General features: G+C 40.8%; 3 protein-coding genes and 1 pseudogene across 15 annotated transcripts; all 4 read right to left on the reverse strand.

Moving 5' to 3' along the window:
* Positions 1-3124: 3124 nt before the first annotated feature.
* On the reverse strand, positions 3125-28104 carry CYP4V2 (cytochrome P450 family 4 subfamily V member 2). The gene is made up of 11 exons (XM_082715649.1): positions 27749-28104; positions 21447-21559; positions 19066-19151; positions 18090-18280; positions 17625-17694; positions 15241-15367; positions 13116-13301; positions 9991-10093; positions 6083-6217; positions 5811-5990; positions 3125-4415 (listed from the first exon to the last, which is right to left on the reverse strand). Exons 1-11 carry the CDS (start codon positions 28020-28022, stop codon positions 4243-4245), a joined length of 1638 nt encoding a protein of 545 aa, XP_082571775.1. The 5' UTR covers positions 28023-28104; the 3' UTR covers positions 3125-4242.
* Positions 25031-26237, reverse strand: LOC309855417 (protein BTG3 pseudogene; annotated as a pseudogene). Its single transcript has one exon. The product of its transcript is annotated as a protein BTG3 pseudogene (transcript).
* A 6666-nt stretch (positions 28105-34770) lies between the features above and the next one.
* Positions 34771-95959, reverse strand: FAM149A (family with sequence similarity 149 member A). The gene is made up of 14 exons (XM_082715713.1): positions 94738-95959; positions 62293-62403; positions 61903-62041; positions 59376-59518; positions 57527-57652; positions 56697-56867; positions 55686-55876; positions 54739-54893; positions 51383-51471; positions 50680-50889; positions 39142-39259; positions 37411-37539; positions 37220-37298; positions 34771-35082 (listed from the first exon to the last, which is right to left on the reverse strand). Exons 1-14 carry the CDS (start codon positions 95394-95396, stop codon positions 35009-35011), a joined length of 2394 nt encoding a protein of 797 aa, XP_082571839.1. The 5' UTR covers positions 95397-95959; the 3' UTR covers positions 34771-35008.
* A 12402-nt stretch (positions 95960-108361) lies between these two features.
* TLR3 (toll like receptor 3) lies at positions 108362-137995 on the reverse strand. 12 transcript variants are annotated; one of them, XM_082715703.1, is made up of 11 exons: positions 137515-137728; positions 137259-137419; positions 132503-132659; positions 128556-128688; positions 122030-122183; positions 121200-121402; positions 117173-117627; positions 116000-116031; positions 115071-115262; positions 110615-112467; positions 108362-110173 (listed from the first exon to the last, which is right to left on the reverse strand). In XM_082715703.1, exons 8-11 carry the CDS (start codon positions 116018-116020, stop codon positions 109945-109947), a joined length of 2295 nt encoding a protein of 764 aa, XP_082571829.1. In that variant the 5' UTR covers positions 116021-116031; positions 117173-117627; positions 121200-121402; positions 122030-122183; positions 128556-128688; positions 132503-132659; positions 137259-137419; positions 137515-137728; the 3' UTR covers positions 108362-109944. The 12 variants fall into 12 exon arrangements, with proteins under 12 accessions (XP_082571829.1, XP_082571836.1, XP_082571838.1 ...); XM_082715710.1 differs by lacking the exon at positions 116000-116031 and having other exon boundaries at positions 132503-132678; positions 137515-137765; XM_082715712.1 differs by lacking the exon at positions 121200-121402.
* Positions 137996-144179: the final 6184 nt, after the last annotated feature.

Raw genomic sequence — 144179 nt, forward strand, 5'->3', positions numbered from 1 at the left:
TATGGCCACTGGAGGCAGTGTTGAGATGCAGTGCAAGAACATGGATGGCGTGGCTGTGCTGCCAGTAGCCATTGGAGGCAGTTCTTAGCTGCCATGTGAGAAGCTGGAAGGAGTGCCAGGGATGTATCCTGCCACTGGAGGCAAGGGAGAGCTGCAATTTGAGATGCTGCAAGAGTGGCAGTCTATTTACCTAGCAATGGAAGCAGGGTGAGCTGCAGACCAAGACGCTGGAAGAAGCTGTGTTGATTTTGCCACTGGAGATAGCTGTCAGCTGTAGTATGAGGGATGCTGGAATGCTTTGCAGTACTGCTTACCGCCACTAGAGGCAGTATTGAACTGCAGAGCAAGACAATGGTTTCCATCACTGTGCAGCTTACCGCCACTGGAGGCAGTGAAGTGCTGCAGTGCGAGATGGTGAAAGAAGTTCAAGTGCTGTTTACTGCCACTGAAGGCAGTGGTGAGCTGTGCTGTAAGTGGTGCTGGAGACAGGACACTGTAGCTTGCCACTACTGGAGGCAGTGGTGAGCTCCAGTGCGAGATACTGGAAGAAGTTGCAATGCACTTTCAAATCACTGGATGCAGTGAAGAGCTACAGTGTAAGACCCTGGGAGAAGAGGCAATGTCGGTTCACGCCACCAGAGGCAAGGGTCAGCTGCAGGGCGGGGGCAGCCAGAAGGTTTTGCAGTGTTCTTTACTGCCACTAGAGGCAGTGTTGAGATGCAGGGCGGGACAAGGGATTGTGTGGCTGGACAGCTTGTCTCCACTGGAGGCAGTGGTGAGTTGCCATGTTAGATGCTGGAAGGAGTGGAAGTGTCAGTTCCCTGGACATATGAGATCTCAGTCCAAATTTCATGAGAACTCAGGCAGTTCTCTGAGATTTTTACCCAAATATCATGAAAACTCATTCCAAATATCGTGAGATGAGAACTTATTCCAAATCTCGAGAGATCTCAGTCCAAATCTCCAGAGAACTTGAGCAATACTCATGGTATTTCTACCCAAATCTCACGGTTCTACCCAGGAGGGTAGAAATCTCATGAGAACTCATTTCAAATATCTTGAGAACTCAGAGAAATCACATGATCTTGGTCCAAATCTCCTGAGATCCCAGTTTAAATCTCATGAGAACTTTTTTCAACTCTAAAGAGATCTCAGTCCAAATCTCCTGTGAGCTCAGGCAATTTTCATGAGATTTCTACCTACCTGGAATGGGTAGCATTGCATGGAATGTGGGATGTGGACCCTCTAGGAGTCTGTCCATTTCTTTCGTCTGCTTCTCCTTTACCTATCACCTTCTTGCTATCTCCTAGCCTCTGCTCCAGTGGCTCAACTGCCAATTGATGCCCAGTCTCACAGCTTGAAACCTCCACCAATTCCCAAGGGGAGAACACTGAATTGGCTCCTGCTTGGATCACTCACTGTAAGTCAAGAGAACAAGATTGCTTAAGAAGAGGGCATCACCAACTAGAACTGTGTATTTACAGTGTGCATATGTTGGGGAAGCAAAAAGGTGAGGAAAAATAAGGAAAAGGGGGGAGGTATTTATCATGGGATAGTTCCAAGGATAAAGAGGGTGCTGTTCCTTAAAAAAGAAAGGGGTGGGTTTCCAGATAGATTAAAAAATTTGTCATGTGCCTACAGCATCTTATTAGATGCTGGAAAGAAAAATATTTTGGTCTTCCAGATACATTCCAGGGTAAAAATTGATTCCTTCCCCCCCACCCCCCTCCACCAAGCAACTCTTTCATTGTGAGATGGGTCACTTGGTTGAGAAACTGATATTCTTTAGTTGTCTGTGACAATGAATAGACCATCACTTGATTTGCTAGTCCATCACCTGGGAAGGTTTCCAGACTATAAATGCCTGAGATCTAATGATGCTGATAGTTTTGCTGATTCCCAGGCCTCTGTGGGAGATTTCACTTTTTGCTATCAGCTGAGGGAAATGTGTTGGTATTTCTACTTCTCCTCTGGTTAATTCTTCAGAGTCAGGAAAACTCAAAATCAGTCTATGACAAGGGCACAAAGAACATTTTGTTAGAAAGTCTGAGTAGCACTGTTGACATCTGCTCAAATGTGCTATTTCTTTTATTACTCATTATGAATTGGTCACCACTAATTTGCCTTTAAACCTATCTATATTTAATTTATTTTTCTTGAGGTACCTCTTTTGAGCAGTAGTAAGACAGGTAGTAGGGTCATAGATATTAGATCCTCTTATTTAAAAAAAAAAAGCCAGCATGTGCATTTTGATATGACAGACTATAACATAACTTCTCAATTCTACCTCTAATGCAGTGAAGAGAATTTCTAATTAAAACACAAATAACAAATTATTCCAGGGCTACTTGAAGATCTTAGGCCAAAAGGTAACATTAAACAGTGTTTGACTTTAAATTTAATTTCACATCCAATGTAGGGTCACTAAAAACAGAAAAAAGGGAAAAGAACAACAACAAAAAAAGCAAGTTTTATATCTAAACACATAAAATTGGGAAGTAATATTAACTTCCAAGAATAAAACTTTGATTATCTATAGTCATCTGGGAAAGATTTTCTGCCTATATCCACTTTCTAGATAGTAAAGTTAAACATATGATGGGAATCTTTTCCAACTGTATCATATGCTTCCTTGACTTTTTCTCAACAATTTAGCAACTGGGTTGTCTGCGCCAGGGTTTCTTGGGATTGCAGCGTGGGTAGAACTTCTGACCCTGCCCTAAATGACTCAGCCTGAAGTGCTTGCAAATGACTTTGGTTTTGTAATCTCTTCCTCTGATATCGATTGAAGAATAGAAATTCCATCTTCTTAATTTGTTGCCTTTATCTGCTATTGCCTTGGGACTACTGAAGAAAAAAATCTTATTAAGTTTATTAAAAGTTGTTTTTTAAAGTCACTGAGTGAGGGAGTAGAGAAACTAACTATGGAATTAAAATTCAGAGAATTTATGTCAGTTATCATCTTGATAGGTATGCTCTGGAGGACTGAATTTACTCAAAGTCTAACCTTAAACTACATGAGATATTATTGTTTACTAAATATAGATGAATGGCTTCTCTTTTCCTTTAGTGATGGAAGACTTCTAGAAGAAGTATTCAAAATCAGAGGCAGAAAACCTGTGTGTTTTTTTTTTTAAGATTTTATTTATTTATTTGACAGAGATCACAAGCAGGTAGAGTGGCAGGCAGAGAGAGAGAGGGGGAAGCAGGCTCCTCGCAGAGCAAAGATCCCAATGCGGGGCTCGATCCCAGGACCCCGGGACCATGACCTGAACCAAAGGCAGAGGCTTTAACCCACTGAGCCCCCTAGGTGCCCCAAAAACCTGTGTTCTAGTGACACACCTAGTTACAGACCTGAGTTCCATAAAGTAAAAGTAGACATAGTGAAGTCTATTGCATTGGGCCTGGTGAGATATAGAATACAGATTTCTGTTTCCGGCCCTATTGCCCGCTAGTGGCATGGCTCTGGGTAGAAACTTGCCTTCTCATTGATCTCATTCCTTTCTTCTAATGAAAGGGAGTGCAAACAAGATAAGCAATAAGGACCTTCCCGCTCCAAAGGCCATAATTTAACCTGGATGCAATGTGTGAGATTGGATATTACCAAGAGGAATCTTTCCCAACTGTATATGATACATAAGGGTAGTTGTGATACTATGAATAATGAAGTCATGGCTACAAGCACATAGTCAAAAGGGAAGTAGGAACAGAATCTATGAGTCAACATAAGAATTATTTACTCTAGGTGATAGAATCCCAAAAGTGCTGTAATAATAATTCTTCTCGTAATTGATGCCACTTATATAATTAAAAAACTTAAGCTTCTTATGCCTAAGTACTTAATTACTCATGCTTTTCAAATTAAATGCATATGTATACAGGCATAGATATGTTCCCTAGTCTATAAGAATACCTTTTAAAAATTCTGGAACTTTAAATTATATCTTTTGGATCTGCCAAGTGAAATTGAGTTAGTCGTGGATCCTTTTGTTGAGAAACTTGTCCTATGTTTATTTGGGTGCCGTCATCAGTTAACCCTACTTTTGGGATCAAAACCAAGGATAAGATCAATGGTGGTGATGAAAATATAAAACTCTTTGGTGGACTTGACCGCAAGGCAAGCAGGACAAGAAAGAAAGAGGTCTAGGGACTAAGAGTATTGATCTCCAACCTAGAAATAGTAAATCCAGTTTCCTTCAAGAAAGACCTTTTACATGCCAAAGGCACAGTCCAGTTACACGGTTAGGATTCATTTGCATTTCTCCTCTTCAGCTTGATCCAGATGCCATTAGTTGGACGAAGAATCAGCTCTCCTGCTAGACCAAGTTCTTCTCTTTTCTGGTTGGATTCTACCCAAAAATGCCTCAGGATGCAGGAAAGAATGCTCTTTTCTTCCATTATGGCAAATTTCTGACCTTCAAATTAATGTAAATAGCATTACTTTAATTACACATATATCTCAAATCTGAGAAATCACAGATCCTATTAGAGAAAGCAAGCAATTTCATATTTTCACAGTAGGGACAATCAGAATCACTGGGGATGTTTGTTAAAAAGGAAGATTCTTCATTTCCCTTCTCTGCTCCTACCCAGTGCATCTGAATAGGTCGGATGAGGTAGGTATCTGTATTTGAGCAATATCCCAGAAAAATTCTGGGGTCACTGAAGCATGAGAATCGCTATTTTAGATGGCTTTCTTATTGGGCCTTTAATTTACTATAGAGTCACCATATGTTTCAGATTCATCATTTAAATCTGACCTCATTTTACTAACACCTGCATTTACATGGATGATAAAATGCTGGAGATCCTAAAGTGAAAGTGTTTATAATACATGGTGATATGCATTCATTTTGGTTAAGTAATTCAGCTGGCCATATGGTGAGCAGTCTTTGTTTTCATTTTGCATGATGCAATTCTTAAAGCAACAAACACAGATATTAGGTTAAATACAGCTAATCATTACAAATAAATTTTCCACCATATAAAATATATTCTTCTTTGGTCTAAAATTGACATTTTAAAACTCTACTATGTAACTGATTGTGTTTATGTTATGGGCTGAACTGTGTCCCTCCCCAAATTCATGTGTTGAAGCCCTAACCCTGTACCTTGGAATGTGGCTGTTTCGCAGATAGGGCTTTTACAGAGGTTAATTAACTTAAAATGAGGTCATATGGATGGACCTTAATCCAATCTGAATGGTGTTTTTTATTAAAAGAAAAAATCAGGGTGCCTGGGTGGCTCAGCTGGTTAAGCATCTGCCTTTAGCTCAGGTCATGATCCCAGGGTCCTGGGATCAGGCTCCCCTCTCACTGGGGAGTCTGCTTCTCCCTCTACCCGTCCCCCCTACTCATGATCTCTCTCTCTCGCTCTATCTCAAATAAATAAAATCTTAAAAATAAAATAAAAATAAAAAGAAGAAATCAGGACACAACACACACAGGAAAGACCCTGGGGAGATACAGGGAGAAGACAACCATCTACAAGCCAAGCTTTAGAAAGTGCCCAGAAAAAAAACACCGTGCTGACACCTCGATTTCAGACTTCCAGCTTCCACAATATGAGAAAATGAAGATCTGTTGTTTAAGCCACCCAGTTGATAATATTTTGTTATAGCAGCCCTAGCAAATTAATCTACTTTATGATAGTCTTTTTTGGAACAATAACATATAGCGAGGGGGAGGAGAAAAGAAACCAGTTTTTTAAAAGACTGTTGCCTATGAGACACTACATCGCAAAGAAATTTCTGTGAGAAATGCACTACCATGTGGGCTGGAAAGGTGAAATCAATTCTGATGGATACAAACCTATACAGTTTCTGGGTCCCGCAGAGAAGGGCACGTATGCGTACGGATGGCGTCCTTGCAAATTCTCAGGAAAGAACCTCTCGGGCTGGAACTCCTCAGGATTTGGGAAGTATCTTGGATCTCTATGCAGTACGTAGGGAATGATGATGACTTGAGAGCCTTTCACAATTTTGTAACCCCCTGTCAAGAGGTAGGCAATATGCCATAAGAATGGAGTAAGATGGACATTAAAAAATCCATTCTACCTACTCTTCCAATTACAGAGTGCTTACCAACTTCACAATCTTCATTAATATTACGAGCAAATAAAGGGACAGAAGGAAAAAGGCGAAGGCTTTCTTTAATGACACATTCCAGGTATTTGAGTTTCTTCAGGTCCTCTAAGGTGGCAGGACGATCAGACTTCCCTGGTTAAAGGAAATACACGAGATGACCATGAGAGAACTCTGTGGGCTTGGGGAATGGGACATCCAAGAGGAATTAATCAAAGCACCAAATGTTAAATACTTACAGCCAAAGTAGGATTTCTATTATACATAATCAAAACAAAATGAGACCTGTTAAGTGAAAGAAAGCAAGACACGAAAGGTCATGTATTGTATGATTCCATTCATAGGAAGGGCTCAGAACAAGTAAATCCGTAGAGACTGAAAGTAAATTGGTGGTTGCCAGTGGCTGGAGGAAGAGGGAAGGGAGTATGGCTGATTAACAGTACAGGGTTACGTTTTGGGGTACTGAAAATGTCCTGGAATTAGATAGAGTAATGGCTGCACAACATTGTGAATACACTAAATCATACACTTTAAAATGGTTAGTTTTGAGTTCTCAGAGAATCCAGATATACATCTCTTGGGTCAGCTTCTTGGACTCTCTCCCCAGCAAGGCCCCTAAAAGCCTTTCGTGCCTGGGTCAAACAAAGACAGGGAGATTGCCTCCTGCCTCCAGGCCAGAGGAGACATCAACCTCTCTGGACTTGCCACAGGAAGAAGAGCAAGGAGCAAATGAACATACTGATGAGGTACAAAATGAAATAGACGGACTTAAGGAAAAAGCCAGTAAAGAATTTTGAAGTGATAACAGAAATATAACAAATGCCTCAATCATGTTTCCAAAGGAGGATGGAATTGATCACCCAAATCCCAAATTCTGGGGTAACAGCATCTGTCAACCACTCACAAATCTGCTATTACTTAGAGAGGAAGACGAAGAGGCATTATCTGACCAGAGTCAAAGTGACCGAATTTGAAGATATTAAATCATTATAGAATAGGTGTTCATTTTGATAAAAACCCTTCCTTAAAGTTCTCTCCAGAGAATTTCATCTGGATGAGAGGGTGATCCATCTTTAAAGCCTACTGAAGTCAAATGGAAATCGGAAAGGATTTGAAGAGATGCTCCAGTCAAATGCAAAATAAAGCCAGTGGGAAGGGGGAGCATGAGAAACCAGAAAGCTTCTTTTTCTGGTTTACTGACCACGCTGATGCAGGCACAGGTGAGTTAGGAGAGGACATCCAAGATGGTTTTTGGCCAAATCCATGACAGTACTTCTTAGTTCCTGACATGGATGATGAAGAAGGGGATGTAGGAGAGGAATCTACTAAGGAAGACGGGAATGGGAATGAAGGAGAAGATGAGGAAAGTGGGGGAGGGAGGAGATGGAGGAAATGAAAAATGGAAGACTGATGGAGTCCAATCTTCTTGTTTTAATTTTCTCCAGCTCCCTTGCGCTCAGTCATGCTATTCTTGAAATCTCTCTTCTCTCCTTTACACCAATGGTCTCAACTTATTTTGGGGGGCAATTTGAGCACAATACACTGGGAAGAGAAACTCTACCCTTTTCTATTCCAAATTTATTCTTAACCCTTTCTGTCTCAACCAAAACTTCGTATAAACAACACTACTGTGCTCTCTGGGGGACAAAAAACCAAACCAAACCAAACCAAAACAAACAAAACACACCATCTGCTCCCTTAGCTCTATTAAAGATGGAGAGTACTTGGTTCCCATGTGTTGGTGCATAGAATTCTAGGTTTTCTCCTTTTCCTCAATATTGGGCTCAGATATTACATGTCTTTATGTGAATATGGACAGTTAGCATTTACCAACATGTATATGTCTACTTTCTTGTATTTTTATTTACTTCTTTTTAAATGGGTTTCTAGAAGATCAGAGAAGGGTGGGTTAGAGATCTCTTGGTTAGAGACGAAGTGGGTATCTTTATAGCATAGTTTCTCCTTTGGCATGTTTAATTGTGATGTTTAATGGGCATCCTTGAAGTTTAGGATGACACTTTAGAAATAAAATCCTCTCCTCATGACTTGAGCCCTACCACTGGATAGGAGACTCAGCAAGCCTATAAGAACTTATCTGGAATTGACATTCTCTAGTGTAATTTTGTTCCTGTTTATTTTTAAATTTTCTTTTTGTTTCACTGGGTGGGGGGGAATGGTCAGGTTTTTAAATTAATTAATTAATTATTATTATTTTTAAAATATTTATTTATTTATTTATTTGACAGACAGACAGAGATCACAAGTAGGCAGAGAGGCCGGCGGGGGGTGGCAGAGAGCCCAATGCGGGGCCTGATCCCAGGCTCTGGGATCATGATCTGAGCCAAAGGCAGAAGCTTTAACCCACTGAGCCACCCAGGTGCCCCGAATGGTCAGTTTTAAACACTAACAGTGTATAAGTTGCTTTGTTGCAAAACAACTAAACAGACACAAATAAATGTTAATTTTATGTGTAACAAGAGGAATTATAACTTGCAACTTAATGCCCAAAGATTAGTTGCTCGTGAAATTTTAGAGCTAATACTGGGGATAGAAGAGAAAGTGAGGCACCATCACAGAAAACAGGAGAAGCACCAGAATAAAGCATCTAGAATAACGGCATTTTAATTATGTGATATCAAAAAGTTTTTGTGGGACCAGCAACAAGTGAGACATTGTAGAGGATACAAAATGTGAACGTATCCACAAATAAGGTGTGAGTTTTTCAAAGACCAGATTAACTCACTGTAAGCAATATGAGAGAAATTAAAATCAATACAGAAAAAAATAAAATGACTACGGAAGCAGAGTGAACAAGTTTAGATTGTCTATGTTCTACAAAATAAAAGTCTTCCCTCTTGGGATGAAATTCCAGTTCTCACATCATATGAACACAAAACAACTTGTCCGAACTCATCTCTCAATATGTCCTACTCTAGGTTCTAAATCCAAGCTGCCCCTCACTATTCACTACTGTCTTCCAGATGTTTCCATTTCCGTGCCATTGTCCATCTGTTCTCCTCATTCTAGAATGCCTGACCTCTCCTCCTCTTACCTTTATTTTCCCCTTCCTACTTCTTGTCTCCATGCAACTGTATCAGATACCACTTTTTTGGTTGGCTGCACCAATCTTTTATTTCCTCCTCCCAGCTTTGGGAGCCATATGATGTGTGATTAAACAAAGGATAAAATTGATGGTACAATGCATGGCCTCTTTGTGGTTGACCAGCACACTTCATTGTCCCTCTTTCCTCTAGTCTTGAAGACAAACATGAGACTTAGAACAACAATCAAGAAGACAAAAGCCATGATGGTGAAGAACAGAGAGCATAAAAGAGCAAGACTGGGCCTCTGACAACATCTCTGTTGGCTTCCGCCTAGGACTCCTTACTTACACTCTTACACCTTGCATACCCAACTACACAAGCAGATTGCTGGTTGTGTAATTGAAATGTATGTCCACCAGCTTAACCCACCTTTCCTCTCATTTGTGGCCAGACGCAATCCAATATGGAACAGCTTTCGTGGACGCCCTCTAATATCACCTGTTCCTTGCTGCTCCCAAAGAGCACCTTCTTCCTATTACTCAAGTGCAAAGCCAGGTTTCCATGCACAACAGCTGGTCCATCTACTAAGCAGTGAGGTCCTCAGAGACAACAGCATTTGTCTGTGCATCCCCAGCACCCAGCTCAAGGCAGTCACGTGCCAGGCAGTTACAAAATGCCTGTAAGTCAGCAGAATAGGCCTTGCAAAGGAGACAGTACTGGAAGGAATCCCACAGGGGAGCTTTCCTGCTTATGATGGTGTCTTTACAACAGGCCCTACTGCACATCCTTGATGAGCGCTTTCAGTGGCATTTGTTTCAGTGGACTTGGGACTCACGGAGCAGCTAACAATGGGGTCAGACATACCAAACACTTCCTCCAGTTCACTGTCCACTTGTTTCTGGACTTCTGGGTAAGAACCCAATAGATACAAGGACCAGTTTATTGCCGCTGCAGTCGTATCATGGCCCTACAAATGTGAGAAGAAACATGGCTTACAAAGCAGAATTATATCAAGAAGATCAGGAATGATGACCCTGTTCTGAATTGTCTCTGGATCTAACAGCTGCAATGTGACTCCAGAACATATAAATTCATTCCACACAGCATCTCACCTTGGTGAGAAGCAAACAGATAAAATAATCCCTTCAAGGTGGAGGTTCGTGCTTAGAGAGACATTTCTTTGCTACATGGAGCTGTCCACCCGGTGAGACAGCTGTGCTGTGCTGTCCACCCGGTGGTTCACTGTGCTGATAAGGGGCATTCCCAGGAATGGGGCACACCAGACAGTTTTGAAGGGGTAAAAGTCCAGGGGTGCCTGGGGGGCTCAGTCAGTTAAGCATCTGCCTTCAGCTCCGGTTCATGATCCTGAGGTCCTGGGATCAAGTCCCACATCAGGCTCCCAGCCCAGTGGGGAGTCAGCTTCTCCCTCTGCCCCCCCCACCCCGACTTGTGCTCTCTTTCTCTCTCTCTGAAATAAATAAATACAATCTTTTTTTTTTTTTTTAAAGATTTTATTTATTTATTTGACAGAGAGAAATTACAAGTACACTGAGAGGCAGGCAGAGAGAGAGAGAGAGAAGGAAGCAGGCTCTCTGCTGAGCAGAGAGCCCGATGCGGGACTCGATCCCAGGACCCTGAGATCATGACCTGAGCCGAAGGCAGCGGCTTAACCCACTGAGCCACCCAGGCGCCCTAAATAAATACAATCTTTAAAAAAAAAATAAAGGTGGGGAAATGTGTGATATTTATGAGCCAGCTTTGCCAGATCTGTACTTCTCTACTTTCCCCCACTTGCAAGGTAGGTTTTACCTGTCCCTTGGACACGAGGCGGTATCTATGCAGTTCTGAATATTCTCATTGCAAGAAATTGATCAATAGCTTCATTTAACATGTGCCGAGTTCCAGACAAAACACTAAGTACTTTGCAGAAACCAACAGAATTGTTCTTCACGAAAACATCATGAAATACTTGATACTGTTATTCACCTTTTCGAGATCAAATACTGGAGGGTGAAAGTCCTATTTCCTTTTGTCTGAGAAACCCAGAGAAAGCAGGATGAAATGAAACAAAGCATGGATTTTACCAGAGCACGCTGCTGGGGTGGGGCAGGGGCAAAAACCTTCCTATCCAGTGCCTGGCAGCCAGGCAATGGAAGGCCGGGCACTGAGAGCCTGCAGCTCCCTTAGGGAGGAGGTCTCACTCCTAGAGTCTGGGGCATGCCTCCTATTCCATGCAAAGAAGAAAAAAACTTAGGATTTCAAAGAATGTTAAAACTGGAAGAAAGAGAGCATTCTTTGGTCTGGTTGTTTTCATGGTGTGCGAGGTCACTGGTGGGAGATGGGTGTGTGTGTGCCATATACAGGTACATATGTGTAGGGATAGGCGCGTGGATGGCAGTGAGTGTGTGTGTGTGTGTGTGTGCACGTATGTGTAAGTGCATGCGTACGCACATATGTGTGCAAATGGGGTGGTGATGGGAGAAGGTCTCTCCCCTTCGACATCAAATAACAGCCAATATCTGCTACATACTTCCCCACATGCCAGGCACAATTCTTGGGACACTTTAAAAAATTACTGGTCTAAACTACAAGCCCCGTGCTCTGACAACGAGGATGCTGACACCCAGAAAGGCTGGATGAGGGGCCCGAGGTCACACCTCTAGGATGTGTTATGGCTGGGACTTGGCCCCAGAGCCCACATGCTGAAACCCTCTCCACTTTTTGGCTAAGTAGATGTCCATTCTCTGCACAACATTTCTTTTCAATAAAGTGCTCTACTTAAAGAAGAACTTTGAAATCACTGCTCTACGCCATCTCTCTATTTTACGCAGGAAAGCTGGGACAGAGATCGGGGATGACTGAAACCATCTCATAGGGCCAGTATGAACCAGAAGGAGAAGCCAAGTTGACAGAAGCTTAATGCCACCTGCTTCCTGCTCCAGGGCGCTGACTGTCCTCCCTTAGGAAAAACAGACAGACTGACAGACAGGTGCTAGCCTCACATCCCGACGGCTGCTGGCAGAGCAGCGAACACACCGCTGAACGTACACTGAGCCATCGAAAACTTCTGATGCTTTCTGCTTTCCTCCACTTCCAAAATATCACCACATGGTGCTTAAAAAACATTTCTTTATTTGGCAAGCCACGTATTGAGACTCACTCCTTGTAATAGTTAATATAGTTAGAATTATCTCTGTAAAAGTGCATCTTTTATTATTACTATTATTTGAAGATCACAAATCTTTTTAGAATCACAAACTGGTTAAATTCTCGGGAGGACTCTTGCTCTCTCCTTCAGCTGGGGCAGCTCACAGCAGTAGCTAAGTACTCATTGGTAGAGGCAGGAAGAAGACAGACTTCTTTAAAAGAAGCTAGTGAAGAAACAGACTCATGGGTTTTAGAGATGAAAAGGAAGTGTGAAGCGATGTAGAGAATGGACAGTAATTTCTGGCTGCTCTTCTGCTTGGGAAAGTCTGATAGACCTTAGATTATTTTGAGAAAAAAAATGTATCTACTCTGTATCTATTCTGTAACCACCATGAATCAAAGATTTTCTGAACAAGGAAGTTGATCTGATACTTAATTATAAAATTAATTATACTGATACTTAAATATAAAATTAAATTTTATAATCTTTAATGCTAATCTAATGATTTTTCCTTAATTATATGAAGCTACTTTAAAATTTCATTAGGGGCGCCTGAGTGGCATAGTCCATTAAGCATCTGACTCTTGGCTTGGGCTCGGGTCATGATCTCACGGTCGTGGGATCGAGACCCACAGGAAGTTCCATGCTCAGTGTGGAGTCTACTAGGATTCTCTCTCTCCCCCAGCCCATCCACCCTCTCTAAAATAAATCTAAAAAAAAAAAATCTTTAAAATAAATACATAAAATTTCATTAAACTTCTAAAAATAATGTTAAAGATTCTCCAAAAAAACCTGAAATTTATTTAAAGGTATCGGAAAATAGCATGATGATATAAAATACCTCAAACATGAAAGTGTCAACTTCTTCTCGAACTTCTTCATGACTTAGCTCATTCCCTTCATCATCAGTCGCATTTAAAAGCAAGTCAAGGAAAGCCCTGCGTTTATTTTTGGAAGATGAAGAGTCCTTGTCAGCACTTCTGTGTCCTTTGTCTCTCTTCATTTCACTGGTCCGTTTAGCGATGACCTACGATTTAAGCAATCACATGCTTTTGTTTGGAATTTATTAGAGCCTAACCATACGCCTTCCTATGGAAATATACTAGCTTCTTTAACTTATTTTTTTCTAAACCTTTCCTATCCCTGCTATCACAGTAATAACTTAGGCTCTTATAAAAATACAGCCAAGCTTCCTGATCAATTTTAGGGCATTATTTGATAAGACTTCGAAAGATGAATTTAATGTCAGGTAACTTCGGAATTTTCGAGGGCTCTTTTTATAGTCTTTCCAATGGGGTACAGCCTAATCGTCTCTAGAGGTCTGAATGAGCCAAGGAGATAAAAGTATAGGTGTGGAGAGAACGCAGTCCTTGTATGGTAGATTCAGGACCCATCACTGTAATTACATGTTGTACTGGAAAAAAGAAATAGCAAGTTGATGATCAGTTCACCTGTTTGCTTGCTGTTCCTTCTGGTGAGACTACTTCCTCCGCATGGCTGGCTCCCTCCTTTCTTTCAAGTCTCTGCACATCATCACACTGTCAGAAAGACCTTTCCTGATCCCTGCGACACTAGTCCCTAGCACTATCTTCCCAAGCCTGCTTTATTTTTTCCCATTTCCCTGTCCATCTGGCATGATGTTACACTTTGTATTTGGTGTCTTTCTTTTCTAATTCAAATGTATGACCCATATGAAAGCAAATTTGTCTTTGTTTACAGATCTATTTCCAAACTCTAGAACATGGCCTGGCATTTTGAGAACGTTCGTTATTTGCTGAATGAATGGAAGCGTGAAAGCCACCAACTCAACGTTTTTTTCTCCTGTCAGGCAATTGACTCAACCAAGTGGTTTGAATGAATAGACCCCAAGTTCTTTGAGGGCAAGATGTCCTGAAGGAACCCTTGGTGCTTCAGATTCAGTATGCAATTTTCAATATTTATTAACCGAATAATAACTGTTCATCTGGTTTGGAATTCATTAATTATTGATACTGATATTCATGCATGAAATTTGAGGAAAAACTCAATTGTATCCATGAAAGACAGATTGTTGTCCAGTCTCCTAAGCCAGGTGGTTGTTCTAGATTCGTCTTTAATGCAGACTGATATCCTATATCGGAAAACAACATCACTATCTCTTTGTTAGCTTTGAATTGGAAATAAAATAGTAATATCCAGTTAATTTTTATCTTTTCTGAGTTGAAATACTACCAAAAAGGCCCTTTGCCTTTGAAAACTGTCTATTCCAGACATTTTCCCAGAAGACCCTTATAATCCTCATCTCTTTATTCTCTTAATACAGCACCCTATTAAAAACTATTCACAGTTCATACTGCATTTTGTCATTTTTTTAAAAAAGATTTTATTTAGCTATTTGACAGAGAGAGAGAGAGAGATAACAAGTAGGGAGAGAGGCAGGCAGAGAGAGAAGGGGAAGCAGGCTCCCCGTGAAGCAGAGAGCCCAATGTGGGGCTCAGTCCCAGGACCCTGGGATCGTGACCTGAGCTGAAGGCAGAGGCTTTAACCCACTGAGCCACCAAGGCGCCCTCATTTTGTCATTTTTAATAGATAACCTCTGTTACTAAATGGAACTTTTTAGGGTAGGGAACATACAGGTCCTACTCAATACTCTATTTCTAACACTAGGTAAAGCATTTGACACTTAGCAAGTGTTTAATTAATATTTACTAAATACAGAATTGAAATATAATCATGTTGCCTATTTTTGTCTATTATTCCATTCAAGTTTTATAAGGCACAGGCTCCATGGTCCTGCACTGGTTATATTCACAAAACACAAAAATCATGGATTTTTTAAAGAAGTTCTAGAAATGGACGGTGGTGATGGCTGCACAGCATTGTGAATGTATTTACTGCCACCAAAGGGGACCTTTCAGCTGGCTTCAATAGCAAATTTTTATATTATATATCTTTTACCACGACAAAAAAATGAATGGCGGACTTACATTATTGGTAAAGTTATGGAGGACCTCTAGGCTTCTTTTGTGTTCCCGCCCTTCTTTGCATGTGAGAAACAGAAAGTCAAGCCAGAGCCAGGGCGCCTTCATTCTTCGATGTATGGAATCACTCATTCTATAAACAGGATGAAAAGACATCAGCTGATGCATGAGAAACGTGTATTTCTTTAGCACCTCTTTGGTGCCTGCTCTCAACAAGAGTAGTATATGGAAATGAAGATGATCTGTCTTAGAGGCTACTGAGAGCTCCGTGCTCTACACTCAACATGAATGCATGGGCTTTTACATGTCCAGGGAAGCTTAACATTTTAATGGTTTCATTAGTGGAAGGAGGAATTCCTTACAGAACAGCCTTACTAGGTGGCCATCTGATGTCTGCTTTTGTTTCTTCAGAAACAGCTCTGGACCTCCCAAGGCTGCTGTGGCTCTTGGATCGCACACTGGGATGCAATCTGCCTCTTTTTAATATCCTCTCATTTGCTTGATCATTCCTCTCGAGTGAGAGGACACGGGTGGTTGCCCTCTTCCAGAGAGAAGTGCTCACCAAGCACCCAGCTCACACAGCTGTCCCAAGGACCTGCCTCGTCTTTTCCAGTGATAAAGAAGCAAGACCTCAACAGGTTCCCCTCCTTTGGGATGGACTTAGACATCTGTTCTTCAGAGAGGTGTTTCTTGAGAGTCATCCATTGGACATATCCCTGTTTTCCTTTTCCTTTCCTTTCCTTTTTTCTTTTCTTTCCTTTTCCTTTTCTTTTCATCTCTTCTTTCTTTCTTTTTCTTTCTTTCTTTCTTTCTTTCTTTCTTTCTTTCTTTCTTTCTTTCTTTCTTTCTTTCTTCATTTCTTTGTTTGTTTCTTTCTTTCTTTCTTTCCTTCCTTCCTTCCTTCCTTCTTTCTTTATTCCTTTCTTGAGAGAGAAACAGAGAGAGAGAAAGCTCAAGTGGAAAGCAGAGGGAGAGAAAGAATCCGAAGCAGGATCCATACTCAATGCAGAGCCCCATAAGGGGCTTGATCTCACAACGCTGAGATCACGACCTGAGCCAAAATCAAGAGTTGGACACTTAATGGACTGAGCCATCCAGATGCCCCCACCCCCCCAATTTTCCTTTCTAATGTCAACTTGATCTTTTCTTTCTAAGCGATTATTAGAATTTATGCTGGGACTCATTACAGTGTGTGTCTCCCTGCTATTCTTCCTGTTTGTGTGCTGTGATAAAACTAGTCAGCACCTAGAGCCATGAATGGCAGGTGACAGATGCTCAGTAAATATTTATGAAAATAAAGTGAAATGAGAAGTGAGCTTAAAGATAGGAAACATCAAATCAAATCCTGGCCCTGACTCTTACTCGTTGAATACCTGCAAGCCATTTTTTTTAAAGCAAAACTGATTATTTCAATTAAAAAACAATATATTCTTAGAGCAGAAAATATGGGAAAGGAGAATGAACAAAGGAACAACAAAAAAACCCAAAACACTGTAAGAAAGAGAAGCACACACACAAAACAATAGTAACCACAGATAATATTTTGGTATAGTATCTTCTAGTTTTTTCTTTCTATAAATATTTTTTATACCTACTGGCAATCATACTAAAAAATTGTTTTTTTTTTTTTTTAAAGATTTTATTTATTTATTTGACAGAGGGAGATCACAAGTAGGCAGAGAGGCAGGCAGAGAGAGAGAAGGAAGCAGGCTCCCCGCTGAGCAGAGAGCCCGATGCGGGACTCGATCCCAGGACCCTGAGATCATGACCTGAGCCGAAGGCAGCGGCTTAACCCACTGAGCCACCCAGGCGCCCCTAAAAAATTGTTTTTATCTTTATCACTTACATCATAATGTAATTTTTCAATATATTATAAAATCATTTTAAATTATAGCATAATCTGGGTGTGTCATCATTTAAAAAACCATTCCTCTCCTGGCCATATACATGCTTAAATGACTAGGTCAATTTTAGTATCGTTTTATTTTGAAACAATGAAAAGATTAATAATTCATTAATAATTAATAATTATGAATCACAGAAATTATTAGCGCTAATTTTTTAAAAAAATGTAAGCCCTAATCAGTACCCATTTTATTTTATTTTATTTTATTTTATTTTATTTTTTTTTTTTTAAAGATTTTATTTATTTATTTGACAGAGAGAAATCACAAGTAGATGGAGAGGCAGGCAGAGAGAGAGAGGAGGAAGCAGGCTCCCTGCTGAGCAGAGAGCCCGATGCGGGACTCGATCCCAGGACCCTGAGATCATGACCCGAGCTGAAGGCAGCAGCTTAACCCACTGCACCACCCAGGCGCCCATCAGTACCCATTTTAAAGATAATTAAAATAAGATAATTAAGATAAGATAATTAAAAGGACTTCAGTTACCTATAAACTGCGCGGACATACTCGGAATCGTCATTACTTTGAGCACCAATATTCTTCCCCATAGCTGTTTCTGCAAAACAGGGACAAGAAGCAACCATTCAGTTCAAGCACATTTCCTCTATTTTCCAAGGGCAAACACTTAAAAAAAAAGTCGTAAGTCCTGTTCTGTTCTCAGAGATTTTAAAATTGTTCTTTCCCCTTTTGCTTCTTCACTTTGATCTTCTCCTACGCCCTGTTCCTGCTCCTTTTTCCCTCTGCCCTCCTAGGCATGTTGGCTCTGTGACTGTCCTGCTCAGAACCCTCACAGTGGCTGCTGCTTTTCAGGGACCTGAGCGTTAGGACCACCCTGACAAACCCAATATCCTTTCCGATCAACCTCATTCACCTTCCCGCTGCAATGTTATTTTCCGTTTGGGCCATTCTGTCTCTACACCATAACTTTAGAAACAAATCAGTGAGACTTACCACAAATTATATCTAAGGCACAAAGGGTGATGTAAAAAAAGCAGTTAAATGCTCCTTGGTTAACGTGCTTTTCAAGCTTATGGACCAATATATTTGCTTGTTCATTCATGACATCTAAGAAATCCTCCAGAATTGTAAAATGGAAAGTGGGTGTTAACATTTTTCTCCTAGATCGCCATTTGTTTCCAGTACTAGAAACACAATACATGGTCATGAACAAGAGAGGCAACATTGGAAACAAACAAAGTATAAATTTAGCCAAGTCAACAAAACTCTCCTGAAAGAGATTAATCTATACATTGTCAAATGCTTCGGTCAGAAAGACAAAGGCTGATAGATAGCTACTGACTGTGCATTGTTTAGCTATTATTCTATATTACTAATGTTTAAAGGGGCACTCATAAAAATTGAAAAATTTAAGAATTTTTCTAAATTTCCAAGTTCCAAGTTTCTAAAAATTAGAATTTTTTTTTCCTCCCCTCTATTAAAAACCTGGTCCGTGATTCTACTTTGATCTCTTCTATTTTCAAATTCTCCACAGACCCCACAAAGGTTTTGCCTTTCTCTTGGCAGGCCTTCTCTCAGAGGATGGAGCCCTATGTCTGGACACAAGTTCCAGGATGGAGATTTTGTGCTCCATATTCTTCACTGGGGCTGACTGCTTTTTTCACTGGATTTTCAAGATCTGCCTGCCCCGAACTCTCCTTTCCTTTCTTTTTTGTACACCAGCACCTGACTCTTCTTGAAACGCTGGTCATCATCATTATTGAGTCCTATGGCTGGAGATGACCATACCTGGACTCTTGTCTGTCAGAGCCCACTGTTCTCCACAACTTTCCTTCCAGATTCTCTCATACTTCCTGGTAGCACAGTCTTGCAGACAGGAGAACTACTTTGTGTCAATTCCTGACATAATCAATTACCTATTGGAGTAACGGTTTCTGTGAGACAGCTTTACAGATCTACAATGACATACCTTGTAAGAAGTCCTAGGCCAAGCCATGGTTCCAGAAACTTGTACATATAAGATTTATCAATTTGCTTTGAACTAGTTAAAATTACCTTGGAAAGAGAAAAAAAAAATTGAGAGATATATAGAGATCAAAACAATTTCAACTCAAAGTTGAATTCTACCTGGCTAGAACATTACTTTTTTTTTCTTTTTTAAAAGACTTATTTATTTATTTGACAGACAGAAATCACAAGTAGGCAGAGAGGCAGGCAGAGAGGGGGGGGGAGGCAGGCTCCCCGCTGAGCAGAGAACTCGATGTGGAGTTCGATCCCAGGACCCTGAGATCGTGACCTGAGCTGAAGACAGAGTCTTTAACCCACTGAGCCACCTCCCAGGTACGCCAGAACACTACTTTGAAGGTACATCCCATAGGGGCGGCTGGGTGGCTTGGTCGTTAAGCATCTGCCGTTGGCTCAGGTCATGATCCCAGAGTCCTGGGATAGAGCCCCACATTGGATTCCCTGCTCCACGGGGAGCCTGCTTCTCCCTCTCCCTCTGCTGCTCCCTGTCTCACTGTGTCTCTGTCAGATAAAAAATAAAGGAACATCTCATAGCTATTATTTCTCTGTGATTCATTTTTATTCCTGTGCTTTAAGGGAAGTCAAGTTGAGTTTTTTTTTTTTTTTAAAGATTTTATTTATTTGTCAGAGAGAGAGAGGAGCGAGAGCGAGCACAGGCAGACAGAGTGGGAGGCAGAGACAGAGGGAGAAGCAGGCTCCCCGCCGAGCAAGGAGCCCGATGTGGGACTCGATCCCAGGACGCTGGGATCATGACCTGAGCCGAAGGCAGCTGCTTAACCAACTGAGCCACCCAGGTGTCCCTCAAGTTGAGTTTTGAACATGTAACTGTCATTCAGTCTTGGGAAAAAATGGAGTTGAGAAAAAGGAAAACGTCCAAGATAAAGCTCTGGTTCTTACAATGAACTCGGAACCAAGTGGAGTCATTTATTGAGAGTGGGAGGATGGGAGAGAGAAGATGAATGAATCAAAAGATGACCATGTTCACGGAGATGAAAATCAGAAGTTCATTTTGGGGCATGATGACTTGGAGACATTCGAGTTGCTACGGTCTGAAATAGGAATGATGTCCAGGATAAGGACTTGACCTAGAGGTACACATTTGAGTATCTCCAGCAAGTGAGTAACACTGAAACCCATGAATGTGATTGGATCACCTGGAATCCAGGTGAAGTAAAAGGGATGAGCCTTTAGGTCTGAGCACAAAATCCTCGCCAGGCTCCTAACTCCAGTCACACACTCTGGACAGATCTCTCACATACATACTGAACCTGCTCACACCAAGTCCACAGTGGTTGAAATCCTACACCTGTCTCCTTACTACCTGTTCTGAACCAGGCTGGTATAGTGCGGTACAAGAGAAATCTAACATTTTCACTGCAGTAACTAAGAAAGACATATCCCAGCATTAATGCCTAGGAAGTTATATTTAATTTTTTTCGAGAAGCTCTGTTTATCCCATTCTTACTCCCTGACCCTAATCCTTTTCTCATCAAACCACAAGAAAATCTCCGGGTATCATAATGATGAGTAAAAGGTATACAATTGTTTTGAGCAGTTATTTCAATAGCATGGATTAATGATATCTGCCCTATCAGTATCATAGGTGCATTCTTTTTTAAGAAAATTAATGTGGAAGAGTAAACTTGTAATGGATCAGAAACTCTAATCTCTTGAGAAAAATATTCCTAGCTTATTAGTCTTTTATTTTTGAACTCTTGAAACAGAGCCTGGTAGATAACTTGCCCACTCGCCTTATGGAATTTATTTACTTATTTGTAGTTCTATAAAGCTATATCCTTTTGGGGCACCTGGTTGGCTCAGTTGGGTGGGCAACTGCCTTTGGCTCAGGTCATGATCCTGGAGTCCTGGGATCGAATCCCACATCAGGCTCCCTGCTCAGCAGGGAGTCTGCTTCTCCCGCTGACCTCTCTCCTCTCAAGCTCTCTCTTTCTTTTTCTCAAATAAATAAGTAAAATCTTAAACAAAACAAAAACTACATCCTATGCAGACTTTCCAAAAGAAAGAAAGAAAGAAAGAAAGAAAGAAAGAAAGAAAGAAAGAAAGAAAGAAAGAAGACCAAATATCTCGGACCTGATAACAAATGCGTCCAGAGGCTTCTTTGTCCAGAGGTTGCTACCCTCCCCAGGATTAAGACAACATCTGGAAAACATTAAATGGCACCTACATAGCCCCAAATATGTAATGAGCTGCTCAATATGCTGAATTCAATTAAATATAAGAGCAATGTTGTCCTATTTATTCTGATGAGATTCTCGCACCATCAGACATGAAGGGGACTAGAGGTCATACTGACCACACACTCACCTCCACATTTTCTGCTTTAAAAATGGTCACTACTGGCATGGTCCCAAGCCAGAGTTTCAGTAGTGGCTGATCTTGGTATTTCTCGGTATACTCAATGATCTGCTGAAAAAATTCTGGGAGACAATATTTAATTTTCAATGAGTTTCTTGTGTCTTTTGGGTTTGGGTTTTTGTTGTTGTTGTTAATATGTTTACTTTGGGCAAGTCACTTAATATTTCCCACATCTCTCACATCTTCAAGGTAAACCACACAGTTTCTATTAAGTGATATAATGATTGCATGGCGAAGGTAATTTAATTATAAGATAACAACCCAGAAACGTGCACCTCCAAAGGACCCAATCCCTACTCTGAAGGAGCTTCTAAGCATGGGAGATGGTGACTTCTGCAGCACCAGAGAAAATGAAATGGTTGCTAAAATCCAAGTTTTAGTCTGAGGAGTTACTGATTCTCCTGGGGAGGACTGAAAAAATTTCATGACGAAGGTGGCATTTGAGCATTAAAAAACGAGTTGTATTGGGACACCTGAGTGGCTCAGTTGGTTAAGCAGCTGCCTTCGGCTCAGGTCATGATCCCAGCGTCCTTGGATCGAGTCCCACATTGGGCTCCTTGCTCCACAGGGAGCCTGCTTCTCCCTCTGACTCTGCCTTCCACTCTGTCTGCCTGTGCTTGCTCTCGCTCGCTCTCTCTCTGACAAATAAATAAATAAAATAAATAAAATCTTAAAAAACAAACAAACAAACAAACAACAACAACAAAAACATATATTGAAAAAAAAAAACGAGTTGTATTTTTATAGGCAGAAAAGGAGGAAGTAGGGGGAGAGGCAGAATGTAAGCCAAGCAGCAGAAACAGCAGAGCAGAAGTGCAGAGGTCTGGAAATTGCCCAAAGGTGCAGCCAAAGCCTAATATAGGCCATTGGAAGAGGAGACTGGAGCATTGGAGGCTTTGATTTTCTTGTATATGCTCTGAGGAGTAACTGAGTAACTGGAAGTTTCTGATGAGGACTACTATGCCTGGAGTCATATTTTAGGACAGTAACACTAATGTGGTAAGACCTGTGAATCCCCTGGGGCCACAGAAAGCTTCTGGGGGTGGGGAAAATCCTGGGATTCAATGCTGCCGGGTTAGGGGCATTGGCCGTGCAGGACAGTGGGTCCTTGCATTAGGTGTGGGGAAATGGTGATCGTCAATCCCAACTAGCATCGAAGGAGTGTGGGAAACTTGGGAGTGAACACTTTTCCATGTTGCAGTCCATGAGGCCCTTGTCTGGGGGAATCCAGTATGGCATTACAAGAGATGAAGCCATGACAAAATTCTCTGTTGAGTGTTTTCTGAGTGAGAAAAAAACGACAGTAGCTAGGGACTAAAGAATTAAGATACAGGGTCCAGACCTCAGAGAAAAGACATGACAAAGGTTAGACCTGCTTTCGGAACACGAGTCAAACAAGATGAGGTTAAGGGAGGATTTGAGTCCTAGTTGGGGAACTGATCACATGTCAGGAAACAGGGCAGAAACCTCTTTACACGGCTGGGAAAATCTAGGTAGGGAGGAGTGGGGGCGGGGCAGGCTAATTGGTAGGCATATGGGGATTCTGGGCTTCTTCTGGGCAAAGGGAATGTCTGATTGACAATACCAAGGCTAATTCCAACCCCACTGTGAGGCTACGAATATGGTCCTTAAGATTTTGACAGAGCTGTTTTGACATGGGAATTTGTGCACCAAGGACAAATGGACAAATGAACCATTCAACTTTGTGGCTCTTTTTCAATGCCAATAAATGTGTGCATGCTCAGCCCATCTTTGCTCCTTATTCACCTGTAAGCTTCACCCATTCCCAGGCTTCAGGGCAAGCTGCACAAAATGCAGTGGGAGAGGAGCTAAGGCTCACAGATGCCCATTACACATGATGCTAAATAAACATAAATGATTTTTTTAAGTGTTTGCAGAATTCTGTACATAAAACTTAGAAATAGTTATCCCCAAATAGCTAATATCCATTAAGTCGTGTTCATTTACTGCAGCAAGTTATTACATGTCAGACCTAGTGTTAGGGTTTTTGATGCATTGTTTTTTCTGCCTTACCATAGTTAGACGAAAGGCACTATTATTACTGTCCCAATGGGGGAAATTATGCACTGCTAAGTAACTTGCCCAATATCACAGAGCTGGTATATTATAGAATCTGGCTTTGTACTTAAGGCAGTAAAACCATACAAGATGCCATCTTAACCATTGCACCATATTGCTTGAAAATGTCTCCTGGTCCAAACAGTTGTCAAAATTTCTATGAAAAGAGCTGGGTCAAATCAACAGTGTCAAAAGACCGTGCTTTATGATAATAACTGCCTGCCTTGGCCTGATCTGACAGAGGAGACAGGGAAGTGTGAGCCTGTGGTTTGAAGGTATCGGGTCCAATATCAGAGAACAGTTTGGAGAGGCAGGTGTTGACATAATGAACTACAGAGCAAGAGTTTGGTTTGCAAGGCCAATGAAAAGCCAACTGCAGAGCTCCAGGAGAGATTACTGAGGCCAGCCCTGAGACCAGAACTGTGGCCACAGATTCAAAGCACAGCCTCCTGCCCAACCGACAAGGTCACTGAGAACAGAGAATATATCTTAGAATGATCTGACATCAATCACTTTGTTTAGCTCCATGTTGGGGACAAGAAGGGGCTCCAAGTTTGATGGACACTTAAGGAACTTACTCTGACCAACTGCTAGACAGTGATCTAGAAACAGCATGCATTAAATTTAGTCCTTAAGATAATTCTGTCATACAGTTACTTTTACAAGAAAAGAATAAAAAGAATAAAACAAAAAACCCCCAAACCTTCTAACTTAGCTTTAATATTTGCTTTATGTATTTTGGTGCTTGTCGGTTACACACACACACACACACACACACACACACATATTTATAAATGCTCTATCTTCTTGTTGGGTTGACCCCTCTGTCATTATGGAATACCCTCTTGGTCTTTCATTACAGTCTTTGTTTTAAAGTCTATTTTGTCTGGCATAAGTACAGCATTCCAGCTTTCTCTTGGGTTTCCATTTGCATGAAACTTCTTTTCCTACCCCTCCACGTTCAGTCTGTGTGTGTCCTTATATCTAAGTGAGTCTCTTACATGCAGCATATAGGTGGGTCTTCTTTTTCTATCCATTCAGCCACGTCATGTCTTTTGATTGGAGAATTCAGTCCCTTCCATTTGTGTTTAAAGTAATTACTGATATTGCCATTTTGTTCAGTGTTTTCTGGCTGTTGTAGTTCTTCTCTGCTCCTTTTTCTTCTCTTGCTCTTCTCCTTTTAGAGAGTTTGAAACAACTTCTCAAATTTAAACAACTTGGTAGCAGAGTTGGAAACTGAGCAGAGCTTTGTCTGATGCCAAAATCCAGTATTTGCTGGATTAAAAAGTCCCTTTGTAAAAGCCAGTATATTGTCATTCTCTTCACTCAGAAAGTAACTCCAAGGAGAATTACCTTAAATATTCTAATCAACTAACTCACCATGTATTTTGAAACACGTCTCACTCACTGGAGATTTCCATTCTTAGAAAAATTTCCCAAAAGAATATGATGACTTTTTTTTTTTGGCCTCAAACTACTTTTTATTTGCAACTACATGATCTCACGTAATTCTTCTAAACAATGACATAAAATAGATTTCCTGTGTATAAATAACTTACATACTCTCCATAAAGTAAATGCTCAAAAGTGCTAGAACAGATCGTCTGCTGCTACAGTGTTCTCGTATCCAACAGAGTTGATGCACAATATATAAATACTCAAGTCCAATATTAAAAACTCAGGCACTTGACTAACTTTAATAAAGTTTCTCAAACTATATCAATATATCTAAAGTGCATATATATTTTTTAAGAAAGATTATTATCAATAACTTTTCTATAAAAATAAGTTTGACGGTTTGGCCCATCTAACTTTACTACTATGAGTATGAATTTTTAACTTTGAATGTGGTCAGCCTTATTCTACCTTCTCTCAACACTGACACCAACAGAATCAAAAGCAGCTAATGAGGTGCTAACATGTGAGGATTAATCCAGTGATTCCGGTCACAATGCATTCCAGGAGGAGGTACCCATGTTACTGGAATTGGGCGATAAGGTTTATTCTTTCTTCCCTGATTTGGATAACCAAATGGAATAGGAGGAGGATAGTGATTCTGATGACCATTCCCTCGGTACATTCCTGGCTTTTTTCTGGGCAAAGGGTGCCACAATGGAAGAGGTGGGAACATCAATTCTGAAATCTGGTACACAGGGCTTGGGGTCGCAGTCATGGAACTGGGTTTCACTTCTACTTCCTTACTTGTTTCTTCATCTGAAGAAGAGGATCCTGAATGATAATCAGAGGTAACCTTATCAAGGGCCCTGGTAACTTTCTTGGAGATTTCATCCTTATTCTCATCCTCATTTTCAAAGCTGGCAACAATGAATGCATTGTTTTTCTCTCCATACCGACAGCACACCTCACATGGATCCACCCACAGAGTTCCTTTGGTAAGCCTAGATCACTGTACAAGATGCAGCTGTTCTCACAGGCTTTCAGGACATCAGGATCAACTCTCTGAAAACACGAATGCATCTGTAGGCCTGTCCTTTTGATGGTTTTTCTGGATACCAGTGATTTTTATATTTTTCTTGAGGTATAAGAGTCAATTTCTCAGCAAACCTCTCAACTGCCTCTTTTTTCAACTTGTCATGTTTTCGAACTAGCCTTGTGAAAAAGAAGACAACAGCAGCAATTTCATTCGTCATCTTTCCCACCGCCGCCGACCAGGGCGCCGCTTCAGCGGGCCGGCGCTTGGCGACAGCGAGCGCAGCGAGCCTAGTTCTGAGCAGTCTGATGACATTTTTAAACATGTTATTTCTTATTGGGGGTGAGAAGTTAGTATTTTTACACCATTATTTTTTCATGCTATAAAGCCTCGGGGTAGAAGGAGAGATTAGCTCTGCTTTTAGTATTAACCAAGACAATTTTTACAAACATGGTTTTCATATATCTAAACACTTCTTCAATCTCTTGCAACATTAGTCACATTGATGTTTAGGTGGTGAAAAGTTAACTTGGATTTCTTCTGCCTGGAAACATTTTCAATATTTTGATAAACACTCCTCCATGAGGCCTTACTTATTTCTGTGAAGTTGAAATGACAGCATTTTGGCAGTGGGTGGGGGACAGAGTTGGAAAAGAATCCTTCAAGATTTGGAGTTAATGTTCAACTAGTAAAACTGTTATTTACAATTAATCTGAAGTGAAACTGAGTTGTGGTCCTAGGCTCATTTTAGATCACTTCATTTCAGGAAAAAATTTTCAGCTCAACTTACACAGCCCTTAAAATGAAGTGCTAAGATCTAATTCACTGTCCCCGAGGGGAAACTGCAAATATCAAATACTTTTGAAAGCTTTCTAACTTAAAGTGTTGTGTTTTTGTTTTTATTTTTTTCATCAACAAAGCATAAATCAATCTCTTCAGAAAGCTGTCGGTAGAGTAAATATACTTAACACTACCGGATTTTATACTGAAAATGTTTTAAATGGCCAAATCTATGTTAGGACTTTTTTTTTTTTTTTTTTTTTTTTACAATTTTTTAAAAGTACATTCTGTATAATTAAAAAAAAAAAAAAAAAAGCTATCGGTAGAAAACCCAGAAGCCCTGCCCTCACAGTTTACTGTTATTATGGAACCTCCTTAAAAGAACTAAAATAAGAAGGTCAAGAAAGAAGGAGTGTGGGGAGGGAGGAGAGTCTCCAACCAGCCTCCAGTTCCTGAATTTCCGGAGGGCGGTGGGTCGGTGGAGGATAATGGTACCGTTCGGAGGTACTCGCCACAGTCCCAGGGAAGTTTCTGCCCTTAAGGTTTTAACAGCCCAGAGCCAAGACAGGCAGTGTTTTGAGATAGGAGTAGTTAGGAGTGGAAAAGCAGAGAAAGCGCTGGGGGGGGGGGGGGGGGGGACAGGGTTTTAGAAATACTGCGTTCTAGCCTGTACATAAAGAAAGGGGAGCCCAGATTTTATCAGGTGTCCCAGGGCAAACTGGATAGAACTGGGAATCCCCCTCTCTAGCGGGGACAGACTCTTCCTTCCCCAAACCAGCCAGCCCCTCCAGCAGAGGTGGTCTCGGCTGCGGAGAAGGCGGGCGCGCGGGGAGCAGGCGCGGAGCCGGCAGAGGCCCCGCGGAGCTCTTGCGCCCTACGGCTTCCTGCTAGTGGGCCCCGCAGGCAAGGAGCCTGACGGCCCCCGGGTGTGGGTGCGTCCGGCCTGGACGCGGTCCCTTACCGCTCCCGTTAGACTTCAGCATCAGCGAGTGTCCCACCAACGGGAAGGCGCCGGGTATCGTGGGAAGGGGCCTCATCTGCTGCCATTTCCGCGCGTAGCTCGTCAGCATCTGCAGAAGGTTCAGGATCAGGGTGGCGCCCGCCACCGAGAAGGCGCCCAGCGCGCCCCAGACCAGCAGCTTCTGCCCCCAGTGCACCAGCCACAGCGTCAGCATCGCGCTCCGAGTCCGCTCCGCAGAGGGACAGAGATTGCCTATAGCGCAGGGGCGGGGCATTGGACCCGCCCCCTGCAGTTCAAGTGCACGGTCCTGGGAGGAGTTTCCGGACGCCGCAGGCTGCCAGCGCTCCCCGAAGGGGGAAGAGGTGCGCCCGGCGGGTTCACTTCTTCCTCCTCCCCCCCTACGGAAGACAGGCCTGCGCCTGGCCTCCCTGAAACGGGGACCGGGAGACCGAGGCTTCCCGCTGCAGGGGCCGCCCTGGGCCTCGGGATGAGGCTCGCAGAAAAGCACCGCAGGGGTTGTTAATTGTGCTCCGCAAACACCTACGTAATGACCACGGGCCTCTTTATCTGGTTAAGCAGAAACCGAAAGACCGGAAAACGGCTTCGGGGATCCTTAGCGTGTTGCTGAACGTAAATAAAGGCATTTAAGTGAAGTGGGAGGAGAATGTGGGTGAAATTTAAGGCAGCTGCGTGTGGTCAGGGTGAGCTGAGTTTTGGGTTTGAGGTCCCCGCTGCTGGTCACAGCACTCCAGCCAGAGACAGCCATAGTTTAAAAATTGAAATAGGGGCGCCTGGGTGGCTCAGTGGGTTAATCCTCTGCCTTTGGCTCAGACCATGATCTCAGGGTCCTGGGATTGAGCCCCACATCGGGCTCTCTGCTCGGCAGGGGGCCTGCTTCCTCCTCTCAGCCTCCTCTCTGCCTGTGTCTCTGCCTACTTGTGATCTCTGTCTGTCAAATAAATAAATAAAATCTCTAAACAAAATTGAAATAAAGAGCATCTGGTTGGTAACCCAGCCTTTGGAGCACAGCTCTGGAGCCCAGCTTCAACTTGGAGCATGGTCTACCTTGATTTAGGGGAGTGTTAGGGGCAACAACCTCAGGAGCACCGGTTTTCAGTTTGTATCACATGCCTGATTGAGACAAGGGAAAGCTGGTTTGCTGTGATCCAAATATATCCCCAAAGATCCTTGGGACCGCGTAAAGCCAGCAACCAAAAGCACAAGTCAGGGGGGGAGGTCAAGGCCTTTGAAAGAAGCCGAAGTAAGAGAAGCTGGGAAAGGAGGGTTTGGTAAAGAGACAGTAGTAATGACAATCTCAAAAGGGAGAGAAGAGCAACCACTGAGCTTGCAGAAGGAAAAGGACAGTGACGAGGACCCTGAATTGTGCCCCCAGAGCTGTGTTCCTCAACTACCAAGTTCCCTCTCTTCCTCATTCCTGCCTTAACCTTAGAAATAAAGCTATCATAGGGGCGCCTGGGTGGCTCGGTGGGTTAAGCCTCTGCCTTCGGCTCAGTCATGATCCCAGGGTCCTGGGATAGACAGCCTGCTTCCTCGCCTCTCTGCCCGCTTGTGATCTCTCTCTCTGTCAAACAAATAAATAAAATCTTAAAAAAAAAAAAAATAAAGCTGTCAGTTATTTTACCAGCGAAATGGGTGTATTTGGGAGTAGCAAAGAACTGCAATTTGAGGTATACGAAAGACAGAAAAACCATAAACAAGCCCAGAGAAGAAAAAAAAATAAAACGTTGTTTTACAGAGAGAGGGAATTGGCCGCAAGTTAGAAGCAAAAAGTCCACTGGCTAACGTGGGCGTTCCGAGTGCAGTGGCTTTTCATTGGCTGAACTGTGGCCGTCTCTCATTGGCTGTGCCGTTGCCAGGGGAGGAGAAAAACTTTCCTCCCGCCCTCCTGCGGTGGTAAAGCGGCATCACTTCCAAGTACCTCTCTCTGCTTCGGGTCTGCAGTTGAGGAAGAATGGTGGGGTGTGAGAGCTCGCCCTGCTGGCCTCCCACTCCATTTTAGATGAAGTTTCCCTTTATTAATTTACAAAGGGCCTGGGCTGGGAGTGCGCCCCTCTCCTAGAAGCCGGGCCCTGAACTATGGCAAAGGGGCAAGCAAGAAGGTTAAACTGAAAAATGCTCTGGAGTCCTACTTTGCTTAGTTAGATTAGTTTTATCTCCAGCTATTGCATAGGTTTCACACAACCATTTACAGGGCTTCTTTGAAATAGAAAGAAACACTGCCTAAGGCTTTTCTCCACCTGATTTTTTAAAAAGTCATCTGTAAATACCAATGTGGAAAGAGGCTCCCCATATACTAAGTAGAAAACTAATAATAAAACAAGTTGCAGAACTGAATAGATAATGCCATGTCATCTCTGGGAGAAAAAGTTTTTTCTCTACAGCAAGACTAATGTTTGGAACAAAAAATACCAATCGTACGCAGTGGGAATGGAGAAGAACTTAAACTATGAGTTGTCTTTTCTCTTTCTGTCTTTTACTTCTGTATTCTTGTCTTTTTACTCACTTCTATATTGTTTAATCACGTAAAGACCTTAAGAAAATGTATTTGCTTAATCTCTTTATGTGTACCTCATGATTTTTATTTTCTTTCTCTCTAAGGGGTTGAGTTTCCACGTCCTTCTAGATCCATTCCCCTGCTCTCCTTTATAGAAAAATGCCTCAAAAGACTACCCATACCTGTTGACTTCATTTCCTCTCCTCATACTCTCTCCTGAACCCTCTGCAGTCAGGGTTTGTCCATTTTTGTCCGTTCCACAAAGATCTTGTCAACGTCTCAGGTATCTTCCCTGTGGCTAAGTCTTTAAATCATTTCTCTGCCCTTATCAACAGCATTCAATGTATTTGAGTCCTTGTCACCTCCTCCGAAAACCTTTTCCCCCCACTTGACTTTGAGCATTCCACATTCTTTAGTGTTTGTTCTCCCTCATGAGTCATTCCATCTCACTTGGCTTGGCTAGTTTCTCATCACATCCCGTTCCTCTAGATGTTAAGAGGCCCAGGGCCCAGACAGAACTCTTGTTTTCCCTGCATATCTACACTTAGTTTCTTGGTTACTTCATCCAGTTTGGCACTCAAATACCATCTAGATGTTGACAGTTGCCAAATACATCCCTCCAGTCTGTACTTCCTCTCTAAACCCATGTCCAGTTAACCAAATGTCTCAACATCCCCACTTACACATCTAATGGGCATCTCTCTTTAAAAAAAAAAAAAAAAGATTTTATTTATTTATTTATTTGAGAGAGAGAGAGAGAGAGCATGAACAGGGGATGGGGGTAGAGGGAGAAGGAGAAGCAGACTCCCCAGTGAGCAGGGAGCCTGATGCAGGACTAGCTCCCAAGACCCTGGGATCATGACCTGAGCTGAAGGCAGATGCTCAACTGACTGAGCCACCCAGGTGTCCCTCTAATAGGCATCTCAAACATGACATGTCACAGCATGCTCCCTAATGTTAAGCCAAAGCCTAGGAATCAATCTGGATTCCTTTCTCCACATTCAATGCAATGGCAAATCCTATTGGCTCAAATCTCAAAACATCTCCAATAGCCCTTGGCTCCTCACCATCTGTGCTACTATCTTCTGATCCAGAACATCCTCTGGGGTCAGATTACATCACTCCTCTTGGAAACTCTCCAGTGGCTGCCTATTTCAGATAATTTACCATTTCCAAGGTCAAAAAGGATCTTAATCCTTTGGCTCCCAATTACTGCACCCATTTCATCTCCTATGATACAGCCCCTTGCTAATTCCAAGCCATGTCCCACTGGCCTCTTTTCTGTTCCTCAGACCTCCAGGTATGCTCCTGTTTTAGGCGTGTGTGTTTTTTCCTGTCTAGAATGCTTTTCTTGATTTGTTTATAATCATTCCCCTTTGCCAGAATTGAAGTTCTATTAGGGCAAAGACTTTGGACTTTGTCATGTTCAATCCAATGCTTAGAAAAGAATTTGACACAAAGAAGGTGTTTGGTGAATATTCAATGAAATAATAAATCCATAATTATCACACAGGAATGTCAACTTCTGGGTGTGGGGGGAGCTTAAATTGGGGTATTCATAAATGAGATAAACCCTCCCAAACATGTATAGTTATGTATTTTTAATTCACTGGGAAAAGTATGCTAGCCGGTTAGAAATAAGTGAGTGAATAACACGTGTTTTAGAAACTGGAGAGGTACACAAGTTATATAAATATTGGAAAAGGAAAGGCGTCTTTTTTTTTTTTTCTTTAAAGAGGAATCATCTTGTGTGTGTTTTTTTTTTAAAGATTTTATTTATTTGATAGAGAGAGAGATCACAAGTAGGCAGAGAGGCAGGCAGAGAGAGAGGGGGAAGCAGGCTCCCTACTGAGCAGAGAGCCCAATTCAGGGCTCGATCCCAGGACCCTGAGATCATAACCTGAGCCGAAGGCAGAGGCTTAACCCACTGAGCCACCCAGGCGCCCCAGAAAGACGTCTTACGAATGTAATGAGGTCTTGAAAAATTTTCCAATTTTAATTAAAAATTAAAGAGCTAAAATTCCTGAGAAATGATCTGTGGTCATAATGAAGCAGGGACAATAAAAATATAATACCCACATATTTTATGACATTATAAAAATGTACCTCTTAATTGGCATAGAAATTCCATTCTAGTTCAGAATAACATCAGTATGGATACTACTGTTGGTATTAAATTTATAAAATTTAGCAGTTTTCTATGGCATTTTACATCTTTTTATTATTTTATTAAAAATTTTATTTATCTGTCAGCAAGCGAAAGAGAACACAAGCAGGGGAAGCAACAGGCAGAGGGAGAGGGAGAGGGAGAAGTAGGCTCCCTATTGAGCAGAGAGCCTGATGTGGGGCTTGATCCCAAGACCCCGGGATCATGACGTGAGCTGAAGGCAGCCACTTAACTGATTAAATCATCCAGGTGTCCCTGTTTTTATATTATTTTAAAATTCCTTCATTCCTTCCTTGGTTTTAGATGAATTAACAGACATTACCATTAATGTAGTTATTAACCTTCATTCAAAAATTGATCTCAGGAGTTATTCACTTTGCCTTTTTCAATTTTTAACAGAGAAATTCTAAGACTTATTTATCAAGGTAGATTATTATGAACACACTGCCCCAGTTTTTCCCAAATCAGTTCAGAAAGCACCATCCTTGATACAAACATTATTTACTAACCTCTAAGGTTCACTTAACCTATATATAAAATGTTATCTTTAATACAGGTGTAAAAATATATGCTATATGCAAGTCTTTTTAAATTCAGTGGCAGAGCCAAGTCTCTGCTATTTCTAAGATTGTACTTTATCTTACTGAAATGTTTAGAAGCTATGAATCATGATCACTGCACTGGGTTCTATTTCTGAAAGCATTTTTATCAACACATATATCAATAACAGATTCTCATTTACAAAACTCAGAAGCCACATAAAGTAAAGCTATCATAAAATATATTCCATGCTTCTGCATGAAAAAAAGAATTTATCTTGGATACTCTTTCTTAATGTCAGTTTAGAATGCATACCAGTCATTTTCCTTCTAAGAAGTCTGTGCTGATAGGAAAGGAGTTGCAAGGTTCTTGGAAACTGACATAAATGAGCTTGAGCGGTTCTGTAAGAGCAGGGTGGCTAGAAAGGATACAGTTAGCCATAATTAGTGACCAGAGAAACTAAACTAGAGGCCCTTAGGAACTGGGACTCCAGACTGCTTCCATGTCAAGTAATTTCTCATATTTGGAGGCTGCTAAATTGAGACTGATATTTTCTCTTGAAAGTTTCTATAGCTAATGTTGAGGGAGAGTTTATAAAACTCTCAAAATTCTCCAGTCTGTTTTGTGTGGGTAACTAAGCATTAAAAATATTACAGAGCTGTGGCCATCCATCTACTCCCTCACATGCTGTGTTACCATAAGAAATGAGTCAGGAATGTAAGGGAGAAATGATCAGTGAGAGGCAAGGTGACTCTAGCATCGTGTTTGTTCTGTCACTCCCTGATCAATGACGACATTAATTCCAGTCCCAATGCACTTGTTAATTTCAGACATCTATAAATAGGCCAAGATTCTCTTTTCTTACAACCAGAAATGTATCTGAAAATAATTTATTACACATTTGTATGATGATAGATAAAATTTCATTTTGGATTAATAAAAAAAGAGATTGATAAAATGTAAGTATCTGAAATAAAAAAAGAAATTATGGTGATTTGAGATATGAAAGTGAGCCCAAGGATACAAGTCACTATAGAGGAAAACTATGGGGAGAGGGAATGAAAGAAACTGGCTCCAGAGCCTGACCTCTGATGGATAATTTTTTCTTGACATTCCCTATTCCATTTTCTATATGGCCATCAGATAGGGACACATGCCCTGAAGGAAAACAAAGCAGGGCAAGAGGACAGAGGGGACAGAACCTGTACTTTAGACAGAGGGGTTGGAAAGGCTTTATGGCAAAGGTGGCATCTGAGCAAAGGTCACACTGTGATCAAACAAGAAAGCGGCTGCTGAAGCCATCCCTCTAGTAGATGAACACTTTCACCTGCAAAACCATATGCAATATACTTTATGTTTATATTCAGGTTTAAAAATCAGTAAGTTTGGGCTACGTTTGAATAGACTGAGTTTGAGCATGAAAACTAGTTAAACCTAATTGGCTCAAGAAATAGCCACTGACATTCCACGAAGAGGCCGGTGACTTAAGTACTTTTTTAAAAAAGATGAAAGAAAGTTAGCACAGCGACTCGGACCATCTGAACCTCAGTCAAACTGGCATATTGTACCAAAGACGGCTTTGTTCTTTTCTAGAGAAGGGAGTGATATCTATTAGTGCTAGGATTTTGATGGATCAATAACAGAGTGAGATGCAAAATACATGTCAAGACACAATGTCACAAAATGGCATGTTCCTAGATAATATCCTCTCCCATTGTTAAGTAGTGTGTGAATACATGCACTGATTATGTGTGTGTCTGTGTATAATTGATAAAAGATGGATGATAAACACAGATCAGATTCTTCTGAGCAAAGCCTAAAGAACCTTTATTGGAATGCTTCCAGTAAAGAAGGTTGGTGAATTTGACTTGTATTCTCTTTGCAAATCAAGTGTTCAAAATTAAGTTGTTTATTTGTTTGCGTTTCTCTCAGACAGGCTCACGTTTCACTGTCAGACAAACAGATACGGAGTATAATACTTATTCTTCCATTTTTCAAGTGATAAATGGTATGCTGAGGCTTTGAAGTTCAAGTTCCATCAAGATGCCACTTGGAATCTTTTTCTTGTCGTCAGAGTTGTCCTCTGAAAAGACTTGGGTGGATACTGAGAACCTGAAACACCAACCAAAAAATAACTCTTTAAAAAATGCTAATAAGTCCCAGCTCTCAAAAGGATTCTATGCAGATATTTTTTAAAAAGAAAAAAATGTGGTTTCATGTCACTTTTACATAAACCAGGAAATATGCAAAAACTGCCATTTTGGGTTCTGAAAGGAAAGAAGGGGCCTCTCCCTCCACTAAGCCTGGGTGCTGGCCCTGTGTCCTCCTGGAGCTGGTGGGTTTGCTAGAACCTTCTACCTAGAGGTGGATGCCTAAGGCCCAGGAATTTGAGTGGGGAGCTCTGGCAGCCCTACCACTTCATGGGGGCAGAAACAATGTCAGCTGCCTTAAGAGATCCTTCCCACTGTCGGGGATACCCCACAGCTTCTCCTTTTCTCTCTCTTTTTTTTTTTTCTGCCAGAGAACAAATGTCGATAATAGCTCCCGCTATTAGCTTTCTGACCTGGAAACAAAGGACAAGAAAGTGATTACATGCTTGCTTGTCGGAAGAAAACAAAATAAATGCTTAGAAATAGAGGAATATGTCTCTTACGTACCCTCAGTTATTCTTATAGAAATGAAAAAGGCTTCTGACCATCAATAACGATAGTCACCAAATTAACGATAAGAGAATATACTGACAGGAATGGGGGAAAGTGAAGTGTGCAGATTTAAAACGAGCCCGCTGCGGTCAACATCTCCAGAACCTGATTCATCAAGATTCCGTGAGCTCTCTCCCTCAGCAGCAGTCTCCAGGCCATCCTTGGAGTCAATCTCTCTCTCTCTCTCTCTCTCTCTCTCTCTCACGTACCACGTGATGCTCACGCTGGGTGGCACGGTGCATGGCTCCTCTGGGAAGCCTCTCTGTCCGTTTGCCCATCTGCATATCCAGCTGCCTCCCCTCTCTCGTGGTCCTTTCCATTTCCCCACTACACTGAGTGGTCCTTGAGGCACAGACCAAAACATCCTTGGTGTTTGAATGCCAACACTTGGCAGAGAACTTGGCACAGAGTGAGCCACTTGGCACATTGTTTATTTATTAATAAACATGCTTTGATGCCTACTTTCCTCCAACCATCTACAAGGCAGAGCAGTAACTGATAACAGAGCAGGGCTGCCCTTTAGAGAAGGAACTACTGTCCCTGACAGTGAGAGCGAACGCTGCTGGGAAACGTACAAAGAAAAGCAACAGGAGGGCACAGTGGCCTAGGGCTATTTGCATAGGAGAAAAATTGTAAAAGGGCTTAAGAATCTTGGACAGCACTAGACTACAGAACTATGGAAGGGCTGGTATAAACAGTGATAAAATTGCTGTGTTGTCTCAGTGCTTCTGTTTTACTAGATTTATTTTAAAACTATAGCATTTGCGCTACAATAGCTGATTATTTTTCACATATAATGTTTGAACGAACAGTAGATACTTGGAATCTAGCTAGGTCCTTTGCACATGTTTTTTCCAAAGATGGTTTTATCCACCCAGCCTCTAATGAAAGAGGAAACAGAGGCCCAGAGAGGTTGAGACTCTCCTAAGATATCTCAACAAAGAGGATGGAAAAACAGGCATTTGATTCCAGAGTGGCTCAGTTCGTGACAGTGCTCTGGTGCCTCCTTAAAAGTGCTGGCAAAAAATTTTGAAAACTAAAACATCATTGGCCTAAATTCAGACTAGAAACTTTATCCTAAAAACAGCTACTAGGCTGAAAATGAGTCTGTAGCTGTACAGCAACCCATTAGAAAATAGTTAGACTATTTGCATTAATTTTCTGAAGCATTTTTTCTCATTAGATCTTCAAAGAGAAGTAAGATTAGGTTTTCATGGAAAACATGAAAACTATTGCAGAGAGAGAGAGAGACCCCGATTTCTCATAAGACTCATGAGACAGACTTTTCCTTTTTTCTGAGAGGAGGCCTCGATTTAACGAAGAGTGTTTGGGCATTTTCCCCTTTACATCGAAAAGTAGGTAGGTGCTTAGTTTTGCATCTTTGCTCTTTGTAGAGACTTCTGTGTCTGCATGTAGAGGACAAACATTTGGTATTTCCTCCTACGTGTCAAAATAGTCCTCTTAAGGTAGATAATCCCTAATTTCTCTTTCCAACACTTGAAACCTCACATACGACATCATTTTATTTATATGTGGAGAAAACTGACCTGTGAAGAAACTCTGACCTGTCCACGTGTGACCAGCAAACTCCATTAGGGTCAGTGAACCTTTTCGAGGAGTATCTAACTGTTGGAAGAAAAACAAAAGGAGGGATGAGTTTTATTATTTCAGATATTTATAAAAATATTTTATATTTAAAAATATTTTAAAAAATATTTTTAAAAATCAGGCAACCTACCCGAAATGCGTGGGTCGTGCTGGGTCTCGAAAAGTGTTCTATCGTTAGAGATCTTTCTCGAAAAGGCAATCGCTCTAAACTGTCAGGTATCGCACTTAGCACACGGTTTTGTGGGTGCCTCCCTCTGTACTGAATAAAGGATAGTATGTTCTGGTTTAAGGTAAATGCAATCCTTAAAAAATACAAAAGAAGATCCCTGTGCTCATTGCCTTGCTAATTCAAAACTTTTTTTTTTTTTTTAAGATTTTATTTATTTATTTGACAGACAGAGATCGCAAGCAGGCAGAGAGGCAGGCGGGGCGGTGGAGAGGGGGAAGCAGGCTTCCTGCAGAGCAGAGAGCCCGATGCAGGGCTCGATGCGGGGCTTGATCCCAGGACTCTGGGATCATAACCTGAGCCGAAGGCAGAGGCTTTAACCCACTGAGCCACCCAGGCACCCCACTAATTTGCTAATTCACTAAATTCTTATTTAAAGACTGTGAAGTATAAGGTCCATCAAGCATGAATATCAATATATATTTTAATTATGTAATTTTGTTATGTAACTTGAGAAAATGGTAGTGTCCTCATAGATAAACATGGATTCAAAAGCTTAGCCACCTAAAATCCTTACTGTTAAATTAAAATAGCCATATAATTTGGCATTTGTGAAGCAACAGACTTTTTTATTAATGCAATGCTTGCATCCTTCTATTAAGACTTTACTCTAAGGGGCGCCTGAGTGGCTTAGTGGGTTAAAGCCTCTGCTTTCAGCTCAGGTCATGATCTCAGGGTCCTGGGATCGAGCCCCACATCGGGCTCTCTGCTAGGCAGGGAGTCTGCTTCCCTCTCTCTCTCTGCCTACTTGTGATCTCTCTCTGTAAAATAAATAAATAAAATTTAAAAAAAAAAAGGACTTTACTCTAAGCAACAATAAGCTAAGATGACATGTCAACCCTTTGCAACTCCTGCCTCTCTAGGAATCGGTTCGATTGCTGTACTCGAGGAGGCAAAGGAATGCAAGAGGAAATGTCTGTCACATGTTCTCTCTAGTCCTTTATGCTCCCACAACCGGAGCCCTTCTGTGTTTTGTGAAATAGAGACAAGTTACTTGTATGGGAATAAAGTGAGGACTCATTGTACACCTGGGGGGAAATGTGGTTGTTCATACCAGCCACCCCAGACCTGCCCAGCCCGTTGGCCATGGTGTGGCACGTGGAGCATGGGTGCACTTGGGAGAATGAGGGCTGGTCAAAATGGCACAGGTGTTTTCCTGAGGTCTTACTTTATGCAGGCAGAATTTACCACCTATAAAGTCATTTCACCCTTACAACAATTCTTGGAGGAAGGAAACACGATGGCCCTTTAACAGGTGAGAAAATTAAGTCCCAGGGAAAATAATGTCTACAAGTCATGCAGCGTTTGCCTGGCAGGGTTCAAACACAGATCTCCCTGTCTGCTGACCTGACTTTCATGCTCTTTCTTCCCTCTACCATCCTGACTATCAGATGTTCTGTGACACCTGGACCTTCTGACTTAGTTCAAATCATGTCTGTATTTTCACTAAACAGTGAATTAACCCTCCCGCCCCCTGTCCCTTGTCGCACGGCAGTTACTTTCAGGAAGCAAATCACGGAGACATTTGATGGCACTGAGTTCATTGGGAAGGGCCAAAATTATATTTCGCTTGTTTGTCTGTTTTCCCACAGACAATCTAAATGGTGCATGTAGATAGAAAAAGAGTTGTCTTACAGAAACAGGGCGAGATCCAGGAATCACCATATTCTGCTCCCCGGTCTCGGCACCTACTGGGGGTAACCTGCTCCAGGTGGAAACCGGTGGGGAGGACACTCGCTCCATGCCAGTTTGCCTGTGAACACAACAATACATGACTGAGCAGCGGGTTCTGGACAGAGGGGGGCAAGTCCCTACCCTGAACCTCCTCATCTGAACTACTAATCACAGCTGCCTTCCAAAAGAAATGCTCACATAGAATGAGCAGAGTATCAGCCAGACCAGTGCGGAGAGGCGACTGACCACCAGCTCTAGTCACCTCCTCCTTGGTTAGCAGTGATGTCAACCTGTATTTCCTGAGTGCTCGGCTGTGCCAGCCCCTTGCAGAACATAAGTTCCTCCCCCTAAAGAGCTTACAGGTTCTTGAAAACATGATGAAAACCCACAAAGTAATTAGAGAACAATTTAATCAGTTTATGTAATAAAAGGCCATAGTGAATGATTCTAAATGTACGTACTGTAGAAATTTAGGGCATGGATTGATTTTAAAATAAAATCAATACTATAAAACCTACATAAGGTCATTAAAAGGAGAGGCAAAATATGTTTTTCCTTTTAATTTTTTTTTCATTTATTTGAGAGAGAGAGAGAGAGAGAGAGCATGAGCTGGGGGAGAGGCAGAAGGAGAAGCAGGCTCCCCTTGGAGCAGGGAACCCGATGCGGGACTCGATCTATCCCAGGACCCAAGGATCATGACCTGAGCTGAAAGCAGTTGCCTAACCGACTGAGCCACCCAGGTGCTCCAAGAATATGTCCTTTGATGGGAAAACTAATAATTGTGACAATGTCAGTTATCCCCACATTTTTAATAGATTTAAGGCCTGAGGTTCAATGTGATACTTTTCATTTTTGAATTTGACAATCAGAACATAAAGTTTGTCAGGAAATGTTAATAAAAGAAGAGTAATGATGATAGACTTTCCCTACCAGATATTGACATTGAAACATTATCTAGTTCATGCACAAGAATAGAGATGGATATTCTAGGAAAAGATTCTAATTCATTTATTCATTAATAATAAAGTTATGAAAGGGGTTGGGCAAGATGGCAGAGAAGTAGGAGACCCTGTTTCAACCGGTCCCCTGACTTGAGCTAAATATCTATCAGAACACTCTGAACACCCATGAAACCAGCCTGAGATGTAGGATTATATACTTCTGGATATCTATGGTGGCAGAAAACACTAGTGGAGAGGTAAAGCAGAGTGGGAATGCTTAGACTGATATCAGAGGACAAACAGAAGGGGGAGGGAGTCACCAGAACTGACCCACTGGAAAGTAATACCCCAATATGAAAGTGCCCTCTGCTTGGGAACCAGCATTAACATGGAGTCTGGTTAAAAGCACTCAAAAAGAACAAAAAGTTTTAAGAGGAAATTGGTGGAATTCGGTGGCCACAGGCATGGACCTAACCCCACGGCCCAGAGCGGTCACAGCCAGCACGCACCCATGTCTGAGAGAGCCAGGCAGGGCTCCCAGTTGGTGGTCCCTGAGTCTGTGGCTTTCTGCAGCTTGCACCACCGCTGGGGCGGGGCACATCTCCACCTATGCCTGAGACAGCCTGGCACAGGCTCCTGCCAGAAATCTGCAGCAATCTGCAACCTGGGTTGCCATGGGGTCCGAGTACACCCGGCATGGGCGTGGACTCTATACAGCAGTTCCAGCAACAGCAGGCATCGGTAGTGGGCTCACCTGGACCAATATCACTTTCGGTTGTAGTGGCATTGGGGTGCCACTAAAGGGGCCTTGGGAGACCACTGAGACAGTGGCTGGGAGTGCACACTGCCTGTGGGAGGCTGTGGTGTTCAGTGGAGTTTGCAAAGGGGGAGTCCATGTGTTCTGGACCACCCAGAGGGGAGCAGACTGGGTACAGACAGTTTACTTTGCACTAACCCTCAGAAAAGCTGCAAAGGGCCACCAAAGAACAAAAAGCTCCAGAGAACAAAAGCCTGAAAAACCAGTTTCCACAGAGCCCAGCCTCTTGATAGGGGGCAGGACAGCTCAGCCCAGGCAAGAGTGACTGAAAAACAATGTAGCAGGCCCCTCCCCCAGAAGACAAGCCAAAAGAACAAGAGGATAATAACCACAGGGTCCCCATAAAACTGTAAAACCCCAACATCAGAGGAAAACAATATATTAAGCCCCTTGTATTGCCCCCAAACCTGCATATTTCATAGATAAAATTTTTTTAAAATATTTGTTCTCACGATTCTTTTTATTTTTCTAACCTACTTACCATTACAACTAGATTTTAATACAACATCTAGATGTTTGTATACAACATATGCAGATGTTTATGTTTATAAACATTGTTGTTTATAAACATATTACATGATGCTTATCATGTAATATTAGATATATTAAACTTCTTTTTTTTTTTTTTTTAAAGATTTTATTTATTTATTTGACAGAGATCACAAGTAGGCAGAGAGAGAGAGAGAGAGAAGCAGGCTCCCCACTGAGCAGAGAACCCGATATGGGACTCGATCCCAGGACCCTGAGACCATGACCCGAGCCGAAGGCAGCGGCTCAACCCACTGAGCCACCCAGGCGCCCAGATATATTAAACTTCTATCATATTACATGATTCTTATCATGATAAGAATCATGTAATATGATAGAAGTTTAATACAACATATTACATAGTAACTTTTAAACTTGAACTTTTTTAATACATATACCTGTGTTTCTTTTTCTTTTCTTTTCTCTTTATATATATATATAGATATAAGCTTCTAGGTAATTCTTTTCCCCTATTCAATACTACCCCTATATATAAAACAGTTTTAATTTCCCTATATATCTGGAAAGTTGAGTCGTTTAAGGAAGATAACAAGATACGCGGAGGAAGAACTGAAATAACCTTCCTTGCCCGCCCACATTGAGGGTTTTTAACCACCCTCCCATCTTATTCTTCTGTCAGTGTTTCTGTGTATTTGTTTTTGTACTATAGAAATCTTACTTTTGGGACTCATTTTGGCTGGGTTTTTTCTTGTTTTTCTCCCTTTCTCTCTCTCTTTTTTTCCTTTTTTTCTTTCTTTTTGGTGGTGACTTCTGATTGCTCCGAAACTGTTCAAGGTTCAACTTGACTGGATCATGGTTGATATACCCAGATATACATCCCCTTAACCACCTTTCACCAAATGATTAAGAGGAGGAACATCCAACAGAGAAAAAATTCAGAGACTGTGGCCTCTGTCACAGATTTCTGTGACATAAACAATATGTTTGAATTCAGGGTAACAATTATCTAGGCGATGACTAGGTTGGAGAAGACCATTAGTGACAACATAGAATCTCCAAGAGTGGAAGAGAGAGCTGATCTGGCAGAACCTAAAAATGCTATCAATGAGATCCAATCTAATCTAAATACTCTAACAGCTAGGGTAAATGAGGCAGAAGATAGAATTAGTGATCTAGAAGACAAACTGATTGAAAAGAAGGATCAGGAGGAGGCCTGGACCAAACAGCTTGGAAGCCATGAAAACAGAATTATGGAAATAAATGACACCATGAACCATTCCAATGTCAGAGTGATTGGGATCCCTGAGGGGATGGAAAAAGAGAGAAGACTAGAAGATATAGTAGAAAATATACTGGACAAAAATTTCCTTAATCTGGGGAATGGAACAAGTGTTCATGTCCTAAAGGCAGAGAGGATACCCCCCAAGGTCAACAAGTCTAGAAAGACCTTGAGACACTTAATTGTGAAATATATGAATCATAAAATCAGAGATGATGTCTTAAGGGCAGCTAGGGAGAAGAGATTCCTTACATACAGAGGAAGGACAATCAGAATAATGTCAGACCTGTCCACAGAAAACTGGGAAACCAGAAAAGGCTGGAAAGACATTCAGGGCACTAAATGAGAAGAGCATGCAGCCAAGAATACTTTATCTGAAGGTAAGGATGACATTCAGAATGGATGGAGAGATAAAGAGCTTCCAAGACTGGCAAGGTTTAAAAGATTATGTGACCACCAAGCTGCCACTAAAGAAATATTAAGGGAGGTTCTATAAAAGAAGAAAGAACCCAAGAATGACATAGAACAGAAATTCACAGAGACAATCTATAGAAACAAGGACTTCACAGGCAACATGATGTCAATAAAAAAATGTATCTTTCAATAATCACTCTCAATGTGAATGGCCTAAATACTCCCATAAAATGGCACAGGGTTGCAGATTGGATAAAACAACAGGGCCCATCATATGCTGTCTATAAGAGACATATTTTGAACCTAAACAAACATCAAGACTGAAAGTGAAAGGATGGAGAACCATCTTACATGTCAATGGGCCTCAAAAGAAAGCTGGGATAGCAATTCTCATATCAGATAATTTAGATTTTAAGCTGAAGAATGTAGTCAGAGATACAGAAGGACACTACATCATTATTTTTTTAAAGATAATAATTTTTTTTTCAGATTTTATTTATTTATTTGACTGACAGAGATCACAAGTAGGCAGGGAAGCAGGCAGAGAGAGAGGGGAGGAAGCAGGCTCCCTGCTGAGCAGAGAGCCCGATGTGGGGCTTGATCCCAGGACCCTGGGATCTTGACCTGAGCCGAAGGCAGAGGATTTAACCCACTGAGCCACCCAGGTGCCCCCACTACATCATTCTTAAAGGGTCTATCCACCAAGAAGATCTAACAATTATAAATATTTATGCCCCCAACATGGGAGCAGCCAACTAATAGCCAACTGTTAAACAAAATAGAGTCATACTGATATGAATACATTAACTGGAAGGGATCTTAACATGCCACTCTCAGCAATAGACAGCTCGCCTCAGCAGAAAATCAGCAACGAAACAAGAGCTTTGAATAACACATTGGACCAGATGGACCTTATAGACATATACAGAACATTCCACCCTAAAACAACAGAATACTCATTCTTCTCAAGTGCACATAAAACTTTCTCCAGAATAGACCACATACTTGATCACAATTCAGGGCTCAACTTACACCAAAGGACTGAGATTATTCCCTGCATATTCTCAGACCACAATGCTTTGAAACTGGAACTCAACCACAAGAAAAAGTTTGGAAGGAATTCAAACACTTGGAAGCTAAAGACCATCCTGCTCAAGAGTGTTTAGATTAACCAGGAAATCAAAGAAGAACTTAAACAATTCATGGAAACCAATGAGAATGAAGACACTTTAGTCCAAAATCTATTGAATATGGCAAAGGCAGTCTTAAGGGGGAAATACATAGCTGTCTAAGCCTCAATCAAAAAAAAAAAAAAAAAAAAAAAGGAAAAATCCCAAATACACCAACTCTCTTTACACCTTAAAGAACTGGAAAATCAACAACAAATTAAGACAACCCCACTCACAGTAAGGGAAATAATTAAGATTAGAGCAGAGAGCAACGAGTTAGAAACTAGAGATACAATAGAACACATCAATGAAACTAGAAACTGGTTCTTTGAAAGAATTAATAATATTGATAAACCACGGGCCAAACTGGGAAGGGCCCCTTCCATAAGAAAAGGGAGAAAACCCAAATTAATAAAATTATGAATGACAGGGGAGAGATCATGACTAACAACAAGGGAATAGAAACAATCATCAGAAATTATTATCAACAACTATATGCCAATAAGTTAAGCAACCTAGAAGAAATGGATGCATTCCTGGGAAGCTATAAACTTCCAAGACTGAAACAGGAAGAAACTGGCAACCTGAATAGACCAATAACCAGTAATGAGATTGAAGCAGGAATGAAAAACCTCCCAAAAAACAAGAGTCTGGGACCTGATGGATTCCCTGGGGAATTCTACCAAACATTCAAAGAAAAAATAATACCTATTCTTCTGAAGCTGTTTCAAAAAATAGAAGGAACAGAAGGAAAACTTCTAGACTCTTTCTATGAGGCCAACATTACCTTGATCCCAAAACCAAGCAAAGACCCCATCAAAAAGGAGAATTTCAGACCAATATCCCTGATGAATATGGATGTCAAGATTCTCAAGATCCTAGCTAATAGGATCTAACAGCACATTAAAAAGATTATCCACCATGACCAGGTGGGATTTTATCCTTGAGATGCAAGGGTGGTTCAACATTTTCAAATCAATCAATGTGATAGAACAAATCAGTAAGAAGAAAGAAGAACCACATGGTCCTCTCAATTGATGCAGAAAAAGCATTTGACAAAATACAGCATCCGTTCCTGATTCAAATTCTTCGAGGTACAGGGATAGAGGGAACATTCCTCAACTTTGTAAAATCTTTGAAAAACCCACAGTGAATATCATTCCCAATGGGGAGAAACTGACAGCCTTCCCATTGAGATCAGGAACATGACAAGGATGCTCACCCTTGCCACTGTTGTTCAACATCGTACTAAAAGTCCTAGTAACAGCAATCAGCCAACAAAAAGTAATAAAATGTTTCAAATTGGCAAAGAAATCAAACTCTCTCTCTTCATAGATGACATGATACTTTATATGGAAAATCCAAAAGACTCCATACCCAAACTACTAAAACTCATACAGCAATTCCGTAATGTGGCGGATACAAAATCAATGCACAGAAATCAGTCGCTTTCTTATACGCTAACAACGGAAATATAGAAAGGGAAATCAGAGAATCAATTCCATTTACTATGGCACCAAGAACCATAAGATACCTTGGAATAAACCTAACCAAAGAGGTAAAGGATCTGTACTCGAGGAGCTACAGAACACTCATGAAAGAAATTGAAGAAGACACAAAAAGATGGAAGACTATCCCATGCTCATGGATCAGAAGAATAAACATTATTAAAATGTCTCTACTGCCCAGAGCAATCTATACTTTCAGTGCCATCCTGATAAAAATTCCATCAGCATTTTTCAAAGTACTGGAACAAACAATCCTAAAATTTGTATGGAACCAGAAAAGACCCGGAATTGCCAAGGAAATGTTGAAAAAGAAAAAAACAAAGCTGGGTGCATCAAGTTGCCTGATTTCAAGCTATATTACAAAACTGTGATCACTAAGACAGCATGGTACTGGCACAAAAACAGACACATAGATCAATGGAACAGAATAGAGAGCCCTGATATGGATCCTCAACTCTATGGTTAACTAAAATCTTTGACAAAGCAGGAAAAACTGCCCAGTGGAAAAAAGACAGTCTCTTCAATAAATGGTGCTGTGAAAATTGGACAGCTATGTATAGAAGAATGAAACTCAACCATTCTCTTATACCATACACAAAGATAAATTCGAAATGGATGAAAGACATGAGGCAGTAATCTATCAAAATCCTAGAGAAGAACATAGGCAGTAACTTCTTTGACATCGGCCACAGCAACTTCTTTCAAGACATGTCTCCTGGAGTGCCTGGGTGGCTCAGTGGGTTAAGGCCTCTGCCTTTGGCTCAGGTCGTGATCCCAGGGTTCTGGGACTGAGCCCCATGTTGGGCTCTCTGGTCAGCGGGGAGCCTGCCTTCTCTGTCTCTCTCTCTCTCTCTGCCTGCCTCTCTGCCTACTTGTGATCTCTGCCTGTCAAAATAAATAAATAAAATCTTAAAAAAAAAAAAAAAAGACATGTCTCTAAAGGCAAAGGAAATAAAAGCAAAAATGAACTTTTGGGATTTCATCAAGATAAAAACCTTCTGCACAGCAAAGGAAACAGTCAACAAAACAAAGAAGCAGCCCATGAAATGGGAGAAGATATTTGCAAATGACACTACAGACAAAGGGCTGATATCCAAGATCTATAAAGAACTCAAACTCAACACCCCAAAAACAGATAATCATGTCAAAAAATGGGCAGAAGACATGAACAGACACTTCTCCAGAGAAGAAACACAAATGGCTAACAGATACATAAAAAAATGTTGATCATCATTAGCCATTAGGGAAATTCAAATCAAAATCACATTGAGATACCACCTTATACCAGTTAGAATGGCCAAAAATAAAGAGGACAGGAAACAACGTGTGTTGGAGAGGATGTGGAGGAATGGGAAACCTTACACTGTTGGCGGGAATGCAAGTTGGTACAGCCACTTTGGAAAACAGTGTAGAGATTCCTTAAGAAAATAAAAGTAGGGGTCCCTGGGAGGCTCAGTGGGTTAAAGCCTCTGTCTTTGGCTCAGGGCATGATCCCAGGATCCTGGGATTGAGCCCCACATAGGGCTCTCTGCTCCACAGGGAGCCTGCTTCCCCTCCTCTCTCTGTCTGCCTCTCTGCCTACTTGTGATCTCTCTCTATGTCTGTCAAATAAATGAATAAAATATTAAAAAAAAAAGAAAATTAAAATAGAGCTACTCTATGACCCTGCAATTGCACTACTGGGTATTTACTCCAAAGATACTGACGTAGTGAAAATACGACTATATGTATCCCAATGTTCATAGTAGCAATGGCCACATTCACCAAACTGCGGAAAGAGCCAAGATGCCCTTCAACAGACAAATGGATAAAGAAGATAATGGTCCATATATATATGATGGAATATTACGCAGACATCAGAAAGGATGAATACCCAGTTTTTGTATTAACATGGATGGGACTGGAGGAGATTATGCTGAGTGAAATAAGTCAAGCAGAGAAAGTCAATTATCATATGGTTTCACTTATCTGTGGAGTGTAAGGAATAACATGGAGAACATTAGGAGAAGGAAAGGAAAAGTGAGTTGGGGTAAATCAGAGGGGGAGACAAAGCATGAGACTGTCGGCTCTGAGAAACAAACTGAGGGTTTTGGAGGGGACGGGGGAGGGGGATGGGTGAGGCTGGTGGTGGGTATTAAGGAGGGCACATATTGCATGGAGCACTGGGTGTGACGCATAAACAATGAATCTTGGAACACTGAAAAAATAAAATAAAAAAATTGTAAACAACAACAAAAAAATAAATAAAGTTATGAGAATTAAAATATGACCCTTTGATCTCTGATGTTTTAAAATACATATACTATCCATTGTTTAGAAGCTGCAAGGAAAGAGTCTGGTGTCCTGCCAGTGGGATTATAATTTGTGAGAACCATTCTGGGAAGAGCTTTGGAAAAATATTTCAAGAGTCTTAAAAATACCTGTAACCTTTGACCTGGTTTACTTCTGGATCTATACCACCAGGACACAATTTAAAGTCTTCCTTCTTAAGATTTATATAAAATGATATTGTACACCTGAAACTAATATTACACTAACTGGAATTTAATAAAAACTTAAGAAAGGATTTATATAAAATGATGTCCAGGGACACCTGGGTGACTCAATGCCTAAGTGTCTGCCTTTGGCTCAGGTTGTCATCCTGGGATTCCTTGGATCGAATCCCACATTGGGCTCCTTGCTCAGCGAGGAGTCTGCTTCTTCTCTGCCTGCTGCTCCCCCTTTTTGTACACTCTCTCTGACAAATAAATCAAATCTTTTTTTAAAAAAAAGATGTTTGCTGTAAATTATGATAGTGAAAATACAGAAGGAATGAAAAGTTTCCATAGTGGGAAATACTTAATAGATTATCACATACCACCTGTTATTTTCTAGCCATTAAAATCATGCTTTGAGAAATATTTAACATGGAAAATATGAATAAAATTAAATGAAAAAATCATATGAAAAAGTGCCACAGTAGTATGATAATGTGGTATTGGGAAAAAAATAAGGGAAAGAAAAGAAATATGACCATAGATAAAATTGGTAGTAAACTTAGCAAGTTAACATTTTTATATTTCTATGTGTTGGCCATACAGGGGATCTTTGATACTTAGTCATATTTCTGGTATTGTTCTAATGTTCCACAGAGAACTTTTTGTACTTTGATAGTTAAAAAACTTATTTTAATAAAAGTGAAAGGCAGAGCATGAACAAAATCCCAGAAGTCAGAACATGCATAGCTGGTCTGTTTGTGGCTCAGAAAGGTGGTAAGGCTTCCCCCAGTCAAGGTGGGTGAGGAGAAATAACGAGAAGATATAGTTATGTAGAGTCAAAGATGGTGACATTGTCCCCAAGGAGCAAACATGGGTTGTTGTTGGGACCAAAAATAACCCTTATTCTTTTTGTGCATAAAACATAGATATAAAGAACAGTACATAGACTGTCCAGTATGTTTGTGGCATTAAAATTCCACAAGTGGGGTAGAAATTAGGAAAACCAGTCTTAAAGGGCTCCTTGGTATGGTGATATTAAAAAAAAATTTTTTTTAAAGTTGGAAAACACAGGTCTACAGTTAGGAATGGGGCAGAACATGAAGGGAACAGACAGCTGGAGGCATCTGACTTATTTCAATAGAAAACAGAAAAGGTTTGAGATGAAAGCTTGACAAGAAGCCCAGCTGGGCTGGGGGAAGGAGAAGAGGGCCAGCGAGGTGCTAATGACACCGGTTGCAGGGGTCAGGGTCCCAGGTGGCCACAGTGAGAAGGTGAAAGTTCTTGGAAGAACTGCCAGAGCAAACAACCTTGGAAAACCTGACTATCCCAAATAACAATGGAAATATCAGCTCCAGATGGTGAAAGGAACAGTGGCCCATCAAAAAACCAAACATGGCCTGGCATTGTGGAATGCATCCTGAAAAACCCAGTTGCTGGTTAAGTCCTGGAGGCTGTTCATGCCTTCCACCCCTGCAGAGGGGGGGGGGGGCGGGTGGCCCCAGGGCCCCAGGGCCCCAGGGTATGGTCTCCAAAGCTGGGCAGCACCATGGGGAGTCCCAGCTCTGTCTTTCCCTAGTGGGATCATCTTTGGTGAGTTATGCAACTTCTTTCAGCCTCTGTCTCCTTACCTTGGACCTGGGATACTATGAGGATCAACTCAAACGATTTGTGGCAGGGAATAAATAAGATAATAAATGTGACTCCCTTAGCCGGTGCTGGTAACCGGATGCACCCAATAAACACTGACCCTTGTTAGTGAGAAAGCTGGTGTACTCTCTTGTAATTCTGCAAAAAACGAGGGGACAAATTGCTTTCTAACAAGGCAATGCTCTGAAGTTGATCCCGAAGGTCAAAAGCTTTTTTGAAACTCCCCATGTGGGGCAAAACACAGCCTTAGAGAGAGATAAAAACTAACAGTTATGCTACTTCTGAAACCAATATCACACTACATGTTAACTAACTAGAATTTAAATAAAAATTCGAAACAAAAAACTAATAGTTACATACCTCCCTTTTATTAGTATAGCATTTTATGCACATTAATTGTTTTGAACCTCATAATGAGAAAGAATGAATTATGTAATTTGAAAGCATTAGCTAACTATTCCTTTTACAAGTGAGGCCACTGAATACCAATTAAAGATGGCCTCACCAGTACAGCTGCATTTTGCTGCCTGGCTGTGGGTACAGCTGGGATACAATACCTGACTTTATGTTCTAGCATACAGCCAACTCAACTACCACAACGCAGCTCATGGGAAATATCCAAATTCACAAACTATTTAGGAAGTGGCCACATAAAAGCTGACAGAGGATGCTTTGTGCGTATGAGTCCATAAGCCCTAACTGGTGAGCCTCTCCATCCTCTGTGACATCTGGTTTACCAGGAGAGAGACAGGACTTACAGTTTTGTTCCCCTGAGAACTTCATCGCTGTACACATTGGGGGTTTTCATCCTCTGTGAGTCTGCAGTAAGAGAAGGCAGCCTCGTGTAGGCGGGTGTTTTCCTTTCAGAAGTGTGGAGCACTCGAGCATCAGAGGTTCGGCCCAGGCGGTGCCGTGTCAAAGAAAGGGCACCGGGCCCTGCACCCAATGATCTGTCCTCTTGCTCATTCCTGCGGGGTGGAAGTCAAGCTGACTCAGCAATTGCTGCCACCAATTGCTGACTCAGATGTCAGCATTAGAAGAACTTGTGTCCATGACCAGACATCATCTAGAACAGTGCCTGGCTCAATAAACATTGGTTGAATGAATGGACAAACTATCATTTCCAATTCAATTTCTATTTCAATGAAGAATCTTCCACAGGGGGAAAGAAGTCTAAGGTTCTCACGATTGTAATCCTACAGTAGAGCCCACAAGGTTAAGAACTCACAGCTCTCTTCCCCTTATCTATCTGGCCTAGCCTAACGGTGATCATTTTGTGGTTGCTATTAGAATGGTGTGTCTTCATTCTCACGTGTGGCTTTCTCCTTCCCTAATGGGCTCAGGTACACCTAGAGCATATGGGGTTAACCAGGATGCTCCATATCCCACAAGCTCTGTAGTCTTCAGGGCTCAGGGGTATCCAGCTTACAGAAGAGGCAGGTAATGATTTCTTATACATACTGTGTTCTAGGTCTCTGCTGCAATGGCTTTGCTTGAATTGTCATCACACCACTCAAATCACTATAAAAATTGTTGGAGAAGCGATGAATCTGAGAAAAGTAAAAACAGTACAAATTAAAAAATAAGCACCCAGTGCTATTGTGATTATTGGTGCCTGTCAGGAATTAGCAGGGAAAAAAAATGACACACTCCAACTGGCTAATTTGAGGGAAAAAATGGAACACGTATGATATTTTATAAAGATGTGGGAAAAGAAATTAACAAGGACTGGCTTAATTCCCCCAGGCAATATAACTACATAACAGTAGAGACATATTACCACAAGCAGACCTAGAAGGCCAAAAGTAAGGGAGAAGTTTCTGGAATCTGGATAGCGTAACTGGTGGGGAAAATGCCACCAATTGCTGTGACCTGGCCAAGAGGCCAGGAATAAACAGCGTCCCGCATTCTCCTCCCCTGCTCTGAGCTCTGAAAGCTGCAGGGCAAGGGAGCCCTTCCTACAGCTTGCATGCACCAGCCTCCAGAGACACGGGTGGAAGAAGGTAGAGGGAGAATCTGGAGAGGCAAAGAAAGGCTACCCCAGCTCCTAATTGGGCTGTAGCTTCGGACCTCTTCTCCTACCCCAGCCTTCATAGCTGGCTCTATGTAGTTGCCTTGGGAGCTGCACAGAAGCCTGGAAAAAACCCAAACACCAGATCTCCAAGGTTTACATTTGAATTTCAGTTCTAACTGCTTCCTGTTAGGTGGTCTTGGAAAGATGACTTTGTTCCTGGAGTCTTAATTCCCTAATCTTTAGGTTGAGGATAAGGACACATACTTCGTATGAGAATTAAATTAGATAACACTGGTGGAAGCATGAAGTGAGGGTAAATAATCATGATTTCCCTATCTGGTCCCATGATATGGCCAGCTGGGGTTGAAAACAACATTTAGATTCAGGGAAACGGGATTTCTGAAACTAGAGTCATATTCTAGTTGGAAAATAGATGTAGCAACCACAATCACATTTCCCCCATGATGAATGTTAGAAAAAATGTTAAAGGAATAAAGTAAGACCTGTTGTAATTACCGCTAGAATGCTTTGACTATTTCAAAACAGGCTCTAATAATATTTCATTTTTACTTCCCCCTTTGTTGTCCATTCTTTTTCTCTTAACATTGATCCAAACGAAAACAACAAATTAACTATAAAAAAAAATCTTCAAAACCCATCCAAAGCTATAAAAAGAAAATGCTTGTAGAAAGCCCTTTAGATTTAAAAATTTTCATATTTCTCAAGTTTACTTATATTGCCTAATACTTAAGGTTCTTTCCTATGTTGTCATCAGCTGCCCATTTTTATATGATTCATACTGCATATTTGGACATGCAAAGTGGGAAACACTGTTGAACCTGCCTGAGCAGTTAAAAAAGTCCAAAAAAGGGGCACCTGGGTGGCTCAGAGGGTTGGGCCTCAGCCTTCAGCTTAGGTCATGATCTCAGGGTCCTGGGATCGAGCCCCACATCGAGCTCTCTGCTCAGCGGGGAACCTGCTTCCCCCTTCTTCTCTGCCTGTCTCATTGCCTGCTTGTGATCTCTCTCTCTGTCAAATAAAAAAAAAAACAAAATCTTAAAAAAAAACAAAACTGTTTAAAAAGTCCAAAAAATACAATAAATGGTAGCAGCTCTGAAAGTTTATTTGGAACAGCAGAAGCAAAGAAGGTTTGCCATAAAGCCCTTATGCTACAGAGGAAAACAATCCTATGAGGCATTTCTATTTTAAACTTCTGCCCCCTGGACCTTACACACTATTCTGTGTTCTTCCAGTCTTGCAAAGAGCATCTGTTTGCTCCTGTGTTAGGTGCACATTTTTGTCTCTGCCTTGAATATCTTCCTTTCAGGCTTACTAAATCTTACCTATCATTTAGGATTTAGTTCATGTATCACTCTACTTTACGGAGGTATGCTGCTTTTCCCCTGAGCCCCATGGCATATATGAGGTAAAGGACATAAAATTACAATATGCAATAGGATAGGATAGGATAGGATAGAACAGAACATACAATTTACATCTGGTTATGATGAAAGCTAATGCTTACTGAGCACCTTCTCTACACTACACGTTGTACCACGTCTTATTTCCTTTCCTTCTCACACATATCCTGACCAGGTCAGCTTCCTGACCACATATCCCATAGATAATGGGATGAAGGCTTTGATTCAGGATCACAGAGCTAAGAAATTGTGACGTCAGACCCTATACTTGTAGTCGTATAGCTCAAACTGTCATCCACTCTACGATCTACTGACTGACTCATGCTGCCTGTGTGCGTACGTGTGTCGTAGCATTTGGCATGGCTTGACTCCCTCCCGCTAAACTGTATGTACCACAAGACCAGGAATCCTGTCTTACCCTTTTGTTCTGTTCCCCCACATAGGACGAGCTGTGCGATACATAAAATCTAAGCTCCTTAGCACTACTGAAGGTCTCCCATGAACAAGCTCAGCCTTTCCAGCCTCACCCTCCACCAGATCTTTGACTAAGGAAGCAAGCTGAGAAAAATGTATTGTGTGCTTAGCATGTACCAGGTTCTGTGTTAGGTGCTCGTACCCATTCATACGATTCTATTCTCACCACCCCAGCATTCTCGCCTCTACCCCCACTCTGCCCAATCACTGCTCTCCAAACGTGACCCCTTCATTCCTTCATACCTCTGCCTGGCCTGAAATGACCCACGCAGACTTCCTACCCATTCAAGACCTACTCGTTTCTTCATGTTTCTGCTCAATGTTCACCTCCAACCTAAAAGATCAACATTTGAGCCCTAGTCAGGATGACTCATTCTCTCTGTGATTCTCCTGAGGCCTTGTTCGGCACCTGACTCACATAATGTATTGCCTGCGACTTGTATTGTACCTCTCCTTTGACTAGAACGGGGACCATGCTTTGTTCAGCTATATATCTCCTCAAAATACCTAATACAGTGCACTTTAAATATAAACTCAATAAATGTGGGATGAGCCCAACATATTCTCACTGACTTACTTTATTTTATTTTTTATCATTTTGGTGGGAAGACCGGAAAACTCTACAACCTTCAAATTGGCTAGAAATATTGAGAAAAGCATTTTTTTTCCTCTTAAAAAATATGGAAATAGCCCCACAGCTCCAAGCAGGTCAGAAGTGTCAAATCTGAGTGTCTATCCTCTATTATAGAATATGGGGCTGCTCCTCACTTCATGAAAAGAGCATTTTTTAAAATCTTGGCCTAATTGACAAATGGAACCAAATATTTGATAACAGAATAGCACTCAGACAAAACCAGCCAGAGGCAAAGATACTGAAGGAAAGAGAGATACTGGTCGCAAGCCTCTACCTGAGGTGGATTGAGGTGAGAAGCCAGGGATACGCTTCGGGTTTCAGAGCTTCTGCCTGGGGGGACACTCGGTGCATCAGTGTTAACACGGGACGTGAGTATCAGTGGAGATTTCTTCTCAGCTACTTTCAATTTTTCTTTCTGTTTCTTTCCTTCTGTGTCACCAAAATAAAATTTTTTTTTAAATTAAAAAAATCAGTATTATTAGGAAACATGTAATCGATTATATGTACTTAAAATTCACAAAGAGAGTCTCAGTTTTTCAGTTACAGTGAGTCTGCTATGGCCGCTGAACCCTGCAGAGAGCAGAGACCCCAACAGAGCCATTTGCTGATGTGAGGCTTTGCATACACACACGCCTATCATTTCAGTGATGGGTAGAAAACTAGGGATTATACACAGGGGCAAGAACAATTCTTGGTATTTTATCATATCTCAATCCTCTCAGTTGGAAAAAGAATAAATTTAAATTAACACGAGGAGTACCCTGTTGTACAAACGGATTCTGTGACATTAGCCACAGCCATTTCTAGGATTTATTTCTTCTCAATTTCAAGTAGTTAAGAGAACCTTTTATAAGGTTAAATGAAGTGATTATTAAATTACCTATGTTTCTGTTTTGCTTTACAGTTGTCATAAACAATTAAAAACCAAACTCCCATTATTAGAGAAGTTATTCTAAAATTTAGAGATTTTTTAAAAAGTAACTTTAACCTTCTTTCTTGTGGATTTCGATGTCATCGTTCCAAAGTGCATATATGTTATTATTATAATTCAAAAAATAATGTCCTTTTTGAAGGGATTAAAGATCATTTGTGAATAAGGGAAGAAAACCTGCTTCTCTTCTCACCCGATCATATCCTAGGTACAAGCTGGGTGGCCACACAAAACTGAGCAAAAAGAGTCTTTTTTTCTTCTTGTTAGGGCTAAATGCTGCAAATAAGTACCTGTGAGTGTAACTTCCCAATTTTTTCGAATCAGCTCTTCCATTATCTCTACCACACTTTTCCAGACGTGATCGAACACTTCGGCGGCCACCGCATCTTTGATACAGTCGTGAGGAGAAACGGGCGGAAGTCCGTGTTTCCACCACATCCTGTGGCGGTGAGGGGTTTTTTGTTCAAGACGTTCATCGTCACTAAGAACAAGCCACAGTAATTATTAAAAGTATCAATGGTTAAAGTTAAAATAGTGCTATCTACTTCTTTATCTCACTAATATGCACACCCATGTATATTATACTGTATAAACATAACTTTCTTTTTAAAATGGCACATTGTTGGGACACCCGGGTGGCTCAGTGGGTTAAAGCCTCAGCCTTTGACTCGGATCATGATCCCAATATCTTGGGATCGAGCCCCGCATCAGGGGTCTCTGCTCAGCAGGGAGCCTGCTTCCTCCTCTCTCTCTGCCTGCCTCTCTGCCTACTTGTGATCTCTGTCAAATAAATAAATAAAATCTTTAAAAAAAATAAAAAAATTAAAATGGCACATTGTTACTTTCCGATGTACCCGTTTTCGATCACAGGCAACTTTTTATTATTTAGTTTTTGCAGCTTTTTATCAAAAACCAACTGAAGTCTCTCTATTTAGTGCAGAGACTGGGCCTTCCTAGACCTTTGACCTTCTGGGCAGCAGCCTGTGTCTCCTCAGGGAATGAAGGCAACCATGAGCCTTGTCCACTTTCACCAATATGGTGAAGACAATTCTTGTTTTCTAGCTCTGCCATGTTGTCAAAAAAAAAAAAAAAAAAAGGAAGCACTGATCTAGCATAGAAATAACTTTCTAGGAATCCAATAGGAATCCAAGAGCTTCTGGGGGTGTATTACTCTCAGAAGAATGGAAAATCTTTGGGGCAATTAAAAAAATCATTAAACACTAAATGAGCATATAATCAAAATAAATTCCAAGTAAATTAATAGTATTGTACTAAGTCAATGTCAAATAAATTCTATTTACTCTTCTTTTCTGTCAAAAGCAAAATATTCTTCAATCTTTCCATCTACGCCATAAACCTCTTCTTGCAGGGGTGAGTCTGCCTTCAGGTCAGCAACCCCTGGGCCATCAGGGCCTGGCAGGGCAAGGGCTGAGCACGCCGTAGGGAGTATTTGAGAACCAGAGACATACAACCTGTGGGGAAAAGCAGATCCTCCATGAACATTGAAATATATTGCTTGCATGATTTGGGTGAGTCTTTAAATAAAGTACAGAATCCCAGACCCCCCCCCAAAAAAATCATTGTTTATTACATTTGATAAAATCGTATCCTTCAAAGAGACATTTTAACATAGGCAACATTAAAAAATGTTAAGGGCCTCCTAACTTAAGTTACTCTATGAGTTTGCATCCCTTTCCTGTAATAAGATGATATCTTGGCACAGTCCCAGATATGTGTGTCTGGCATGGAGGATTTATCAAAATCTGTTGGTAAGCAAAAGAAAATGGGATAGAGCTTAATTTCTTCTGCTATTGTATTGGAGCCTAGGATGGATCACAAGGGGTCAGGTTTTCATTTTGCATCTAGCCCACCTTTCAGAGTCTTTGAAACAAAGTTCAGAACTTAACTTCCTTGTTATCGTATTACACACACTCTCCATCATCATCACCATCATCATCAATCTAGAATTGGAAGCATCTTGGGGAACAAATGCTCTGTATCTGCCCTTCACTGAAATCTGAGCTTCTGAGTCAGTGGAACCAAGGCTCATGGCTAAGATAGACATAAAAAAAAAAAAGTATAACTAAAATGAAATTAAAAATACTTTCAAAAGTAACTTATAGGAACCTACTCTCTGCTGTTGTGGTTGTGTCCACAGGCATCTGAGAAGGGTTTGTGGACCACGACACTTGGCTCGCTGCCCTGGAAATGTTGGAACCCTTCATCAGTTGGCACGATGAGCTGTCTTCCTAATACTCTGCAAGGTACAAAAAGAAAAAAAAGGAACTTACTCATATTTTTGGTTGGAAAAAGGAAAAACTCTTTGCAACGTTGGAAGTCAGATGACACAATATTTTGAAGGCATGTGTATAAAGTGATACGGAATAGACTATTAATGTGAGAAGCACAATGGTGTCAGAGAGAAAGCATAGGTTTGACGAAGAGGGACAGGCTGTTCTTGCTACTGACGAAGAGATCTGAGGCAAAATTCTCAGGCTCTCTCAGCTACTGATTTCATGTGTTTGTTGTTTGTGCATGAGATAAAGCAATAGTTACCTGGAGGACTGATGAGTGGTTTAGAGATAATGTGTATCAGATTCGGACAGCGAGGGTAACACTGGGTTACCCAGGAGCTTCTCTATGTTAACTAATATTTACAAAATGAATAAAACTATACAAATATATATACCTGGCATATATTCCTTGGTCTTTTCTTTTTTTTTTAATTTTACATTTTATTTATTTATTTGAGAGAGAGAGTGAGCATGAGCAGAGGGGAGCAGCAGAGGGAAAGGGAGAAGCAGACTCCCCACTGAGAAGGGATCCAGACGCAGGACTCGATCCCAGGACCCTGGATTTGTGACCTGAGCTGAAGGCAGACCTTAACTGACTGAGCCACGCAGGCACCCCTCCTTGCAGTCTTTTTCCAACATCCCCTCCTTCACTTTTATCTTAACTATATAAGACAAGAGGGACAGGACAGGTCTGAGCTCCTGGCTTTTGGGTAAGTGCCCCATGCCTAGAAAAGTAAACGTCCACAATTAATCTCGGGTGGATGTATTAGACTCTTCAAGACAGGGGGCTTATGAAGGACTGAATAGAAAGATTTAAAGACTACTTTAAGATTTTTTTTAAGTTGCCTAGTTGAAGTAACCAGAATATCCACCTACATTTGTATGAGAGCTCTAATCTATGCTCCCAAATGCAATACAGAGGAACTTCTGATAATGGAGATGGATTTTTCTCCTAAGTGGGTTTGGCCAAATCACTGAAAGAGGAAAAGCTCTCCTTCAGACCAAGTCTATGTTCTCCACCTTTGATATGAAAAAAATAAGTGATCCTGGGGCGCCTGGATCAGATAAAGGTCCAACTCTTGATAACAGCTCAGGTCTTGGTCTCAAGGTCATGAGTTTAAGCCCTGCACTGGGTTCCTCACTGGGCATGGAGCCCATTGAAAAAAGATAAATTAAAAAATAATAATAACAACAAATAAATAATTACATACATACATACATATATATATATAAAATTCCAGAGGGATTAAAAAAATAAGTGATCCTTCCTACGTAAGGAATCTTCAGTAGTTAGAAGATTCATCTATCCATTCATTTGGCAAATAGTTACTGTGTTTCTCCTCCAACTCCGGCCCCCGATGGAGGACTGTCCTCAGCTCTGAAGACTGACGACTTGCTCACATACTAGTGAATATGAAGGTAAAGGATCGCTTCTACCACTCTTGCCTTTGTTACATACGTAATGCCTTTTTGAAAATGAGCTAGATTTGCTTCTCATGAGTTAAGACGCACTTGGGTACCTGGAATGTTCCAGTATTTCCTCACACACCATTTCAAAGGCTGTGCTTTCTTAGTAAAGACATGTGACCTGGATACGTATTTGCTTTCAGTCAAAATATACTGATTGTATTAAAGAGGCCAAGAGTTCCAGAACCCATTTCCGAGAGTTACTCTGAACTTCCCTACCTCAGATGGAGGGATCTTCTTGCCCACTCACTGCATTCCGCCACGAGATTCTGAGTCTGAGGGCTTACTTTCCCTTCAAATAACATTTCCTCCACCTCCCAGAATAACTGCTGCACTTTCTGTGCATTGGCTTTGTCAAACTCCTGAAATAGAAATGGTGCATTTTGTTACAAGAGTGAAAGTTGTAGAAACACAGCCTTCATCATCATTAACACTTACGAATTTAAAGTGCCCGTTATATAAGAAGAAATATGACATGATAACAAGACCATGGACTTTGCAGTCAGACATGGCAGTGGCCCAATTTTTACTCTTCTGGGAAATTACATCCCACTGTTGAGATTCGGCTTCTTTAACTGTTAAATAGAGATAATTTCTACCACATGTATTATGAGACTTATTTGAGATTTTATATAGATATAAATAGAGGTAAAGGTACACATATTGAAAGACATCTATATACTCACATGTACACATACCTACAATATCTACATGTATACATGTACACAGACATAAGTCCCTCATATAGTTGAGCGTGACACACTTAAGCACAGCTGCAAAATACCAGCTTGTTTTTCTTCTGATAATGATATCATTGAAAAGGAAAATGACTTTTATTTTTATTTCTTAATTTATTTTTAAAGATTTTTAATTTAGTTATTTGAGAGAGAGCATGAGAAGTAGGAGGGTCAGAGGGAGAAGCAGACTCTGCTGAGCAGGGAGCCCGTTGTGGGACTCAATCCTGGGACTCCAGGATCATGACCTCAGCCGAAGGCAGTCACCTAACCAACTGAGCCACCCAGGTGTCCCAAAGAAAATGACTTTTATATGACGGGCCATTTCCCTTCTTTTAATGAAGAGCCCTGGCCAAATTTTCTTTTAGGGTTGTGTGAACCTAAAATCTAATCCACAACTTCAGAGCAACAAAATGCACATTCATTTTTGATACACCTGATCCAAGATGGTCAAACCGGATTGATTTTCATAGAATTATACTTAATACTTTTTTGTTTTGCACCTTCCATCAGATTGATACTATACCAGATACCCAGACAGCAGGGGAATTGAATGACCTCTTCTAAAAGGCGAATCGGGTAGAAAACTAATAATATTTGCCTCTGCGGAGGGGACAGGGTGGCTGAGGTGAGAAAAGGGCTGACTTTCAATTTCCTCTCTTTTGGCTTTTGATGCTTTTTGCAGCTATTACCTATCAAAAAAGTAAGTTAAAAAGTTTTTAAATGAAAAGCAATTGTAGGGCCTGAAGGCATTTCAGTTGTTCCATAAATGGAAGTCACAAGAATCTTTCTGGAGAATTACATAAAAACATCTACTGAAAGAATTGCAGAATCGGGAAGGTATGAAGCAATGGTCTTCAGCCTTCTTCCTACCTGCAGACCCGGGAGTGAGGGTGGGGGCTGTTTGTCACAGGTGAGCTAGTCCCACCTTGTTGGAAAAAGCCTGAGTGGTTTGGAGCTGACTCCTTCCAGGGTCCCTCCTGCTGCTATGGGAAGCCCCGCTGTTACACACACACCCTCCCCTGCCCCCGCCTGAGAAAGTGGGCCCATTGGTGCCTTCTAAGTGGTGAACCGTTTTCAAGAGGGCAAAGGAAACCAGAACACACACCAAAAAAGTGCAGGAGTCAGAGCATCCAAGGTAATATAGTGGAGGTTCTTACGTAACCACGCGGGCTTCACAAAAGGTTGGGTCTCTATTCTCAGGAGTGCTTGAGGGGATAAAGAGGCAGGAGCCCATGGTTGGTAGAGTGCCCAACGAAAGCCTGAGCTGGAGACTCAGGTCCACGGAGCTAAGAATCCCACTCCCACAGAGAATGAAAAATAGGGTTCAAGTTAACAGCTTCTTCCAGGGTGAGAGGGGAATGTAAGAGATCTGATTTAGAATATGGGGGGGAAAGTCCCCTAATTATGGTGGTTTTGTACAATTTTTACTTCTCCACATTTTCTCTTGTATTTAAGTTGCTCATTGTCAAAGTCTGTCCTGAATTTCCAGTCACAGATATGACACCTATCTATGTGATCATATACAACATACTAGGAGGAAGGGGCTGGGAAGTGGGGAAAAAAACTAAATTATCAACAGCTATGACTCTGGGTTGTGTAATTATGAGTGATTTTTTTAAAAGATTTTATTTATTTATTTGACAGAGAGTGATCACAAGTAGGCAGAGAGGCAGGCAGAGAGAGAGGAAGGGAAGCAGGCTCCCTGCAGAGCAGAGAGCCTGATGCGGAACTGCATCCCAGGACCCTGGGATCATGACCTGAGCCAAAGGCAGAGGCTTAACCCACTGAGCCACCTGGGTGCCCAATTATGAGTGATTTTTGTTTTTCCTTATCTTATATTTTTTAAGTTTTTCTATGTTGTGATATGTAAACACATTCATAGGGATAAACGCATATGTGTGTAATGGGTAATGTGTTCAAAATTGGTAAAAAGATTATTTAAAAGTAAGAAAGCAATTCCTCATTATCAACTGTGATCACAGAATTATGTAAAACGGGTTGAGACCTACATCATCTCTCCAAGAGTAAATGGAGCTCCTCTCAGTTGATAAGCCAGTGGTAGAACTCCGCGTCCCAGACCCCGACCAAGAGCTGTGGGCGCCTGCAGGTGTGGCGCTACCGCTTGATGGGAATGACGACCCCGATGCACTGGAGAGAAAAACATAAGCCACGTAAAGACCATTTCCTGGGAAGAGATTAAACTGGAAGTGGTTTTACTTCTCTGAGCCAATCTTAAAACTGATTTTAAAACACTTAATGCCGTAAGATTTCCTTACACTAAAAATGAAACTGCTTTTTTAATTTTACTCTTAGAAATGCAATCCTGATTTTGCTCCCTATACTCACTAGGAGTATGTTTTGATTTTGCCATCTGAAGTGGGCAGCGCGTTCATTCTTACCAGGTATAAGTATCAATGGCTTTCTGCACATTGCTTGTAAAATGTGTAGGTAGAGGATCTTTGTTTTTCACAGCCAAACTTTGCTTTCCGGAGCCTTCTGACAGTCCTCTTCTGAAAAATAAAATAAATATGAAAAGACTATCTAATGTAATACTTTTATTTGTGAAAACTTTTAAAATGTTCTTCTGCATAGTTGCTCTTCTCCTCAGGTCATGTCCCCCGAAACACACATGTTCGCATGTGCACGAGCCTGCACCCACACCCACATCCCCCCGCACCCCATAGGCCTGGGGCCTTACTACTCTTATTTTTCCTAGAACAAGGTTTCCATGAACTTACATGCTCCTTTATGTAAAACAGGAAAAAAGAAAAAAAAACCCAAGAACAATTTTTTTGTGACTTGACCAGACTCTTAAAAGTTGCCCGAAACTCTGGGCAGATACAGCCTCATCCCAAGGCAAATGCAACATGAGCTGGATTTCAGGTCCCACTTGTTCTTTGACCAGTGCCCAGTGCCCTTGTGATTACAAAGCAACCAGCCTTACAGGAAAAAAAAAATCAATAATTCCATATTAATTCTAAAATATATTAAATTCTCTTTAATCACTAAACACATGAATGAATTGAAAATATGACTGAAACAGGGGCACCTGGGTGGCTCAGTTGGTTAAGCGACTGCCTTTGGCTCAGGTCATGATCCTGGAGTCCTGGGATCGAGTCCCACATGGGGCGCCCAGCTCCACGGGGAGTCTGCTTCTCCCCCAACTTCCTCCCCCTCTCATTCTCCCTCTCTCTCTCTCAAGTAAATAAATAAAATCTTAAAAAAATGTGACTGAGGGGCACCTGGGTGGCTCAGTGGGTTAAAGCCTCTGCCTTCGGCTCAGGTCATGATCTCAAGGTCCTGGGATCGAGCCCCACATCGGTCTCTCTGCTCAGCGGGGAGCCTGCTTCCTCCTCTCTCTCTCTCTCTGCCTGCCTCTCTGCCTACTTGTGATCTGTCTGTCAAATAAATAAATTAAAATTAAAAAAAAAAAAAACAAAAAAACGGAGTAAAAAAAAAATGTGACTGAAACACACAAGCAGTGACTAATTTTAATTTGATGCCATTGTTTGGTTTGTAGCCTGACGTGCAGAGAGTTTTAAAATATGAAAATTAATTGAAAACTAACACAGAAGAAATCTCAAAATTTTAAATAAAGTAGGAAGCCTGACTGGTATATGGAAGTTAGTGTTAATCATTAAAATGCCCTCTCAATGAACCTCTTAAAACATTTACTTCCCTCTGAGTCAAAGTAGTTTCCTAACATTTAATAGTAAACACCTTGTATTCTTTTATAGAAATAATATTTTCCCACACAAATAACTCATATTTTATATTAACTGAAGATATGGTAGTGATTTGGGGAAAAAAAAAGTTAACTTTCAATGTTTCTAAGAGGGATACCACAGTAAAATTCATTAAAAAAATTTGCTCTGTCATTGCTGAAAATGATGCCTAATTGGGGCGCCTGGGTGGCTCAGTGGGTTAAAGCCTCTGCTTTTGGCTGGGGTCATGATCCCAGGTACCTGGGATCGAGCCCCGCATCGGGCTCTCTGCTCTGCAGGGAGCCTGCTTCCCTTCCTCTCTCTCTGCCTGCCTCTCTGCCTGCTTGTGATCTCTTCTGTCAAATAAATAAATAAAATCTTAAAAAAAAATAGTGCCTAATTTACAAGACTTGTATTTCAGAACGTAAATGGAGTTTTAAAAAATATTAATAAAGGGAATAGATTCTGTCCTTAGTTATGTACCTATAGTACTCCACAACTTGAAACACAAGTTAATTACTACAGAGGGTAGCAAGACCTGTGCCTTCCATGTGTATGCCCTGTATGAGAGAAGAACAGAATTGTAGAATTTTTTTCCCTCCTTATTGCTCATATGTCTTTTAAGTCCAATCAAGCGGTTCTGAGGATAAAGGTGCTAAGAGAAAAGAATACAGGACAAGCTTTTATGCTAATAAACTGCTTTACTTTTGGCCTTGTTTAGTTGCTTCAAAACCATCAATTATTTATCATCTCCATGTGACTCAATAACTCTATAAATAAACAAACAAACAAAAAGCCCCACTTATGATGAAAAAAGAGACCTTAGCTAAAACCTACATCAACAAGAGCTGCTTTGAGCATTAAGAAATATGTGCAGGTATATGCGTTAATCTGCTTATTCTTGAGAGGTTTTTAAACCCCAGGATGGTGAATTAAAATAAAATATGTTCCTTCATAATAATCTGTGTAAGTGGGGCACCTGGGTGGCTCAGCCGGTGAAGCACCTGCCTTTGACCTAGGACATGATCCCTGGGTCCTGGGATGGAGCCTCACATCAGGCTCCCTGTTCCATGGGAAGTCTGTTTCTTCCTCTCCCTCTGTCTGCTGCTCCCCCTGCCTGCGCTCTCTCTGTCTGTCAAATAAATAAATAAAATCTTTAAAAAAAAATCATCTTTATAAGAATAACAAAGGTAGCTTAGAATCCTGCTTTGGCCCTGATAGGCTAGTCCCTCCAAGCAAGTTGCTTCTCTCCTGGAGCCACTACACACATCATCAGTAAAGCAGTGACAATGCAGTCAACGTTGTCCTACAGTTGCTGTGAGACCTCACTTAGATCACGTGTGGAAAGTATCTGTGCGATCCATGCTGGGTCGATCAGGCTTCTCCTGCCGTCTGCTATCCCCACCACCTGTTCCTCGATGAAAACACTGAGCTGTTTCTTTGAACCTCCCGCAGCATTTCATTTCATATAGATCTCTTTCTGGCCCTCAGCTGTTTATTGGGATGATTCTGACACTTGATTATTATTATTTTTTTATCAGCAGCACCTAAAGTAATGCCTGTCACCTACTAATGCTTCAGGTTCACTGAAAGAATCAACATGTAAAGATTCAAATAGTGAGTCAAACAAAGACCACGTTTTACCCTGTGAATTCATGCTTACTGCAAAAAGATTATGTTGTGACCAGACACAAACATACTCTTCCAGTTCAAGACATCTCTGGCGATGTGTTGGTCCTTTATAAAGGACCAGAGTTCACAGCTGTTGGGGTAACTGCTATCTGCCAAAATGACTTTTACAACTGAATGGTTATGATGAGGGAGCAGAGGGCTGGCTGAGGACAAAGCAAAAGCTGGCACCTTACACACCTTCTCCCCACCCCACCCCCACCTTCGGGACAAGTGTGACATCCCTCAGGCACTCCTGGCTGCCCTAAAAGGAAAACAAATAGTTAACTTGTAGAGATCACAATCCTGCAAGACAGGAGTCTCCCTTGGTTTACAAATGTCCTAGTGATTAACAACAAAGAAGCTATCTTATCAATAGCCTAACTTCCAGAGAGAAGCAACTCAGCTCCTAAAATCCTAACACCTCCCTCCCCTCCATAAAACTGAAGGAAGATGAGAAGAAAGGAAATATAAATAAAGTTAAATTTCTTCTAAACCTAAAGCTCATTGACAAGGATGCTTGATAGGAGGAATGTGACATCCCACCAGGAAACTCCCAACTGTCTTAATGTTAGTGCCTCATTAGCAGTAAGAACAGCCTTGGCTTGACAATAACCAGGCCTCCAGTATCCTGACAGTCTTCTGAACACCCTCTTTGTCCTCACCTACCTAACTCCTGTGTGTATAATCAGCCACTCCTCAGGATAGTGGGGCAGCAGCTCTTCCTGCCCACAGGTCCTGTCCCCGTGCTTTAATAAACCACCATTTTGCACCCAAGATGTCTCAAGAGTTCTTTCTTGGTCATCGGCCCCAGACCTCACCCCACTGAACCTCACCTATGTTCTAGAACTTCATTAGTTGGATGAAATGGTTTCTTGCTTACGGCACCTCCTCTGCCTTTTGTGTGACTGGAAAACAAAGTTCACTAAAGCAGACACATGCCTGTTTGTTTTGTTTCCAATGAACAATAATCACTTCCTCCAGAAAATTCACTTTTTGGGGGGGGAGGGGCAGAGGGAGGTGGGAGAGGAGGGAGTTTTTCCAACCTAAGAAAATAATTTACAAAATGAAAGAACGACTTCCTCTCTATATATGACACCATATTCTTTCACAGATGGCATCACTACTCACTTTGAAGAGCTGATGACAGACCTTTAAGATGCAGGGATGGAGTGGGAGGGTGGAGGGGTAGAAACTACTGTAAAATGTATGCCCTCAACCACCATCTACTTCTCTGTTATTTCTTCGACTTTTTTCTCCTCGCTCTTCCTGTTTCATCTCCTTCAAAAACCTATTTCTGTGGAACTTCTTGAACTTCAGAGTTCATCTGACCAGAGAGTTCAGAAAAATTCTAAAGAGGAACTTGAACCTGTTAATGCTGTGACTACCCAAAGTCACCAAGAAGACAGGGAGGGAGCTGCTCCCTGGACCCAGGCCATCTGAATATCTCCCCAGGAACCCCAAATTGCTGATGTTGTTACCTAAAAACAGAATTGATACAATCTGCTTTTATTTTTTCTTCTTGTATTTTGCTTGGAATCTTTGATTTCTCTCCAACCATTGTACTGTTACTTCATGCATAACATGGAACATTTTTAATTCCCTGTGAACTATCAATTCCTACGAAAATGACGCAGTCTAAAAAAGTGTACAGGATTTGGAGGATTTGGAGGATGTGTGAAAAATCTTCAAACTTGGAAGCGATGGAAAGTCTATTAAAGCTTTTATTACATTACACATGACATATAAGTTTTACATGAGTTGCTGTCTATACTGCTTAAATTTTAGAGATGTTAAAAAACTGCTAATAGGTACATTTAAGGCTGCTCGTTTGGAAACAGGACTTCGGTTTTGGGGCAGACTAAAGGGCACCCCCAGAACCATATGGCTCTAATTTGTTGGTGCATCAAAGTGAAGGCTGGGTACCAATTTCAGTGTCAAGATAATAACTCTAGTATATAGTTTTACTTTTTGAAATTTGCCTCTTGAGAGCTCACAAACCCTCTGCCACTTTGCCTTGTGGACATTCAATATCAAACAGTGATCGAAGCTTTCAAAATTTTGGATTTCTGCTTAAAAGGACTGCCTGAAACGAACACTTGTATTCTGAATGGGTTGAAACGCAGGATGGTTTTCTGGGTGGACTGGCTCTCGCGAAGCCCCTCTTCCCACAAAACCCTCGGCGCCGCCCTGACTTAATACAAGCACATCCTAGAAGCAACTGCAGCTCTGGGGACTGATGGAGAATCTGTCATCTCAGACACCACGGATGCTTCTCAGTGCAAGGGCGCAGCTTCGCTTGGGAAAGCGAGGTGATGTCAGCACGGGAGATTTCATGAATGGATTCGGGGAAACAGACCAGATGGATTCCAGCTTTGCAGCCAGGAAAAAAAAAAAAATCACACACACATGGCACAAAAATATGACACGACAGAGTTCATCCCACTTCCCTTACCAGATCAAGACTTACCCAATCACAATCAGCCCCAGGCCTGCGCTCGCGTCCCGGAGGCTGGGCCCCGCGCCCCGAGGCCTGTGCGCCTCCGGGCGCTGACACCCCGCGCGGGTCCCCTGCAGGCGGCGGGCGGCCGTGAGCCCCCGCGCCCCCGGGGCCTCCGCTCCCCGCCCGCCCAGCCCTGCGCCCCCAGCCTGCTAGTCCTGCACCGGCAGCCGAGTCGCACCCGGGAAGCTCAAGCCTAGAGCGGCGCGGCCAGAGGCGCTCCGAGCCGGGTCTGCGCGGCCCATAGGCGCGGCTGCTCGCGGGGCTCCCCGACCGCCTTCCTCTCCAGGTCCTACAGCCCCGCACCGGCCAGATTCCGGCGCGGCGGGGCGACGCCTCCCGTCCTTCGGCGCACGCCCTTCCTCCTCCTCCCGCGCCGCAGCGCCCTTCGCGAAGGTCGACCGGGGACAGGCGGCAGGTCGCCAGCACTCCCCGCCCCACCCGCTGCCTCCCGGCCCCGCGTCCGCCTCCCAAGTTCCCAGGAACGTTGGAAAAGTCCTGCTGCCAGAGGCCCGATTTCACAAGCCAGTGACCTGAGCTTTGGCCGCCAGCCACTCGGCCTCTCGGCACCCGACGGGCCGCCCTCCCCGCGCCTCCAGGACGCACCGTCTGGCCTTCTCACCCTTCCCGGGATGGGGGGGTGGGGTAGGGCTGTCTCGGCGGGAGGTCTGTCCCGACAGGTGTTTGCTATCCTTCATTCTTTTAAGTAGACCTTTAATTAACAGGAGAAAAACCGAGAACTACAGAAAGATTTCCTCTATCCACCTCCTCCTATGAAAGGATTCCTAGTTGGGCAGGGGTGCCGTGGGGAGGGGAGGCGGAAGGAGTTAAAAAAAAAAATTGGTCTCAGACCTGGTCAATGCAAGATGCTAATTTGGTTAACAGAATCTCTGGGTCAAAGATTTGTTTTTCTCTCTCTCCATCTTCAAATAGATGCTTGACCTCATCCAAACCAGTAACTTCTCTACAAAGCAGCGAGCGCAGCTGTGTTCCCGTTTGTGTGCTTGTCTCCGTCTTGGAGTCACACAATTATGCCAAGACCAAAGTCACTGAACCCTATGTTGTGAGACGGCAAAATGACCAAGCCACCATATTCATAAACTGAAAAAAATAAGAATGAGTAGCTTAAGGAAGACATATAAGCAAAGGGTCAAAGTGCGGGCACTTCCTATGGCATGCCTTTCTCCACGAAAAGATTTTTCTTAATTGCAATGAATGAAATGGATGCTGGTACTTTGCAGTCTGTCCTGTATATCCATTCTCCTTTGATCTGAGGCCTTCTGAGTCTGCAAAGCAGCCCATCTAGTCCTGTGCAGCTTCCTGCACTAACAAAGGTCTACCCTGCCATTTCCATTTGTTAGTGAAAAAATCTGGTTGATTTATTTTGAATCTTTTAAGGACTAACCCTAAGAGGATGATAAGAAACCACTACCAACAACGAAACAATCCATTTCTGGAAATACTGGAACCCTCACCACATTTACCACCACGAATACCCGGTTTCGAGGTGGTAAATGGTTATAAACCGCCAAATGAATAAGATTTTAAATCCTGATCCATACATGTGTATATACGTGGGGAGTGAGTGTGCATGTGTATGTCTATCAGGAAAACTGCTGGTGTCCGGAGTCAACACATACCCATGAATACTATGGAAATGTAAAGGGAGATCTGATGGAGAAACAAAAGAAAGAAGATTATGATCCAAATACATGCTGGTTGCTTTATACGTATGTTGTTTTGTTTAATTTTTTAACACCCATGCTAAGTAGTTACTATCATCCAATTTTACTGATGAAAATACTGAAGGCAGAGACCTTAATTAAAATGGTCCGGGTCTCTCAACTAGGATGTGGCATATGTGTGTGTGCGTGTGTGTGTGTGTGTGTGTTGTCCCAGGTATCTACTATTGTGCCACAAACTATCTAAAATCTGGTCGACTGAAACAAGTCATTTTGTTCCACTAACAAAGCACAGCAGTTAGGAATTCCAGGGAGCCTTGGCCATGGAGTTCGTCTGCTTCACGTGGCACTATGGCTCCGTGGCATTGCTCCGTGGTATTCAACTAGCCTTCGGACTGGTCTGGAGATTTCAGGGAGTCTCATCCACATGTGGGTAGCACTTTGGGTTACTTTGGGAGGGCTGGAAGGCTGGGCACAGCTGGGCCCTTCTCTCACGTCGTCTCAGGACCTCCCTGGGTCTTGTCTCCAGCAGGGCGGTTAGAATTCCCACATGGCAACTCAGGGCTCTTAGAAACCACTCTATTAAAGGCTGGCTCCGATCGGGCACAGTGTCATGTACACTGTACTCCATTATCAAAGCATTCACATGTTCAAAGCATTGGAACGTAGAACCCATCTCTCAATGGGAAGGGTGTCAAAGCCCATTTTTACTCCACCATTTCCAATCTCCTGTGGATCTGAAGACCTGTGAACAGAAGAGAGCAGCCAGGGGTCTTCCTCATGCACAGCGAACAACGGACAGACAGAGACCCAAGAACCACAGCTAACACTGCTGTCCCAGGGGAGGGACAGCAGGAGACACAGCGGTCACTGGTCCGTGGCTATTTGAGTCCAAGGAGGCTTCTGTTCCCAGTGTCTTCATTAGGACCCAATTCTGCTCCCAACTTCCTCCTGGCTCTTTGCTTTGCCTTCTGGTCTCTTGCTTCCACCCCCTGAGTTATCCTCATGAGAAAGAAATGGCCCCGGTTTGCACCTGTAGGCCCTCAGTCTGCTTCCATCCAGAGTGGCTTCTAGTCCAAGCTGACGTGCTTCTACCACTCTGCTCACATAATCCCCTCGCGTGACGTGTGTGCTTTCCTGTGCATGTCTTCAGAGCTCACTCCGTTTGCTAAAAGCCACCCTAACTTTTTTCTCTGGGGCTGATCATTGGGGCAACTTGGAGGCTGCCGTGGGACAAGGCCCTTAAACCCCTAAATCTTCCTGAGGCTTTTAGTTAGCCAGACTTTGATCTCACCTTTACCGTGGGCCCATATCTGATCTGCACATGGATGTCATTTCTTAATTTTGCTCAGAGAGACTGTGAGGCTGAAACAGCTTACTTTCCAAACCCAACATGTCCTGGCTCTTACATTTCTTATGAAATCTGCTCAAAAATCAGACAGTTCCTTCTCTAGTGCATATCTCTCTTCTCTCAAATTTCAAAACCCAAAGCAACACTGATTTAGAGAAGAGAATCATAGGATCCTCCCACTGGATTGGTCTAGGGTGGTGTGCTCCAGGAGAGATATAATGGGAGCCACACACTTATTTGTAAATTTTCTTGTGTCTACATTAATCAAGTTAAAATAGTTGAAATTAATTTTAATATTTTATTTAATCCAATAGATCTAAGATATTATCATTTCAACATGTAATCAATATAAAATAATTAGGATATTTTAAATACTTTTGGGGGGACACTCTCTTTGAAATCCGGTGTGTATTTCATACTTACAGCACATCTCAATTAGAACGAGACACATTTCAAGCGCTTATTCACTGCATGTGGCTAGTGACTTCTGTACTGGACAGTAGCCCAAGAGAATAAAATCCCTTGACTTTTATTTTTAATTTGGCTTAAACATTTTAAGACTCCATCATTCTTAGCCAGGCCTGAAACTGTGAGATAGATAGATACATACATACATACAAACATACACACATGTGTATGAGAATATGTATGTATTCTCTTCTAAACACACTCATATTCCATGTAGTTATCATAAAAATCATCAATACACAGTTAGAGGCTTAACTGCACATCAGAACTGAAAGCTACTGATTCTGTCAGTTTATCCTTGAAGATACATTGAAATATATATATAGCAGAAAAAAATTCATTAAAAAGAAAACTAAAAATATTATACATTTGAATATGATTTATAAAAGAAAAACATTTTTCTCAATGTTATTTGTACTTAGTACATACAATTTTCATCCTTTATTGATTACTGAAACCATAATTGAAAACTGGAAGTAAATAGCGATTTCTGCATTCTTGTTTGAGTGTTTTACATTCTAATGGGGGCAGGGGGCTTGGGATCAATAATGACAGGAATTAAATAAGGAGACCTCAATTCCTAAAATAAGGATATCAGAATCTGCCTTAGCTGATTTTGGAGACTTCATTAGGATGAAATGAAATTGTACATGTGATCACCCTCTGAAAATCTACTAGTCATTTAAGGATATAGCAATAGTTACAAACAATATTTAAATTGTCTAAAAATTGATCTGATTGGAAATTCTGGCTTTGCCTTGCTCAAGCAAGGGAATCCTGAGCTGGTAATAATTCTCTGAGCATACATTGTCAAAAACAAGTCTTCCTTGTAGAGTTGTATGAATTAATGATGATTTTCGGGAGTGCATGTGGATGCATAAAACATTGTAACTTAAAGCATTCCCCCTTTCAGCTCTCCAAACACTGAGTTACTTCCAGTGAGAGTTTAAAAGGAAAAGTGAGTGGAGAGTTCACTTGTGTTCATTTCATTCTTACGCAGTTGCAATTACAAATGTTGTGTATAGACTTTTGTATTTATCCAGTACAGGCAGCCTTGCCTTTGCACAGGTAGCATGCAAACGGAAACTGTGATTATCAGAACTGTGTCCTTGTTTTGCAAATATACACATATAGATACATATGTATTTTCTTTCTCCACCACAGAGCTGTCCGCTGCAGCAATGAACACACCTAGCACCTAGATATTGGTTTCTAGTACCATTCTCCAATAGGAGGAGCTAGGGTTCCTTGGAGAAAGATGATTCCAGGGCTGGCGCAGGGAAAATACAAAAATATACCTGGAGCATTCATAATGCCAGAAAATAAGGAAGTACTCAAAACCTACGAAAGAGTGGGGGCATGTCAGAGGGACTCAGGAACCAACCTGAAAGAGCACTGGATGGCTAAAGCTGAAACAATTTGAGTAACAAAATAAATAATGTGGTACTGAATTATAGTCCAAGGAGCAAAATAAATATCTGTGAGTACATACTGATATAAATAAATGAATGAACAAACAAATAAATGGAGGGAAAGAGGTGAATCTCCTACAGATGAATTATAAATGAATTATGTAGTTGCCCCTTCTTTTAGGAGAAGGAGCTTAACACCTCCTGGCTTCAGCCTTGAGTATGGGCTTGATTCCAAAGAGTAGAGTAAGAAAAGGGGGCAAGACGACTTTACAGGGGAGAAACCTGACAAGCTCTCCCTCAGCCAGGGGATCAAGCTCAGCATCATTAGAGATGGGTCATGATGATAGCATGTCCTGAAGAAGATATGAAGATAATGTCACTTCATCTCTGTGGTCTTCCTCCCAGAAACCCATAATCACAGCCTAATCATGATAAAAATGTAAGACAACTTCTAATTGAGAGGCATTCTACAAAATACTGTACTCTTCCAATTCTCAAGGTGGTCAAAATAAGGAAGGTCTGAGAAACTGTCTCAAACCAGAGAATACTAAGGAGACATGATGATTAAATATAATGTGGTATCCTGGATAGGATTTTGGAGCAGAAGAAGAACATTGGGGAAAAACTGGTTGTAATGGCTAACTTTAAATCAGTGGACTTTGATTAAAGTAGATAATACTCCATAACATGGGTGGGCCTTGTCCAATCAGTTGAAGCTTTTAAGAGAACAAAGATAAGGATGACTTTCTTAAACAAGAAGGAATTCTGCAAACAGACTGCCTTTGGACTCAAACTGTGACTCTTCCCCGGGTCCCCAGCCTGCCAGCCTACCCTGCAGAATTTAGACTTATCAAGCCAAGCCTCCAACATCATGTGAGCCAATTCCTTAAGATAAATCACTTACTCTCTCTCTCTCTCTCTCAAAATACATCTTTTCATATAAATGTATAAACACAGGTGCAGATATAGACATAAAGATGCATTCTATTCTGTTTCTCTGGAGAATCCCGGCCTAATACACTGGTGAAATTGGAGTGAAATGTGAATTTTAGTTAAGAATAATCATCAATTATGGTTCATTATTTGTGACAAATGAACTATTCTAGTATAAGATGTTAACAATAGGGAGCAACTTTTCCATACATTTAAAACTGTTCTAGAATAAAGTCTATTTTAAAAATGCTTGTGATAAACTATCCTACACATTTAAATATATTTTACAAGTCAATAACTATTTTCCAAGAAGACCAATAAAGCAATATTATGTTTTATTATTTTAATGGGAAGAGTATAATAATCTTACACTGTGTTAGGTAAACTGTGAAATCCATAGATTATAGAAAATTACAGAAAAAATATAGGATTTATATATATGTACACACATATGTGTCTGTGTGTATATATATATATATTTTATTTTATTTTATTTTATTTTTTTTGAGAGAAAGAGAGAGCAGCAGATAGAAAGGGGCAGATGGAGAGGGAGAGAGAGAATCTTACGCAGGCTCCATGCTGAGCAATGTGGAGCTCATTCTCACAATCCTGAGATCATGACCTGAGTTGAAATCAAGAGTTGGACACTTAACGAACTGAGTCACCCAGGCGCCCCTAGAACTAATATATTATTTAATGTAAAAATGAAAAAAAATTACCTAGGTAATAAAATTTATAAGAACATTATCTTTAAAGAATTATAATAAACTATAGTAAGTTATATCAGATATTAAATAACAACAGAAATGTTTTATATAATTTTTTTCTAAGAACAAACTATGTAAAGCAAAATATAACTATATTATCTGACTCCTTTAGGATTGAAATGTTTGCTGTGATCCCACTAGAGTGCCACAAGATGTCAATCTTTCCCATTTTGAATACTGAAGAACATCCCCAGGTCGATTTTAATACCATGTATGTCTTTTTGCAATGTTTAGGATTTAGTGAAGTTTCTTTCCAGCGCCGATATGGAATACTGTTTGGATCAAACATCACTACTGCAGTGCACGATATCTAGTATGCACAGCTGACAGAAAATATCAAGACACTAACATTGTCTGCCCATGGAGCACCAACACTTTGGTAGCGAATAGGCTCGGGGACTGACATCACTTACTTCTAAACCTTAACAATACTGTGATGGGTGTTGTTTTAAGTACAGAGAAGAAAACTGAGGTTGAGCAATATAAGTGAATTATCGAGGACAAACAGTTTTATCCAGATCTGTCTAGTCCGAGTTCAAAAGTTTGTCCTTTCTAAGATTCATCTCTGATCTAATTTGCAGCTTTCTGTTGAAGTTCCTTCTCTCATAAAGATGTTCTATGGACCTCTCTTTGGATATACCAAATATGTTCTATATTAATATTTGGTAACATTTCCTGAGGACTAACCACATCCCCATCCCTGCTTTAAAGCACTCGAAACGAGTTAGTGCATTTAAGTTTCACAATGAATTCTTTGAAGAGGAAATACTTTTAGAACCATTTTGCAGATTGGCAAACTGAGGCACAAAGAAGTCAATGACATGACAGAGCCAACATTCTGACTTAAGCTATTGAAGACAAAGCTTATTCAATGCCCCACTTCAGTCTTTTATGCATGGCCTACCCCTCACAAGCCCTCTATGAAAGATTTGGAGGAGCTCAAGCACAGTACATTTAACAACGCATATAGAAAAGGTTTTAAATTTAGAGGAATGCTGCATCTGAAAAGAGTAACAGAGGGAAAAATTATTAGACTTTCAATATGAAGACTATAAAACACTTAGAAAGTCCTAAGTAATCTAAGAGGTTGATAGGTTATATATATAAGATGCAGAATTTGTATTTTCTTCAAAACAAAACACCTAAATTGGTTATTTAGAAATCCAGCAATTTCTAAATTAGTGCTGCAGTCTATTAAGGACAACGATTTTTGGGTAAGAGCATACAAAATTGTCAGTCATGTACTGTTTGAATCAGAAAACCAGAAATTTTATCCATCAACCTAATACACTGGATAAATAACATTCTGTAATCAGTATTTTTTTCTTAATTTTAAATATTAACTTTACTTTTTGCTAACTTTTTAAATATTAACTTTTCTTACTTTTAAGTATTAACTTTTAAATATTACTTTATTTACTATTATAGTAGAAAGTGACAGAAGAGACAAACAATCTGAAAAATGTCTTATAAATATTTTTATAAAGAATTCATCAGGGGCACCTGGGTGGCTCAGTGGGTTAAGCCTCTGCCTTCGGCTCAGGTCATGATCTCAGGTCCTGGGATCGAGCCCCTCATCATCATCATCATCTGGCTCTCTGCTCAACAGGGAACCTGCTTCCCTCTCTGTCTCTGCCTGCTGCTCTGCCTACTTGTGATCTCTCTCTCTCTCTCTGTCAAATAAATAAATAAAATCTTAAAAAAAAATAGAATTCATCAGAATTTCAAAGTGAAAAAAACTACCTACATATGTTCTATGAAGAGTTTATTTTCCCCCAATGCAGAATCAATGTAGTCAAAGTTTTCAAAAGAGTGTTTTTAATGTTTAATTTCACTCATTCTTTTAATTACTGGAGCAGAAAATGAAGACTTGGTAATAATTGCTAGATCACTATCATAAGTTTCAGTTTCATTTGATGTCATTAAAATATTAAAATACAGTTGATCTTCATTATTTATGCATCTTATATTTGTGAATTCACTTACTTGCTAAAATTTATTTGTAATTCCAAAATTAATACTCAGGGTGTTTTCATGCTTATTCACAGACATGCGCAGAGCAGCAAAAAACCTGACTTGTCTGAATTGCATGTTCTCAGCTGAGGTGGAACAGAGCACCATTTCCCTTCTCAGTTTCGTTCTAACACTACGAAGTACCCTCTTTGTAGTCTGTTTCATGCCATGGTTTGTTTTGTTGTTGTTATTGTTTTGCATTTTGTGTTTTTAGTTAGTGATTTTGCTGTAAAAACTAGTGGGATACAGCAAAAACAGTGCTTAAAGGGAAATTATAGCATTGAATGAATATATTAAAAAAGAAAATCTAAAATCAATCTCCTACCTTAGGACACCAGAAAAAGAAGAGCAAATGAAATGCAAAGTAAGCAGAAGAAAAGAGAAAATAAAAATTAGAGCATAAATCAGAAAAACTGAAAACAGGAAACTTAATAGAGAAAACCAATGAAACCAAAAAATTTGAGAAGCTTAATAAAAATCAAAAAGCCTCTAGCCATGGCTGAGGTCGAAGAGGTTGCTGCCTGTGTTCTCCTCAAGGATTTTGATGGATTCCTTTTGCACATTGAGGTCCTTCATCCATTTTGAGTCTATTTTCTTCGACCTCAGCCGCAGCAACATCTTCCTAGGAACAACACCAAAGGCAAGGGAAGCAAGGGCAAAAATGAACTATTGGGATTTCATCAAGATCAAAAGCTTTTGCACAGCAAAGGAAACAGTTAACAAAATCAAAAGACAACTGACAGAATGGGAGAAGATATTTGCAAACGACATATCAGATAAAGGACTAGTGTCCAGAATCTATAAAGAACTTAGCAAACTCAACACCCAAAGAACAAATAATCCAATCAAGAAATGGGCAGAGGACATGAACAGACGTTTCTGCAAAGAAGACATCCAGATGGCCAACAGACACATGAAAAAGTGCTCCATATCACTCGGCATCAGGGAAATACAAATCAAAACCACAATGAGATATCACCTCACACCAGTCAGAATGGCTAAAATAAACAAGTCAGGAAATGACAGATGCTGGCGAGGATGCGGAGAAAGGGGAACCCTCCTACACTGTTGGTGGGAATGCAAGCTGGTGCAGCCACTCTGGAAAACAGCATGGAGGTTCCTCAAAATGTTGAAAATAGAACTGCCCTATGACCCAGCAATTGCACTATTGGGTATTTACCCTAAAGATACAAACGTAGTGATCCAAAGGGGCACATGCACCTGAATGTTTATAGCAGCAATGTCCACAATAGCCAAACTATGGAAAGAACCTAGATGTCCATCAACAGATGAATGGATCAAGAAGATGTGGTATATATACACAATGGAATACTATGCAGCCATCAAAAGAAATGAAATCTTGCCATTTGCGACAACATGGATGGAACTAGAGCATATCATGCTTAGTGAAATAAGTCAAGCAGAGAAAGACAACTATCATATGATCTCCCTGATATGAGGAAGTGGTGATGCAACATGGGGGCTTAAGTGGGTAGGAGAAGAATCAATGAAACAAGATGGGATTGGGAGGGAGACAAACCATAAGTGCCTCTTAATCTTACAAAACAAACTGAGGGTTGCTGGGGGGAGGGGGTTTGGGAGAAGGGGGTGGGATTATGGACATTGGGGAGGGTATGTGCTTTGGTGAGTGCTGTGAAGTGTGTAAACCTGGTGATTCACAGACCTGTACCCCTGGGGATAAAAATATATGTTTATAAAAAATAAAAAATTAAAAAAAAAAAAAGCCTCTAGCCAGAAAGAGAGAGAGAAGGAGACAAATTACTGAAGTCAGAAATGAAGGAGGGACTATCACTACAAAGAACCAGGGACATTAGAAGTTTTTTTTTTTTTTTTTTTTTTAAGATTTTATTTATTTATTTGAGAGAGACACAGTGAGAGAGAGCATGAGCGAGGAGAAGGTCAGAGGGAGAAGCAGACTCCCCATGGAGCTGGGAGCCTGATGCGGGACTTGATCCCGGGACTCCGGGATCATGACCTGAGCCAAAGGCAGTCATCCAACCAACTGAGACACCCAGGTGTCCCTGGACATTAGAAGTTTAATGAAGGAGTATTCTGAACAAGTCAGTGCTCACAAATTTGATAATCTGGATGGGACACACCAATGCTGGGAAAACACAATCTGCCAAAACTCACACAAGAAGAAAGAGATCATCTGAATAGGCCACTTAAATCTATTAAAGAAATTAAATCAATTAAAAACTTTTCCAAAACAGAAAGCACCAGGCCTAAGTGGGCTCACTGGTAAATTCTACCAAACATGTAAGGAAGAAATTGTACCAATTCTCTAAATCTCTTTCAGAGGATAAAAGCAAAGGAAATACTTCCTAACTCATTCTATGTGGACCACATAATACCAAAACTAGACAGACATTACAAGAAAACTATAGACCAATATCTCCCATGAAGATAAATGCAAAAATCCTCCACACGTTATTAGTAAGTTGAATCTACAATGTGTAAAAAACATTATATACCACAACCAAGTAAGAGTTATCCTAGGTATGCAAGGCTTGTTTAACACACAAAAATCAATTAATGTAATCAATCATATCAACAGGCTAACCAAAGATCACATGATTATATCCTATAGATTCATAAAATGAATTTGATAAAATCCAACACCCATTCACGAAACTCTCAGTAAAGTGGATGGAGTGGAATTTTTTCAACTTGATAAAGAGGATCTACAAAAAGCCTACAGCTAACCTCTTACTCAGTTGTAAGAAACTAGAAGCTTTCCCACTAAGGTCAGGAATATGTCAGGATGTCCTCTTTCACCACTCACTTTCCAACATAGTGCTAGAAGTCTGACAAAGTTTAATAAGACACAAAAATGAAAGAAAAGATATATTGATTTGGAAGAAAGAAAACTATCTTTGTTCACGGATTATGTAATTGTTTTTGTAAAAAAATCCAAAAGAACTGAAAACAAGAAACAACAACAACAACAAAAAAAAAACAAAAAACCCCTCCTGGAACTAGTAAGTGGTTAGAGCAAAGTTGCAGGATCTAAGATTAAAATAAAAAAGTAAATTGCTTTCCTATACATCAGCAATGAACAAGTGAAAATTGAAATTATAAATAAGCTATTTACATTTGCAGACTCCCAAAATGAATTATTTAGATATACAACTAACAAAGTATGTACAAAATCTATATAAGGAAAACTACAGAAATCTGCTGAAAGAAATCAAGGGAGAACTAAATAGAGAAATAGTACATGTTTATGGATAGAAGGACTCAATATTGTCAAGGTATTAGTTCTATCAATCTCAGATTTAATGCAATCATAATAAAAATCCCAGCAAGTTATTTTGTGGGTATCAGCAAACTGATATCTAGAACTGATTCTAAAGTTTATATGGAGACACAGAAGGCCCAGAATAACCAACACAAGATTGAAGGAGAAAAAGTTAAGGAACTGATGCTACCTGATTTCAAGACTTACTATAAAGCTACCATAATCAAGGCTGGTATTGGTAAGAATACACAACAGATTAACAGAAGAGAGTAGGGAGCAGCACGGTGAGGGGAGCAACAGGAACTCTTTTATATAGCTGGTGGGAAAGGAAAACGGTACATCCACTTTGGAAGACAGTTCAGCAGTTTCTTACAAAACTAAACCTACTCTTTAAAAAAAAAAAGATTTTATTTATTTATTTGAGAGAGAGAATGAGGAGCAGGGAGGGGCAGAAGGAGAGGGAGAAAGAATCTGAAGCAGACGTTGCACTGAGCACAGGTCTTTGTTCATGCTCCATAAGCAGGGTCAAGTATAGGCTGGCTCTATGTTACTAACTGCAAAGCCAGAGTAGGAGCCCAGTCCTAGGGGCACCTGGGTGGCTCAGTCAGTTAAGCATCTGCCTTCCCGTCAGGTCATGATCTCAAGGTCCTGGGATCCGCCCGGCATCAGCGGGAGGCTGCTTCTCCCTGTCCCTCCGCCTCTTCCCTCTCCCCTCACCGTGCTGCTCTCTCTCTCTCTCTCTCTTTCACTCACTCTGCTGTCTCTCCCTCTCAAAGAAATAAATAAAATCTTAAAAAAAAAAAAAAAAAAAAAAAAAAGAGCCCAACACCAAGAGCTTTTTATACTTTACTGGATTCATATTTAAAATACTATCTCAGGGGCGCCTGGGTGGCTCCGTGGTTAAGCCTCTGCCTTCGGCTGGGGTCATGATCTCAGGGTCCTGGGATCGAGCCCCGCATCAGGCTCTCCACTCAGCAGGGAGCCTGCTTTCTCCTCTCTCTCTATCTGCTCCTCTGACTACTTGTGATCTCTCCCTCTGTTAAATAAATAAAATCTTAAAAAAATAAAAATAAAATAAAATACTGTCTCATCGATGTTTTAATGGCATAGAAAATACGGAAATATGGAAATGTGAAAATATGGAAAATCCAAGGCCTTGACAATGCTGAGTGGAAAACAAATTCAGAAGAGTTAGTTTTTGAATATTAAGAACTTTGAGGAACTTATTTAGCCTATACTTTCCTTTTTATATTGGCAGAAGAGCAATTTATGGTTTAAAAAAAGCAGCTTGGTTAAACCTAAAAGATGTACTACAATAAGAATAAAATTAGAATGCTAATTGATGGGAAAGCATTGTATTATAGTTTAACTGACAACATTTTTCTTTTCTGTGGCATGTGAAATAATAATATGTCTTACAATCAAGAACATCATAAATTCCATTAAATTCAGTAATTCTTGGTTTTGAAACAAGGTTTTTATCAACACAGATGGCTTAATTTACTGAAATGGATAATAGGTCTGTAAAGATTTGCCCTTCGTTAAAAATGCAGCATGAACAGGAAAATGATACTGTACCAACATAATTTGTCAAATAATTAATATTACCAAGTCTCTGCAGCAGAAATATTAAGTTTATCTGTTTCTAGGTCTTTTTTTTTTTTTTTTTAAAGATTTATTTATTTATTTGAGAGTGGAGATGGGCAAGGGCAAAGGGAGAGGGAGAGAGAGAGAACCTTCAGGAGGCTCCCTGCTGAGGATGAACCCCCAACACAGGGCTCGACCTCAGGACCCTGAGACCACGACCTGAGCCGAAACGAAAGTCTGGCCCTTGACTGCCTGAGCCACCCAGGCATCCCTGTGTTTTTAAGTCTGAATCTGAAACCCTTCAGGTTTTTGTCTTCCGACGCTTTACAGAGATGATAAAGCAAAACAGAAGCTAAACTCAACTCATAAATTCCAAAGGGCCTCCTATCCAATAATGAATTGCAATTACAGGCCCTGATGGCCTTACAAAGCTTTCTTGGGGTAAATAAAAGCTTTCCAGTTAGGGGTCTCTTTTGATTAACTGAACTTCTTCTTCTTTTTTTTTTTTTTTAAAGATTTTATTTATTTATTTGACAGAGAGAGAGATCACAAGTAGGCAGAGAGGCAGGCAGAGAGAGAGGAGGAAGCAGGCTCCCCGCTGAGCAGAGAGCCCGACTCGGGGCTTGATTCCAGGATCTTGGGATCATGACCTGAGCGAAGGCAGAGGCTTTAACCCTGTGAGCCACCCAGGTGCCCCTGATGAACTGAACTTCTTAATTTTACTATCAGTAATATGCCAATCTTTTCTTTCTGGTTAGCATTTTTTTGGTCCTATTTAATAGATCTTTGCCTACCCAAGACATACATATCATCTCCTGTGCTTTCTTCTAGAAGTGTCATTGTGTTTCCTTTCATACTGAGATCTACAATTCACTTGAAATTGATTTTTTTTGTGTAAAATATGGCACAGATGATTAAGTTTCTTTTACTTCTTTAAGGATGTACAACTGATTTTGCACCATTTATTGGAAAGACCACCTTTCACCAATATTTGCAAAGCCCACTTTGTCACAATATACATTCATATACTTAGAAGACTGCATTTGACTTCTTTATTATGTTCCAATGGCCCATGTGTCTGTCTTTGCACCAATAATATACTTTATGTATTAATATGGCTTTATAACAAGTTTTGTGTCCTTTAAAGTAATTATTATATATTACTGTAAACAGTGTTGTATAATTGTTTTTCTGTATATTTTCTATTAATTGCTGTGAAAGGTATGTTAAAATCTTTCATTATGATGTTAAATTTGCTTATTTTGTTCTGTTGCTATAAATACATAGATTTTTGTTCTCAAAAACTCAAATTTTAGACTCCTGTTTTTTGGTGTAGAATACACTCTTCACGATCTATAAGGTTATTTCTGAGTTGTAAAATTTATTTCCATCCCATATTTGGTAATTCTTGAATTCCCCCATTTAATCTTTGCTGCCACAATCAGAGAGCAGGAGAACACTTTTTTCTTTCACTGGTAGAGAAAACTTAGCAGCAGATAGTAAGTGTTCCAGGTCTGTCAAAAAATAGACATACTTTATATATTTTTGAAATTACTGGTGCCTCTAAAATTTAGAATTTTCATATCTTCTAATAAAGTGGCCCTTTCATATTTATAAAATGACCCTTGTTACCTCCATAAAGGCTTCTTGTTTTAAAATTTACTTGGTCTGATATTATGAAAGCTACACCAGCTTTCTTTTCAATAGCATTTACATGTACAAACATGCCATCCATACAATTATATTCAGTATTTCTGTATTCTTATATGTAAACTGTTTCTTTGGTAAACAATATAAAGTTGTTGCTTATAGTTAAATTCAGAGAGGATTACATTTGCTTCTTCTGGCAGACTGGGCTACGGGGCTCTAGCAATCCCAAATCAGGCTAATCCAATCAGAATTAAGAAGATTTAAAACTGGGTTTCAGTCTCTTTGGTGCTGGTCCCTTTCCAGTTTACCCTAACTCATAGAGTTTTTGTTTTTGTCGTTGTTTATTGCCTAGCCTTCAGCTGTATCAAGTGGTGGATGGTCTGACACAGTCTAGTCTGCTATTGCTGGAAGGAGAATTAAGGGAATTTTTGTAGAAAAATATCGTACAATGCGTGATATAAATCACCATTCATCTCCCAGGAGAATCTTCAGCAAAATAGACATTTTCCCCTAATGCTTTAATGAGGAAGAATTCACAGACGTTTTAGGGTAAAAACATGGTTGCATCCTGCTTCATGGTCAGCATAAGAGAGGTTTCCAACGGGGACAAGTTGGAAACCTTGTTTCCAATGGGTTTGGTTTGGAAACAGAGGTTTCCAACAGGGACAAGTATATGGATTAGAAGTGTATTTAGAGTACACACACTAAACACATACACACACACACACACACACACACGTGCACGCACATGCGCACAAGATGCTAAAGTGTCAGCATTAAACCAATGAGCAGCTGAAGTGCATTAAATAATAAAAATAAACATTCTAATCCTAAACCGAATTTAATATCGACCTTGAATTCACAAAAATCGTGAGCTCTGAAACACAACAGACCTATTTCCAGTAAGCAGAGCTCAACCCTTGGCTATAATAAACTCAAAAACACATTTTCCTCATTGCAAGGAGGAAAATGTATTCTGTGCTAAGATGTTTCACGAAGAGTTCCTTTGTTTGCTTTTGTTTTGTTTTGTGTTTGATAACATTTAGCTGAGTCAGGCTTCAAGACAGAAAACTATTCTGAGTCCTCCCGCAGGGAACAATTTCTTCTCATCCATGTATCTCCTCAAATCATGGTCCTTAACTGCCATCGTCATTGTGAGCTATGAACCACATATTTGAGACTAATTTTATCAACAATGTGCATTACAAAATAGAGTGCTTTCAAGACTATCATTTCATATTCCTGTTTATGGGGAGAATAAGGGATTACATGAACAACTGTGCATGAAACCATGTCTCACACATAAAAATGTCATCCTCTAATGTGGAGGACACGGTTTCAAGGTTGAGAGCCCCTCCTTGACAGGGACCCCCTATCTACTGTCCAGCTCTGTGACTTCTGAAGGGCACAGTTCCCAACATCTCTTTTAAATGTTCATAAGAGACAACCATTTTCAGTATATTCATAAGCTATTGCTAAAAAAAATCCTTTGTTCCAATCTACCTGTCATAGCAGGATGGCTTTGGGAGTAAACATACTTCTTATACTCATTAGCAGTGGTGTGCTGGTAAACCAGCTCTCTGATGTGAGGCTTGCAGATTTGCAGGGTGTGAATACTCTCTCCTTTGGCCAGCAATTAGCAACCACTGGGGTGCCACTCAGCGTGCAGCAGGAAAGAGATGAACATAATTGGCTCCTGCCAGCCATTTCAATCAACTCCAGCACACTGCTGTCTCATGGGGAAGGAAGGATTCTCAGAGAATCACACAAAGTGGTATTTTTGCCTCTGAAACAACTATGCCACCACATTATTCGTAACTGACTCAGAAGACAACTTGATCCCTGCAGAAGACCATTCCACTCTTCAGCAAGCCTCCTTGGTGGTTCTGAAGTGGAAAGCCAGGTCAAAATCACCACAGAAGTGTGACCCATTGCTCATTTGTAAAGAGCAAGCTGAAGCCAGGTTTCTGGGAGTCTGGAGGGCTACATTAAGAGCCAAATTTTCTCATCCAGTCCAAAGTAAAACTCCATCACCAAGTGAAGACAAAGGAGTAGAAGCAGAAGGGAAAGAAAACAAGGACAGAGATCAGTGCTGGCCGCAGGACGACACCTGCAAGATTCAGTTGTATAGCCTCAAACTAGATAGTGTGTACGTGTGGGGAAGCGTGTTAGGATAGGCTCAGTGTATGTTTAGAATTCAGCAACTGTCATTACTATTTCTTTTATATCTGAAACAGGGTCCCACTGTTTTCTTCAATGTAATTTCAATGTCCTTCATAAAAAGAAATTTCATTGTAAGGAATTGAAGTGAATGATTAACTTAAAAATTGTCACTCCAGTGAACCTTTAAAATAAATACCTCATTATTTGATTTTTTTAGGTACTCAAAATTATATCATTGTGTTGGAAATCAATAAGCAAGAAAAAAATTCATTAGATAAACATGAATATAAGTGCCCGGCAAGGATTACAGTGGTCAATATTTAATTATAAGCTTTCTTCTAAACCCTTAAGTGAAACACCTAATTAAGAAAATGCTAATGTGAAGGTATACCCTTTCCCCTAGCAAGGGCCTAGTATCTAATTGCTGCTTCTCCATTTTTACTCGTAAGACAATGCTTGCCAATTATCTGCCTTACTAGTATGAATAAAATATTTGATTTGCTATTAAATATATATGAAATAATTTATAAGAACAATATATATATAATAAAAGAGAAGACAGTTGATAAAACTAATGTTTCATTTTAAAGAAGTCATAGCTTTGAGATAAAAGTTATTTTTTTATCTGCACTTCAAAATGGGCAAAACTAAGCCTTAAATTTTGTCCCCTTACCAGTATTACTAGAAGTATTATTCTAAGAAAGATAGTTTTAGATTGCTTATTAACATAATTCTTATTTTTCAGATTTATTTTTGGAAAGGGTAAAATTTTTTAGAGTCCATTTGTTCCAGGGAAAATATTACCAAATACATAGAAATAGATTTTTATCCTCCTTACTGTCTTCAACAACTCATTAAAAAACACTTGGTTATGACTGTCTGGATATAAATGTCACATTTTCCACCCACTAGCCATGGGCAAGTAAATAATTTCTGTTCCTTTCTGAGCCTCAATTTCTTTGTCCGTAAAGTGGAAATAAAATTCCTACCTTGTATGTTTGTTTTGGGGATTCATGATAATGCTATAAAACATGCATGCAGCACTTGGTACCTAGTAGACTTGGAAATACCAGCTGTTGTTTCCAATGCTAAAAATCTTGGCTTTGCAGAATAACACGTATTTGAGGAATGCTCACATAGATCAACAGGCTCATAAAAATGTTAAAACTAGTGGGTAAAGCAAAAGTCTGACTGAGGTAGACTTTTTCTAGAGAATATATCACCTGCTTCTTTAAAATATGTTTTATATATAAAATTAAAGTTCCCTAGGATTTATCTTTATGCATTAATTTAGCAATGAAATTACTGGATTTTAAGGGGAAGGGGCTTACTTTCTTCCATGGAGACATTTAATTCAACTAGATTTTAATGAATCTTGGATGTACATAAATGGCTTCTAAGACATCACAGATGAATGGAAGAAATTTGAATTAAATGTTTCATTTGAAAAGAAGTCCTCATTTTAACCTTCTAGTTATCTAGTGACACTCTCTGAAATTTAATTATTAGCATTAAAAACCTAATGTAATTTGTGATCTTCCAAGTTGGGGTTTGTTTTCATCTTTATTACAATAAAGATGACATTACAATAAATTTGAGATGACAATGTTCCTAAGAAGAATATACTTGTCTATGTGCATCTGAAAAGAAAATTTTATTTAGTTCTTTATTTTACTTAATTTATTTAGTCTTAATAATCTGTTTATTAAATAGAATTAGGGAAATGTTCGGCTTGACTGTTTTTCTTGTCATTGCCAAAGACCATTTTCACTTCTTTTCCAAGTTCACATTTGGATATTTACTCATTTCAAAAGCTTTATTTAATTTCTGTGCTTTATGAAACATGCGGTCTTTGTTGACTATTTCTACCTCTCAAGAATAAAACGTCATTTAAAAATTTTTTTTGATACATACTTAATGAATAATATTTATTCATTTATTTAGTGGATAGTACAAAGTATTTTGAGTCATGTCCTATTTAATATGTATATGTAAAATACCTAGTAGTCCTAGGACCAAAGAACATTCAGATAGTTTTTTGTAATAAAGCAAAATGTTTGCCTACAGATTGTAAAATTATAGTCAAGAAGTGTGTGGTTCAGCTGTTGTTGAATTAAACAAATATCCATACTACTCTGGTGAATGGAAAAGTGTTCTCCTGTGAAGTATGTTCCTTTGTCCCCTCTCATACTGCATAATCCAAAACTTTTTTGCTTATTGCTTCAGAAAACAAATGCAGCAGGGTTCCCCCTCTTTGATTTTTATGTGTGTGTGTGTGTGTGTGTGTGTGTGTGCTTATTAAAGCCTGAACTTACAAGATTGGTATGGACTTCTTTTTTTTTTTTTTTTAAAGATTTTATTTATTTATTTGACAGATAGAGATCACAAGTAGGCAGACAGGCAGGCAGAGAGAGAGGAGAAAGCAGGCTCCCTTCCAAGGAGAGAGCCCGATGTGGGTCTCGATCCCAGGACCCTGGGATCATGACCTGAGCCAAAGGCAGAGGCTTAACCCACTGAGCCACCCAGGTGCCCCTGGTATGGACTTTTAACCTAATAAAAGATTTAGGGAAAAACATACTTCGGGGAGGTTCTTCCTAACACTCCGAAGAGAAACAGATTCCCTAGAATGGGAAGATTCTGTGAGTCAGATCTTCTGTCTCAGAGAAGGGAACCTTAGGGAGATTAGGAAATGAGGATGTGGACTTGAGTGGCCAACACAAAGCAAAATAAGCCATCAGAAACACTGTGCCCTAGAGAAGGCACAAAGCCAGGAGGTAGATTTGAAATCTAGCCAGCCCTTGATTTGGTGCTTGATTTGCACCACAGTGCAGTAATGGGCCCAGTGGAGGCAGGAACGTCTTTTCTCATTTCCATGAGCTGTTGGGTCCTTGAATCAGGCATTCAGCACCAGGAGTTCCTAGAGGTGTTCTCGAGGATCTAGATAGGGTAAGGGATCAGAGGGGACCTGTGCCCTGATCCTTCAGAAGAGCTGGTGTGAGGATCCTGGAGAAAAGAAAGACTATGTGGTGTGGACTGTCATCTTCCTGGAAGTCCTATAATGGAGAATGCTGGCTGACCCCTGGGGCTCTCATGAGTACCACAGAAATAAGGGACAGAGCCCTAACTTGAAGAGGCTTGGTGGATATGTGCATGGGACCTGGGTTATACAGAAGGATAAAATGAGACTGTGGACATTTCAGTGGGTTCAGCAAGAATAGAGGTCATCAACAAACAAGTAGGCTCCTTCCCTGCCGCTGAATATCCTGGTCCCATATTAGCACACCCCCCACCACGCCCAGCTCAAGCCTAAGACAAAGATGAAGGAAATCCCACACAACTGAGTTTTAGTTTCTACCACTTTGGAAGAACCTCAAATGGAAATTAAATGTGAGTCTCAAATGGAAATTCAATTTATAATACGGGAAAATAGCCTCAGGGGGCATAAGATCAGTGTCCTCACTGTGACACGCTTCCTCTCTATGGGATTCAGAAAAGATTAATACATTATGATCATCTCTTTCATCCCAAGCAAAGGACTGTTTCCAAAGAGGACAGATGGGCAACAAGAGAAGAAAGCATATTGTGTTTGCAAATTTCCTGTCAAAAGTTGCTTTTTTTTTTTTGGGAAAGTATCTGTGTTTGCAAGTTATGCTTTATGAGACAAATTGCCATCAAGGGCTGTAAATGAGTTATGAGAGTCATGATGGACATAGCCTTTGGATTAAAACTTCAAAAAACAAAAAAACAAGAGTATGAGAAAACCTTCTTACTGAGCAGTCCACTCTTGCCTACAGGTTGTACCCTGGGGACCCAGCTCCCAAATGTATTGTGCATGTCTGCAGGTCTAGATCATTTGAGCAACAGAAAGAATCTCATCTTTAACCAGAAGGCACTCTGAATGTTGCTTAGCCCTGTATTTTAGGAGAATCACTTGGCTGGTCTCTTCTCTCTGGGTATCCTGAAATATTTTGCCCCTTGTGGTCTAAAGGTATCTAAGTCAAGTCTGCCTCAGTGCTTCTCAAACTATTGTGCAGTGTCAGACTATTTAAACAAATATTTTTCCAATTCTTTGTGGATAAATATTGTCAAAGCATAATAAAAATCAATTAGCTAGAAAATGAATGGGGAAAAAAAAGATGCACCAAATAGAAATGTTTGGTTATCAGCCAATAACCATAAAGTTACTCTGTCAATTGCTATAGAAGTTTCTAAATACTTACTCTTATTCCCTGTATTTATCTTTTTTTTTTTTTTAAGATTTTTTATTTATTTGACAGAGATCACAGGTAGGCAGAGAGAGAGAGGAAGGGAAGCAGGTTCCCCGCTGAGCAGAGAGCCCGATGTGGGGCTCGATCCCAGGACCCTTGGACCATGACCTGGCCGAAGGCAGAGGCTTTAACCCACTGAGCCACCCAGGCGCCCCGACCTTGTACTTATCTTGTCATGGATTGGGAACAGGTGACCGATGGGACACATATTTGAGAAATGCTAGTCTAGCACAGAGAAGAAACACCTCTAATTTTAGAAGACTTTTACATGTTAACAGCTATGTTTTGAAAAATCATATGTTAATCTTTACTGAAGATCATAGCAATAAACTGTATTTTATACAAAGAATGCTGATGGTGGGTGATAAATAAATAGATACTAAATGATAATTATGAGCCAAAGGTATAATTAGCTGCTTATTGAGTGCTTATGTCCCCAACACCAATGGGAGATGTTTGCATATATTATCACTTTTAATGCTTACAGTATCTCTTTAACTCAGTATTATTATTAACGCCCATTTTAGGGATGAAAAGGCAAGGCTTAAAGACAAGGAAGGTGAATACTTAACTACTATTCTATTCTTGGTATTCTCAGAAAAATTATCAAGTGGGATTTGATCGAAGTCAATCAGACTTCAAACCCATGCTCTAAAAACTATCCTAATATAAATTAACTAGTATGATTTCAGAACTATCAAGATTTTATATCCACATTATGGGATTGGTTTTATGTACTTGGCACCTATCAAGTGTTATACATCTTAGCTACTATATTAGAAAAAAATATGAAAAGGTGTTCTTTAAATACATAGCAGAACATATAGTTATAGGTTCAAATATGGTTTTTGAGATTTTAAAATATAGCAAAGCAAAGAAGATAATTTAAAGTATAAAAAACGACTGCAGAAGACAGTAAAAATAAAATTGTTTTCTTGGGTTGAAGCAAATGCTAGACAATTAAGCAAATATGTGCACAACTAACTCAAGCTATTAGTATTTTTAATAAAGGTAATGGTCATAAGAGTGTAATAGAAAATAATAGTCATATGATAATAGTCTACGGAGCTCACTGTTCATCCCTGTGGAAATGCAAAGTCCCAGCAGAAAACATTACTAACTTTGGGGAAACTCTAAGACAACGAAACAGAAAGACCCAAGACAGCAATTATTCTTAAGGAAGGACATTTAAATCGCCTCTAGGTTTTTAGGCAATTACCCATGAAAGTTAATAAAATTGTTTTTTATTTTACATTTATTGTTTTATTTTTAAATTTTATATTTATTGTTTTATTTATTGCATACGTTGTCTTCAGTGGCACAGGACAAAGAGTTTATAGTCCAAATAAGACTTAATATGTGAACATGAATCATAGGGCTGGCCAGTAGGAATGGCCAAGAGCCGTACAGAAGGTGAGTCAGAAACAATTCATGATGTTACAATTATTCTGCAGGGTCTATAAAAATTAAAAATTAAAAGTCTGATCCCAGGGTGGCAAAAACATTCCTTCTAGGTACGATACCACAATCCGTGGTCGTACTATTGAAGGTAACCTTTATCTTCTGTCAGTTGTGATGAAAGATTCAAGTACTCTAATTTGTTCTCCCAAGTAATGGAACTAAAAGATGCCATTGATAAGAGTCAGATGATAACTGTCAATGAATTCTTTTTTTCTGTCCACCTTTCCTTCACCTGGAATGCATCCTTTCAGGAAACATGCTCTCAACTTTCATTTCTGTGCCAGGAAGCAGAGGGTAATCATGGCTCACATTTTTAAAGCCTTTCTCCATGCATTAGTCACTTAAGATACTATTGCAATTAATGTGGGGAACATCCCTATGAGGCAAGTACTATTCTCAGCTATATTACCAAGGAGGAGATCCTACAGTTTGGAGCACAGAGTACCGGGTCCAGAATTACACAGCTGGCAAATGGTTTGAGATTGGAATCCCAGTCTTCCGACTCCTGGGTGCCTGGGCGTCACTCCCACCGGGGCTGCTTCAAGAATGGATGAACGAAGAGATAAGCCCTTGCATCTGTGTTATCGCCAGCCAAGTTAACAAGCCCTGCTGGCAATTACTGCAATACTTCCCACACTAACATGACTCTGACAATGGCACTCAACAACTTGAAAATAAAAACAAAAACAAGGGCGCCTGGGTGGCTCAGTGGGTTAAGCCGCTGCCTTCGGCTCAGGTCATGATCTCAGGGTCCTGGGATTGAGGCCTGCATCGGGCTCTCTGCTCAGCAGGGAGCCTGCTTCCCTCTCTCTCTCTCTCTGCCTGCCTCTCTGTCTACTTGTGATCTCTCTCTGTCAAATAAATAAATAAAATCTTTAAAAAAACATAAAAACCAATGATAATGATATGTCAGTAGCAATAACTTATGAAAGATAGAAATCCTTTCTGACGATGGGAAGTTCACAATCTACCAATATTCAAAATTCATATACAGCTGTTATCTGTATAGCTGCCTCCCTATATATATATTGCTACTGTTAGCAATTCTTACATGTCCAGAACAAACAGAGTAAGACCTTTCACAAGGTGGTTACTGCGTAGTTCAGAAGCGGAAAAAGGCAGTGTGGTGTGTGGGTGAGACTGAATGAGTGTGAGTGAGGTACAAGGTGTAAAGCAAAGGCAGAAGGGCCTAGGGAAGTGAGGGTGAAGACAAAAAGTGTGGGATCACGTATCTGGGAGTGCGAGAGGGCGAGGAGAGGAAGGAAACTCGGTATCCTCTACCTCTGCTTTCGATGTGGCAGCCAGTGTGCCCCATGGAATGCCAAGGGCAAGCCTTTCTTCTGGCATTCATTTATTGAATCCATGGTTCAGAGATCAAAATTCATGCTGCTAGACAGCAGTGTAGTAAAAAAAAAAAAAAAAAAAAAGAAAGAAAAAAGACCCAGAATTGAAAGTTTGCATACCTTCCCACTCCAATTAATATCACTATTTTTAGTTTTAATAGAACAGTACAGAATCAGAATGTACAGCACATGGGTTTTATTCAAAGAAATAGAAACTGTGAATGAGGAGTTTGCTTTATAAGTGAGTGTCATGGTCTTGCCATTGGGTTCGTGTTTCCCAAAGGTTTATTTCCAGTTGTTTCCAAGTCTCCATACTCTCTCTACCTAATGCTTTTTTTTTCCTACTCCTGCATTAACCACCTCCACTGACTCATGTCCCTGGGGTTTAGAAAACCAAATACTCTATTTTAATATCTCTAATTAACTCTGTTTTAATCAAGCAGGCTAGTAATTCCTGGCAGCTATCTATAAAATAGCAGGTGAAGTTGTGTTAGTACAACATAAATCCATTATTGAATGATGAATGTTTATTCAATGTTATCGTCAACCTAGAAATCCAGGAGGGGAAAAAATATCCTTTAAGGAGCAAAAGGTCTGTATGTAATAAAGGAAAAAGCAGCTTAAAACTTTCTTCCTCTCTCCTTGTCCCTTGGTAAACTTTATAAATGAAAAAGGAATGAGGCATGAAGGGAGGGGGATATGAGGATTTGTGTATCTACAAAAGAAAAATGGTGCACTCCGAGGGCTGTCCAATGTCCCAGGAGAGTGTGAACACACCTAACCAGAAAGATTATGCACATATCTATGCATATTATTTCTCATAGCAGTTATCTAAAATTCAATGCCTGTACTTTCAGTAAAAATGGATACATTTACTAATGCAGAAGTCACTTCTGTATATAAGGCCAAATAGTGTCATTCAAAATGTGCCTATTAAAAATTTTTGGACAATAGAAACAGACTAAGATGCTTGAAAATTGAAACCAGCATCAGTTCTCTCCCAGGCCACGGTGAATGTCTGGGTGTCTGTTTGTATAAAGCACTAAGCCTAGAGTTTAAAGTCAGGGTGTTGAACTGTTTGCTCATAAAACATTAACTGCGCAAGGGTTCAGGGCCAGTAGCCAATAACAAAGGCCTAATTTCTCAGGATAGGTATTCTAACCACTTATCCAAATGCAATTGATTTTCCTTCGAGAAAAATCAGTTGATTAATGTATTTCTCACTATGTTGTTTTAAATAAAAAGAAACAACCTAATGTCATTTGTTTACCTTTGCCGAGAGGTGAATGTCAAGCAGTATTGTGAAAATGCATTTATTTAAATTGTGAAAGGGTTAGAATCCATTTTAATGCAAAAATTCTCCAGAACCTTTGGGGGATGGGGCTGGCAGAGGGGAGGAAGTGGTAGGGAAGAGCTTCGGGGCCAGCAGGACGGTCCTTCCTTAGATTATAATGTAGAAATTTCCATCTGTTAATGGGCCCCTCTGGTCCGCTTTTGACCATTTCACTATTCTTTTGCAGGATTCGGAAGGTTGAACATTTCTCTACCCACCTAAGGTTAGCTGTATGTTCTTCTCATTAAAAAAAATAAAATCGGGGTGCCTGGGTGGCTCGGGGAGTTAAAGCCTCTGCTTTCGGCTCAGGTCATGATCCCAGGGTCCTGGGATCGAGGCCGCATCGGGCTCTCCGTTCAGCAGGGAGCCTGCTTCCCACAGCCCAACGCTCGCCCCTCTACCTGCCTCTCTGCCTTATTGTGATCTCTGTCAAATAAATAAATAAAATCTTAAAAAAAATAAAATTCACCTTAATTCTAAACTGCATGTTTTTAGATGAATGTTTTCATCACTGCTGTCGATGGTGAGAGGGTCGTGTGTGTGTGTGTGTGTGTGTGTGTGTGTGTGTGTGTGTGTGTGTGTTGAGGACAGGGTTCCCCAGTCCCCAGTGAAATGTTCCCGTGAAGTCAGTCAGCGTTTCTGTAGTACCTCAGCGCACTATGACAATAACTCAGAAGCTCTAGGGTGTACGATCACAAGCGTCCTGAGCCTTACAAACCCCACGTGTGTCAGACGATGGTGTACATATGTAAGTTAATGAGATGTCACACAAAGAAAACCCATCCCATTGGGGATAAGGGTTGTGGCCGATCTTTGGAAAGCAGGGAAGCACGGTGTGTCTCACCGCGTCTCAAAATCGTAGCTGCCAACGAGTGTGCTCGGTGCGGCTGCACATCGAGCATAGTCTGCGCGAGAGAAAGGGGCCGGAGGAGGCTTCCTCTCCAAGTCCCTAAGGAAAGCAGGGTCTGACACGATCTGAACGAACGCTTCAGTAAGAAGAGAAGCCAAATTCCGTCCTTCCCTTCAAGCCCTGCTTGGCCTCCCTCTCTGCCGAGAAGCAGCAAAGTTGAGCAAAAGCACGTCGCCCCGTGTTTCCGAAAGGCGCAGGGAGGCGAGCGATAAGGACTCGGGGGAAGTGCAAGGGGGGGGGGGTGCCCCGTACCGCAGTGGAGGTGACAGCCAATAGCGCGGTTCTCTCCGCGGCGCGGGGCGAGGGGGCTGTGCCGGGGGAGCGGAGGCGTCCCAACCCCGACCGACAGGGACCCCGGCTGCTACTCACGCTTCTCCGCCGCCCTCCGAGTCGCTGTCCGAGGCCCACTCCTCGCCGATGTCCGGCAGGGTGAAGAACAGAGTCTTGGGGCCGGGCCCGGGCGGCATCCAGGCGCCGGGCTCTCGCTCGCCGGGGCCAGGCTGGCGGGCGTTCCGTGGGCTCGCGGCGGCACTGCGGCTGCCCGCGGCGCCCGGGATGGACGGCAGCGCCGCGCAGACCCCGCCCGCGCCCGCCGACGGCCGCGCCGAGGCCACCGCGTGCGCGGGGGGACCCGCCGCGCCGCAGCCGCTGCTGCCGGGGGCGGGGGGCAGGGGCTGCGCTCTGGCGGCGCCCGGGCTGCTGGGCAGCGAGAGGGTCGTCCCTGCCGCCTCCGCCGCGCGGCTCGCGCCCGAGACCCTGGGGTGAGAGGCGGCGAGCGCGGGCTGGAGCGAGGCGGGCGGCCCCCTGGAGGCGGAGGGGGAGTCGGGCGCCCGCGCTGGGAAGGGGAAGGGGGTCAGGGTCGCGGCCATGCTAGGCGAGGCGCCCGCGCTGGAGCCCGCCCGCCGTGCGCTGGCCGCGGCTCCCGAGGGGCTGGAGGCGGCGGCCGGCGAGGGGACCGCGGGGGGCGCCGTCGGGGTCTTGAAGATTTTGGCAAACAGAGACCCCAGGTCCAACACAGCGACCTTCATGTCCCAGCCTTGGAGATGCTGTCCCCGCTGCTGCCTGGACCTCCAGACCACAGGAAGCCGGGCTGCCGGGCTCCATCCACCGCCGCCCGCAGGGGTCGGAGCCGGGCTGTCCCGGGCTGGGGCGCGCGGCCTGCGGTCCGCGTCCCACGCCGAGCCTAGGGGGCCTCTGGCGCTCTCTCCCGGCCGAGGAGCCTCTCCCGGCGCTCAGCCCCGCTCGGCTTTCGACTGACCTTCCCCGACAGCCTGGTCCGCCCGCGGAGTGCTGAGACTGCGGGCGGCGGCCACCCTCTGTGGGGAGCAGCCCCTTCTCTGCCTAGTGCGTCGAGACCCCCCGAGGGCCAAAGGTCTGGGAGCCGATGGAGGCGACGTGCCGCAGCCGCCCAGCGCCCCCGCGGGCTGGAGGTTGATCTGGGCCTCCGCCCGCCAGAGATACCCCAACGGGCCCCCGGGACCGCGCAGGCGGTTGCTAAGCTAAACAAAAACCCTGCTTAGCTCATTGCTAATTGGGCCCCAGACTGCAGCCTGGGGCTGCGTCCACAGGGCTCACACTCGCTCCCGTCCTTGATTCGTGCCTTAAAGGAACACAGCAATTTCTCCATCACCCCGAGGAATATAAACCTGGCTCCAAAAGATCTTGTCGAAAGATTTGGCAAGACCAAAGGCGCTAGAGTCAGGAGGATGGCCAGATCTCTGATAGGAGGGAAGGTCCGTGCAAACGTGTTTTCAGGTGAGTGGGCTTGAAACAGCAGTGCCCACTCCTGCCGCCTCAGGGCCAAGTTCAAAGTGTGTCACTGAAGATGGCCTCGGGGAATAACAGCAGGATGCCTCACCCATGAACTCGGGAAGAAGATCGGGGCTCTAATAGTAAAACCCATATACAATGCATGTGTTCTAAACACCTATTGGAGTGAACCAAGAGATTTTATAACTAAAATGTCTGAGAACTCGAACTGTGATTCGACTGACCGGATACAAACTCAAAGGCAGATATGAAAGTTAAGAGTTCTTTAATAAGTGGACTAAATTGCATTTTGCTAAATCTGAAGAAATGTGTGCAAGGTGAAGTTAGGAGTGTAAATATATCTGCCAGGGGATGGCGTCAGTTTTGAACAAGATTTTTTAAAAAAAGATATTGACAGGGTTTGTCCATTAATTGATGTTTAATAGAGAGTTTCTGTTTTGAACTCAGAAGGTTTATTTTCTGATTTGAGGTGAGGAAAGGAGATGAATAAGGCTGGTAGTGAATAAATTAACTGATAGTCACTACTATATACATTAGTTTTTTGCAAGTTATCAAACTGGATTCTGCGCCATGGGACATTTCTATAATAATGTCAAGCTTTTCATTGGCTTGAAGACAGCCAGCCTATCATGAGCCCTTTTCTGCGCCCAACTACCATGATCAAACAGGCATGGGGCACTTTTCTACTTCACAATTGTGTTAAGCATGAGGATGTAAGAAAGGAGACGTTCTCTTCACACAATGTGGAATAATCAGCTTAATATCACAGGCTAAGTGTCAAGTGAGTGCCCCAGAAAGCAAGACAGGCACCGCAGTCAGCATTAGCTTGAGGCAGGAAGAGCACATGTGTGCTTAAGAGAAGTAAGAGACAAGACAGAGAAGGGTCAGATTATAAAAGGCCTTGCATGTTGGGAAAGGGGAGAGCATATAAAGCACTGCAGTGCTTTATTGCAGCATATAAATAAAGCACCAACACGCCGTGAAGAATCAAAATGAGGGAAAGGGGGGAAAAGTAACTAGAAACTAGAGGTCTAGGTCTCAGGGTCAAATCAGACAAGCGGCACTAACTCTGTCCTCATGCAAGGAAACAGCAGCATGGTTTGGGATCATCAACCTTCTCCTGTTCTCATTGTTTCTCTTTTGTAGCAACTCGCCAGGTGGCCTCAGACGTGTATCAGGAGCATTAGAACATTGAACTGTTTCTGTTTTCATACAGTACTCATTCAAGATTTAAACTGTTTCCTAAAGGTTTTCTGTTTATTCCATAAGGATCTTGATTCTGGTTCATAGAACAATTAAATCCTCAAGATAAGTAGAGGTCATTTCTAGAATATGCACTTTCAGTGTCTAAGCTGCTAATCATCTGATTGAGTCTGAACATATGCACTGTAACTTGAAGGACAGACAGCAAAGGAGATCCACTACTGAGTGAATCCTGGTTCAAGTCACCCAGTTCCTGGGAAGCAGTACGTGTTTGCTGCCGCATGTCAGAGTTCCTGATTTTTCAGACTCGAAAATCTGATCAGTCCAAGACCTTCAGAGCTGACCGGCCTCTTAGGATGGAGTTCCACTAACCTGACTCAAAAAATACTGGTGTATAAGCCCAAGTTCAAATGTGGTAACTAATAATTACACAACCACAGAGCTGTCTTCTGCTCTTTTCCTATGAGAAGAATTCCTGTTAAGACTAAATTCATTGGGAGATTGTTAAGTGAGCAGAGAATCAAATCAAGGGGAGTAAGTCATATATATATATATGTGTGTGTGTGTGTGTGTGTGTGTGTGTGAATGACATATATATGTCATATATATGTTTTATAACAAAGGGACAGTAACCATATAGCCAACACCCTCTTCCCTCTTAGAAGAGCTACCTTACTTTAGATATTTCTGTGCTTACATTGCTAGCCACTTCCTTTCTATGCACAGGTTTTTCTTGAAGTATATAGATACTGTTAATAAGACTACAGAAAAGGGGCGCCTGGGTGGCTCAGTGGGTTAAAGCTTCTGCCTTCGGCTCAGGTCATGATCCCAGGGCCCTGGGATTGAGCCCCACCCACATTGGGCTCTCTTCTCAGCAGGGAGCCTGCCTCTCTGCCTACTTGTGATCTCTGTCTGTCAAATAAATAAATAAAATCTTTAAAAAAAGGAGAAGACTACAGAAAACCTCCTATTCTTCCAGAACCTGCCTTGAAAGTATTCTACCTCTAAGTTGTGTCTAAAGATATTCTATCTGTCTTGCCTGAATCATATCCCCCCAAAAGATATGCTGAAATCCTAACTCTCAGTCGAAAACTCCCTAACTCTCTGTGTGAAAGTGGCCTTATTTGGAAACGGGGTCTTTACAGATGTAATCAAATTAAGACAGGGTCATTAGGATGGGTCCCAATTCAATATGGCTGCCATGCACTTAAGAAGAGAGAAACCTGAAACACAGAGGGTGAACACCAGGTATTGACAGAGGCAGAGTCTGGAGTGAGGCATCTGCGAGCCAAGGACTGTCAGGGTTGACAGCCATCACCAGAAGCTAGAAAGAGGCAAGGAAGTTTCTTCCCTATAGGTCTCAGAAAGGGCATGGCTCTATCAGCACCTAATACTGACTTAGAGTTCCCAGAACAATGACAGAATTGATTTCTGCTGTTTCGAGCCACCCAGTCTGTGGCACTTCATTATGGCAGCCCGAGGAAACAAATGCACTATTTGGGTGTATATTTATTGGGGTACTTCATGATCATAGTGTCTGGGTGGTATGTTTACAAAGATCTTCAACGGGGTATTTGCTCTATAAAGCTGGTTACAAATGAAAATCTTCATTGTCTCAAATCTACACAGAGAATGGCGGGAATCACAGAAAGGATGGGCGTGGGGGGAGTGGGAGAGCAGTATCATTGTCCGTGAAAGCAGTGGATAAAACATTCTGGCCACCCTGCCTCATGAGGAAGGCAGAGCAAATGAAGGATTGATCCTTTTGTCTGAAAGTCCTTTCAAAATGGCCTGTAATTGCAAACATGGTAAACAATTCTTAGCAAGATGCTAGGTCTTTAACTCCAATTGTACATCCGTCAACAGTCTTTCAGGCAGATGTTAGATGCTACCAGGCTTCTCTGTTAATTACCGTTCTCAAAGCATGAGCCCCAGGTGCTGTACCACAAAGATCTAGCTCAGGTGTAGTCGTGAGAGTGAATGCAGTAAACCATCGCTTCTTACTGTGGCAGTGTTGCTTTTTAAAAAGACTTTACATCCAAGCAGTATTTTACGTGCTAAAATTCTTCTGGTTAGATTGGCTAATTAACAACTAGAGGCATTGGTTTTTCGACGTGTATAATGATGCTTGGCTGCATCACTGAAAAAATATTAGGAAGTCGTGACCATGTTGCTATGAAGAAATGTTGTGTTTTGGAAACCTGAAAGTTAAAACAAATAACCCGAGTAATTAATCTGTTTAAGAATTTAAACTGCCTGACTTAGCATGACACCAAGGCCAGGACCTACAAGGAAAAAGACTATCAGATTTGATTATAAAAAATTTAAAGCTTCTTGGGGTACTTGGGGTGGGTCAGTCAGTTGAGATTTGGCCTTTGGTATTGGCTCAGATTATAATCTCAGGGTGGTGAGGCTGAATCTGTCTTCCAACTCAGGTTCCAAGCACTCAGTGGGGAGCGCTGGTCTCCCTCCTCGCTCCCTTTACCCCTTGGCCCCTCTCACATGAATAAAGAAGTCTTTAAGACAATTTAAAGCTTCGGGGCGCCTGGATGGCTCAGTGGGTTAAGCCTCTGCCTTCGGCTCAGGTCATGATCCCAGGGTCCTGGGGTCAAGCCCCTCATCGAGCTCTCTGCTCCACGGGGAGCCTGCTTCCCCTGCCCCCCCTCTGCCTGCCTCTCTGCCTACTTGTGATCTCTGTCTGTCAAATAAATAAATAAAATCTTTAAAAAAATGTAAAGCTTCTTAATAGGAAAAGATATCTGTTGATTCAACAAATACAAACAACCACAATAGAATATGCTAGACTCTGGAGCCAGCCTCGCTAGGTTCTTATCATCTCTGCCATGGGTCAACACCCATGCCTCTTACTGTACCTTAGTTTCCTCAACTATAATCCAGGGATGAAAATCGTTCTTATCTGAAACAATGGTACTTTCTGAGAGTTATATTAATTAAGACATGGTTGGCAACTGAAACAGAGCCTAACACAGGGTAAGCTCTCAGATGCCATTTTATTATATGATATTAGTTTTTAATCATATTTCTCAGGGTATAGTAATAACCTGAGGGAAGATCTGGAAGGAAATTGTAGTAGCTCCATTCACTTCCAAGGTTATAAACTTTTGTACTATTTGAATATTTTCGGTAAGTTCCTGTTTTTTAAAAAGATTTTATTTATTTATTTGACAGAGATCACAAGTAGGCAGAGAGGCAGGCTCCCTGCCAAGCAGAGGGCCCGATGTGGGGCTTGATCCCAGGACCCTGAGATCATGACCTGAGCCGAAGGCAGAGGCTTTAACCCCTGAGCCACCCAGGCGCCCCTCAGTAAGTTCCTTCCTATTACTTGTTTCCAGTGACAAATGCAGTAAAAGAGAAGGCAAGAGATCAAAACCTCAAAAGCTTCAGGAAAAATTGGCTTTGTATTTGATTGAGGGTTCTGGATTCTACTAAAGGAAAAATACTAAAGAACTACTTTATTTATTTTTTAAAAAGATTTTTATTTATTTATTTATTTGACAGAGAGAGAGAGATCACAAGTAGGCAGAGAGGCAAGCAGAGAGAGAGAGGAGGAAGCAGGCTCCCTGCTGAGCAGAGAGCCCGATGTGGGACTCGATCCCAGGACCCTGAGATCATGATCTGAGCCGAAGGCTGCGGCTTAACCCACTGAGCCACCCAGGCACCCTAAAGAACTACTTTAAATCGATTCAGTAGAAGCTTCAGATCACAGAAATGATGACAAGCGCATGACCACATCTCTGGGGCACAGGAGCAGACACAGCACAGACAGAGCAGAGAGCAGACGGATGCATGAGGCTGTGATGGTGCTTTCATGAGTGCTTTCAAGCACTCACAGTGCAAGAAGCCCACAATAAACTTGTTCTGAGAAACTTGTTTTGAGAACGGTGCCCTAAACTGCCAACAGCTTCGGACACACCAAATATTTTTTTTTTTTTTCTTTTTCTTTCTTGTTCATACATTGTCAGAGTGTTATGGCTTGTTTCCTGGTGGTCCCAAGATGGAACCCTCAGCACCAACCATCTTTCCTTCAAATAACTACATTCAGAGCAAAAAGAAGGTACAGCCCACTCTTTCGTTCTCCCTCTCATTAAGGAACAAAATACTTTCCAGAAGCTTCTCAAGCTGACCAACTGAGTCTCATTGCCTAGAACTAGATTAAAGGTCCATCCCTCAACTAATCATCAGCAAAGGGGAAATAAGAGTGATCCTGCCTTATAATCATAGCATTTCCTGTAGTACTCAATAAGGGGTCAAACCCAAGAAGGGGGTCATTTGAACCTCTGATCTGTGGTTGTCCTGTCAGCAGTGCTGGGGACACCCTGGACTTGTGACCAGTGTCTAACGTAGAGGAGCGCAGAAAACAGTCTTGCAGGATTGAGCCCTTAAACTATGGGATCTGGCCCTCCAGTAGACGTTGTTGGAACTAAGTTAAATTGTAGGACACCCAGCTGGTGTTGGAGAATTGCCTGGTAGTGGAGAAACACTACCACCACCACCACACATCAATATTGGTTCTAGAAACTTCGGGGGAACTCTTGTAATTCAACAACAAAACAAAAGAACAAACAACAAACCCCCACACCCTATGCACACATGCAAATAACTCGATTTAAGAATGGGCTAAGGAAAAAAAAATGGGCTAAGGACTTGAAAAAATATATATATTTATATATTGCCGATTATATATTAATCGGCAAAGTATATGTGAGATATTTCACCCAGCCACATCTTGGGAATTCCCTTGTGTTTTGGTGTTGTTTGATAGCATCCACAAGTGTAATTTTCTCCAAGTGCAGCCAAGTGGAGAAGTGATACCTGGGCTCAGAAAACAGCCTTTGGCCCACGAAGGCCCAGTGACCCTTTCTGCCCAGAAGAATGCATTCTGGTGTAACAGAAACTCCAGCTTCCAACTGCTAGACCATCCCCTAAGTTACCTTCTTCCCTCTGACAGACTCTGCTCTTGTGTTCAGAAATTGCCAGCTGTTTCCTAAAGAGTGTGTGTGTGTGTGTGTGTTGGGTTGGGGGTGTTCTGCCTGTTCCCCTCTCCTCTGGGCCAGGTTTCTTGTTGGGAGCACACGCCCTTTAAGGCCAGAAAATCCCAGATGAGCCACCAGAGAGAGGTTACATCAGAAGCTGCAGAATCGGTAAGCGGCCGAGCTGGGAAGTCGGAACTGTTAACAGGGAAGTCTAGAGGGACCCTCTGTTTCTTACCACTGCTTAGGTAACAGGGTTTCTCTGAGGAAGGACGATCTCACTTGACCCAGTGTTTATCCCAGTCAGGATTGCTTTACACCAAAACAACCTGAGCAGAAGAACAGCTTTCCAAATCCCCTTGCCCCGAGGGGTTATTTTCAGTAAACAAGCAGAGCAGAGCAAAGGCTCTGACCCAAGAGCCCCCTCTATAGCCACATGGCTGACTCCAAGCTCCTTCTCGCCAGGACTTGCACAGATTCTTGCACCGGCAGTGGTGGGTCTTAAGGTTACATCCTCTGCAGACCATTTGCAGGCATGCACACTGTTTAAGAAATTGAGCTCTTCCTATCCAAGAGTGCCTGGCACAGGATAAAAGCCAGCTAGCTCACCCCAAGGAGGAGGTGTGCTGAGAAAGGCTGTGAGTTTCAAGGTAGGTCAGGTTAGGCCAAGGGTTAGGTCTTGTGATTGGAGAAGCTGATGCCTGGCCTAACCCTTGAAATGGCATGTTTTTGCCAAGAAAAGGATGTAGGAACAGCTGTGAAAGCAGAACCACGTTTACATACTGATGGAAACGTGAAAGAGCCAGGCGGGCGGGGGAAAACTGCCAAGCAGTTCCGTGTAGCTTGAGTTCGAGTTTGTGACTATTTACTGTATTGGAAGTGAAGCAGGAGAAAAAAAGGCAAGATCTCTCTCTCTCACACACACACAGACACACAGACACACACACACACACACAGATGCACAGACCCAGACACACAGACACACACACACACTACAGAACTTCAAATGTGGACTAAAGTTTTCAGGGGGCACTAGAAGTCCTTGGACCATTGCTAATGGAATCCCAGCATATTCTTGGAATAGTTACTGCGCAGCTGGGGGAGGTTAGAGGAAATTCTGGAGCATCCCAATTCCCTGATTCCCTATTGTTTGTGGTCTCCGCCAGAAACATAATAAAATCTCTGGATGGTAGGGGCACCTGGGTGGCTCAGTGGGTTAAGCCTCTGCCTTCAGTTCAGGTCATGGTCTCAGGGTCCTGGGATCAAGCCCCGAGTCGGGCTCTCTGCTCCACGGGGAGCCTGCTTCCCCCCACTCTCTGCCAGCCTCTCTACCTACTTGTGATCTCTCTCTATCTCTCTCTGTCAAATAAATAATAAAAAACCTTAAAAAAAAAATCTCTGGATGGTAAACATGCGTTTTCACAAAATGGAATGTGTCTGTTTCCTTTCAATGTTCACAGCTGCAAACTGCAAACATTTACGGTTAGATTTGCAAAAGTGTGGGGCTTCTGGGTGGCTCAGTGGGTTAAAGCCTCTGCCTTCGGCTCAGGTCATGATCCCAGAGTCCTGGGATTGAGCCCCGCATTGGGCTCTCTGCTCGGCAGGGAGCCTTCTTCCTCCTCTCTCTCTCTCTGCCTGCCTCTCTGCCTACCAAATAGATAAATAAATAAATAAATCTTTAGATTTGCAAAAGCATGTGATGCCGAACATGCATCAGCAGGATGTTAACAAGTCAGATGAAAAGAAGGGTTCTATGATGAAATAGGTCTTAAGGAATGGCTCAACCATGAGAAGTTAAATGCCTGTCTTTAAAGCAGGACATCTTAGAGCTTTGCGATACCCTGATGATCACGGTGTCTTTCTGAGAGAAGGACATGGCATATACTGCTTCCCACACTTACTTGGCAGGGCCTTTTATGGGATGTTATCTTGGAAGACCAGTGAGGAACACCAGTCAGGCCCTTAGATATAGACAGCAATAGTGGAAACAAGTTTGAAAGACTGGGTGAAGACAGGGTGATGGAAAGTTTTGAATTCATCTTATTAGATGCCAGTCCATCACCCAAAGATTCAGTGCTGGGAGTGACTGAGCACAGCCATGCCTCGCCTGTGAGTTGGGCTCCAAGGGAAGATCCTGCATCTGTGAAGAAGTGCCAAGAGCATCCCATGAAAGAAAGAGCCAGCCACCCAGCATGATGTTGCCAAGGCCTAGAGGCCAGATCATATCTATCCTGGTCAAATGTAGCCGTCTCTTCTTGATGTCCCTTCATTCCTCTGTGTTCTGAACTCCCAAGATTCTAGGGATGCTCAGCTAGCTAGTGGGAAAGCAGATAGGGTGAGGAGAGAGACAAGAAACCCACACCATCAACCCCTTCAATGGGTTCTTCCAGCAGAAGGAAGAGGAGCCTAACTGGGCAAGAGTTTGTTATTACTACTGGACCAGAGGTTGGTGATGATGAGCTTGGGCAACCCTCTGTACTATCTCAGAATGTCTGAAGAGCTCTAAGACAAGCCCGAGGTTTCATCCAGATGGTAGAATTTTCTTAAAAAGAGCTTGAGAGGAAGAAAGACTAATCCAGTTTCCTGTTTGTACTTTACTGAGTACAGTGTTTTTTCACTAGGCCAGTTCTACAGGTCTCAGAGGGTGGACATGAACCATGGGGCCTGTCCAGCTCGGCTCTTCAGGAAACAGCATTCTATCTACCTGGTTCTGCTGCCAGGGCCACGGCATGGATATCACCCCAAACCAGGCCAACTGGGGGACTTCCCTGAGGGTGTAGGAACTGGGATTGTGGGCATGAGCTGGGAGCCTAAGCCATCCCGGGCACCCCCTCTTCTAGCAGTACAAACCAAGGGCATTAACTAATGCAGAGAGGAGTAAGGATGAGATGTGGTGGTACCTGAGCCCCGGCTCTGGTTCTCCTTGACAGCTGGTTGTATCTCTTCCCTTTTCCTGTCTGATTGTAGACCATAAACTCTCTTCCTTTTTGCCTAAACAATGCTGAGTTTCTGGCCCTTGCAGCCGTGCTTGCTAAGAGGGGACGGTATCTCTTCAAGGAACCAAAAAGATACCTGCATTAAAACCTACTGAGAAAAACAAAGAGCAGTCGCTGAGATCCAGAAGCCAGCCCAGAACTCACAGCTGGGCCATGCTGTCCTCTTACAGGACAGAAACATACCCGCAGAATACCAACCTCAGACAAGGCGATGCCGACACCAGAAAATGAGACAGTGTGATCACTTCCTAATTTTGCATAAGCACAGACAAAAATAAGGTCACCATGCCACCTTCAAAATATCATAAACACTTCTTGGCCAAGCGGCTGCTACTTCTTTATCAAGTACAACTTTATCCTGGTTCTAGTCTCTTCTCTCTACAGATAAGCTTTATTGAGATAAAGGTGCCCCATCTCTATCAGCCTCACAAAATTTCCCCCTCTCTAACAGCATGAAATCTAGAAGGAAACTCTGCTTCCATAAGCCCTCCCCCAAATCACCCAAGGAAAACCCAAACCTTTCAGACACCTTCTTACCGAGATCCCTCCCACCCCACTCCAACTCCATGCTGTGTATCCTCTTTATTTTGGTGAGTAATAAACCCAACTTGTTCTTGACTGGGAGACACTGACACTCTTCAAGCATCTTTGAGTGTTTGTTTGTTTGTTTGTTTGTTTTTAATGTTGGCTTCCTATGAAGCCTTTTGTCTTCCAGAATGTCTAGAAGAGACTTTACTAAAAAAAAAAAAAATGGTTGGAAGCTTGCAGAAGTACTTAAAGGAACCAGCTGAGCTACAGAAATTTAATTTTTAAATACCTTGGAAGGTGTTGTGGATGCTGTAGTGACCGGCTGAGATCTCACCTTCGGGACCCGGGGACCTATTCCTCCAGCTGCCGGGCGAGTTCACCCCTCGTGCTTCCCAACTGAACTCCTCCTTTGGAATTGCCTTTGGGCAAAGCTTTTTGCTCAAGGGCAGGCTTCCTCCCTAGGACTGCCTACATCCAATATTGATTGGCTGAGATGAGGGTAGAGCGGGTCAGCCCCCTTTCTGGCGTGAAACCTGTAGGGCCATTCCCCCTGGGGTCTGTTAGGACCTCTGCTGCCACCCGTGACTGCATCTCAGTTCATCATTCTCCCTCTTCCCAATCCAGTTGATTTCACTCCCTCATAAATCAGAGCATACCCCCAAACCTGTTGCAGGTACCTCCCCTTCCCAGGGTCTATTTCCTGGGTAACCGACTCAAGATAAAAGGGAGCTAAGATTTCAAAACTGGCTACCCAGCCATTTTCACACAGACCCAGAAAAGTTCCATCATTGAAAAGTCCCATGACTCCTGCCCAATGTATGCAAGATGGCTTGTTAAGCAGGTGGGGGGAAAGTCACATGACAGCACCAGTGTCTCCCTCGCACAGGCAGATGGAGCTGAGGCCAAGGCTGAGGACTTGCAAGAGCTAAATAGGGCTAATATATCACCTAGCGTAATTAGCAACTACTGACCCATTGGTTGGCCTTTTTTTGGGGGGGGGGTTACCTTAATATGGATCTCCACATTTGTAGGAAAAAAATAAGTTCTTTAAGTCTCCTTTGTTGATGTGGGAGTACACCTGGCTGGTTGGACTGTCCAGTTAGAAGTTACATCCTCTATTCAACTAGTTGTCGCATAAATCTAAGTCATAGTCACAGGAAGGAACATTATTATAATTTCTGGTTTTGCCAACTGAAACCCATAAAGTTACAATTTCAAAACACCTGACTCCTTAAATCTAAATTCCTTTGCAACGCTCTCTGCAACATGGTTGCCTCCTCTGTGGCATCCCTGTGACCATCCAACACCAAGGTTATGCCTCCCTCCCTTCCATCTCACTGTTCATTCTGCCACCTACCTCCTCACTCAACAAAATCCTACCCACTTTGAAGGGTCTGATCCTCTTCCATGGAGCCTTTTGTTCAAGTCCATCTTTGATAGTCTCTTCCTACCCTAACTCTTGCCTTGCTTTCTACAACTTGGCTCATATCCTATCGGGTCCCATCATGCTTTGAATGTGGCGAGCCCATGTAGCTGCCCCATGAATACTATTTTTCTAACAGCTGTATTAATATATAATTCATATGCCACAAAATTCACCTGTTTTGAGAATATGATTCAATAATTCTTAGTAAAAACTTACAGGGTTGTACAATTATTACCACATTCCAATTTTAGAACATTTTCATCACCCCCAAAATCTCTTGTACCACCTGTATTTACTCTCTATTCCCATCCCTAGGTCCAGACAACCAATAGTCTGCTTTCTGCCTCTATAGATTGCAAGAAATATTTTTTAAGTTCTTCCTACGGAAAATTCTTTACATTTTCCAATGACCACCATCACTCACTATTGAGTTCCCTTTGCAAATAACCCAAAGTAGACATTTGAATAATTAGAACTTGTTAAATAAAACAAGTTAAATAAAACAATAAAACTTGTTAATAAAACGAACCCCCCATCCTCACTAACAAATTGATAGCATTTACTTCTCATTACAATCAAACAAGGTGTCATTTTTAGGTAAAATCTAAATCCTAAATTTATCTTTAACTCAGTGTTGATTCAGCTGGAATTTGTTTTGAAAGTGAAAAACAGGAAGAAGATGGAGTGAACAGATAATATGATGGCACCTTGAGAGCAGTCAAACAAGTCACTTTGCTCTTGGAAATTAAATAGGTCAGACAAACATCCTTTTCTGCACTTCCCTTGTTTGGAACCCCAGGGACGAGGACTCCCCCTGAGAACAATTATAAAGGACAGCTTACAGAAGTTCAGGATGTTTCTTCCTGTGTAGGTCAAACACAAGTCAAGGCTCACACCTTTTATTAGCTTGATTTATATTCAGTTAAATGGGCCATCTCTGGTGCATCTCCTCATCTAGTCAACAACTTCAAGAAAATTCAATTTAAATTGTGGCCATTTGATCAACCATCTTATAGGCAAATAAGTAAGAGAATGAAAGCCTTTTCACAAACTGATGAAACATTAATTCATAATAAAAATTCACTTAGAAATATTTTAATGAAATTGAGACCATTGATACATAGATAATATCCAAAGCACATCAAGAAAAACAGTTATTGTGAATCTTATTTTGGCATCATAAAAATTTAATTTAATTTAATTTAATTTAATTTAATTTAATTTATGTGCTTGTTTGTTTATAGTTTATCATTCCAAAATAGAACAAGATTATTTCATGGGCAATAAACACATTTTAACACAAAATAGCTATAAAACAAGTGTCTTGTGGGCAAGGCTGATGTATAATGGGAAAGTGAAAATGAGTCCTCCGCACATTCACATTGTTGAGAGATATAGATTCTTTCGGAACCAACAATGTAGTGAATATTACTTCTTGCAAGGTTCTGTGAGCTTAGCCCTGAGAATACTGAACAATTTCATTCAAAGTTCCAAAATGTGACACCTCAAATATTCTCTAAATTTAACAAAGAGGTGCTTCTAATATAGAAATTAACTCAGCTTTATCATTTCAACCCTCTCTTATATTTAAATACCAGAACTATAAAAGTTTTAAAAAGCTCTGCTTGTCTATATCCATAATTAGATTCTTTTCATTGTAAGACAAAAATGAAATTTAAAATAATAGTCTTTCTAGAGAAGGACTAACATGTACACAGCATATTTTACATGATAATATATTTCATGTGAATGTACAATACCATGGTCATCATTAATTATATGGGATTATTTAAGATTTTGTTTATCATCATAATTTTCAAGATCAGGAGTCAAAGAATCTCAGTGGGACCAAATGATTTGACCAGGGCCATCTCCTGAGCCTGTGACTAAGAGAAAAGAGTATTTTATTTCCACAAAGCCAATCTACTGATTAATGTTCAGGAAGCAAGCCTTTCTGTAATCCTTTTTTTTTTTTTTTTTTTGGTAATACTCCTAAATAAGAGAATTGTTTCTCTAACACCTATGGCAGAAACCCAAATATCAGGAAAATATAAGTAAGTATTTATTAAAATATTTATCCTACTAAGTGATCAAAATGAACCGCAAATGTTTTCTGACCATGAATCTGTATATTAAAATGGGATTTAACACTTAACAAAATTGACAGTGAGACAGGCACCACTAAAATAAAAGCTTTCCAATTGAAAAAATACTATACCTAAGCTTTTGAAAATTGGGGTATGTATTTTAGATATACTCTTTTATAGTTGAAATTATATTATATCCACTAAAACCATTATCTCTTATTCTACTATGAGTTCATCCAAAAAAAATCCAAATGTAATGGTCAGAAACCTTCTCATAATTCTATATTTTCTTTAAATGAGGAATGTTTTAAAACTTTCTTAAGTTGTCTTAGACCTCAGTAACCAACTGTGCATTCGTTTGTAGAAGATATTCTTATATGTTTATTTTGGGTCCAATTAATTCAGCTGGTGATAAAAGACCAGCAATAGAGAGAGAGAAGAGACAGAATCATGGGACAATACTCTCTTAATATGAATAAACAGATCAACATTATTTTCAAATAAAGCCTAAATTGACCGCAAAACTTTTTAAGTTAGGAAAGTTACTCCTCTGTTACCTTAGTCTTGAAATAAATTTAATGTATTGAATTTCTAGATCCAAGTGCTACTTGCAATTTATGATGAAAGGCATTTATCCGTTCTTTCTGAACCGGCCAGTTCAAGATGCAGTGAGATTTAAACATCCCTCTTCGCAAACAGAGTGCGTGGTTCAGTTTATAATCTGGAATTTCCTCAAGAAAGATCAATATAATGGAATCCAGATTTTGTTCAATAGCTTGTTGAACTGCCTGGTGCACCTTGAATCTAGGAAAAAAATTATTAAAAAATGTTATATATCAGTATACAGATTTTAACAGCCAAAAGCATGCATATCCTCCTTAAATTTGTTTTCATCTGTCCCTAATAATCAGCTTATTTTTTTTTAAAGATTTTATTTATTTACTTGAGAGAGAGACAGTGAGAGAGAGCATGAACGAGGAGAAGGTCAGAGAGAGAAGCAGACTCCCCATGGAGCTGGGAGTCCGATGCGGGACTCGATCCCGTGACTCCAGGATCATGACCTGAGCCGAAGGCAGTCTTCCAACCAACTGAGCCACCCAGGCGTCCCAATCAGCTTATTTTTTAAAGAAATTTATTTTTAAAATTCTTTGAGTTGTGAGTCATAATGTAAGTATATTTAATTAATATTTAAAAGCTCTATCAAAAAAATAAGTACACACTTAAAAGTTCACAATGTTCACCTACCTTTTGCATAATGGATCTTTTAATAGATTCTGTGTTATAACAAAAATAGTTTTTCTGCTTCTTTTGATGCTATTAACAATTGATTCAAGTTCAAGGACACCTGCCTCAAAGTCCCTCTCTTCGAGACAAAATTTGAGAGTTCGATCTTTTTCTTCCATCGGAGAGAAGTGTTCCCAGACCCAATCCCGATCTTTATAGGCATGAATTATATAAGCTGCATATTCAAACTGCTCTGGCTGTCTGCCTATTTCTTTGAAACCAAGAATTCGATGCACTAATACATTCCAATAAAAAGATATCCTCCAGCCTTCAAAATGGATGAGCAGTACAAGGAAGATAAAAATCAATGAGAAACTGGTATTTATTATGAAAAAGAGTTCAAAGGGGGCACTGTCTTTGCAGGGTGATACATCAAAAAGCATCACGCGGAAACCATGATACTGAGGAGGAGTATTGCAGAGGTAATGGCTTGGTAGCTCAGAGATGTTGGTATGGGTCTTGTTAATCCAATTAACGAACCAGGCGATACTTTCACATGTACAATCAAATGGATTAAAGCTCATATCTAAATTACTTAGGTTCCTGAAGACTGGCCCAAAGACGTTCTTCTCAACCGATGTTATGAGATTCTTCTGAAGGTTCAATGACTTTAGAGATGCCTGATCATCAAAGACAGATGGTGGAAATATGTTTAAATTATTTAATCCTAAATCAAGGCTCTTTAATTCAAGCAAGTCCTTGAATGCCTCTGCTGGGATCTCATCAAAGCCATTAGACTCTAAGTTAAGAATGTGGAGGTGAGAAAGACCCTTTAGAAAATGAACAGGACCACCGGGGTTTGCATGTTTCCATAGCCTTGCTAAGTTGTTATGCTGCAAATCCAGAACTTCTAGTTTCTCAAGACCCTCCAACAGTTCAGCATTTATGTTGGCTATATTGTTGTTGCTTAGATCCAGGATAGTCAAATTCCGAAGAGGATGAAAAGGTGAAGGGAAGCTGTCCGCATTTCTAAGGGCCACTCTTCGGAGCATCAGTCGTCGGAGGCTTGGAACCAAGGCAAAAGAGTTGCTCGTCAGTTGCAGGCATTTGTTGTAGGAAAGGTAGATTTCAACGATATTTTCTAGACCTCTCCATTCTTGGCCCGTGAGCTCTTGTCCGATTTCATTAAGGCCAAGGTCGAGCACCTGTAGGTGGCCCAACCAAGAAAAAGCACCACTCTCTATTTTTGAGATTTTGTTTTTGGTTAGATTGAGTGTGACTAAAGGAGACTGAGCGAGGGACAAAAATGTTTCATTGGTTAAAGTTCTCAAACTTGCAAAGGAGTTGGAGAGACTTAAGTGCTTTAGCCTGATCAATCCCGTGAACATATTGCTTTTGATGCCTGGAAGGTTGTTGTCCCCCACGTTAAGATACTCCAAACGTTCTAGCCACTGAAAGGAAAAATCATCAATCTTGGGCTCTGACGCAAGGGAAATGCTTTGTTTAGCAAAAGAGTGTCGCAAATCCAGGTATCTCACGTTGAGAAGCCCATAAAAGGAACGAGAAAACAAATGCTCTATATTATTATACTCCAGGAAGAAATGTTCTAGATGGGGAAGCCAAGCCAGGGAATTGTTCTCAATCACTTTTAAGTTGTTGTGGGAAAGATCAAGCAAGGTGAGATTTGTGTGCTTTAGTCCAAAGAAAGTCATATTGCTGGTTCTGTACAGTTGGGAGTTACTCAGGAATAGATTCTGAATGCTTGTGTTTGACAGTTCCAAACAAAGCTTCTCTGTGAGGCTGGGGGTCAGCTGAGCATTGTTCAGAGAGAGGCCAAATAATTTTCCAATTGCATGAAAACACCCTGGAGAGATCTAAAGTGGGGCGGGGGGAGGAAAGGAGGTTAATCACCAAAACTCAGGGGCATCTGCATGACTCTGGAAAAACTTCAACAGTTCTTTACTTAGTCCCTTTCCCCTTCACCGTCTTCTCTGCATTCTTCCCTAGCCCTCCACCGCTCAGCTCCTTACTCTCTGCCTGCAACACCCGCCTCCTGGCCAGCCCTTGCCTTTGTGGGCCACAGCTTACCTTCCATCCATCGCGTAAGGGCCTTTTCTTTAGGGGGCCTCCCCTGACCTCCCAGTCTAGGTGAGGTTCCTAGTGCTTTCACTTGATCTCACTGAGTGTCAATGTGAGTAATAAGCTATTTGTAAAGTCACTGCCGGGGCAGGTCCTGTTTCGGTCCTGTTCTCATGAACACATGATAAGAACAGGTAGATTGTATTATGAAACAGTGACGCACATACATACCCTTCTGCGACTCTGGGTTCCATCCTTGCTTTTTGTCTTTCCCCTTTGGTTTTTCCTCCTGACTTGACTTCATGATAGTGCCTCCAGCTCCCCGCTGCCCTGTCCCCACTCCCTCACCAGAAGCCTTGGCTGCTGTGGGACTCAGCACCAGAACAGAGAACAGAAGGCAGGAGAGAAGGAATCCAGAGAGGGGAGTAGCCAGTGCTGGGTGGTGGTTCGACACCAGGAGAGCAAAGAGACTCTAACGCCTACCATGTCATTTGTGAGATGTTGGGCTAATGGAAGAAAAGGCAAAAATGGGGAAGAAAGGGTACTGTACCATAAGAAAAGGGAATTGGACAACGAAGCAGGAAGTTATTGTATTAATTAGGATGAACTTACATGATAGCACTATTTTAAAGCAATCAACATTGAGTTTTTGAATCATCCTTAATGATATGGAGAATGTTCATGATACCATATTACTGTTAAACAGCAGGATACACTGTTGCACAGGGAGGCCATACAGAACGGAAAAGTTGTCAAGAGCGTGGGCTCTGATCTAACACTGCCAGAAACCCAGTTCCGTCACCAGATGATCACTAGTGAGGCCTTGAGCAAGTTCCTCAACACTTCCTCATCTCAATGAGTTAGTTAAGAAAAAATAAAAATAAAAAAAAAAATTATTAGATTTTGGAAAAGAACCAGTAGTGCAGTGGTTTAAGCAAGAAAGGCCTGGGACAAATAAGGTAGACACACAGATTAAGAATCACTATTCTAGATAATAAAAATCAATTTGGTGTGATGTCACACCATGAATGTTATTTGCCTTTATTTTTGCACTAGTATCGGTATATAAAAAGATTATTTCAATGAAAATAAAAATTTCTACGCACACAAAAAGAATAAGTTAGTTTAGAATTATATAAATATATATATAGATACACAGTGTATTTTGAATTTGTACTCTGAAATCCACTTGCTGTTGTTTTTCTTATTATTACTTGGAGAAAAGCTGGAGATAAAAATACTCAAATGCTGGGTGCCTGGGTGACTCAGGAGGTTAAGTCTCTGCTTTTGGCTCAGGTCATGATCTCAGGGTCCTGGGATTGAGCCCCGCATCGGGTTCTCTGCTAAGCAGTGAGCCTGCTTCCCTCCTTTCTCTGCCTGCCTCTCTGCCTACTTGTGATCTCTCTGTCAAATAAATAAATAAAATCTTAAAAAAAATACCCAAACGCTAACATTGGCTGTCTCTGGACTGTGGACTTTTAGATGATTTTTATCCCCCCCATTATTTACATATTTTATAAAACTTCTACAATAAATGTTCTAAATTTTAAAAAATGCTGTTCAAAACTTAGTATGAGTATTGCACAAAATGTTCATTTGTTGTTTGTTTATATTTTATTATCTCAGAACCAATACCCAGCCCATTATTCTGAAAATTAATACAGCTTTTAAAAATCTGACTTAGTTTATGGCTTCCAATATTCTTATTCTCAGCCTCTAAAGGAATAAAATACAGATATATCTGTATATGAAAGTAGTTAATGAATTGAATATCATGGATCAAAGAGAAGGTCAGTTAGTTATATTCCATTATAAGAGGATTTTTATAATAATCTAATGCTAGTTATCATTTATGGAGCACTTACATGCCAGGTACTGCTAAATTCGTTACCATACAGCCTATGACGTAGTGTTATTATACCAGTCCTACAGCTGGGGAAGTGGAGCATAAAGAACTTGAATAATTTGTCTGATTACACAATTATTAGGACAGAAGCAGAGCTAGCTAACCCAACTCTAAAGACTGTGCTCTTAACCATCATGCTATTTTAATTCTTTCAGAGATTTTGTGGGATAAATAGTACCGTTTCCACTTTACAAATGAGGAGAGGTTTAGTAGGTTCTCCAAGATCCAAGTACTGGTGTATAACTGGAACAGGGGCTGTAACCCATTTCTGTCAGACAGCAGAGCCCCAGCCCCTAACTGCTATCAGAGTCTCTCTTTTTGTGACAATGACATCAATGGCTCCAAGCAGGAAGTATGAAGGATTTCTGGGAGACATGGCAAACATGATCACCCCTTTCTCTAGGGAATCTTTAAATTCGTATCCACGTGACACAGTTAGGGACTGTCCACACTTAAAGGTAGAACACAAAATAATTTTACCTTACTTCTTACCTCTTTAATTGGATTTGATGACAACTCTAATTTCTTTAAAGAAGAATTACCAAGGAAATCAAGTTCTTCAGGTCTCAATACTTTAATTTTATTATTTGATAACAGAAGCTCTTGGAGATTTTCCAGTTGGAGCTGACTTCCTAATTTAGTAGATGACAAACCATTATGAGATAGATCTAATTTGATTAAATTCTGAGAAAGAAAAAAGATGGATATAAGTTAGAGTCTGGCCTCCAAAAATAGCTCCTTTAAATGTACCTGAATCTTAGAAATAACTTAGAAGTAACAGCAAAATATCACCTAGTATTCTATAGAAAACTGACAGTAAGAGTAATAAAAAATCTTTGTTCCTTCCATGTTGATGCGAGTGGTGGGTATTCATCCTTTCTGATGGCTGGGTAAAGCAGAGAAAGACAATTGTCACATGGTTTTACTCATATGTGGACCATAAGGAATAGCACAGAGGACATTAGGGGAAGGAAGGGAAAACTGAAGGGGGAGAAATCAAAGGAAGAGGTGAACCGTGAAAGACTACAGACTCTGGGAAACAAAGTGAGGGTTTCAGAGGGGAGCGAGATAGGGAGAGGGGGTCGCCTGGTGATGGGTATTAAGGAGGGAACATGCTCTAATGAGCACTGGATGTTATACACAAATAATGAATCATTGAACACTACATCAAAAACTAATGATGTACTGTATGGGGACTAACATAACCAAAAAAAAAAAAAAAAAGAAAGAAAAAAAATCTCTGTTGTGATTGAAAATACCATTGTTGCAAAGGCTTTGTTTCTTACTGCAAGAATCATTTCAAGAAGAATAGTTTTATTTCTCTTAACAAAATAAAAGGGCTTAAGCGCATTTATTCATGATATAAGGAGTATTCAAAATAATAATTTCTTTACGATGTAAGGAATATTCTTGTGGCTTACCAAGCACAGGGTGTCATGCATCAGCCTTGAAACTAAACAGAAAAAAAAGAAGAAAAAATTTTCTTCTTAAAGAAGTATGAGTAGAACTTTGCTGTCCATGAAATCTTAAAAAGATTTTTATGTTGAGAAAGATTGGTAGTTATGTAAGTTTTGAATCATGACTAGTACAGAATATTCATTTTAGTTTGTTTAGTGGGTGCTGTGGGACATTTTACCACCCTTATGCTACATTTTAACACATAAAGTTCTACTCAGGTGAAGGTAATATAAAGCTGAGATATATTAGGGCAGAATCTTATGTAACACATAATAAACAGAGTAAGAATTTTATTTATGTTTTAAAAATAAAAAGACATTTTGCCAAAGATTACTCTAACCAGATTTTGAGGACTTGGTGTACATGACAAATCATCCACTTCAGCATCTAAGGAGGCACAAGAAAGAATTTTCAAATCACTGGCAAGCAAGTCATTTTATATATGTTTCTAAGCATATTTAAGTTTGTACACTAATTTTGGGACATGAGGTCAAAGAATGCCAAATTTTTTCTAGGTCCATAAAATGAACGAGACCGGGTTTTAAAAATGGCTTTGGTTTAAGAAAAGTGCTTAATAATTCTCTCAGATTGAGAGACAATAACATACATTTTCCCAGATGCAAAAGTCAAGTAAAGTACTGGGGGAAAAAAAAAAAAAGATGGTGGCCATTGGTAAAGCAATATTGTAAAGAGATCTCGTAAATCAAGAGTACATAATTTTTTACTGAACAATTTGCTTTATCTATCAATTTGTTAACTTCATTTAAGTCAGAATTTGGATATGGCTTTTTTTTTTTTTATTACTGCAGGTAATTTATTTGCTCTTTTCCTTGTGGTATATTCTGATTCTTCTCTGGTTATGACAGATCAGATTCTTTTTTCATCTCTACCTCTTTTACCTAAGTTGAATTTTTAATGGGAGGGAGCAAGAGAGGCAAAGTTCCTTAAAATTAAGGCTGAAATTGATTTAAGATGCTATTTTCCCTTTTGAAAACATTTTCAAACATAAATGGCCATACTTGCATGGGAGGTCCCCCTCTTTCCACTTGAGTGAGATTGGTTTTCTTACTCTTCACCTTGATATTGAGATAACATATTTTAAATTTCTTATAGGGAGATGAACCTTTCCATCTTACCTTCAGGCTTTGAAAGGGATTGTTTTGAATATTCTTGATGGAATTGGACATTAGGTGGAGTTCTGTCAAGTTCATACAGAAGACAAAAGTTTGGTCGGAAAGGTGAGATAGCTCATTGTGTTGGAGGTTCAAACTTTCCAGCAGGGGGAGTTTTTGGCACAATTCTGACTCCAGTTTTGAGATAGAGTTGTAGCCTCCATCCAAGATAGTAAGTTGGCTATATCTTGTAAAGTTGGCAGCTGGTAATCTTCGGAGCTGATTATGAGTGAGATTCAACACTGTTATGTTTGCCGGGAGGTCATCAGGCACTTGAGTCAACTTCAGATGACTGCAGTCAGCCACTTCGTGTCTAACGACACATTTATGGGTAGAGGATGTACAGAGAACCCACAGGGACAGCAGTCCCCAAAAGAAGTAGATATGAAAAGGTGAACTCTGGTTCATGTTTCTCCCCTCTAAAAGAAACGTAAACAAGTAAGAGACAACATTAGTAACATAGGCGTTCATAGGTATTGGTATATTCTTTGAAAAACAGATCACCAAAAGTGACTATATATGATCTTTTTACTCACAACTTCTACAGAATACAAGCATCTATTCTATAATCAATATTTCAAATGAAAATAATTCAAATAGCACAGAAGTACAAAAATGGAGCATACAAACTCCCTCTTCACTTTTCACCTTTACCCCAGTTTCAATGCAGCATCTTTAAAGTTTTTTTTTTTAATTTAAATTCAGTTAATTAATATATCATGTGTTATTGGCTTCAGAGGTAGAGGTCAGTGATGCATCAGTCTTACGTAACACCCAGTGCTCATTACATCACGTGCCCTCCTTAATGTCCATCAGCCAATTACTCCATTCTCCATCCCCATCCCCTCCAGCAACCCTGTTTGTTTTCTGTGATTAAGAGTCTCCTACATTTGTCTCCTTCTCTGATTTTGTCTTGTTTTATTTTTTCCTCTTTTCTCCTGTGAAATTCTGTTTTGTTTTAAATTCCACATACGAGTGAGATCATATGATAATCGTCTTTCTCTGATCGACATATTTCCCTAAGCATAATACCCTCTAGTTCCATCCACATCGTTGCAACTCAATACAGTGTCTTGTTGAAAGAAACAGGATACGTGATTTCATTTCTATAACACCAAGATCAATTAGCTTCTTAATCATACTCTTGGGTAAATGGCCGGTTTGGAGGGATATCTCTGACACCTTCTCTTGGGTTATCATCTTGGAATCCATTCCACCATGTTCCTGGGTTAACGTCACTATGGTGGATTTCAGTACCTTCTTTCTTGAAATATTTTTGTTTTGACCAAAGTATCTGCTTGAGTAGCTCTTCTTCCTCTTTCCCCAAAATATTTACAGGAGGTTTTATCTATCTATCTATCTTTCTTTTTTTTTTTTTTAGATTTTTAAATTTATTTATTTGACAGAGAGAGAGAGACATCACAAGTAGGCAGAGAGATAGGCAGAGAGAGAGGGGGAAGTAGGCTCCCTGCTGAGCAGAGAGCCCAACTAAGGGCTTGATCCCAGGACCCTGAGACGATGACCTGAGCCGAAGGTAGAGGTTTAACTCACTGAGCCACTCAGGTGCCCCGAGGCTTTATCTTTTAGCTTCTGAAATACCTGTTTTTGTTCTTTTGTCATATGATTTTGATGTGTAGGCTATTTGAGGCTTGGAATACTTTTTTTTAATTAAGTGTTTTTATTTTGTTTTGTTTTGTTTTTTGACAGAGATCACAAATAGGCAGAGAGGCAGGCAGAGACAGAGGGAAAGGGAAGCAGGTTACTTGATGAGCAGAGACCCCGAAGCGGGGCTCGATCCCAGGACCCTGGGATCATGACCTGAGCCGAAGGCAGAGGCTTAACTCACTGAGCCACCCAGGTGCCCTGTCAGTTCTATGCCAATACCCCGTTGTTTTGATTACCATGGCCTACAGTAAACCTTGAATTCCGAAGTGTAAATCCTTCCATTTGTTATTCGTTTCCTAGGTTTTTTTTTTTTCTCCCGTGCCACAGTTGATGGGAATTATTTGAAATAGTTTTACTTATTATTTAATTAATTATTCCTCCTAACTGGAGTATACAGTTACAATAGTAGAGGACACATTGTCTTTACTCTGTACTGCTTTACCTGCGTCTAGAAAAGTGACTAGACCATATCGAATGTTGGATAAATACATGTTGACTGAATAGCTTTCCATGGGCAGTTAATCAGCTCGAGAAAAACCTCTCTTACCTCCGTCAATGGTCCCAACTTTATTTTGGTGGGATATATGTCTAATGTGATAGTCTCTGGTACGATCATTTACTAGTTTCACTTTCAGATATTTAAAAATATCAAATACATCTTCAATGTATGGAGCCGGATCAATAAAAATGATAATTAAATAAGTTAGTTTTCCATAGATCTAAAAGTCATGTCACAAGAAGAATTCCAGAAAAGTTTTAAATAATAAAATCATTTTAGAGGATTAATTGTAAGAAAATAGAACTAGTGCAAGTATTTATAATTTATAATTATAAAATTATAATTTATAATTTTTTTAGATTTTATTTATTTATTTGACACACAGAGAGAGATCACAAGTAGGGAGAGAGGCAGGCAGAGAGAGAAGGGGAAGCAGGCTCCCCGCTGAGCAGAGAGTCCGATGCGGGACTTGATCCCAGGACCCTGGGATCATGACCTGAGCCGAAGGCAGAGGCTTAAACCACTGAGCCACCTAGGTGCCCAATAGTGGTTTTACTTTACTTCTATTCTAATCTAGTTCTCAGAGATAGAAGAAAAGTCTGTTTCTATTAATTATTTTATGGCCTTTATAATACTGGCATTAAGTATTGTGAAAGCCATACCCAATTTTTATATTTATAGGCTATGATAAAGATCACAGCCCAACTAGGAGGCCCCTCACCAAACTACTCAGGTACATGAAAACTTTAGAGCTGAAAATGAGTACATTCTGGAAATCAGGGACTAACTTCCCAAATATGACCTCTCTGAAATCCTCCCAAACCTCTCTTCCTTGTACTATAAGTGCTTCTACTTCTATTTACAACTCACACAAACAGTGCTGCAATATAGTCTCCTCCTTGTCTGGGTGACATTTCTCTGTTTTAGAACGGAAATAGAGATCAGAATTACTGAAAAGGACTAATCTATTTACAAAGAATATCTCTGAAGGACTGAAAGACATTCCCAGATCTGAAAATACATTCATCACATGGAAAAGTACATCACCAAATGGTAGGTAGGAAGAGTGAAAAAGGAAAATCCACAGAGTGAATCTTACGAAACTTCAGAATTGTGAGCATTCGAAAGAAAAAAAAAAATCTTAAAACCTTCAAAGGGGAACATATGATCAATTACTTCCAAATGAAGAAGATCCTGAATGGTGGAATACTTTTCATTAGCAACATCAGCCACTAGAAAACAATCGTGATGAGCTTTCAAAATGATCAGGGGAAACAATTCTGAACCTAAAATTTCATTTCTGCCTGAACAACTCAAGATAAGGGGCAAAGCATTTTGAAATATGCAAAGATTCAGTAAGTTTATAACTATGCAAACTGTATGCAAAAATTATTCTGGAATTTGCTTCAGGGAAATAAATGAGAATACAGTTAAGAGGATGAAGCAGACAGGAAAAAATTGCTATTGTATGAGACAGAAGCAAAGAAAGCTAAAAAGATGGAAAATAGACACTCAGTGGGTCTTGCAGTTTTAGAAAGGCCTTTCAGCGTGCATAGAATTACATGTGTCTGTCTAAGTGAGAGATAATATTGCATCATGATGAAGACATTTGGTCTGGAACCAGACTGGATGGGAGTTAGAGCTAATCCCTGCTTAGTTTGGATTCTCCGTTTTGGTTCGTACACTTCATAATATTTTCTCCCCATGAGTGTATACAGATAACACCTAACTGCAGACACACACCAACACACAATCCTATTGTGAAACTGCAAGGTAACTTCGTGAGCTACTCCTGCTCCAGGCTGACTCGGATTTCCTCCGACTCACCTGCATTTACCAGTGCTGTGGGGAATGATCCTTCTGATCTTCCTATACATCTCAACGCCTATCCACTTGTCACTTTCCTCTACTTTCCTTTATGAGGTCAAAGAAAACCACTTTTGTACTCCCAGGAGCACCTGAAGTGTTTTCTCCTTTTCAAGCACAATATCACAAAATGCCAGCTCCTGTCTCCTTTCTGGCCAACAAATCTGAGAAAAGGAGAGAAATTCTTTCAAGCTCACAGGGCTCAGTAACTTTAAGACAAAGATACGATTTAATTAATTAATTAATTAATTAATTTGAGAGAGAAAGGGCACCTCAGCGGGGGGTTGGGGAGGGGAGACAGACAGACAGAGGGAAAAGCAGACTCTCCACTGAGCAAGGAATCCCAAACTGGGCTTGATCCCAGAACCTGATCTGGGATCATGACCTGAGCCAAAGGTAGATGCCTAACCAACTGAGCCAGCCAGGTCCCCCCAAAAATATGATTTTTTATTTTTTATTTTTTTAAAAGGCTATTGCAAAATGATCTCCATAAATTTCCTAACGTGCTTTTCCAGGTCCGGAAATCCACAAAGGAAAAAAAAAAAAACCTCATTATTGTACAAAGTATTGGATTATGTTAATTATAAATTCCTGCTTTTATATGTACTCTGAGTTACGCTACACTTCTCCCCACACCTCTGTCATCTCGCTTTCCTTCTGTTCTCCTGTTGATTCTGACTCAATTTCAAGCACCAGATCAAAGAAAGACCAAAGAATGCTGAAACCGACGTGCAGTCCCAGCTCTAGCCAACAGGACAGACCGGATCCCAGTAAGAATTTTAAAGATCTACCTTCATTTACTCTGATAACAGCTGGCCGATCCTTTTTTCATTAGTCCAAATCCAGTCGTTTCCTCCAGGGACGGGCAGCATATTTGCTGCAATCTCGAAAGTGAAACTAAAAAGGGGGAAAAAAAAAAGGCAAGCTTCTTACAGTTCTTGGATTCTAACAAGGGCACAAAGGGAAAAAAAGCACATATCACATATCAGCAAGAGAAATACTAAACTGCTTCTCAAAAAATGTCTTGCTTTTCTGCTTTGGGTACAGTCCCTTGGGTTTTACTAAAAGGGTCACAGATTTAGCAACAGAGAAGTTAAAAAAAGTGGGAGCTCCGTTGGTGTGGGCAGGGCTAGTACTCTAGAGGTTAGCCGGTATCTGTGAGTGAATTCCTCTGTTTTTTCAGAAGACTGATGCAGAACTGTCGGAACCTAGTAGTGCGTGGTTGGAGTGAGAAAAAAACCTCAATCCCTAATCAAAGCTGAATACTTTCACTTCCCTTATCTTCTTAGCAACCCAGGAAGATAAGTAATGTGAACATTAGCCTTTTTATCCAAGGAGACACCTAGTTCACAGCAGAGGAACTGCTCAAAGGTGCAAAGCCAAAAGCCAGTCCTAACTCGTGCTACTCGTTTCCATAATCAGAGCCTGTTAGGGAGCAAACACGAACACAAAGAAGTCCATTTTCACCAGCTGGTTCTCAACAAGCTTTCCTGACTAGTTAAAGGAATGTGCTTGTCAGGGAAAGGACACATTTCCCGTTATTGATATAATAGGATATAATGTTACCAACCATATTGTTATATAGCAAAATAGAACACTCAGAAGAGACTGTAGAGACCACCTAATTTAACTCCCTTGTTTGAGAAATGAGGAAATAGCACGATGAGGGATTTGCCAAAGGCTATACCAAAGTTACTTCGTTATTCAAACAACTTTAGAAATAAAACAGCTTTGTTATTCAAACAACTTTAGAAATAAAACAGCTTGGATCAGTTGAAACATGCCCGGAGCTTGACTTGATTGAAGAAATGAGGGCAAGAAAATAGGTCTGTATCATGAAGCAAAATGTCTTTCTTCTCCTTGGGTCTCAGTCTTAGTTGGAACCCTCTGATGGTCACTGGGCTCATGGTCGTGCTTTTTTGACTTTTCACTTATCTATAATATAATACCATAAGCAGACAATTGCCCTGAGTAAACCATGGTCCCTCACATCTACCTATTGCAACATGCGGTAGAACATTAATAGTATTCCAAAAGTTTCTTCTCTGTGAGCTCCTTGAAGCCGAACATGGTATGATCTCTGTATTACAACTCTCCAGCCACTCTTCCATGGTAAGCTGGTTCTCTGGCCTCCAATGAACCAGGCTCCTCTTCAGTATTCAGACTTCTGCATGTTTTTTTCCCACATTGACGTTGGGCTTGGCCATGTGACTAGAGTTGGCCAATAGGACATCATTAAGCATGAAGTGAGCCAAGACTTGATAAGCATTTGTACATGGGCACTTACACTTTTCCTTTCAGAAATCAGTTGCTGTGTGGTTAAAAGCCCAACCTAGCCGTCTGCAAAGGCAACATGGAGGAGAACTAAAAGTCTGGCCAACAACTCCTCTGATCACCTAGGAGACAACCAGCCTCAACTTGCTGTCCAGTAAGTAATGAGTGAGCCATATTGGGAGTAGATCTAATTCCAGTTGAGTCACATGGAGAAGATGCCACACAGAGCAGAAATAAGTTTTCCCCAGGTAAGTCCTGCCAAAATTATGGAAGAGTAAACAAATAAATGACTATTGTCCCCAAATTTGAGTGTTTATGTTATGTATCATTAGATAAATGAAACACATTCCCTCTATAATCTGACACACCCATCTCTTACGCTTTATGACTCTGTGAGCATACTAAATTTTCCATAACGTTGATTGAACGAATGAATGGATTTTTCCAAATACTTATTGATCATCCCATAATGCAACAGTTTACATCCAGATATTACTAGTCCTTAATTCTTGCTAGCTTCTGAATACTTCACAAGTTAGTTTCTCTCCACTGTACATTCCTTGGTTATGCATTAACTTATTATGGTGGTAGGTGCTATAGTGACAAAGCTCATTTTTCCCCTTTTAAGAGAATTAAATCAAAGTTGTGATATACGCCCATAAATACAAGTCCAGTATTTATTGGTATTTTGTAGCATGCTAGATCAGCAAATCTCAGAATATAAATGAAGCTGCATTATTCCCAGGGGAGCCAAGATCTATAGAATTCTAGAAGCCAAAGTCCTTTAAATTTACTAAATTTTTATTGATTTTACTAAAATCTATATATTTTATAGTTTCTTCCTTCAACTTGAGTGAGCACTTGTTAATGAAAATTGAGTAAGATAGTATATGCAAAGAGCCTGAAAGAATGGTTTGAGAAAAAACAGCAAATTTCAGAGTCTGGCAGTTATAAGCCAAAAGTAATCAGTAACTTATTATTTACAAATTTATGGAACTAAAGACCCTCTGTCCTTCTCTGCCTGCTCCTAGTAATAATTCTTAATAAAGTAGACATTGTTTTTAAGTGACAATTGCAGCCTTTTTAATGCTAGGCAAAGAATTTTTTGATGATTGATAATGTATAATCACTAGGAAATCTATTCACTTTATCTTAAGATTTGTAAAGGAAGGTTTAATGATGGTTTTCATAATCATCAGCATCTATAAAACTAGACTATTGAAGGCTATATGAGACACTGTCTACAATTTTTCATATAAATTAATTTAGACATGAAGATAGCATCATTGCAATTTCTGACAACATATATGGAGAGCTGAAATTATGGGGAAAATGGACTATGTGAAAAGACAAGCTAATATTAGACAAAATAATTATACTATTGCCAGATTCTACAAGGTCCAAATAGAGAACTAATTATTGAGGAATATTTAAATTTGGGTCAGCACCAAATAGCCAATTGCCAGGGAGCTGTTGGGAATTTAAGAGTCTATATCATGCACAGGTTTTATGTCACATGGTTCTTACGAATTTTTGCAATAAATTGGACTTAGTCAGTCTTCCCTGTGTCAACAAGAAACCAAAGTAAGGCTATACATTTTCATCAGTAAAACTTCTCATGGGTTTGTAATGTGATTAATGTACTATGGACCCACTTAAAGAGTTAAGTTTGCCTCAAGCACTAGGTAAACAGGCATTTTAAATTGTGCTCACTGGTCTCCCTTCATAGCCTCCTTTTGGAAAGGACATGATCCTACTCTGTATCATCAGAAAATCTAGCAGGCATTTCTTGCTCTTCTTTTGGTTTCTGAACTCTTTCTCTAGCATAAAGGTACAGTTCCTCTTACCAATGTCATTTCCATTTCTGCTCATTGACTTCAGCTGTTTTAAATTAAGCTCATCCAGACAACAAATTCAGCAAGAACTTTGACAAGGGAGGAAATCACACCATGTCCTTTCCACTACTCTAACACGTACTGAATAAAATTAAACTTGAACTTCCCTTCTGAAAAAGGAAATTAGCATCTGACACATGGAGCTTCTGGTTTAACATAAAGTTACTTATTTAGTAATTTTTCAAGGTCGTTGCAAAGTGGTGATAGCTTTCAGTCTCTTATAAATCTGTGAAGTCCTTTAGAATGAATGGGGGCTCACTCTCCTTTATCGACAGTCTCATGATACGGCTAAGGGCTCTTCAAACTCTATGCCTTGAATTTAATATTATGTATTAAGATAAAAAACAAAATTCTAGACCCAACTTCATTTTCATTCTATACTTTAAACATCTTAATTAAATTTGATAAGCTGCTGTCCCCTAGGTATCCAAGGAATGGTGTCATAAATGAGAGATAAAACCAATCACACTTAATACTTAAGAAATTTCAAAGTATCAACAGCAACTAATAACTTACTGTAATCAAATTGAACTGGTCTTTGGTGAGAACTAATGCTCATGTAATTGATCCCCATTTTATAATGCAAAATTTGAACCAACAGGGAAAATTAAAAAGCAAGCTCAGAGTTGGAAAGGCTGGGCAATTGTTTTTAACCACACTTCTTGATTCCCACCTAAGAGGAAGCTTAATCTGTTTCATGAGATGGTTTATAATAAGAATATGGGAACTGGTCCTTAAAAAGTGAGAAGTAAAAGTGGAAGAAAGGTGGGGCAAGGAAAAGTTTCCTGTGATAAAGATATGGAGCTAAGAGACACAAACCTAACAAAGTTTAGAAGGCTCCAATACAGAGTTTATGGCCAATATAAAATACTAGTCTTATTCTTTACTTTATGTAGAAATAAGCCCATATAAGAGTTGAGTATACACTTTAACTTCATCAAAAGAAATTTTTTGCCTGATATGTTGTGTGATATCAGCAAAATGGTGTGATATCAGCAAAGGGTATGATATCCGCAAAATGCCAAACTAGAAAGTTTCAATCCCTTATTTCATGAAAATATCAAAAAACAAGAAACTAATTTAATTAATGTTACAGTAGCTGTGAAAAAACAGCCAAAGATCTACAGTAACCAAGTGAATTCCCTGTCAATAAAAATGTACCTTAAAAATGATAGGAAATTTCATGGAAATTTTACTCACCATTTCCCTACTCCCTCGTAGCTCAGCACAGTCTTCATATAGAAGGGGCAGCAACCAAATTCCCAGCTGCAGATCAAACCTGCTGGCAATGTTATACCCATTTTGGGGGCTTCCTAAAGGACTAGTTTTCTCATCTAACTCAAATCTCAGTCTAGGGGAAAAGCAGGAGTCAGTGTTTGTGAAAGCTTCAGAAAGATTGTATATACAGAGCACCTGAGGCAAAAGATGACATGTGGGGACATACAATAGACCAGGTAGGGCCCTCAGGAGAAGCTGGAATGAGACTCTTTGGGATTTTAAGACATTCAAAAATAGCCATGTTTATGGAGGAATTGAGAGAGCCACACATAAGCCGAAGCAAAAGGTATTCTCAGAAAAGACCTGAGTGGACTTTGAGCTTTTATCTTGGGCATATCCCTAAGCTCAGAACATAGACCCAATTGGTGAGCACTGCCCCATACAGAGCTGGTTTCCAAGGACTGGGAGAGGTTGCTATTTTTTTCAAATGCCTTATTTTCAAATAGAAGTCATAAGGCATACAGAGAAACAAGAAAACACGGCCCATTCAAAGAAACAATATAAATCTCCAGACATTCTCCTTGAGAAAACACAGACATTGGATTTACTAGGCAAAGACTTGAAACCAGCTTTCTTAAATATGCTCAAAGAGCTAAAGGAATGGGAGGAGAGGAAGATAGGGGCCCAGTGGGAGGACCGTAGGCTCATCTCACCTCACAAACACAACTAGATAACGACCATATCGTCCTAAATACATCAGAAGTCTACCTGAAGATTGACAGAACAAACTCCGCAACTAAAGGGAGAGAAGAGCCACGCTGGTGAAGGTAGGAAGTGCAGGGATGTGGTTTAGGAGAGAAATGGATCAGTGATACTTCAGAGGGGAGGGAGCCATGGTCACAGAGAAGGGTGAGAGGGGGTTAGAGAGAGAGAGAGAGAGAGGAACACACAGGGGAATGTACAAGGAGAACATTTCCCCAAAGCTGTTATCTTAGAAAATGAGAGGGGTTGAATTTCCTGAGTTCTTGCAAGCAGCAGAGCCTAAAGTCTAGAGTTTTAAAGGTCAGCAGATTTGGCTGAGAGAGAGCCCTGATGGCACAGCACTGCTCCTGGAGAGATGGCAACTGAACAATCCAAGGGCATATGGCTTGGGAGCACTGAACTGAGAAGCACCTAAGGCACACAGCAGAGAGAGTATTCACTATTCTAGGAGGGCTTTCCTGAGAGGCAACATTCACAGAGACTCCTCCCCAGGAACAAAGGGGCTGGCTGGTGCCAATTCCTTCCCCCACACGTCAGCATAAACACAGAACCACATGACAGAAGCAGCTCGGTGCCAACACTGGTTGCCTAACTTGGTTTCACCAAATCCCAAACCTCCATGTTCTTCTGGAACTGCCTTTCTCAGTCAAGCTTGTCTCATTCCCAGTGTGGTAGTCCCATCCCCTAGAAGATTAGCACAAACCCTTACCTACACCACCTCTCCCAGCTGGAGTTCTGTAGGGCCTCAGTTCTGGTGGAGTTAGTGTTAGGTCTCATTTCACAAGCAATCCAGAGTATACCTTGTTAAAACTGGCCACATTTAGGCCAAGGAGCAAATGCCCACTGTGGGCAAAGAGACCTTTTGCAGATGATTTCTCGGAAGGATAGAAGAGCCAGACACAATAGCATAGTTCACACACACAGTGGAGACACTCCCTGAAGAGCTAGACCCTGGGAACTACATGACTTCTTCATTAGGCCATTACTTTCAGGAGCAGGAGACATAACTAGCTTTTCTAACAGAATAAGGCAGAGACTTAGACAAAATGCCAAAATGAAGAAATTTACCCCAAATGAAAGAACAAAAATAAGGCCACAGCCAGAGATCTAAAAGAGACAGATAGAAGTAACATGCCTGAAGGAAATTTAAAGAACCAATCATGGGCACCTGAGTGGCTGAGTCGATTAAGCATCTGTGTTTAGTTCAGGTCATGATCCCGGGGTCCTGGGGATTAAGTCCTGCATCAGGTTCTCTGCTCAGTGGCGAGTCTGCTTCTCCCTCTCCCTCTGCTGCTCTCTCCCTGTCAAATAAATAAATAAAATCTTAACAAAAAATAAAGCAACAGTTGTAAGGATACACACTGGGCTTGAGAAAAGAGTAGAAGACATCTTTTACCACAGAGATAAAAGAGTTAAAAAGAATCAGTCATAAATGAAGAAAGCAGTAGGTGAGATTGGAAACAGGTCAATATAATGAACAACAGGCTGGAAGAAGCAGAGAAATGAATTAGTGATATAGAGGACAAAATAATGGAAAGTAATGAAGCTAAGCAAAAGAGAGAAAGAATAAGGAACATGAAAATAAACTTAGGGAACTCAGTGATTCCATCAAATGTAATAATAATTGTATTATAGGACTCTCAGATGAAAAAGAGAGGAAAGGGGCAGAAAATTTATTTTACAGAATAATAGCAGAAAACTTCTTGGGAAAGAAAACTCTTGGGAAGGAAACATACATCTAGAGAATTCCCATCAAAATCAACAAAAGCAGGACAACAACAAGACATATTGTAATTAAATTTGCAAAATATTGTGGTAAAGAAAAAAATATTAAAAGTAGTAACACAAAAGAAGACAGTAACATACAAGGGGAAAAACCATAAGGCTAGCTGGAGATTTCCTACCAGAAACATGGCAAGTCAGAAGAGAGCCGCATGACATACTCAAAGTGCTGACTGGGAAAAACCTGCATCCAAGAACAATCTAGCCAGCAAGGCTCTTATTCAGAGTAGAAGGAAAGGTAAAGAGTTTTCCAGAGGAACAAAAACTAAAGGAGTTCATGACCACTAAACCAGCCCTGCAAGAAAATTAAATATTAAAGGGAACTCATTGAGTGCTAAGGAGAGACCAAAAATGACGAAGACAAAGAATCAGAGAAAAGCTCCAGAAACAACTACAAAACAAGTAATACAATGGCAAGAAATAACCTATCAATAATTACTACGAATGTAAATAGACCAAACACTCTAATCAAAAGACATAGGGTGCCAGAATGGATAAAAACAAACAAACAAACAAACAAACACCCCCCCCCCCCAAGGACCTATCTATATGCTACCTACAAGAGGCTCATTTTAGACCTAAAGACACCTGCAGATGGAAAGTGAGGGGAAAGAGAAATATTTATCATATAAATGGATGCCCAAAGAAAGCTGAAGCAGCAATATTTGTATCAGACAAACTAAACTTTAAAACAAAGATTGTAAAAAGAGTCAAAGAAGGACATTATATAATCATAAAAAGGACAATCCAACAAAAACATATAACAATTATAAATACTTATGCACCCAACTTGGGAGGACCTAAACATATAAAACAATTAATAACAAACATGAAGGAGCTAATTCAAAATAACAGAATAGTAGTAGGTGTCTTTAACGCCCTACCTATACCAATGGACAGATCATCCAAACAGGAAATCAACAAGGAAACAATGGCTTTGAATGACACACAGGACTTGAGGGACTTAACGGATACATTCAGAATGTCCCATTCTAAAACAGCAGAATACACATTTTTTTCAAGTGGAAATGGAACATTCTCTAGAATCGATCACATATTAGGTCACAAAACAGGCCTCAACAATTACAAAAAGACCGAAGTCATACCATGCAACTTTTCTGACCACAACACTATGAAACTAGAAGTCAGCCACAAGAAAAACATCAGAAAGAGCACAAATACATGAAGACTAAACAGCATGCTACTAAACAATGAATGAGTCAACCAAGAAATCAAAGAAGAAATTTAAAAATTCATGGAAACAAGTGAAAATGAAAACAACAGACCAAACCCTTTGGGATGATACAAAAGTGGTCCTTAGAGGGAAGTATATAGCAATACAGGCTTACCTCATGAAGCAAGAAAAATCTCAAATAAACAACCTAACCATACACCTAAAGGAGCTGGAAAAAGAGCAACAAATGCAGCCCCAAACCAGCAGAACGAATGAAATAATAAAGAAGACAGCAGAAAAATAACATAGAAGCTAAAAACAAACAAACAAATAATAGAACAGATTCATGAAACCAGTCACTGCTTCTTTGGAAAAATAAACAAATAGAAACTTAACAAAATGATAAACCTGTAGCTAGATTTATCAAAAAGAAAAGGACCCAAATAAACAACATCATAAATGAGAGAGAAGCAACAGCCAATACCACAAAAATGCAAACATTCATAAGAGATTATGAAAAACTATATGCCAACAAATTGGACAACCTGGAAGAAATGGACTAATTCCTAAACACAGATAAACTACCAAAACTGAATCAGGAAGAAATAGAAAACAGACCAATAACCAGCAAAGAAATTGACGGGGTGCCTGGGTGGCTCAGTTGGTTAAGCTTCTGCCTTCAGCTCAGGTCATGGTCTTAGGGTCCTGGGATCGAGCCCCACATCAGGCCCCCTGCTTCTCCCTTCCTCACTCCCCCTGCTTGTATTCCCTCTCTCCCTGTCTCTGTCTCTGTCAAATAAATCAATAATAAAATCTTAAAAAAAAAACCAGCCAAGAAATTGAATCAATAATCAAGAAACTCCCAAAAACACAAGTCCAGGACCCGATGTCTTCACAGGTCAATTCTATCAAACATTTATTTTATTTCGTTTTTAAAGATTTTATTTATTTACTTGACAGGCAGAGATCACAAGTAGGCAGAGAGGCAGGCAGAAAGAGAGGGAGAAGCAGGCTTCCTGATGAGCAGAGAGCCCAATGTGGGACTCAATCCCAGGACCCTGGGATCATGACCTGAGCCAAAGGCAGAGGCTTTACCCCACTGAGCCACCCAGGCGCCCCAATTCTACCAAACATTTAAAGAAGTTAAATTAAAGAGTTAATATTTATTCTTCCCAAACTGTTCCACAAAATAGAAAAGGAAGGAAAACTTCCAAATTCATTCTATGAGGCCAGAATTATTCTGATACCAAAACCAGATAAAGCCTCCACTAAAAAAGAGAACTACAGGCCAATATCCCTGAAGAACATGGATGCAATAACTCTCAATAAAATACTAGCAAGCCAAATCCAGCAATATATTTAAAAAAATCATTCACCACAATAAAGTGGAATTTCTTCCAGGGTTACAAGCATGGTTCAATATTTGTAAATCAAACAATGTGATATACCACATTAATAAAAGAAAGGATAAGAACCATATAATAATTCTAATAGATGCAAAAAAAGCATTTGAGAAAGTACAATAGCCATTCATAATAAAAATCCTCAGCAAAGTAGGTTTAGAGGGAACATAATTCAACATTATAAAGTCCATATATGAAAATCCCACAGATAGGGGCGCCTGGGTGGCTCAGTGGGTTAAGCCGCTGCCTTCGGCTCAGGTCATGATCTCAGGGTCCTGGGATCGAGTCCCACATCGGGCTCTCTGCTCAGCAGGGAGCCTGCTTCCCTCTCTCTCTCTCTGCCTGCCTCTCCATCTACTTGTGATTTCTCTCTGTAAAATAAATAAATAAAATCTTAAAAAAAAAAAAAGAAAGAAAATCCCACAGATAATATCATCCTCAATGGGAAAAACAGAGAACATTTCTTCTGTGATTAGGAACAAGATAGGGATGTCCACTCACACCAATTTTATTCAACATATACTGAAAGTCCAAGCCACAGCAATTAGACAACAAAAAGCAATAAAATGCATCCAGATGGGCAAGGAAGAAATGAAACTCACTTTTTGTAGATGACATGATACTATATACAGAAACCCTGAACAAACCCACCGAAAAACCTGCTAGACTGAAAAGTGATAGTATTGTTAAATGAATTCAGCAAAGGTGCAGAATATTAAATCAATGTACAGAAATCTGTTACATTTCTAGAGGCACCTGGGTGGCACAGTCGGTTAAGCATCCAACTCTTCGTTTTGGCTCAAGTTGTGATCTTGGGCATCTGGGATTGAGCCCCTCACTGGGCTCTGCACTCCCCGTAGAGTCTGCTTGGATTCTCTCTTCCTCTTCCTCTGTCCCTCTCCCTCCTCCTTCTCTAAAATAAATAAATAAAACTTTAAAAAACAAACAAACAAACAAACAAAAAAGAAATCAATTACATTTCTATACATCAACAAAGAAGCAGCAGAAAGAGAAATCAAGGAATTGATCCTATTTACAATTGCACCAAAACCCCTGAGATACCTAGGATAAAACCAACCTTTAGTTGAAAGACATGTACTCTTAAAACTATAAAACTCTGATGAAAAAAATTGAAGAGGACACAAAGAAATGGAAAGACATTCCATGCTCATGGGTTGGAAGAAAAAAATATTGTTAAAATGTCTATACTACCCAAAGCTATCTACACATTTAACACAATCTCTATCAAAATACCAACAGCATTTTTCACAGGGCTAGAACAAACAACTCTAAAATTTGCATAGAACTACAAAAGACCCCAAATAGCCAAATCATTCATGAAAAAGCAAAGCTGGAGACATCACATTTTGGCATTTCAAGCTGTATTACAAAGGTAGTCATCATAACAGTATAGTACTGGCCCCAAAATCTGACACATAGATCAAGAGAACAGAATAGAAAACCCAGAAATAAGCCTGCAACTGTATGATCATATAACTTTCAAAAAAGCAGGAGAGAATATTCAATGCTAAAAAGACTGTCTCTTCAAAAAATGTTGTTGGGGAAACTGGACAGCAACATGGAAAAGAATGAAACTGGACTACTTTATTACACCATACACAAAAATGAATTCAAAATGGGTTAAAGACCTAAATGTGAGACCTAAAACAATAAAAACCCTGGCAAAGGACACAGGCAGTAACCTTTTTGATAAAAGCCATCTATGAAAAACCCACAGCAAATGTCATTCTCAATGGGAAAAACCTGAGAGCTTTTCCCCTAAGGTCAGGAATGTGGCAGGGCTGTCCACTATCACTACTGCTATTCAACATAGTACTAGAAGTCCTAGCCTCAGCAATCAGACAACAAAAAGAAATAAAAGGCATCCAAATCAGCAAAGAAGTCAAACTCTTAAACTTTGCAGATTATATGATACTTTATGTGGAAACCCCAAAAGACTCCACTCCAAAACTGCTTGAACTCACATAGGAATTCAGTAAAGTGTCAGGATATAAAATCAATGCACAGAAATCTGTTGTGTTTCTATACACCAACAAGACAGAAGGAAGAGAAATTAAAGAGTCGATCCCATTCACAATTGCACCCAAACCATAAGATACCTAGGAATAAATCTAACCAAAGAGGCAAAGAATCTGTACTCAGAGGACTATAGAATACTTATGAAATAAATTGAAGAGGACATGAAGAAATGGAAAAATGTTCCATGCTCATCGATTGGAAGAACAAATATTGTAAAAATGTCTATGCTACCTAGAGCAATCTACACATTTAATGCAATCCCTATCAAAAGACCATCAACTTTTTTTTCAAAGAAATGGAATAAATAATCTAAAATTTATATGGAATCAAAAAAGACCCCAAATAGCCAGAGGAATGTTGAAAAAGAAAACCAAAGCTGGTAGCATCACAATTCCAGACTTCAAGCTCTATTACAAAACTGTCATCATCAAGATACTATGGTACTGGCACAAAAAGAGACACATAGATCAATGGAACTAAATAGAGAACCCAGAAATGGACTCTCAACTCTATGGACAACTAGTCTTCCACAAAGCAGGAAAGAATATCCAATGGAAAAGACAGTCTCTTCAATAAATGGTGTTGGGAAAATTGGACAGCCACATGCAGAACAATGAAACTGAACCATTTCCTTACACCACACAGAAGAATAGACTCAAAATGGATGAAAGATCTCAATGTGAGATAGGAATCCCTCCAAATCCTTGAGGAGAACAAAGGCAGCAACCTCTTCAACTTTAGCAGCAGCAACTTCTTCCTAGAAACATCGTCAAAAGCAAGGGAAGCAAGGGCAAAAATGAACTCTTGGGACTTCATCAAGATCAAAAGCTTTTGCACAGCAAAGGAAACAGTCAACAAAACCAAAAGACAACTGACAGAATGGGAGAAGATATTTGCAAATGATATATCAGATAAAGGGCTAGTATCCAAAAATCTATAAAGAACTTAATCAAACTCAACACTGAAAGAACAACTAATCCAATCAAGAAATGGGCAGAAGACATGAACAGACCTTTCTGCAAAGAAGACATCCAAATGGCTAACAGATACATGAAAAAGTGCTCAATATCACTCAACATTAGGGAAAAACAAATCAAAACTACAGTGAGATACCATCTCACACCAGTCAGAATGGCTAAAATTAGCAAGTCAGGTAATGACAAGTGTTGGTGAGGATGCAGAGAAAGGGGAACATTCCTTCATTGTTGGTGGGAATGCAAGCTGGTGCAGCCACTCTGGAAAAGAGTATGGAGTTCCTCAGAAAGTTGAAAATAGAGCTACCCTACCCTACCATTTAATTAAGAAAATTAAACCCAGCAATTGCATTACTGGGTATTTACCCTAAAGATTCAAACGTAATGATCTGAAGGGGCACATGCATCCCAATGTTTACAGAAGCAATGTCCGCAATAGCCAAACTATGGAAAGAGCCTAGATGTCCATCAACAGATAAATGGATAAGGAAGATGTGGTACATATATACAATGGAATATTATGCAGTCATCAAAAAACCTAAAATCTTGCCATTTGCCATGGCATATATGGAACTAGAAGGTATTACGCTAAGCGAAATAAGTCAGTCAGAGAAAGACAATTATATGATCTCACTGATAGGAGGAATTTGAGAAAGAAGACAGAGGATCATAGGGGAAGGGAGGGAAAAATGAGACAAGAGGAAACCAGAGAGGGAGAAAAACCATAAGAGACTCTTAATTTCAGGAAACAAACTGTGTTGCTATGTGGGGTGGTAGGGATAGGGTGGCTGGGTGATGGACATTGTGGTGGGTATGAGCTATGGTGAGTGCTATGAATTGTGTAAGACTGATGATCACAGACCTGTACCCCTGAAACAAATAACATTATATGTTAATTTAAAAAAATTTAAAATAAGAAAGAAATAAGAAAATAGAGAACTTGAACAATGTTATGAACCAATTAGATCTAGCAGGCATATACAGAACACTCCGCCCAACAAAAGCAGAACACATTTTTTTCAAGTGCACATGGAACACTTTCCAGGATAGACCATATGTTAGGTCACAAGATGAATCTTAATAAACTAAAAGAGACTGAAATCATACAAAATATTTTTTCTGGCTACAACTAAATGAAAAGAAATCAATAACAAAAGGGAAACTGGTAATTTCACCCATATATAGAAATTAAACAACACAGGGGCGCCTGGATGGCTCAGTTGTTAAGCGTCTGCCTTCAGGTCAGGTTATGATCCTGGGGTCCTGGGATCGAGCCCCACATCGGGCTCCCTGCTCAGCGGGAAGCCTGCTTCTCCCTCTCCCACTTCCCCTGTTGTATTCCCTCTCTCGCTGTGTCTCTGTCAAATAAATAAAATCTTTAAAAAAATAAAAAGAAATTAAACAACACAGTCTTAGTGCAACCAATTGGTCAAATAAGAAATCACAAAGAAAATTAGAAAATATCTTGAGACAAATGAAAATGAAAACACAACATACCAAAACATATGGTATGTAGCAAAACCAGTGTTATGCAAATTGATAGTAGTCAATACTTAGAGTAAGGAAGAAAAAAGTTCTCAAATCAAAGTCTAACTTGACATCTTAAAGAACCAGAAAAAGAAGAGAAAATTAAACCCAAATCTAGAAAAAGGCAGGCAATAATAAAGATTAGAGCCATATAAGTGAAATATAGAATAAGAAAACAATAGAGAAAAATCAGTGAAACCAAGAGTTGTGTCCTCAAAAAGATGAACAAAATTGGCAAACCTTCAGCTACAGTGATTAAGAAAAAAAAATCAGTCAAATGAAAGTGGGGACATTACCACCACTTTCACAAAAATGAAACGAATTATAAGAGAGTTATTATAAATAATTGCACATCAACTGATGGATAACTGTGTCTTTTCTAGGAATTTGACCACTCATTGTGTTAAATAAGTCAGTTATTTGTATTGCAACTATCAAGACTGAATCATAAATAGAAATAAATAGACCTATAACTGGCAATAGTTATTGAATCAGTAATAAAAAAAACACCCAACAAAATAAAAAGCTCTAGACCAGATGGCATTACTAGTGAATTCTACCAAATCTTAAAGAATCAAACTCTTAATCAAGCTCTTCCAAAAAAATTAATGAGGGGGGAGCACTTCTAACTCATTTGTTGAGGCCGGCATTACTCTGATGCCAAAGCCAGAGAAAGACACTGTAAGAAAAGAAAACTACAGGCCAATATCCCTCATGAATATCAATGCAAAAATCTTCAATAAAATATTAGCAAACTGAAGTCAACAGCATATGAAAGGGATCACATACCATGACCTAGTAGGATTTATTCTTGGAATTTAAGAATAGCTCAACATAAAAAAATTAAACGACGTCATATACCACTATGCCACATATACCATTAACAGATTGAAGGAGAAAACCATAGGATCATCTCCATTGATGCAGAAAAAAGCATTATAAAAACTAAACACATTTTCATGATAAAGCACTCAGCGGGGCACAGTTAATTAGGGGTTCAACTCTTGGTTTCGGCTCAGATCATGATCTCAGGGTTGTAAGACTTAGCCCTGGATTGGGGCTCAGCGCTCAGTAGAGTCTGATTGTAAGTCTCTCCATCTCCGTCTGGCCCTCTCCCTCCATCTCTTTCTCTCTAAAATAAATAAATAAAGCTTAAAAAAAAAGATTCTTTTGATGACAGGAGACAACACAATGTCATGCAGATGAAGGCTAAAGTCTGTTACTTACAGCTGCAAATGAGAGAAGGCTTAGACCTCTTCACACAAAGAATTACCTCAATACAGGATACTGGATCTGTAGTTGGCAGCTTCTGTATCGCAAGCTGAGTGTCCTTAGCTAGGTTTGGCAGGTTCCTTGGGGATTGACTAATTTGAGTAATTTCAGTGGGCTCTAGTGTATAGGGGCTTTTTCTAGTGGTCTGAAACCTGCTCCCAGGGCAATTAGTATGAGTGTATAGTGGCCTAGAGAACCTGATAAGGGAAGTGAGTTGTAATTAACTCTTCAAGGAGAGCTGACCAGCCCACGGCCAAGGACCTAAAACTGGGTCAAGACAGCATTTTTAAAAAACTATGTTACAATTGACCCCTTGATGTCTTGACATCAGTTGTGAGCTAGTTTTTTTGGGGGGGTGGTGGTGGTGGGGAGTTATTTGAATGTCCTAAATAATAAAGGAGACTTCCAAAGATTGAGCATAGTTGCCCTAAACAGCATAGAAAACATTTTATCGTAAGAGCAGAAAAGAAAAAAAGGAGAAGTGTAAGTTTTCGCAGGCCCTCCCGTAGCCCAGTTCCTCATTTATGTGGTATTAACCAGATCTGAAATTGCTGGGCTTCTAATAATATTTTGGTGGAGCTGTAAAGTGTGTTAAAAGCATGCATTATATTTTTTTGTGACAATAGTATCTTGGTGTATTTCTTGGGTCAAACTGCCAGTTCTAGCAGTTATGTTGTTGGAGGATAGAAATTAACTGTTTAATATGGTATATGTATGTAAAGGCTAATAGTATTTGTTTATAACCGGTGAGAAGGGATGGTTGTAGGGGACAGGAGCAGAGGACAAAGTGGGAGATTGTGATAGAGGGCTTGAGTAGGGGAGTAAGAGAAGGTAATGGAAAGTGGGAGGTTCTCTCCCCAGGGGGCTGAAGGCTGGAATAATAATTGTCATTAATTTTTAGAATGACATAGATAGTAGCAAGCCCTCTACGATTTCCCTTTAGGCATGCAAGCGCAGGGGTTTGGGCCAAGAGCAAGGTATAGACTAGAATCCTGGACTAAGCAGATAGTGAACACAGGAATCTCTAATCTCTCTATCTCTAATATCAAAGAAAGAAAAGCAATGCATATCCCATGTCGTTTGTCAGTGCCTTAGGAGAGGCAGCCTGTGGGCATTACTGGGGCAGGAGTCTGAAAATCAGGGGGGAAGCTATCTCTGATGAAAAGAATAATGTCCTCTTCAGTATCAAGTCTTGGGCCAGGGTGATGTTGTCTGTGATACAGAACTGGGATCTCCTTCCCAAGGGATATCACTGCGGTTGATGTGACCCAAATTGTAAGGCTTAGCTTTTGCAGAAGTTGAAGGCAATGTGAGCCCTGGGAGATGCACTATCTTTTAAGTCAAGGGGATTTCTGGGACACAGCTAGCAAACATGAGGCCGGCATCCATGAGAGTGTTGTAATTGAACCAAAGCTCTGGAACCCGACTAGCACAACTAATGGTCTACTTTACGGTGGCAAAATCTAAAAGCTCCAGGGATCCAAGCTTTTGCCCAGATGGATGCTGAGTGAGATTTTATTGCAAATGGGATTTAAATCCTATGGCCTGATTTGTGTGCATGTGGTTAATAGGGTGTGGGATTATTAGTCATCTAAATTGTCTGTGGCTGAGATTGAAACCAGCATTAGTCTGTTAGGTTCTCTAAACCAATGACTAATACGCCCTTTGGGTCTGTCTCAGTTCTGTTGGTGACGGGCAATCAATCAAGTCTTAGAGCTGCTGGGATTGCATTAGCCAAACTGGATGGCATGTGGACGTCAGCATTTGCCACGTGTGGTTGAAATAATGGCTTCCTTGGAGGGTTTCAGCTTCCAGATCAGAGATTTAAAAAAAAACTCCAAGAGCAATGGTAATATGACTAAGAGTCAGTTGAATGTCTATTGTTGCCTGAAGTTGATTTTTTTCTTGGCATGTAGTATCACCAAGGAAGAGTTATCTAGTTTTATCATTATGGGATATGATGATTCCATTATTATCCCTGAATATAATTTTTATTTACTAAGTGGAACTTTTAAAAAAAGAGAGGCAGGCAGAGAGAGAGGAAAGGAAGCAGGCTCCCCGCTGAGCAGAGAGCCGGACATGGGGCTCGATCCCAAGACCCTGGAATCACGACCTGAGCTAAAGACAGAGGCTTTAACCCACTAGCCACCCAGGTGCCCCTAAGTGGAACTTTTGATCTCCCTTCTTGGTAGTCCATATTATTCTGGAAATGGACCTAGAAAACTAATTTTAATTTTTTGGAGAGAATCAGAATGAGAGACAGATTAATGAACTGTCCCTTAATGACCTGAATATAGGAGAAGGTTTTAGGTGGTGGAAATTTAGGCTCAGATGGGCCCCATATCATAGGCGCAGGTATCTGGCCCATGGGACAATCTGGTCTAATGCATCCCAGAAGAATAATTTCCATTGTTCTGGCCCCAGCCGGTATAGGATGGGAAGGCTAGAAGATGGATAAAGATAGGGGAGACACTACTAAAGGGCCTCATGTAGAAGTCTTCGTATGCAAGGAGAGAGACATCTCCCCCTTTACATTAAGGGACAATGGGAAAGATTATTAAAGTTGGTATGAAGTGTGAGAAAGACAAAGGGCCTTGAATTAAGACAGATTAAGACCTGGGAAAGTTATAGATCCATTTAATGGCTCATCTGTCATTTCGTAACTGAAATAGAATGAGGAGCCCTTTAGGCTTCTCAATTAAACCTATTGCCAGGAGGCTAAAGTTTCTATTAAATGTCGTCTATAGGAGCCTAGCGCTGTTTATTTTGAAAAGCGAAATGTGTGTCTTGGTCAATATCAGCAATGTCTGGAATTCCAAGGAGATAAGGAGTGTCCTGATAAAGCTTGGTATTGTGGCCTTTGCATATATAGAAACATGTATAACTTTGATTTATATTTGGGTGTTAGGAGGCAAGAGATTTCAACAATTCTTTACCCTGAAAGGCACAATGGTCCAAAGGCGATGGTCCAAGAGTTTGTAAAAACATGCGGATGAAACCATTTGCTGATTAGAGTCTCCAGGGCTAAGATGACTACCTGAAGTTTAGCCAATTGTGCTGAGCCTTGGACTCCATCCTTTACCATGAACAGCCTAGTTAAGAGATGGAAAGTAGCAGCATTCCTCCGAGCTCCATCACATACGATGGTGACAATTCCATCTGTACAGTCTGACCTAAAGGGGCTCCCCAAATAGCCAAGGAGTCCGCAGGAATGGTGACCTGCTCTTGACCATGGCATCTGGCAAGGAACTGGAGACAAGGGAGGACACCGCCTCCTGCAGATAGAAGATGCCAGAGGGTTCAGTTATTGACTAGAGGCCCGTGGGGTCCCATTGTGTCAAGCTGATTTATGAATGTCAAAGACTTGATTTAATTTTAATTTATTGATCATTGTGCAGAATGCTCATGTACACAATGGGATATTTCCCTACTTAAATTTAAGCAGGATCCCCAGGATGTAGCCAACAATTATAGTTTGAGCCTCAATATTGATTAAAAGTCCATGAGGCTTTATGAATTGGTGGACTTTGCAAATGTTTATGTTATCTTAGAACCTATGCGGTAGAAGGACAACAAGACTCTCACACCCTTTAACCTTTTTGTTATATACATTTTAAAGTAAATTATGGATTTCCAGTTGGGTCAAATTATGGACCTCTGTTTTAATTCAAATATATATGCTTACATAATATATAAAAATAAGTAATTTTTAAACTTCTTCCCCCTGCAATCTTATGTTCCTATTAATGGGAGAGGGGACATGGGGGTATTTCTGTCTGCTTAGTCTTGGTGTTTAGTTTCTATCTCTGTCTGAAAAGGAACTGGGGGAATCTTCTAAACGGTTACAGGAAATATGGGGGAAGGTCCTGTGACGTACTTCAAAGGCAGCTGTCTCTCCTTCCCAGGCTTTCCAGTCTACCTCCCACGGACTAAGCTTGTACTTAGAGGGCTATGGCAGCCTGACCTGGGGACAGGGGAGTTCGCCCCCTTCACCCAAGTATCAGTCTTTTGATACTTGGTGCAAGTATCCATGTTGATACATCCAAGTCCATGTTGATACTGGTGCAAGCACCCTGCTTGATTCCAAGCACCCTGGACCCAGGTTCTATATTATTTAAGCAATTGGTTAACTCAGGTAGGTGTTGTGGGGAGGCTGAGATATTGGTGCTATTGTCGCAGGGGCCCCCTTGGGATTAAACATTGGGCTACTGGTCTCTGAGGATGCAACTTACGATTCTCCCAAGAGTCTGGGGAGCATGGTATGGTATTCACTGGCAAGAGCAGCAAGCCAGGAAGCTGCAAAGGAGAGGTTCAGACCCCACCTGACTGACACTGATGTAAAGACCAGGACAGCAACACTCACAGGAAATAGGGGGACAAACCAGGGTTTGCCCTGAATAATAATAAAGAAACAACAATGCCAAAAAAGTGATGGGTCCCTGGGACTAGATCTCTGCCCAAACACAGGCTGGGACCCCAAACACACCAGAACACCTCACCCTGGAAAGTGTAACTCTAGTGGCTTCTCACTCCTATTGCCCTAAGGTGGGTTCCCATCTGGGCTAATGTCTAGCACCCCAGTTTAACCAATTGCCACTGTTTGTTTTTAATACTCCCACATTGAGGATGTTTGGTAAGGAGAGCTATGCCAATCACGGGCTGACACAGCAGCAAGTAACAAGCCTACAACTCAACAGCTGGCAATTCTGTCCTAGGTGCTTTCACAGTCATTTGGAACTAACTCGTAAGACAAGAGCAGCCCATTCATGAAACTACTCCAGAATCAGCAATCCGGCTCAGAGCACCAATTGTTTTATAAGACTTAAAGGTTCTTTTTTTTTTCTTTTTTTAAGGAGGGAGAGAGAGAGCTCGAGGGGGGCGGGGAGGGTCAGAGGGGAAAGAGAGAGAGAATCTTAAGCAGCCTCCATGCCCAGCATGGAGCCCGATGCAGGGCTTGATCTCACAACTCTGAAATCATGACCTGAGCCAAAATCAAGATTCAGGCACTTAACCACTTAATCGACCAAGCCACCCATGTGCCGCTAAAGATCCCTTTGATCATAGGATAGAACACAGAGATGCTCAGATGGATGAAAGGCAGCTCCCAATAGGAGAAGGCTTCCAGGCTGACCCACAAAGGGGTTTGCAACTAGGGATAGGGTAACAGCAAGCTGGGCTGCAGGGGGGCAGTTTATGTAAGGCAAGCTGGATGGAGTTAGCCAGTTTTTTGTGGGCTCCCTGTGGGTTCACTAATTTAAATAATTTCAGTGGGTTCTGGGGCACAGGGACTCTCCATAGTGGTCTGGTACCTGACTATGGGCCATTAGGCAGATGCATAGTTGTCTAAAGCATGAAAGTTTAATAATGGAAGTGTCTGGGATTGTGTTTATAATCATCTGCTCAAAAAAAGGAACTGGCTGGCCTCTAGCTAGTTCCTCAAAACTGGGTCCAGACAATATTAAAATAAACACCACCATATTAACAAACTGTGGAAAGAGAAAACTTTCTCAACATCATAGAAGTTACTATGAAAACCCCACACCTAACATCATACTCAAGAACAATCTGAAAAGAAAGTAAGAAAATAATTGTATTTATAATTCTACCCCAAACAATCTATAGCTCCAGTGTATATCTACCAAAATCTCAACCACCTCCTTTGTGGAAATAGAAAAATTCATCCTAAAATTCATGTGGAATCTCAAGAGAGACCAATAGCTAAATTAGTCTTGCAAAAGAACAAAGTTGGAGGATTCACATTTCAGATTTAAAAACTTATTACAAAATCATCAAAACCATGTGTTACTGGCAAAAAGACAGACGTATGGATCAAAGAAGTAGAATGGCCCAGAACTAAATCCATAAATAAACCTACATATATGTTTGGCTGGTTTTTGACAAGGGTGCCAAGGTCATGAAATGGAGAAAGAACAGTTTTCTAACCAGCAGTGGTTGGAAAGCTGGGTATCCATGTGAGAAATAATAAAGTTATACCCTTTTCTTATACTATATCCAAAAGTTAACTCAAAATGGCTCAAAGTCCTAGATGTAAGAGCTAAACTGTAAAACTCTTAGAAGAAAATACAAAGGATAGCCTTCATGACATTGGGTTTGGCCGGGTTTCTTGCATATGACACCAAAAGCAAAAGCAAACAAAGGAATAATAAATAAATTGGAAGCATTCAAAATTAAAACTTTTGTGCATCACAGAAAACTATCAAGAGAGTAAAAAGGTAACCTACAGAATGGGAGAAAATATTCAAAAATATTTAATAATGGATGAATAATATCCAGAATATACAAAGAACTACAATTCAACCAAAAGAATAAAAAGAAAAGAAATGGACAAAGAGGTGTGCCTGGATGGCTCAGTGGGTTAAAGCCTCTGCCTTCGGCTCAGGTCATGATCCCAGGGTCCTGGGATTGAGCCCCGCATTGGGCTCTCTGCTCAGCAGGGAGCCTGCATGCTCCTCTCTCTCTGCCTGCCTCTCTGACTACTTGTGATCTCTGTCTGTCAAATAAATAAATAAAATCTTAAAAAAGAAAAAGAAAAGAAATGGACAAAAAACTTGAATAGATATCTTTCTAAAGAAAATATATAAATGTGCAATAAATACACT

The sequence above is a fragment of the Mustela nivalis genome (assembly GCF_964662115.1).
Source record: "Mustela nivalis genome assembly, chromosome: 20".
NCBI lineage: Eukaryota > Metazoa > Chordata > Mammalia > Carnivora > Mustelidae > Mustela > Mustela nivalis.

Excerpts from the sequence above, each read along its gene's own strand:
- FAM149A (XM_082715713.1), bottom strand. The coding sequence starts at position 95,396 with ATGAAGGTCGCTGTGTTGGACCTGGGGTCTCTGTTTGCCAAAATCTTC. Across the intron at positions 54,894-55,685 it reads TTGGGAAGTTACACTCACAG|AAGGAAAGAAACAGAAAGAA; the intron begins GTACTTATTTGC and ends TTGGTGACACAG. Across the intron at positions 37,299-37,410 it reads GCACGACCCACGCATTTCGG|TTAGATACTCCTCGAAAAGG; the intron begins GTAGGTTGCCTG and ends TTCTTCCAACAG.
- TLR3 (XM_082715706.1), bottom strand. The coding sequence starts at position 117,616 with ATGAACCAGAGTTCACCTTTTCATATCTACTTCTTTTGGGGACTGCTG. Across the intron at positions 115,263-117,172 it reads ATCCCTTTCAAAGCCTGAAG|AATTTAATCAAATTAGATCT; the intron begins GTAAGATGGAAA and ends TTTCTTTCTCAG. Across the intron at positions 112,468-115,070 it reads CATCAAATCCAATTAAAGAG|ATCTCTCCAGGGTGTTTTCA; the intron begins GTAAGAAGTAAG and ends GCCCCACTTTAG.
- CYP4V2 (XM_082715649.1), bottom strand. The coding sequence starts at position 28,022 with ATGCCCCGCCCCTGCGCTATAGGCAATCTCTGTCCCTCTGCGGAGCGG. Across the intron at positions 18,281-19,065 it reads GGCCTAGGACTTCTTACAAG|TACTGGAAACAAATGGCGAT; the intron begins GTATGTCATTGT and ends TTGTGTTTCTAG. Across the intron at positions 10,094-13,115 it reads TTGACACTTTCATGTTTGAG|GGCCATGATACGACTGCAGC; the intron begins GTATTTTATATC and ends TCACATTTGTAG.